This window comes from Homo sapiens, chromosome 11 (genome assembly GCF_000001405.40).
Source record: "Homo sapiens chromosome 11, GRCh38.p14 Primary Assembly".
Taxonomy (NCBI): Eukaryota; Metazoa; Chordata; class Mammalia; order Primates; family Hominidae; genus Homo; species Homo sapiens.
In genome coordinates this window covers 133740670-133884184 of record NC_000011.10, presented here as the reverse complement: position 1 = coordinate 133884184, position 143515 = coordinate 133740670, and the positions used below count along the sequence as shown (strand labels likewise).

Below are 143515 nucleotides of genomic sequence, written 5' to 3'. Positions count from 1 at the left end.
AGCTAAGAACCTTGAAAAAAGGTTACAGGAGCTGCTAACTAGAATAACCAGTTTAGAGCAGAACATAAATGACCTGATGGAGCTGAAAAACACAGCATAAGAACTTTGTGAAGCATATACAAGAATCAATAGCCAAATCAACCAAGTGGAAGAAAGAATATCAGAGATTGAAGATCAACTTAATGAAATAAAGTGTGAAGACAAGATTAGAGAAAAAAGAATGAAAAGGAATGAACAAAGCCTCCAAGAAATATGGAACTATGTGAAAAAACCAAACCTACGATTGATTGGTATACCTGAAAGTAAGGGGGAGAATGGAACCAAGTTGGAAAACACACTTCAGGATATTACCCAGGAGAACTTCCTCAACCTAGAGACAGGCCAACATTCAAATTCAGGAAATACAGAGAACACCACTAAGATACTCCTTGAGAAGAGCAACCCCAAGCCACACAATTGTCAGATTCACCAAGGTTGAGATGAAGGAAAAAATGTTAAGGGCAGCCAGAGGGAAAGATCAGGTTATCTACAAAGGGAAGCCCATCAGACTAGCAGTGGATCTCTCTGCAGAAACCTTACAAGCCAGAAGAGAGTAGGGGCCAATATTCAACATTCTTAAAGAAAAGAATTTTCAACTCAGAATTTTGTATCCAGCCAAACTAAGCTTCATAAACGAAGGGGAAATAAAATCCTTTACTGACAAACAAATGCTGAGGGATTTTGTCACCACCAGGCCTGCCTTACAAGAGCTCCTGAAGGAAACACTAAATATGGAAAGGAAAAACTGGTACCAACCACTGCAAAAACATACCAAAATATAAAGACCAATGCTATGAAGAAACTGCATCAACTAATGTGCAAAATAACCAGCTAGCGTCATGATGATAGGATCAAATTCACACGTAACAATATTAACTTTAAATGTAAATGGGCTAAATGCCTCAATTAAAAGACACAGACTGGCAAATTGGATAAAGAGTCAAGACCCATCAGTGTGCTGTATTCAGGAGGCCCATCTCATGTGCAAAGACACACAGGCTTAAAATAAAGGGATGGAGGAATATTTACCAAGCAAATGGAAAGCAAAGAAAGCAGGGGTTGCAACCCTAGTCTCTGATAAAAGACTTTAAACCAACAAAGATAAAAAAAGACAAATAAGGGCATTATATAATGGTAAAGGGATCAATACAACAAGAAGAGCTAACTATCCTAAATATATATGCACCCAATACAGGAGCACCCAGATTCATAAAGCAAGTTCTTAGAGACCTACAAAGAGACTTAGACTCCTACACAATAATAGTTGGAGACTTTAACACCCCACTGTCAATATTAGACAGATCAATGAGACAGAAAATTAACAAGGATATTCAAGACTTGAACTCAGCTCTGGACCAAGCAGACCTAATAGACATCTACAGAACTCTCCAACCCAAATCAACAGAATATACATTCTTCTCAGCACCACATTGTACTTATTCTAAAATTGACCACAAAATTGGAAATAAAGCACTCCTCAGCAAATGCAAAAGAACGGAAATCTTAACAAACAGTCTCTCAGACCACAGTGCAATCAAATTAGAACTCAGGATTAAGAAACTCACTCAAAACTGTATAACTACATGGAAACTGAACAACCTGCTTCTGAATGTCTACTGGGTAAATAACAAAATTAAGGCAGAAATAAATAAGTTCTTTGAAACCAATGAGAACAAAGATAGAATGTACCAGAATCTCTGGGACACAGCTAAAGCAGTGTTTAGAGGGAAATTTATAGCATTAAATGCCCACATCAGAAAGTGGGAAAGATCTGAAATCAACACCCTAACAGCTCAATTAAAAGAACTTATGTTCTTTGAAACCAACGAGAACAAAGACACAACATACCAGAATCTCTGGGACACATTCAAAGCAGTGTGTAGAGGGAAATTTATAGCACTAAATGCCCACAAGAGAAAGCAGGAAAGATCCAAAATTGACACCCTAACATCACAATTAAAAGAACTAGAAAAGCAAGAGCAAACACATTCAAAAGCTAGCAGAAGGCAAGAAATAACTAAAATCAGAGCAGAACTGAAGGAAATAGAGACCAAAAAAACCCTTCAAAAAATTAATGAATCCAGGAGCTGGTTTTTTGAAAGGATCAACAAAATGGATAGACTGCTAGCAAGACTAATAAAGAAAAAAAGAGAGAAGAATCAAATAGACGCAATAAAAAATGATAAAGGGGATATCACCACCGATTTCACAGAAATACAAACTACCATCAGAGAATACTACGAACACCTCTACGCAAATAAACTAGAAAATCTAGAAGAAATGGATAAATACCTCGACACATACACTCTCCCAAGACTAAACCAGGAAGAAGTTGAATCTCTGAATAGACCAATAACAGGATCTGAAATTGTGGCAATAATCAATAGCTTACCAACCAAAAGGAGTCCAGGACCAGATGGATTCACAGCCGAATTCTACCAGAGGTACAAGGAGGAACTGGTACCATTCCTTCTGAAACTATTCTAATCAATAGAAAAAGAGGGAATCCTCCCTAACTCATTTTATGAGGCCAGCATCATCCTGATACCAAAGCCGGGCAGAGCCACAACCAAAAAAGAGAATTTTAGACCAATATCCTTGATGAACATTGATGCAAAAATCGTCAATAAAATACTGGCAAACCGAATCCAGCAGCACATCAAAAAGCTTATCCACCATGATCAAGTGGGCTTCATCCCTGGGATGCAAGGCTGGTTCAATACACGCAAATCAATAAATGTAATCCAGCATATAAACAGAACCAAAGACAAAAATCACATGATTATCTCAATAGATGCAGAAAAGGCCTTTGACAAAATTCAACAACCCTTCATGCTAGAAACTCTCAACAAATTAGGTATTGATGGGATGTATCTCAAAATAATAAGAGCTATCTATGACAAACCCACAGCCAATATCATACTGAATGGGCAAAAACTGGAAGCATTCCCTTTGAAAACTGGCACAAGACAGGGATGCCCTCTCTCACCACTCCTATTCAACAGAGTGTTGGAAGTTCTGGCCAGGGCAATTAGGCAGGAGAAGGAAATAAAGGGTATTCAATCAGGAAAAGAGGAAGTCAAATAGTCCCTGTTTGCAGACGACATGATTGTATATCTAGAAAACCCCATTGTCTCAGCCCAAAATCTCCTAAAGCTGATAAGCAACTTCAGCAAAGTCTCAGGATACAAAATCAATGTACAGAAATCACAAGCATTCTTATACACCAATAACAGACAAACAGAGAGCCAAATCATGAGTGAACTCCCATTCACAATTGCTTCAAAGGGAATAAAATACGTAGGAATCCAACTTACAAGGGACGTGAAGGACCTCTTCAAGGAGAACTACAAACCACTGCTGAATGAAATAAAAGAGGATACAAACAAATGGAAGAACATTCCATGCTCATGGGTAGGAATAATCAATATCGTGAAAATGGCCATACTGCCCAAGGTAATTTATAGATTCAATGCCATCCCCATCAAGCTACCAATGACTTTCTTCACAGAATTGGAAAAAACTACTTTAAAGTTCATATGGAACCAAAAAAGAGCCCTCATCGCCAAGTCAATCCTAAGCCAAAAGAACAAAACTGGAGGCATCATGCTACCTGACTTCAAACTATACTACAAGGCTGCAGTAACCAAAACAGCATGGTACTGGTACCGAAACAGAGATATAGATCAATGGAACAGAACAGAGCCCTCAGAAATAATGCCGCATATCTACAACTATCTGATCTTTGACAAACCTGAGAAAAACAAGAAATGGGGAAAGGATTCCCTATTTAAGAAATGGTGCTGGGAAAACTGGCTAGCCATATGTAGAGAGCTGAAACTGGATCCCTTCCTTACACCTTATACAAAAATTAATTCAAGATGGATTAAAGACTTAAACGTTAGACCTAAAACCATAAAAACCCTAGAAGAAAACCTAGGCATTACCATTCAGGACATAGGCATGGGCAAGGACTTCATGTCTAAAACACCAAAAGCAATGGCAACAAAAGCCAAAATTGACAAATGGGATCTAATTAAACTAAAGAGCTTCTGCACAGCAAAAGAAACTACCATCAGAGTGAACAGGCAACCTACAGAATGGGAGAAAATTTTTGCAACCTACTCATCTGACAAAGGGCTAATATCCAGAATCTACAATGAACTCAAACAAATTTACAAGAAAAAAACAAACAACCCCATCAAAAAGTGGGCAAAGGATATGAACAGACACTTCTCAAAATAAGACATTTATGCAGCCAAAAAACACATGAAAAAATGCGCATCATCACTGGCCATCAGAGAAATGCAAATCAAAACAACAATGAGATACCATCTCACACCAGTTAGAATGGCGATCATTAAAAAGTCAGGAAACAACAGATGCTGGAGAGGCTGTGGAGAAATAGGAACACTTTTACACCGTTGGTGGGATTGTAAACTAGTTCAACCATTGTGGAAGTCAGTGTGGCGATTCCTCAGGGATCTAGAACTAGAAATACCATTTGACCCAGCCATTCCATTACTGGGTATATACCCAAAGGACTATAAATCATGCTGCTATAAAGACACATGTACACGTATGTTTATTGTGGCACTATTCACAATAGCAAAGACTTGGAACCAACCCAAATGTCCAACGATGATAGACTGGATTAAGAAAATGTGGCACATATATACCATGGAATACTATGCAGCCATAAAAAATGATGAGTTCATGTCCTTTGTAGGTACATGGATGAAACTGGAAATCATCATTCTCAGTAAACTATCACAAGGACAAAAAACCCAAACACCACATGTTCTCACTCATAGATGGGAATTGAACAATGAGAACACATGGACACAGGAAGGGGAACATCACACTCTGGGGACTGTTGTAGGGTGGTTGGAGGGGTGAGGGATAGCATTAGGAGATATACCTAATGCTAAATGATGAGTTAATGGGTGCAGCACAACAGCATGGCACATGTATACATATGTAACTAACCTGAACATTGTGCACATGTATCCTAAAACTTAAAGTATAATAATAATAATAATAATAATAATAAAAATAAAATAAAAGAACTAGAGAAGCAAGAGCAAACAAATTCAAAAGCTAGCAGAAGACAAGGAATAACTAAGATCAGAGCAGAACTGAAGGAGATAAAGACACAAAAAACCCTAAAAAATCAATGAACCCAGGATCTGGTTATTTGAAAAGATGAACATAATAGACGTCTAGCTAGACCAATAAAGAAGAAAAGAGAGAAGAATCAAAGAGACACAACAAAAAATGGTAAAGGGAATATCACCACTGATCCCATAGAAATACAAGCTACCATCACAGAATACTATAAACACCTATATGCAAGTAAGTTAGAAAATCTAGAAGAAATGGATAAATTCCTGGATACATACACCCTTCCAAAACTAAACCAGGAAGAAGTTGAATCCCTGAATAGACAAATAACAAGTTCTGAAATTGAAACAGTAATTAATAGCCTATCAACCAAAAAAAGCCCAGGACCAGGTGGACTCACAGACGAATTCTACCAGAGGCATAAAGATGAGCTGGTACCATTCCTTCTGAAACTATTCCAAACAATAGAAAAAGAGGGACTCCTCCCTAACTCATTTTACAAGGCCAGCATCATCCTGACACCAAAACCTGGCAGTGACGCAACAAGAAAAGAAAATTTCAGGCCAATATTCCTGATGAACATTGATGCAAAAATCCTCAATAAAATACTGGCAAACTGAATCCAGGAACACATCAGAAAGCTTATCCACCACAATCAAGTCGGATTCATCCCTGGGATGCAAGGCTGGTTCAACATACGCATATCTATAAACGTAACCCATCACATAAACAGAACCAATGACAAAACCACATGATTATCTCAATAGATGCAGAAAAGGCCTTCAATAAAATTCAACACCCCTTCACGCTAAAAACACTTAATAAACTAGGTATTGATGGAACATATATCAAAATAATAAGAGCTATTTATGACAAACCCACAGCCAATATCATACTGAATGGGCAAAAGCTGGAAGCATTCCCTTTGAAAACCAGCCCAAGACAAGGATGCCCTCTCTCACCACTCCTATTCAACATAGTGTTGGAGGTTCTGGCCAGGGCAATCAGGCAAGAGAAAGAAGTAAAGCGTATTCAAATAGGAAGTCAGGAAGTCAAATTGTCTCTGTTTGCAGATGACTTGATTGTATATTTAGAAAACCCCATCGTCTCAGCCCCAAAACTCCTTAAGCTGATAAGCAACTTCAGCAAAGTCTCAGGATACAAAATCAATGTGCAAAAATCACAAGCATTCCTATATACTAATAAAAGACAAACAGAGAGCCAAATCATGAGTGAACTCCCATTCACAATTGGTACAAAGAGAAAAAAATACCTAGGAATACAACTTACAAGGGATGTGAAGGACCTCTTCAAGGAGAACTACAAACCACTGCTAAGGAAATAAGAGAGGACATAAACAAATGGAAGAACATTCCATGCTCATGGGTAGGAAGAATCAATATCGTTAAAATGGCCATAATGCACAAAGTAATTTGTAGATTCAATGCTATTCTCATCAAGCTACCATTGACTTTCTAGGTGGGAGGCCTCAGTTACTCTCCATGTGCACCTCACCACAGGACTACTTGGATTAAAGTCATCAAGTTTCCTAAAATCAAGAAATCTGAAAAAGCAAGATAGAAGCTGCAATGTCATTTATTACATAGCTTTGTGTACACACACACACACACACACACGACCCTCTGTATCTGTGGGTTCTGCATTCATGAAGTCAACCAACTGCAGATCAAATATATTCAGAAAAAAATGGATGGTTGTGTCTGTGCTGAACATGCACAGACCTTTCTTGTCATTATTCCCTAAACAATAGAGTATAACAAAGATTACACAGCATTTACATTTTATTAGGTATTATAAATAATCTAGAGATTACACAATATATGGGAGGATGTGCACAGGTTATATGCAAGTAGTACACGATTTATAGAAGGGAATTCAGTCTGTGGATTTTGGTATCCACAGGCATCCCTGAATCTAATCCTCCACTGAGGGATGACTGGATTTATCTCCTGAATAACTGGGATTTGTCACAGAAATGTAACGTTGGTTTAGCATTTGAAAATCCATGAATATAATGCACTATAATAATAGAACAAAAGAAAAACCGTATGATCATCTCAACAGATGCAGAAAAAATGGATAAATCTTAACACTCATGACAAAAAGTCTCAGCAAACTCAGAATAGAAGGAATCCTATTTAATTCGATGAAGGAAATCTACCAAAATGCTATATATAATGGTGAAATTAAATATGTTTAATGGCATCATATTTAATGGTGAAATTATGAACACTTTTCCTCTAAGATTAGAAATAAGACAAAACTTGTTTTCATCACGTTTATTCAACATTTTACTGATAGTACTAGCCAATGCAATAGGGCAAGAACAAGAAAGAAACACTATAATAATTGAATAGAAAGAAAAATTATCATTATTTACACATGACATGATTATGTATGTAGAAAATCCCAAATAATCTATAGAAAATTACTATAAGTGAAATTCATAAGGTTGCTGAACACAGGGACAATATAACAAATTCTATTTACTACCAACAAACAACTAAAATAGAACAGAATGAAATAAATATGACCAGTCATGGTGGCTCATGCCTGTAATCCCAACACTTTGGAAGGTCGAGGAGAGAGGACTGCTGGAGGCCAGGAGTTAGAAACCAGCCTGGTCAACATAGTAAAACCCATCTCTACACAATAAAAAGCCAGATGTGGTGGTGTGTGCCTATAGTCCCAGCTACTAAGGAGGCTGAGATGGGAGGACTGCTTGAGCCTAGGAGGTCGAGGCTGCAGTGAGCAATGATTTAGCCACTGCATTCCAACCTGGATGACAGAGCAAGATCCTGTCTCAAACACAAACACACACACACACACACACACACACACACACTTAAAAGTAGCACTAAAATACCAAATACTTAGGAACAAATTTAATAAAGGACATGCAAATTATCTATATGGAAAACTATAAAATATTGTTGATAAAGCTGAAGACTTAAATAAATGGAGAGACATAGTATGTTCTAGGATGGAAAATTTACTTTTAAAAAAAGTCAATTCTCTTTACTTTATTGAGCTATAGATTCAGCAAAATACTAATAAAAATTCCAGAAATATTTTCTGACAACCTGATTTTAAACATATATATAAATGCAAAAGATCTAGAATAATCAAGACAATCATGAAGAATAATAAAAAAGCAGGAGGCTTTAGACTATTAAATATCAAGACAAATAATAGGAAAAAATTAAGAAAAATTGCCATTGATGCAAAAAATAGACCAGTAGAATAGAAAAGAAAGTCCAGAAATGGCACTATACATACATTGTCATCTGTTTTTGATAAAGGTACCTCTCCAATTCAGTAGAATAAAGGAAATCTTTTCAATAAATGGTGCTGGGTCAGTATGAATATCTGAAAGAAAACAAGCAGTGAATCTGGATGCCTTACCACACAATGCACAAAGTTAATTTGACATGGATCATTGATCTAAATGTAAAGGCTTCTAAAACAATGAATATTATAGAAAAAAAAGAGGATGTCTTCATGACTTTGAGGTAGAGTTTCTTTCAACATAAGAAAAAAGCATAATATCAAGGAAAAATGGATAAATTGGGCATCATTTCTAAAGGTCTGGGCTATTAGTAGACTTGCCTGAACTGGGTTGTTGTAATTTTCCATAGGCTTTAATCACAGGGCATAGGACTACTAAGGGACATCCTAAAGAACTCCCATATTCCATAATATTCTTCTTTACCTCAATTGTGGAGTAGAATCCAGCATTTTCTTGGTAATTAAGATCAGTCTCTGAAGCCAGTATAGTAACTCCCTCCTTTGCCTGTTGATGCAGAGGCATGAGAAGCCCAAAGTGGTTGGGTGGCCATGAACTTTCTGTTGAAGGAAATCGTTGTGACTCCTGGTGGATGCATTCCTCCCTCCAGAATTAAGAGGCCTCTGTGCCAGCAGAGCACAATGTCATAGGGCTAGGAAGCAAAATTTTTCTGGTAGGTCACTAGGGGTGATAGTGAATGGTGCCACTCCCATTTCCATACCTCAATTCCTAGACCTATGAACCATGCCTATGAAAGAAATAGCACCATATTTGGGATGCTGATTTAGAAAATATACAGCTTCCTGAGGAACGCTGCCTTATGCCTGCAAGGTATTTCCACCTAGCTGGCACTGTAACTGAGTCTTCAAAAGTCCATTCCACTTTTCTATCAAATCTAGCTGTGTCAGGATGGTGGAGAACATGGTTATATCAGTGAACACCATGAGAATGGGCCACACTTCTTTTGTTAGGAACTGAGTTACTTGATCAGAAACAATGCTATGTGGAATACCATGATGGTGGATAAGACATTTTATGAGTCCATAAATGGCAGTTTTGGCAGAAGCATTGAGTGCAGGGAAGGCAAATCTGTATCCAGAGTAAATGTCTAGTCCAGTAAGAACAAAACACTACCCATTCCATGGTGGAAGTAGGCCATTGTAATCAGCCTGCCAGATAGGTGGGTGGTCAGGAGAATGGCACCACATCAGGACTCAGTGTTGGCACCACATCAGGACTCAATCGGCTGCTGGCAGATTGGGCACCAACTGTGTCTGTAGCCAGGTTGGTCTTGGTGAGTGGAAGTCCATTTTGCTGATCCCATGCATAAAAACCTTAATCCCTACCACCCCGGCCACTTGTCCATGAGCTCATTTGATGATGATAGGGGTGACTGGGGAAACAAATTGCCTGGAATCCATACAGTGGATCATCCTATCCATTTGATTATTAAAATCTTCCTCTGCTCAGCTCATCGTTTAGTGAGCATTCACATGAGACATAAGTATCTTCACGGCTTTTGCCCACTCAGAGAGGTCTATCTGTATACCTCTTCTCTAGACCTCCTTGTCACCAATTTTTCAATCATATTTCTTCCAAGACCCTGACCATCTAACCACACTATTGGCCACCGCCCATCGACTGGTATATAATCACATGTCTGGCCATTTTTCCTCCCAAGCAAAGTGAAAAACCAGCTGCACAGGTCAAAATTCTGCCCACTTGAAGGATTTCCCTTCACCATTGTCCTTCAGGGATGTGCCACAGAAGAGCTGTGGTGCCACAGCGTCCACTTTTGGGTGAGGCCTGCATACTTGTACAGAATGATCTGTAAACCAGTCCTGAGTTTTCTCTTCCTCTGCCAACTGATCACAGGGAACTCCCCATAAGGAAATACATGTGGACTGGGAGAGAGAAGGCAGTGGAGCTGGAGTGGAGAACATGGGCATTTGAACCACTTCCTCATGTGCTTTTTTGGGCCTTCAAGGCCTGTTTGAGCCTGATCTCAACTATACCACTTTCACTGATGATGGAGTGCTGCTGTGCACACCCAATTTAAGGGCTTGGTAAGCCAGACAACACCCAGGTCATGATGGGCAGATTAGGTTGCATGGTAAATTGTTAGTTCATGGTTAAGCACTCAGTCTTTAATAAGGTCCAGTAGTACGCCAAAAGCTGTTTCTCAAAAGGAGACAAGTTGTCTACAGATAATGGCAAATCTTGCTCCCAAATCCTGATGATTCACACTGTGATTCCCCCATAGAGGCCTGTGAAAGGCTCCAAACAGCATCCCTATCTGCCACTGACACTTCGAGCGCCATTGAATCTGCTGGATCATATGACCCATGTGGCAGAACTGCTTCTGATGGTTTTTACTAACAGGTTTTGAGGAAAAAATTACTTGCCAGATCAATTTCTTCATATCAGATACAAGGGAATGTGTTAATTTGCTCAAGCGATGAAACCACATCTGGGGCAGCAGCTGTAATTGGAGTCGCCACCTGGTTAAGCTTATGAGAATCTACTGTCATTCTCCAAAACCCACCTTCCTTCTGCATAGGCTAACCTGGCAAGTTGAATGAGGATGGGGTGGGAATTGCCACCTTTGCATTCCTCTTCAAGATCTTGGTGGTGGCACTAATCTCTGCAATCCCTCCAGGAATGTATTAAATAGTGTTGTTTTTTGCTTACTATTTTCCTAGGTAGAGGCTGTTCTAGGGGCTTCTACTTGACGTTTCCTACCATAATAGCCCTCACTCCACTGGTCAGGAAGCCAATATGGGGACTCTGCCAGTTACTAAGTATCTCTCTTCCAATTATACATAGTGGAACTGGAAAAATAATCATAGAATAGGTTCAAGGGCCCATCTTATCTGTTGTGAGATAGATCTGAAGTAAAACTCCATTAATCACCTGACCTCTGTAAACCCCTATGTTAACTCATCTACCACAATGACTTTCTGAGTCTCTTAGAATTAGTATCAGCTCAGCACCAGTGTTCAATAATCCCTGAAAAGTCTATTTTCTTTCCCCTAATGCACTGTTACTCCAGTAAAGGGCTATAGTTGGCAGGGGAGAAAAATTAACAGTATGCATTTTTGGCTATGGAGTGGGATCCTTCCTCAGGAGAATCTGGCCTGTCCTTCATTCAAGGGGTTCTTGTTTTGTACACTGGTTCAAGTCTGGGAATTGACAAAGGGGTTGTGACTCTCTGTTTTTATGATTCAAGTTAGACTTCTGTCTACTTGGCCTAGAAGTCTTCCACTTATACAAATCAAATGCAAGTTCAGCAGACTAGGGACATCGTGAACAACCAGACAATGTCACAGTCTCTGTGAGCCAGACTGTTTTTATCACTGCTTTGACTCTGCTCTGTATTCCACTAACCACACTCACCTTGCCTTTGGTGATTATGTCACCACTTGGCCCTGCCATCCCAGGATCCAATTATCTTCATTTCATTTAGGTTTCCCAATTCAGTGGCAGGAGCTCTCTCTGCAATTTATGACCTGCAGAGAAGAGTGACTACAGAGCTCTTCAAAAATCCTGGGGCTCCTCTTGCAAATTTATTTCTCACAGTGTGGTGACAGGTTTGTCCTCTGGACCCAGCGCTGGCTGAGCAGGTCTTACATGATGAGCCCATATTAACATTCTAACATCCCTGAGCCTTTGGACCCTTTCCTCTACAGCAGTGGTCCCCAACTTTTTGGTGCCAGGGTCTGGTTTCATGGAAGACAATTTTTCCATGGATGGGGGTTAGTGGGGTGGTTTCCGGATGAAACTGTCCCATCTCAGATAATCAGGCATTAGATTCTCATAAGGAGCAAGCGACCAAGATCCCTCGCATGCACAGTTCACAATAAGGTTCATGCTCCTATGAGAATGTAATGTAACTGTTGATCTGACAGGAGGTGGAGTTCAGGCAGTAAAGCTCACTTTCTTGCCTCCACCCTGCTCACCTCCTGCTGTGCAACCCGGTTCCTAACAGGCCATAGACCAGTCCAGGGGTTGGGGACTCCTGTTCTACAGTACAGAAGAGCAGCTCTGGCATTTCAGCTTCATTTAGTGTACCCCACACTTTGTTCCATGTTGCAGCCAACCAACAAAACACATGGTTTAGAGCTCTTTCATGATCTCTGAGCTATAGCATTATGTCTAGAACCTTTGCTTCATAGGCCCATATCCATAAAATTGTCATGACCCAACTTTATGTTCCTTCCACCATTCTCCCTCATCCTTAATATCTCTTTCCACACATTCCCTACATTTCTGTCTGTATAAATTTGAAAAACATGTCATTCTTTTGGAATGTAGCTCACCTCCTTGTTGGTCACACTTTGTGCTTCACCTTTTAGGGAATGCTGGACTTGAATGTACTTATAGGTCTAGAAGAAAAAAGGGGTGGTGGGGATGGGTTCCAAGGAGACTTGGCAGTAGATGACTCAGAAGGCCCATTACAGGTTCCTCAGGCAGAGCAGGGTTAATCTCCTCCAATGAGGATGAAAGAACTTCTACTGGCAAGAAAGACTCAGAAGAATTTGAGTTTCAACATTCCCACCTTCATGAGGATCTTTCCATATGTCTTATTCCAATTTTCAGATCCCACTACTTCCCAATCAAGGCCTTCACTTTAACAGCAGACATCTTGCTAGGTTGGTGCTGTGGTCTAAATGCTGATGTCTCCTTTCCCCAAATTCATATGTTGGAACTTAATCCCCAGTATGATAGTATAAGAGGTGGGGCCTTTGGGTAGCGATTAAGTCAGGAGGGTTCTGCCCTCATGAATGGAATGCATGTCCTTATAAAAGAGGTTGAAGTGGGCTGACTTGCCCTTCCATTGTGTGAGGATGCAGCAACAAGGCACGGTCTGTGGTGCAGAGAGTGAGTCCTCACTAGATACCGAATCTACAAGTGTCTTGATCTTGGACTTGCCAGCCTCCAGAACTGTGAGAAATACATGTCTATTGCTTATAAATTTCCCAATCGAAAGTATTTTGTTATAGCAGCTCAATCAGATGAACAGAGTTGGGAATTCAACTTGTGTTGTAGTTCAGCTATTCATAGGATGAGACTCTGGGCTTGGTTTTCAGCAATCTCAGCTCTGTGGCTAGAGGAGATATGAGATTCTTTCAGGACAGATATAGAAACTTTCAGGTCATTTATGCAGTGCTTAAGCTGGAAATCTGAGTCCTTGAGCACATCTTTTCTTCCTCCCCACATTGTCCAGTGTGATTAGGAGATACTGGTCAAAGTCATTATACTCCTTAGTTTGACAAAAATGTTCTATTGTATCAAATACAGTCATGTGTTGCTTAAAGATGGGGATATGTCCTGAGAAATGTGTCATTAGATGGTTTCATTGTGTGATTATCAGAACATGCTTACACACACCTAGATGGCATAGCCTATTACACACCTAGGCTATATGGTACAGCTTATTGCTCCTAGGCCACAAACTTGTACAACACGTGACTACTGAATACTGTGGGCAACTGTAACACAATGGTAAGTATTTGTGTATCTCAACATGTCTGATAGACAAAGTACAGTAAAGATACAGTGTTTTGATCTTATGGGAGCCAAGCACAGTGGTTCACACCTATAATCCCAGAACTTTGGGAGGCCAAGGCAGGAGGATTACTTAAACCCAGGAGTTTGAGACAAGCCTGGGCAATATACAAGACCTTGCCTCAACAACAACACCAACAACAACAAAAATTAGCCAGGCATGTGGCATGTGCCTGTGGTCTCAGCAACCCAGCAGGCTGAGGTGGGAGGATTGCTTGAGCCCAGAAGGTCAAAGCTGCAGTGAGCTGTAATTGTGTCACTGCACTTTAGCCTGGGTGACAGAGAAAGACCCTGTCTCAAAAAGAAAAGAAAAAAACTTTATGGGAACATCATTGTATGTGCAGTCCATCACTGACTGAAATGTTAGGCAGTGCATGACTGCACAAGGTTACCAGAACCTTGCCGCTTATACATGTTTGGTTAGGAGGAGCCAATGCTTATATTGTGCCTGTCTCTATTGCCACCTCATGACATGAACTATCAATGCTCTTTTTACTACTGGAAGACGGATTCCAGAAACCTCAGAACCAACTCTGATAACTCACCCTTAAGATTCTGTTCTTCAAGAACCAATCTTAGCACCAAACATCTGTATTATGGAGGCTTTTCTGGAGAAATAGAAACAATAGGTGATCTATATCATCTATATCTATGTTGGCATCTTTATCTACACCTATATCTATATTAACTTATCTATCTATCCCAATAGAGGTGAAAAGCCTACTGAGCCTGGTTGTCCAAGACAGAACTTAAGTTCAACCTTAAACTTACCCATGTGTATACAGAGAGTAAAATATTTATTTTAGGGAATTAGATCATGTGATTATGAGGGTTGGCAAGTCCAAATCTGCAGAGCAGGACATCAAGTTGGAAACCTAGGCAGAACTTCTATGTTGCATTCTTGAGACAGAATTCATTATTCTTTGGAGAACCTTAGTTTTTTCTTGTTAAACCATTAACTGATTGGATAAAGCCCACCCACATTATGGAGGGTAATCTTCCTAAAGTCAGTTGATCGGAAATGTGAATTACATCCAAGAATACCTTCACAGTGACATCTAGACTAGCAGTTGACCAAACAACTGGCAACCATAGCATAGCCAAGATTAATGATCACAAAGAACAAGAGAAAAATGACTTATCACATACAGGGAACAATAATACAATTAATAACTTTCCATCAGAAACAATGAAGGCCAGAAAGTGGTGAAGTGACACTGATGCCATTAAAGCAATAAAAACAACAACAGTCAATCAAGAATTTTATATTCAGCAAACCTATTCTTTAAACAAAAGTTGACATAAAGATATTGCTAAATTAATAACAATTGAAAAAAATGTATTGCTATCATGCTTGTGTTACAAAAAATATTAAAGAGATTTCTTTAGACTGAAGGGAATGAAACTTTATAGTAACTCAAATCCACATAGAGAAATGAAGAGTACTGGTAAAGTAAATATGTGAGCAAATAGAAAAATCTACATAAACACTGACAGGAGATTAATAAGGAAATAGAGGTCCTGAACAACACTGCACACCAGTTGGACCTACTCGACATATGAAGAACATTCCATTGAACAACAGCTGAAGCACATTTTTCCCAAGTGCACATGGAGCACTCTCCAGGGTAGACCATATGTTAGGCCACAAAGCAAATCTTAATACATTTAGAAAGATTGAAATCATACAAAATATCTTCTCCGATCACAATGAAATAAAACAAGAAATCAATAGCAGAAGGAAAACTGGAAAATCCACAAATATGTGGAAATTAAATAATGCATTCTTGAACACCAATAGGCTAACAAGAAATCACATGGAAAATTAGAAAATAATTGAGACATATAAAAATGAAAACACCATATCCCCAAACTTATGAGATGCAGTGAAAACAGTGCTAAGTGGAAAATTTATGGCTAGAAATGCTACATTAAAAAGAACAAAGATCCCAAATCAACAAACTAAATTTATACTTTAAGGAACTGGAAAAAGAAGAACAAACTAAACATAAAGCTAGCAGAAGAAAGGAAATAATAAATAAAGATTAGGGCAGAGATAAACAAAATAGAGAATAGGAAAATAATAATCAACAAAACCAATAATAAGTTCTTAGAAAAGACTGACAAAATTGACAAACCTTTAGCTAGAATGACTATGAAAAAATAGAAAGGGGACACAACTAAAATTGGAAATAAAAGAGAGGACATTATAACCAATTTTATAAAAATAAAGAGGATTATAAGAGAATAGTATGAACAATTGTATATCAACAAATTGGATAATCTAGATGAAATGGACCCTAGAAATATACAACCTACAAAGACTGAATCATGAAGAAATAGAAAATCTGACCAGACTTATAACTACTAAATAGAATGAGTCAATAATAAAAAACTTCCCAACAAAGGAAATCTCAGGACCAGATGGCTTCACTGGTGAATTCTACCACACATTTAAAAAATTAACACCAATCCTCCTCAATCTCTTCCAAAAAGTTGAAGAGGAGGGAATACTTCCAAACTCATTCTTTTAGATGAGCATTGCCCTAAAATAACATACTGAAGCCAGCCAAATACATCACAAGAAAAGAAATCTAGAGACCAGTGTCCCTGATAAATATTGATACAAAAATCCTCAACAAAATATAGCAAACCAAATTCAACAGCATACTAAAAAGATTATACACCATGACCATGTAGAATTTATTCCTAGAATGCAAAGATGTTTCAACATACACAAATCAATCAATGTAGTACATGACATTAGTAGAATAAAGGAAATAAAAACACGTGATCATCTCAATTGATGTGGAAAAAACATCTGACAAAATTAAACACTTCTGATGATTAAAAAAACTCAGTAAACTAGTAATAGAAGAAAACTACCTCAACATAATAAAGACCATATATAAAAGCTTATAGCAAGCATCATGCTCTATGGTGAAAGACTGAAAGCTTTTCCTCTAAGGTTAGGAACAAGACAAGGATGTCTTGCTTTTGTCACTTCCATTCAATACAAAACTAGAGGCCTGGTGCGGTGGCTTATGCCTGTCATCCCAGCACTTTGGGAGGCTGCTGCAGGCAGATAACTTGAGGTCAGGAGTTCTAGACCAGCCTGGCCAACATGGCGAAACCCCATCTCTACAAAATATACAAAAAGTATCTGGGTGTGGTGGCAGACTGCTGTAATCCCAGCTACTCAGGAGGCTGAGGCAGGAGAATGGTTTGAACTCAGGAGGTGGAGGCTGCAGTGAGCTGAGATCACACCACTGCCCTCCAGCCTGGGCAACAGAGCAAGAATCTGTCTCAAACAACAACAACAACAACAACAACAACAACGACAACAGAACAAACCAACCCCCGCTCCCACTAAGACCCAGTGTAATACTGGAAGTTCTAGCCATTGCAAGTAGGCAAGGAAAAAGGGCATTCAAATTGGAAAAGAAGTAAAATCATCTGTGATTACAGATGGCATGATCTCACATGTAGAAAACCTAATGGTTTCACATACAAAAAGTACCCGTTAGAATTAGTAAACAAATTCAGCAAAGTTGTAGGACACAAAAACAACATGTAAAATCAGTTGCCTTCTATATCCTAAAAATGAATAATCAGAAAAGGAAATTAATAATATAATTCCACCTAAAATAGCACCAAAAATACTTAAGAATAAACATACCCAAAGAGGCAAAGGCCTTGTGATACAGTTTGGATAGTCGTCCCTGCCAAATCTCATGTTGAAATGTAATGCCCAGTGCTGGAGGTGGGGCCTGGTGGGAGGTGATTGGATCATGCGGGTGCATTTCTCATGAATGGTTTAGCACCATCCTCTTGGTGCTGTTCTCGTGATAGCAGATGATCGTTTGTGAGATCTGGTTGTTTAAGAACTGCATGGCACCCTCCCGCACTCTCTTGCTCCTGCTCTCGCCATGTGACATGCTTGCTCCCGCTTGGCCTTTTACCATGAGTAGAAGCTCATGAGGCCTCCCCAGAAGCCGGGCAGTTGCCAGAGCCATGCTTGTACAGCCTACAGAACCATGAACCAATTAAATCTCTTTTGTTTATAAATTACCCAATCTCAAGTATTCCTTTATAGCAATGCAAGAGTGGCCTAATACACCTTGTATACTGAAAACTACAAGATGTTGTGAAAGAAACTAAAGAGGACACATGTAAATGTGTTCATGGATTAGAATACTTAATATCATTAAGATATTAATACTTTCCTCAGTGACCTACAGTTTCAGTGTATTTCTATCAAAATTCCATTTTTTTTTTTTTTGGCTGAAATAGAAAAATCCATCCTGAAATGTATATGGAATCTCAAGAGACCCGAAATAGCCAAAACAATCTTGAAAATGAAGAATTAAAGATGGAGGTCTCACACTTGTGGGTTTCAAACATCTTACAAGCTAGAGTAATCAGAACAGTATGGTACTGGTATAAAGACAGGTACACAGCCCGTCCGGTCCCGTCCCGTCCTGCCGCCGCGCCTGTCAGCCATGAGCTCCATGCAGTTAAACAAAGGCCCCTCTGTGGACTCTTGGCTGAGGTTAAGAACCGGCTCCTGTCCAAATATGACCTCCAGAAGGAGGCAGAGCTCCACAGCTGGATGGAGGGACTCACTGGCCTCTCCATCGTCCCGACTTCCATTAGGGCCTGAAGGATTGGATTATCTTACGCACACTCATGAACAAGCTGCAGCCGGGCTCAGACCCCAAGATCAACCGCTCCGTGCAGAACTGGCACCAGCTAGAAAACCTACGGCATGAACCCCGTGGACCTGTTTGAGGCCAACGACCTGTCTGAGAGTGGGAACACGATGCAGGTGCAGGTGTCTCTTCTCGCCCTGGCAGGGAAGGCCAAGACTAAGGGGCCGCAGAGAGGGGCGGACATCGGTGACACGCACTCGGAGAAGCAGGAGTGGGACTTTGAGGACGCCACCATGAATGCCCGCCAGTGCGTCATCGGGCTGCAGATGGGCACCCACAAATGCACCAGCCAGTCCCGCATGACCGCGTACAGCACGAGGAGGCATCTCTATGACCCCAAGAACCACGTATTGCCCCCCATGGACCGCTCGACCATCAGCCTCCAGATGGGTGCAAACAAGTGTGCCAGCCAGGTGGGCACGACGGCTCCCGGGACCCGGCGGTACATCTATGACACCAAGCTGGGAACCGACAAGTGTAACAACTCTTTCATGTCCCTGCAGATGGGCTACGCGCAGGGCGCCAACCAGAGCGGCCAGGTCTTTGGCCTGGGCCGGCAGATATACGACCCCAAGTACTGCCCGCAAGGCCCAGTGGCCGATGGGGCTCCCTCGGGTGCAGGCGACCGTCCTGGCCCTGGAGAGGCCCCTGAATATTCCGCTTACTACGAGGAGGAGACTGGCTACTGAGGCTCCCAGCACGTTCTCTTCCCCACATCGTCTCCCCGTCTGGGTTTTTGGGGTTTTCTGTGTTTTCATCTTTTTTTTTTTTTCCTGTTCAATGCTGCCGGTCAACGAAGGGTCTGTGAGTGGCGGCGTGGGATCAGGCGGCAGGGCTTTTCTCCCTCTTGCCTTGGTTCCTTCGCAGGTCTGAGCCACCGGGCTGCGGGGGAAGAGGTCAAGGCCCTATCCCAAAGCGTGTAGGGTGAGGGTCCCTGCTGGCACCTTCAGGCTGTGGGCAGAACTGTGCTGGGGAGAAGAGACCTGGGCATGGAGGGAACCGGTCCCGGAAGGTTTCCAGTTGCCTCGCCTCTTTCCCCTTTTGTCAGCCGATCAGTTTGTGGTTTCTGTACCCGCAAACGTTTCAGGAAGTATTTACAAAACAACAACAACAACAATATATATATATATATATGTATTTTTCCAGAGGAATAGGGGGTGGGGGACAGTGGAGAGGTGCTGGAAAATGAGTCCCTTGGGAGAGGGGGCCCGGCCACCATGCTAAATAGCTCAGGCTCCTGAGTGGCTGGATTTCCCTAGGACCCTCAGACCCACAGATCTTAGACCCTCAGACCCGTCTCAGGGCCTGGTGGGGAAACTGAGGCCCGTACAAGGAAGTGGAATTCTGAGTTGTTGGGGCCAAGCCTGACCCCCATCCATGCTAATCTCCCCGCCCCCGCCCCTCCCCCGCCACTGTGGCCTCAGTAGGTTTTTGTTACTGTCGTTGCCCAGGCTGGAGTGCAGTCAGGTGATCTCGGCTCACTGCACCTCTATCTCCTGGGCTCAAGGGATTCTTCTACTTCAGTCTCCTGAGTAGAGTAGCTGGGACTGCAGGTGCTCCACCGCGTCTGGCTAATTTTTGTATTTTTAGTAGAGATGGGGTTTCACCATGTTGGCCAGGCTGGTCTCGAACTCCTGACCTCAGGTGATCTGCCTGCTTCGGCCTCCCAAAGTACTGGGATGACAGGCGTGAGCCACCGCACATGGCTCCTCAGTAGGTTTTAAGGGGCCTCAGCCGTTCTTTTCCCCTTCCAGGCCTGACCAGCTATACTGCTCTGTCTCCGTGCCCCCCACACACTCCACCAAATACTACACGGGAACCCCCACCCAGGGTCCCTGCACCATTAGATAATGAGAAATAAGGACTGTGGACCAAAAGCAATAAAACCTGTTTGTAAGAAAAAAAAAAAAAGACAGACATATAAGCCAATGGAAAAGCATAGACAGCCCAGAAATAATCCCTCAAATATGTGGTCAAATAAATTTTGACAGTGGTTCCAAGAGTATTCAATGGGGGAAAAACAACCTTTTAAAAAAATGGTGTTGGAAAAACTGGATATTTATACGCAAAGAAATAAAGTTGACCCTTAACTTAAACCATATACAAAAATTAACTCAAAATGGCTCAAAGACCTAACTGTAGGCACTAAAACTATAAAACTCTTAGAAGAAAGCACAGGGGAGAGGTGCATGGCATTGAAATTGTCAATGATGTTTTTTGGTGTGTGGGGGGGAGGGTAAAACCCCAAAAGCACAGGCTACAAGAAAAAACAGATAAATTGGATTACATCAAAATTCAAAACTTCTGTGCATCGAAGAACACTGTCAGTAGGTGGAAAAAGGGATCCACGGGATGGGAGAAGAGATTTACAAATCATATATCTGATTAGAGGTTCGTGCCCAGAATATACAGAAAACTCTTACAACCCAGCAACAACAACAAACCCAAATGACTTGGTTAAAAAATGTACAAAGAACTTAATAGATGGTTCTTTCAAGGAGATACACAAATGGATAATAAGCACATGGAAAGAAGCACAACATCACTAGTCATTAGTGAAAAGCATATCAAAACCACAATGAAATACTACCTTATACCCATTAGAATGGCTACTATATACATATTCAGAACAACAGAAAACAATAAATGTTAGTGAGAATGTGGAGAAACTGGAACCCTTGCACACTGTTAGTAGAAATGTACAATGGTGCAGCTGCTGTGGAAAACAGTACGGTGGTTCCTCAAACAGTGAAAAAGGAGTCTGGATGCAGTGGCTCATGCCTGTAATCCAAGCACTTTGGGAGGCCAAGGCAGGAGGGTCACTTGAGGCCAGGAGTTCAAGACCAGCTTGGGAGACATAGCAAGATCCTGTCTCTACAAAATAATAATAATAAAAAAACCCAGCTGGGCATGGTGGTGCATGCCTGTGGTCCCAGCTACTCAGGAGGCTGAGGTGGGAGGATCACTTGATCCCAGGAGGTTGAGGCTGCAGTGAGCTATGATCATGCCACTGCATTCTAGCCTGGGCAACTGAGTGAGACCCTGTCGCTGAACAATTTTTTTTTAAAAATGAAATTATCAAGTGAATCAGAAATTCCACATCTGGTTTTGTACCCGAAAGAACTGGAAGCAGGATCTTGAGGAGCTACACGTACAACTATGTTCACAGCAGCATTATCTGCAAAGCCAGAAGGTGAAAGCGACCCACATGTTCATCAATGGATACATGGATTTTAAACATGTGGTGTACACAGTGGAATATAATTCAGCCCTAAAAGTGAAAGGAAATTCTAAAATATGCTACCACATGGATGAACTTTGAAGACATTATGCTAAGTAAAATAAGTCAGCCACAAAAAAATACTGCATGATTCTACTTACGTAGGCTACCTAGAATAGTTAACCTCATAGTGAAAGAATGTAAAATTGTGGTTGCTAGGGGCCGAGGGTAGGGAGAATGGGGAGTTATTGTTTAATGGTAGAATTTTAGTTTTGTGAAATGAAAAAAGTCCTGGAAACGGATGATGGCAGTTGTTGCACACCAATGTGAATGTCCTTCATAAGGCTGAGCTGTACATTCAGAGATGGTTAATATGGGGAATTGTATGTTACTTTATTTTACCAGAGTTAAAAATAATAAAAAGAAGTCTATATAAATATATATTCACTTCTCTTAACTTCTTTTCTAAGATTACATAAAGCAGTTATTATAACATTGTATTATTGGATTTACAACATAATATAGCTTTAATACATATGATAATTGTACAAAGGAAGCTGAGGGGATGAAGGTGTACTGGAACAGGGTTTCCATAATTTACCAGAATTAAGTTATTTTGATGTAGACTGTAATTACTTTGATGTAGTCTGTAATTAATTAAGATGTATATTGTAATCCCTTAGCCTGACACTACCAAAAGTACAAATATACAGTTTAAAAAATCAAGAGGAATTAAATATTACACTAAAAGTACCTGTTTGATACAAAAGAATATAATAAATAAAGAACGAGGAACAAAAAACTCATGAGACATATAGAAAACACATAGTAAAACAGCAAATGTAAATTTAACCATGTCAATAATAACATATGTGAATGGACTCAATAATCAAAAGGTGGAGATTGTTAGACTGGATGAAAAAAGAAGATCCTACTCTATGCTGTCTATAAGAGGCATATTTTAGCTTCAAAGACATAAGAATTTAAAAATAAAACGGGGAAAATATATGCCATACAAACAATAACCGTAAGAGAGCTGGAGTGGCTATATTAATAGCAGAATATATTTTAAGACAAAAATATTTCTAGAGACAAAGTGATATTTCACAATGACAAAAGGAAAATATAACAATTGTAAATGTCTATGCCTGAAACAAGAGAGCCATCAAATATTTGAAGCAATAACTGACTGAATTGGAAGGAAAAATAAACCATTCAGCAAGTTAGAGATCTAAAAACTTGACTTTCAATAACTGAAAGAAAAAGTAGACAGAAAATCATTAAATGAATAGAAGACTTGAACAACAGTATTGACCAGCTTCATCTGACAGCAAGAGAACACTTGAATCAACCAATGAGAGCAGAATATATATTCTTGTGAGTATACTTGAAATCTTCTCTAAGACAGTTCATGTGCTATACTATCAAATCTCAACAAATTGAAAAGAAATGAAATAAAAAAGTATATTCTCTGAACACAAAAGGATTAAACTAGACATCAACAGTGGGGAGAAATCTGGGAAATCTTCAAATATTTGTAAGTTAAACAACATTCAGGGATCCCTCCTTATCCTTGCTTTCACTTTCTGTGGTTTGACAGACAACTCAACTCAAATAGATCATACGCCTAAATGTACGAACTATTATAAAATGATAAAATTTTTAGAAGAAAACAAAATATTCTTCATGACCTTAGATTGAGCAGAGTTTTTAGATGTGATGCCAAAAACATATTTCATACATGAAAGAATATTTCAGACCTGCAGTCTGAAATAGTAAATGGAAAATTCCAGAAATAGACAATTCATAAGTTTTGAGTAGCGTGATGAAATCCTGCTCTGTCCCTCCTGGGAAATGAATCATTCCTACGTCCAGCGTCTCTATGGTATCTACCTTACCCCCTGTTACCCACCCGCTTGGCTGCCCTCTCGGTTATCAGTTTGACTGTCCCAGTGTCACCGTACTTGGGTTCAAGTAACACTTATTTTAATTTATGGACCAAAGCACAAGAGTAGTAATGCTGGCAATTCAGATACACCTAAGAGAAGCTATAAAGTGCTTCCTTTAAGTGAAAAGGTGAAAGTTCTCAATAAGGAAAGAAAAAAAAACTATATGCTAAGGTTGCTGAGATTTATGGTAATAACAAATCTTCTGTCCATGAAATTGTGATGAAAGAAAAATAAATTCATCCTAGTTTTTCTGACACATCTCAAACTGCAGAAGCTATGGCCACAGTGCCTAAGTGCTTAGTTAAGATGAAAAAGGCATTATGTTTGTAAGTGGAAGACAGGACGTGTACTGATGGACAGGAATTGGGTTTGGTACTATCTGCGGGTTCAGGCAGCCATGGGGGTCTTGGAACATATTCCCTGTGGATAAGCGTGTAATATTGTACTTCTAGATAACCCTTGGTAAAATAAATCAAGGTATTTTGGATTGAGTTTACAAGAATATGCAACTTACAGAATACAACTAAAGCTATGTTTAGAGGGAAATTTATATTTAACACCTACATTAGAAAGAAAGGAAGATCTCAAATCAATAATCTAAACTTCCACCTAATGAACTAGAAAAAGAAGAGCAAGAAGCCCAAGACAAACAAAAGTAAAGAAAGAAAAAACAAACAAGAATTAGGAACAATGAAATAGAAAACAGAAAAATAACAGAGGAAAAACAAATAGGGAATTTCAATGTAAACCAAAGGTGGGTCTTTGAAAAGACTTTTTAAAATTTCACACACCTCTACACAGGATGAGCAAGGAAACCTAGAGAACATAACAAATTACTAAAATTAGGACTGAAAGACAGGACGTGACCACCAACACTATAGATATTAAAAAGTTTCTGTGGAAATGCTGCAAATAACTTTAAATCAACAAATTAGACAGTCTAGGTGAGTTGAGCTATAGCTTCAAAACAATGCCTATCAAAATTCCAGCAGGCGTTTTTTGGTAGAAATTAGCAAAATTATCCTAAAATTTCCATGGAAATGCAAAGAAATTAGAATAGCCAGAAAAGTTTTGGGAAAAAAGATTTATACTACTTGATCTCAAATTTACTACCAAGATATAATTATCAGACGATGTGGTGCTGGTGAAAGGATAAGCCCAATGAAGTAAAACTGAGAATGCACAAAAGAATAAACTCTTAAGGTCAATTTAATTTTTAACAAAGGTGCCAAGGCAATTCAGTGGGGGCAAAAACCAGTCTTTTCTACAAATGGTGCTGGTATAATTATATGTTTATAAGAAAAAGCATATACAGATCTTTACCTACAGCATATCCACAAAAACAACTCAAATAGATCATACGCCTAAATTACATTTAGGCTATTATAAAATGATAAAACTTTTAGAAGAAAACAAAATATTCTTCATGACCTTAGATTGAGCAGACTTCTTAGATATGATGCCAAAAACATATTTCATACTTGAAAAAATATTTGAATTCATTAAAATTAAAACCTTTTTGCCTTCAAAAGAAAACATTAGGAAATTGAAAGACAAGCAAGAGATTGGGAGAAAGTACTTGCAAATCATAATTTGATAAGGGACTTGCATTCAGGATATGTAAAGAACACAATACTCAATAAAAAGAAGACAACTTAATTTTTTAAAAAAATAAATATTTGGATATTATATCAACTTTTATATATATAACATATATATAAGTTTTGTGTGTGTATATATATCATATATATCAAAATCTTTATATATAATGATATATAAAAATCTTTATACATGTTATATGTATAAAAAGATTTAGAGATATATAAAATATATATAAATTATATATATGTTGGTATAATATCTAATATCTATATATCTAATATATATCTAATATATAGTTTATTAGCTATCTAATATAATATATATCATATATATCAAAATCTATATATAAAGATTTAGATATATATAAAACATATATATGTTATATATATGTTGGTGTGATATCTAATATATAGTTTATTAGCTATCTAATGTAATATAAACAGATTATCAATATTATAAGCTATCAGAAAAATGCAAGTTAAGGCAGATGATATACCTCTTTACACACCAACTAGAATGTCTATTATAAAAAGAGATAATACAAATGTTGTGAGGATCTGGAGAAACTTGAGCCTTCATATCTTGCTGATAAAAATGTAAAATATTACAGAAAAAAGTTTGACATTTCTTAAAAAGTTAAATGTGTATCAAATATTTAAAGGGGAACTACTATTCATACTTTTACAGACTCTTCCAAAAAACAGAAGAAAAAAGAAAGTATTCCAACTCATTCTATGAGGTTTAAAAAATCAAGAGGAATTGAATGCTACAAAACCCTGCTACCAAAACCAGACAAGGACATCAAAAGAAAATAAACTATTGCCCAATATCTCTTATAGATGTAAAAATTCTCAACAAATAATAGCAAACTGAATTCAGCACATATAAAAAGGATCATACTTTATTACCAAGTGGGATTATCCCTGGAGTTGGTTTAACATTTGAAAATCAAAAACTAATGTAGTACACAATATTGATAGAGTAAAAGCCACAACCACATGGTTCACCTCAATAAATGCAGAAGAAGCATTGGACAAAATCCAGTGCTTTTTGATTATTAAAACACTCCAAAAAGTAGGAATAAAAAGTGAACTTTATAAACCTGATAAAAAGCATCTATGAAAAAATTCTCAACTAACACTATCCTTAATGGTGAAAGACTATACTTTTCTCCTAAAATCAGGAGCCAGGAGCAAGAAAAAGATGTTTGTTCCTTCAGTTCTATTGAATAATGTATAGCCAGGACAATTAGGCAAGAAAAATAAATGAAAGGCATTCAGATTGGAAAGGGAGATGGAAAACTATTTGCAGACGACCTGATCTTGTACATAAAAAATTCTAAGGAATTCACTAAAAACTATTACAAGAAATGAGTTCAGCAAAGTTGTGGGATACAAGATTATTATTCAAAAATCCACTATACTTCTCTATACACTAGCAATGAAAAACCCAAAATGAAATTAAGAAAAAAATTCCACTTACCCTAGCACTAAAAAGATAAATACCTAAGAATAATAACAAATGAAGTGCAAGACTTGCACACTGAAAATGACAAAACTTTGTTGTAAGAAATTTAGGATCTAAATAAATAGAAATAGATGTTTATGGATGGAAGACTTAATATTGTCAAAAGGGCAGTACTCCCCAAACTGATCAATAAACCCCTATTAAAATGCCAGTAGGCTTTTTTTATATTCTAAAATTCATATGGAAATTTGAGGATCCCACAATAGCTAAAACAATCTTGAAAAAGAACAAAGTTGGAGAACTCAAACTTTGTAGTATGTTAAAGCATACTATAAAGCTACAATAATCAAGACAGTGTGGTACTGGCATAAGGATAGACACATTGGTTAATTGACAGTCCAGAAGTAAACTCTTACATTTATAATAATTTGATTTTTGACAAGGATGACAAGACAATTCAGTGGAAAAAGAATATTCTTTTTAATAAATGGGGTGGGGACAACTGGATATCTACATGCAAAAGAATGAAGTTGGGTCCTCTACCTCACACTATTTATAATAATTAACTAAAAATGAATCATAGACATAAACACAAGAGCTACAACTATTAAACCCTTCGAAGAAACAGAGGATTAAATCTTTATGGTCACAGGCTGGGCAACGGTTTCTTAGATTTGACACCAAAAGTACAAGAAACAAAATAAAAAGAGATAAATTGGGCTTCATAAAAATTCAAAATTTCTGTGCTTAAAATGACACAGTTAAGAAAGTGAAAAGGCAACCCACAGAATGGGAGAAAATATCTGTAATCATATATCTGATAAGACACTTGTACAAGGGATACATAAAAATTCTAACAACTCTACAATAAAAGACAAATAATCCAGTTATAAAATGGAAAAGGATTTAAGTATATATTTATCCAAAGAAGAGGTACAAATGGCTAATAATCACAGGAAAAGATACTCAGCATCATTAATCATTAGAGAGAGACAAATCAAAACCACAGTGAGATACCACTTCACACTCACTAGGATGGCTAAAATCAAAATGACAGGTAATAATGCTGGCAAGAATGTGGAGAGATCAAAACCCTCACACATTGATGATGGGAAAGTAAAATGATTCAGACATTTAAAGAACATTTTGACGGTACCTCAAAATGTTAAACATAGGGTTACCATATGACCTGGGAATTCTACGGCTAGATGTAAACCCAAGAGAATGAAAACATATGTCCATACAAAAACCTGTACACAAATGTTCATAGGAGCATTATTCATATTGCCTCTGTTTATAGAGATAATCCAAATGTCCATCAGCTGATGAATGGATAAACAAAATGTGACACATTCATATAATGGAATACTACACTGCAGTAACAAGGAATGAATTGCTGATATCTGCTATAATGTGGATGACCCTCAAAAACATTATCTTCAGTTAAAGAAGCCAGTCACAAAAGACCAGATATTGCATGATTCTATTCATATGAAATGTCCAGAATAAGCAAGTCTGTAGAGACAAAGTAGATTAGTGGTGGCCTAGTGCTGAGAGAGAGGGTTGGGGGAAAATAGGGTTTGACTACTGATGGGTACGGGGTTTCATTTTTGGAGTGACAAAAATATTCTAAAATTAGGTCGAGGTGATGGTTGTACATCCATCCAGTGAGTATACTAAAAACTATTGAATTGTATATTTTAAATGGGTGAATTTTATGGAATATGAATTATGTCTCAATAAAGCTGTTAAGAAAAAGTAAAACATGTTAAGCATAAAGTTATCAATCTAGTCCTAGGAATTTACCCAAGAGAAACAAAATATATTTCCATTCCACATAATATTTTTTCAGATGTTCATCACAGATTACGGTGCATGGGAGGAGGACTAGATTGCAGTTCCAGCAGAGCGGCATGTGGAGGCCTGCATTATGAATTTTAGCTCCAGATTGACTGCAAGAACAAACAAGCAGTCCTGAGAGGACCCACAGACCCTCTGAAGCAAGTGGACTTCTCCTGCAGGACCCAGGAGACACCCCAAATACCGTGAGTGCCCCGAGTGTGGAAGTGGGAAAGGGAGACCCTCCTCTCCTGAACACACACCCCCACTGGAGAAGCTGAAGGACTGTTTGTGGGAGAAGTTTCTGACTTTATCTGGAGCTGAGTCAAGTTAGAGAGCCCAGCTGAGTGAAATACAGGGGTAGAGAAAGCAGCAGGAAGGCCCTGGGAGCTTGCTGGCTCCCCAAGCAGCCCATTCCTGCCTGGCACCACAGGGATCCATCAGGAGAGTGGCTGGAGGAGCAGGGGGTAAAACTCCACAGGGAGAAGGAATTCTCTAGCTGAACTTTGTAACAGTTTGAATGGGGTGAGAAGCCTCCTGGTGAGAACACGGAGGAGGGCGGGAATATGGCTTGCAGACTTCATGGTGGGGAATAACTAAAGCCCTTTTCTTTCACAGCTGGGAGGCGGAAAGCCCCGGGCAGGTTTTCAAGCCGTATCGCCCTCTGACTGGAAAAAGACTCAGGGCTCTTGCAGAGGGCACAGTGTGAATGAGACTAGTCTTTCAGATTCTGTGGGAGCTGGGTGACGCCTGTGACTGCTGGCTTTCCCCCACTTCCCAGACAACCTGCATGACTCAGCAGAGGCAGCCATAATCCTCCTAAGTACACAACTCCAGTGACCTGGGAATCTCACTCCCGTCCCCACAGCAGCCGCAGCAAGACCCACCCAAGGAGAGTCTGAGCTCAGACATGCCTAGCCCTGCCCGCACCTGATGGTCCTTCCCTACGCACCCTGGTAGCGGAAGACAAAGGGCATACAATCTTGGGAGTTCTAGGGCCCTGCCCACCGTTGGTCCCTCTCCACACTACTACAGCTGATGCATTCTGGAAAGCAGCATCTTCTGGCAGGAGACCAGGCAGCACAAAAACAGAGCATTAAACCACCAAAGCTAAGGACCCTCACGGAGTCCATTGCACCCTCTGCCACCTCCACTGGAACAGGCGCTGGTATCCACAGCTGAGAGGCCCATAGATGGTTCACATTACAGGACTCTGTGCAGACAACCCCCAGTATCAGCCTGGAGCCAGGTAGACTTGCTGGATAGCTAGACCCAGAAGACAGACAACAATCACTGCAGTTTGGCTCACAGGAAGCCACATCCACGGGAAAAGGGGGAGAGCACTACATCAAGGGAACACCCCATGGGATGAAAAAATCTGAACAACAGCCTTCAGCCCTAGACCTTCCCTCTGACAGAGCCTACCCGAATGAGAAGGAACCAGAAAACCAACCCTGGTAATATGACAAAACAAGGTTCTTCAACATCCCCCCAAAATCACACTAGCTCACCAGTAATGGATCCAAACCAAGAAGAAACCCCTGATTTACCTGAAAAAGAATTCAGGAGGTCAGTTATTAAGCTAATCAGGGAGGGAACAGAGAAAGGTGAAGCCCAATGCAAGGAAACCCAAGAAGTGAAGGGAGAAATATTCAAGGAAATAGATAGCTTAAAGAAAAAACAATAAGAAATTCAGGAAACCTTGGACATACTTTTAGAATTGCTAAATGCTCTGGAAAGTCTCAGCAATAGAATTGAACAAGTAGCAGAAAGAAATTCAGAGCTGGAAGACAAGGTCTTCAAATTAACCCAATTCAACCAAGACAAAGAAAAAAGAATAAGAAAATATGAACATAAACCCAAGAAGCCTGGGTTTATGTTAAACGACCAAACCTAAGAATAATCAATGTACCTGAGAAAGAAGACAATTCTAAAAGCTTAGAAAACATATTTGGGGGAGTAATCGAGGAAAACTTCCCTAGCTTTGCTAGAGACATAGACAGGCAAATATAAGAAGCACAAAGAGGCCAGGGACGGTGGCTCACACCTGTAATCCCAGCACTTTGGGAGGCTGAGGCAGGTGGATCATATGAGGTCAGGAGTTCAAGATCAGCCTTGCCAACATGGTGAAACCCCATCTCTATTAGAAATACAAAAAATAAAATAAATAAAAAATAAACAAACAAATAAATAAATTAGCTGGGCTTGGGGGGCATTCACCTGTAATCCCAACTACTTGGGAGGCTGAGGCAGAATTGCTTGAACCTGGGAGGTGGTGGTTGCAGTGAGCTGAGACCATGCCACTGCCCTCTATCCTGGGCGACAGAGTGACACTCCATCTCAAAAATAAATAAATAAAGAAAGAAGCACAAAGAACACCTGGGAAATTCATTGCAAAAAGATCTTTGCCTAGGCACATTGTCATCAGGTTATCCAAAGTTAAAATGAAGAAAAGAATCCTAAGAGCTGTGAGACAGAAGCACCAACCTATAAAGGAAAACCTATCAGATTAATAGCAGATTTCTCAGCAGAAACCCTACAAGCTAGAAGGAATTGGGGCCCTATTTTCAGCTTCCTCAAACAAAACGATTATCAGCCAAGAATTTTGTATCCAGCAAAACTAAACATCAAATTTGAGGGAAAGATACAGTCATTTTTAGATAAACAACTGCTGAGAGAATTCTCCATTACCAAGCCACTGCTACAAGAACTGCTAAAACAAGCTCTAAATCTTTAAACAAATCCTGGAAACACATCAAATCATAACCTCTTTAAAGCATAAATCACACAGGACCTATAAAACAAAATATAAGTTAAAAAGCAAAAACGAAATACAAAAAACAAAGCAAAGTACAAAGGCAACAAAGAGCATGATGAATGCAACAGTACCTCACATTTCAATACTAACTTTGAATGTAAATGGCCTAAATGCTCCACTTAAAAGATACAGAACCACAGAATGGATAAGAACTCACCAACCAAACTATCTGCTGCCTTCAGGAGACTCACCTAACACATAAAGACTCACATAAAGTAAAGGGGTGGAAAAAGGCATTTCATGCAAATGGACACCAAAAGCGAGCAGGGGTGTCTATTCTTATATCAGACAAAACAAACTTTAAAGCAATAACAGTTAAGAGAGACAAAGAGGGACATTATGTAATGGTAAAAGGCCATGTCCAACAGGAAAATATCACAGTCCTAAACATATATGCACCTAACACTGGAGCTTCCAACTTTATAAAATGATTACTAATAGACCTAATAAATGAGACAGACAGCAACACAATAATAGTGGGGGACTTCAATACTCCACTGACAGCACTAGACAGGTCATCAAGACAGAAAATCAATGCAGAAACAATGGACTTAAACTATACCTTGGAACAAATGGACTTAACAGATATATACAGAATATTTTATCCAGCAACTGCAGAATACACATTCTATTAAACAGTGCATGGGACTTTCTCCAAGACAGGCCATATGATAGATCATAAAATGAGCCTCAATAATTTTAAGAAAATTGAAATTATATCAAGCACTCTCTCAGACCACAGTGGAATAAAACTGGAAATCAACTCCAAAAGGAACCCTCAGAACCATGCAAATACACGGAAATTAAATAACCTCCTTCTGAGTGAGCATTGGGTCAAAAACAAAATCAAGATGGAAATTAAAAATGTCTTCAAACTGAATGACAATAATGACACAACCAATCAAAACCTCTGGGATACAGCTGAGGCAGTGCTAAGAGGAAAGTTCATAGCCCTAAACGCCTACATCAAAAAGTCTGAAAGTGCACAAACAGACAATCTAAGGTCATACCTCAAAGAACTAGAGAAGCAGGAACAAACCTAACCCAAACCCAGGAGAAGAAAGGAAATAACCAAGATCAGAGCAGAACTAAATGAAATTGAAACAAACAAACAAAAAAATACAAAAGACAAATGAAACAAAAGCTGGTTCTTTGAAAAGATAAATAAAATTGATAGATCATTTGGATTTATCTTTGAAAAGATAAATAAAATTGATAGACCATTTGGATTTTCTCTCTTCTTTTCTTAGACAAAACAAGATTAACCAAGACAAGAAGAGAGAAAATCCAAATAATCTCACTAAGAAATGAAACAGGAGATATTACAACTGACACCACTGAAATACAAAAGATCATTTAAGGCTACTATGAACACCTTTATGCAGATAAAGTAGAAAACCTAGAAGAGATGGATAAATTCCTGGAAAAATATAACTCTCAAAGCTTAAATCAGGAAGAATTAGATAACCTGAACAGACCAATAACAAGCAGCAAGATTGAAACGGTAATTAAAAAATTACCAACAAAAAGAGTCCAGGACCAGATGGAGTCACAGCAGAATTCTACCAGACATTCAAAGAAGAACTGGTACCAATTGTTTTGACACTATTCCACAAGACAGAGAAAGAAAGAACCCTCCCTAATTCATTCTATGAAGCCAGCATCACCCTAATACCAAAACAAGGAAAGGACACAACCAAAAAAGAAAACTACAGACTGATACCCTTGATGAACATAGATGCTAAAATCCTTAACAAAATGCTAACTACAAAATCCAACAGCATATCAAAAAGGTAATCCACCATGATCAAAAGGGTTTCATACCAGGGATGCGGGGATGGTTTAACATAAGCAAGTCAATAAATGTGATCCACCACATAAACAGAATTAAAAACAAAAATCATATGATCATCTTAATAGATGCAGAAAAAGCATTTGACAAAATCCAGCATCCCTTTATGATTAAAACCCTCAGCAAAATAGGCATACAAGGGACATACCTTAATGTAATAAAAGCCATCTATGACAAACCCACAGCCAACATAATACTGAATGGGGAAAAGTTGAAAGCATTCCCTCTGAGAATGGGAACAAGACAAGGATGCCCACTCTCACCATTCCTCTTCAACATAGTACTAGAAGCCCTGGCAAGAGCAATCAGACAAGAGAAAGAAATAAAGGGCATCCAAATCGGTAAAGAGGAAGTCAAACTGTCCCTGTTTGCTGATTATATGACTGTTTACCTTGAAAACCCTAAGGACTCTTCCAGAAAGCTTCTAAAACTGATAAAAGAATTTAGCAAAGTTCCCAGATACAAAATTAATGTACACAAATCAGTAGGTCTTTTATACACCAAGCGACCAAGCGGAGAATCAAATCAAGAACTCAACCCCTTTTACAATAGCTGCAAAAAATTAAAATACTTAGGAATATACCTAACAAAGGAGTCAAAAGACCTCTACAAGGAAAACTACAAAACGCTGCTGAAAGACATCATAGATGACACCTACAAATGAAAACACATCCCATGCTCATAGATGAGTAGAATCAATATTGTGAAAAATGACCACATTGCCAAAAGCAATCTATGAATTCAATGAAATCTCCATTAAAATACCATAATCATTCTTCAAGAGTTAGAAAAAACAATTCTAAAATTCATATGGAAACAAAAAAGGAGCCCACATAGCCAAAGCAAGACTAAGCAAAAAGAACAAATCTGGAGGCATTACACTACCTGATTTCAAACTATACAGTAATGCCACAGTCACCAAAACAGTGTGGTACTGGTATAAAAATAGGCACATAGGCCAATGGAACAGAATAGGGAACCCAGAAATAAATCCAAATACTTACAGCCAACTGATCTCTGACAAAGCAAACAAAAACATAAAGTGGGGAAAAGATACCCTTTTCAACAAATGGTGCTGGGATAATTGGCTAGCCACATGTAGGAGAATGAAACTGGATCCTCATCTCTCACCTTATACAAAAATCAACTCAAGATGGATTAGGGACTGAAATCTAGGAACTCAAACTATAAAAATTCTAGAAGATAACATTGGAAAAACCCTTCTAGACATTGGCTTAGGCAAGGATTTCATGACCAAGAACCCAAAAGCAAATGCAATAAAAACAAAGATAAATAGCTGGGACCTAATTAAACTAACGTGCTTTTGCAGGGCAAAAGGAACAGTCAGCAGAATAAACAGACAACCCACAGAGTGGGAGAAAATCTTCACAATCTATACGTCTGACAAAGGACTAATATTAAGAATCTACAACAAATTCAAACAATCCCATCAAAAAGTGGGCTAAGGACATGAATAGACAATTCTCAGAAGAAGATACACAAATGGCCAATAAACATATGAAAAAATGCTCAACATCACTAATGCTCAGGGAAATACAAATCAAAACCACAATTCAATACCACCTTACTCCTGCAAGAATGGCCAGAATCAAAAAATCAAAAAACAATAGATGTTGGCATGCATGCGGTGATCAGGGAACACTTCTACACTGCTGGTGGGAATGTAAACTAGCACAGCCGCTGTGGAAAACAGTGTGGAGATTCTTTAAAGAACTAAAAGTGGAACTACCATTTGATCCAGCAATCCCACTACTGGGTACCTACCCAGAGGAAAAAAGTCATTATTCAAAAAAGATACTTGTACACGCATATTTATAGCAGTACAATTCACAACTGCAAAATCGTGGAAGCAACCCAAATGCCCATCAATCAATGAGTGGATAAAGAAACTGTGGTATATATATATATGATAGAATAATATTCAGCCATAAAAAGGAATGAATTAATAGCATTTGCAGTGAACTGGATGAGATTGGAGACTGTTATTCTAAGTGAAGTAACTCAGGAATGAAAAACCAAATATTGCATGTTCTCGCTGATGTGTGGGAGCTAAGCTATGAGGATGCAAAGGCATAAGAATAATACAATGGACTTCGGGGACTTGGGGAGAAAAGTGGGAGGGGGTGAGGGATAAAAGACTACAAATGTGGTGCAGTGTACACTGCTTGGGTGATGGGTGAACCAAAATCTCAGAAGTCACCACTAAAGAACTTACTCATGTAACCAAATACCACCTGTACCGCAACACATATGGAAAGATAAAATTAAAAAATTTAACAACAACAACAACAACACGTTCATTACAGTGTTATTCATAGAAGACCCAAACTGGACACCATTTAAGGTACATCAACTGGTGAATGGACAAACAAAATGTGGTATGTCCATGCAGTGGAATAGTATTATGGGGTAATACCCCATAATAAAAAGGAGTGAATTACTGACACATGCTACAAGGTATGTAGATGACCCTCCCAAACATGCTTGGTGAAATAAGCAAGACATAATACGGTATAGTTCCATATGTATGAAATGTCCAGAAAAGGCACATCTCTAGAGATAGAAAGCAGATTGGTGGGGCTGAGAATGGAAGCCGAGGTTGCCTGCAAATGGGCATGACAAACATTTCTGGAGTGATGGATATGTTCTATAATTGAATAGTTGTGATGGTTGCACAATTCTCTGAATCTACTAAAAATTATTTAATTATACATTATGATGGGTAAATTTTATATTATTTAAATATATCACAATAAAACTGACTAAAAATTAAGAGTTTCTGTTCCTCAGAAGACAGTACTCAAAGAGTGAAAGGCAAGTCATAAATTGAGATAAAATAATTGCAAAACACATATTGATAAAGGACTACTATTTACAATACATTAAAAAATCTACAAATCAATAAGAAAAAGACCAACAATTCAATGAAAGGGCACAAAGCTCGAGGAGGCACTTCACAAAAAAGAATATCCAAAGTGACCAATAGGCAAATAAAAACATGCATGATGCCACTGATAATCGGTTAAATGAAAATTAAAGTATTATTAGTTACCACTACATCTCTACTAGATTGGCTAAATTTAAAGGAGCGACAATACTAAGTGTTGGAAAAAACGTGGAGTAACTGTCACTTTCATACATTGCTTATGGGCAGTAGATTAATACAACCCCTTTGCAGTACTGTTTGGTGTATATGAATGCTACACATATCTAAAGTCTATGACCTAGCAACTCTAATCCTTGGTATATACTCAGAAGATTTAGTGCTTATGTCAACCAAAAGATAGGTACAGTATAAAAATTTTCATAGCAGCATGATTTTAAACAGCATCAAATCAAATATAATACAAATGTCCTACTAAAAATGTTTTCTATCTTGATCTGGGCAGTGGTTAAACAAGTAAGTGTGTGTGTGTGTGTGTGTGTGTGTGTATGTGTGTGTGTGTAAAAATTTTTCTCCGCTGTATGCATATTTGTACATTTTACTGTATGCATTTTATAACATTGTAATCAAAAAGCAAATAGATTTATGTATGAGCTTCATTTTGACAACATAAGCACAGGATATGTCGTCGAGAAACTAATGAAAATTTTACTTCTGAAGTGAGTTAGAACAAGGTTGAAGGTATGGGGAAGAGATGGAACGTCCTTGAATGTATCTGTTCATGTTTTGATTTCTGAATCACATTAATATTTTAAATATTCAAAAATAAAATTACATCAATAAGGATGAAAACATAAATTTTAGGGGATAGCTGTAGAAACAGAGATGTTGACAGGTAATTTCATCTGCTATTTTACAATTTCCAGTCTTCCTTGGAATTAGGTAGGGGCCATAGGACTAGTTCTAGATCAAAAGCTCTAAGTAGGAGCCTCTGAGCTGAAAGGTGGAACACTGACCTGATTCCTCTCTGTGCTCTCTTCCCTGCTTTGGCAGTCATGGAGGTCGTGTCCTCTGAATGTGGACCTGTGAGTCTCCACATGGCACACAATTGCTCTGAAATTACCCAACTTGCACGAGAGCTTTTGAGAGTGAGAAATAAACATTTTGATTTGGAGGTTGGTTTGTTGCCTCAGTCCTCAGCAGAGCCTAGCCGATTCTGACTATGTCAGGGATGATATAAAATTGAGGCGAATTGTTGAGAGGGAAGACGTGTAGTGGCTGTATCAGGGGAATTGGAGAAAGTGATAAAAGGTTTTCTATAATCCTGAGAAGAATAAACGTGGGAAAATTTTTGGAATATTAGAGTTAGAAGAAAGCTAGGGACACAACTCTATCCCTTTCAGTATAAGACAAAGAAACTCAGACCAGAGGGACTAATGATTAGGTCAAGAGCACATGACAAGTTGTTGCGGGACAGGTTGTTACTGGTGGAGGGTGTTCAGGTTCTTGGCGTCTTAAACAAAGAAATGGACAAAACACACAAACGAAGGAAAGAATGAAGTAACAAAGGCAGAGATTTAACGAAAATAAAAGTACACTCCACAGGATGGGAGCAGACTGGTTACAGAATTTTCTGGGGTTTAAATACCCTCTAGGGGTTTCCCATTGGTTACTTGGTATATACCCTATGTAAATGAAGTAGTGGCTCATGATCAGTCTGATTGGTTGCGGAAAGTGACCAATCAGAGGCTGAAGTGAAGTTATAAAGTTATATCTCTATGCAAATGAAGACCTGGCCCACAACCAGCCTGATTGTGGGAGGGGAGCAATCAGAGATACTTTCAGTTTTTCATCTGCCATGCAGAAAAGGAGAGGGTTGCAAAGGGCGTAGCCTCTGGTCTTTTTGTTACTTGGGCACGGAAAGTTGGGGTTTTCCTTTTGATTTAGTTCTAGGAAGTCAGTGTAAATCGGCCTTAGGTTTCCTGGCTCCAGACCCCATCCTCCTGCCTGGAGGTGAGCTCCCAAATTAGTGCTTTCCCAAGAAAAGAATTCAAGGGTCAGCCAATGGTGTTAGACAGCAATCTTTTATTCAATGGTTCTGCTCCTTGAAGCAGGGTAACTCATAGGAGTGCACCCAGAGCCTGAAATGCAGGGGCTCTTGGCAACGGCATTTATACTCACATACATCATTTTCAAAGGGAGGCCATTGTCACATCACCATGGGTCAGCCAATCAGGTGGACACCTCCCTTCAATGACCTTCCTGTCCCATAGGAGTTCTCAGGCAGCTTCAATGGAAGGAGGGAGCCAAGAAGGGGGCCTGGTATACATTCAAAGATGATAATTACGACATGGATTGTGTATATTCTTGCTCGGAAAGGTGTAGGGCTTCCCTTCCTACCAATAACCAGTTCGGTAAGCAGCTTGGTGGTAGTCACATGGAATAATTTTTCATATATCTTCTCCCCCTGTGGGACCCTGCTGCACTTCATAGAGATCTTACAAATAAATTTGAGTAACAGTTGCGGGGGCTGGGTGGGAAGAGCTGAATTTCTAGGTTTTCTGAGGTCACCAACTTGCCAATTTGTTCCAGGACATTGACGTTGTGGAAAGTGAGGCTGTGTCTGTACTACATCATTGGTTGAAAAAAGTGAGTAAGATTTCTTTATGACTCAGGATATCCAAAATGCTAGAGAAGTGGTCTCAGTGGGTGTGGGGATCTGGACTTCCTTCTTCATGGAACTGGAACTCAAGTTCATTGCCAGACACCCTTCCTAGATTTGAGTCTAATTTCTTCACATGTGCTGGAGGACACTGTGGCTTGTGTCCTGGCAGGAAATGTGTTAGCACCACCACTAACGCCGTCCTGCTTCTCAAGCATCCTGGCTTAAGGGTTTCAGCTGCATCCTTCCCAGCTCAAGGGTGTCTCAGGAACACCTTGGGATAGGGCCAGGGACTTAGGGAGTTCTGAGGACTTTACAGGGAAGTAGCTTATTGTGGGAACAGTGAGGTAAGGAGTGTATGTGTGTGAATATGTGGTGTGTGAGTTGTGATGGAGAATGAATAAAAGGAAAGGAAGAGGAGAAGAAGACCCAGGGTTGGATGCAGAGTGACATTTTCAGAGGGAATTTCTCACCTTTCAGACAGAAGAAGAGGCTTCTCGGGGCATAAAGGAAAAGCTGTCCATCAACCACCCTTCCCAGGGTGTAAGGGAGAAGATGTCCACTGACTCCCCTCCCACCCATGGCCAGGACATCCACGTGACCAGAGATGTGGTAAATGAGAGTTTGAGACCTTGCCTGGGAGTAGCGGTGAGGGAGAGGGGAGAGGTGGGAGGTGCACCGTAAATGATTCTGGGCAAGGGTGAGGTGCTCGTCTGGGCTCTGTGCCAGCCCAGTTGGGGGCCACACTGGGCAGGAATCACATGGACCCTCTGGATTTCCCAGGTGAAGCACCACCTCTCTAAGTCTGATTTGTTGGCAAACCAGAGCCAAGAGGTCCTAGAGGAGAGAACACGAATCCAGTTCATAAGATGGAGGTAAGGTGTCCCACTTGCCCTGGGCGAAGGAAGGGGAGGGAGAGATGCGCAAGCCCCTCTCTTCACGAACCCTCAGATGCTCTTCTCTAGAGATGTCGTCTTTGGCTGACAAATTCCTCAGCCTTGCTTTGGGGTCTTAAGGGAATATCCTTGCTATCTTGAAAGCCCAGCTCATTTCTACATTTTTAAATGACTTGAGGGGTTGGAAAACTGGGCTTGCACTCCATTTCTTAAATGCTTCTGAATACATTTCAGATTTCTGTTATTTTTGCACTTGAGTTGCTCAGAAGTGGCTGCACTTTAAAGAGCTAAAAGAAAATAAGCTCTTAAAATGCAAAAGCCAAAGTTTTCATCTGCAACTGAGGTGTGGGGAGGCTTCCCAGCGCCCGAGGCTAGAATTCTGCACTCGGTTATGGTGGCTTCGCCAGCGTCCCGGGTGCCTGCCAGCTCACAGCCGTCCCCACTGCCTCTCGTGGCTCTGCAGATGCTGAGCCCCGAGGCCCAGGGAGCTGGCCTGAAGCCATCATGCTTCAGACAGAGGCTTTCCTATTTCCTTTCCTGCACCTGTGTTCACTGGGGGTCTCTGGAGCACATCAGCCACCCCTTCCCAGGAGAGGGACTGAGGGCTTAGACTGGTCCTACGGGAACCTGAAGGAGACTTCTCCCCTTCCTCCTCTCTTCCTCCTTTCCCTGCCGCATCATCGATGTTGATCTGTTGTATCAAGGAGGCTCCATTTCTCAAGAAACGGTTTCCATGTGCTTACCCCTTCTAGTGGCATCTGCCTTTTAGGAAGACTCAAATGCACAGTAATTTCATAACCAAAAGGAATAACATGGTGGGATCTGAGAGCTCCCTGGGAAAGAGTTTTTTTGGATGGGAAGCCTTCTGAGGCCCCTAAAATCATAAATGTTGTTGATTATAATCCAGGCTTTTCTGTGCCTGACGTGGTTGTGCTATGGAATTGCGGACATTGTGCTCCTTGGTTTGGATAACACACACATCATCTTCCAATATTTTAAAAATCTCGTCTGTATAAAAAAACTAGTTTTAAGCTTTTCAGACAGGCTACAGGAATCAGTCAATTATTTACATATAATTTTTCCACTCTGGATTTTCTACAAAGATTTTAAACCAAAAGCCTCCGCCTATCTCCCCCCACAACCCACTGGTTTTGGTGTCCCCCTCTTATTTCAGTAAGTATATAGTCAGGAAATATATATATCCCTTTATGAAACAAAGCAAGGAGGCTCCCCAGGGGACCCCACAGCTTCCTCGCTGTAGGCTTTCCTAGAAGCATCTCTGAACCACAGTGGGTGTGGGGTGATGCAGGTCATCAAGAGCTGATGATAGGAGAGGAATTCAGAAGACTGAATTCAGAAGGGTGAATTCCACGGCTCACGAGACCACTGCTTGCTGCCTTTAGTAAGGGCACTCAGCTCTGTGTCCCTGGCTCTCCCCGGGACAGTCTGCTACCTGTTCAGCATTACTGGGGGCTCAAGGGTACCTGGTTAGTAAAAAAAAGCTTTGTGCTCATGAGTCAAGAAGGGGGAGAGACCAGCTCAAAAGTTCATGGTGTCAGGGCAAGAGTCATTGTTTGCAGGATCCCATCTCTAGCAGCTCTCTATGCCTGTTAAGAAAGAAACTCAGATCCCATATGCCAATGTACGAATGGCCTTTTGCAGCCACACTCGTATCTTCCAAGTGCCAAGTGAGATGACAGAGGACATCATGCGAGATCGAATAGAGCAGGTGAGACGAAGGTAAGCTGTTTGGAACTGCTTGATTTGTGTTCCTGACTGGGGGCAGGTAGGGTGGGGGTGACTGCTGGGTTTCCCGCCCACACCCAGCAATGCTATCTCTGGTATGCCAACATCAAGAGCAGAGACACACAGTTCCCAGGGCTGCGTCTTGTCTTCTGTGCTCCACATGACAGGGCTTTGCCAGCCTCCCATGGTGTCTGCCAGTGCACAGAAGGGCTTCAGGCTGTGGGCCTGTTCATATGACTGTGCTCCCAGGCCCAGTGTGGCCACGGCCTAGGCACGGCCTGCCCTCCCACCGCAGCCCCTGTGCCGTGGTCTGGGTAGGCTCTGCTATCAGGCAGCCTCCCTCCACCTGGCCCTTCTCCTCTGTCCCCTGCAGCATATCCCGTCTTACAGATGTCTCAGCTCAGGACTTCAGTATGAGACCCTCCTCCTCAGACTGCTGAGAGCAACAGGTGAGAGAGCTGACGGATGAGGAACTGGGCAGAGAAGATGGTTATCCTGGGCAGTGGGAAGGGGCACTGCAGCTGGGAACTTGGTAAAGAGGCTTAGCTTTTCCCTACTGGGGAAGGGCCTGCACTCAGGGCCAGTAGTGGGAGAGGAGGGCTGGCTGCCTTAGGCTCCCGCAACGCCTCTCTTAAGTTTGTGGAAGGACTTGAAGTCAAATTTGATTGGTTTCCTGACTCTGTGGTGTCAGAGAGCACTGCCTCTCCATCATTCATGGGCCCGGGCTTTCGTGTTTAGGAGGTTGTGGTGGAGCCTGCAATTTTGCATTTCTAAAAGTTTCTGGGCATTGTCACTGCTGGTCTGCTGACCTCACCTTGAGTCACAGATCGTAGTGTCAGGAGTGATGCTGTGTAGGTTTTAGACCTGCCACCAACTTGTGATGTGACTTTTGGTCCCATGGCCACTTGCCTTGTGCTTGGCCCGGTGGTCACACGGGGGCTGTTTATGAGGCCCTGGGAGGTGGAAGGCCAATGGCAGGATAAACAACCACAAGAGCTATCCGGGATGCAGTCCCTGAGCCTGTGGTGAACAGCTGTGCTGACCATCCTGCGGCTAAGGGAGAGATTTAGGCACAGCGACCTCAGCATGCTTACAGGAAGGCTGTTGGAGAGCAGTACCGGCATTTATCAAGGACTTACTGTATACCAGCTTCTGCACAAGGTAGTTTGTCAGGGTTTATCATTTGATCCAAAAACAACCTTAAGAGAGGGCGTTGTTGTGCCCATTATACAGAAGGCAGAACTTAAGTCAAGCCCGGGAGCAGATGCTGGGTTCCAATTCAGCTCCACCATGGGCAAGTTACATAATGCCACTGTGCCTCAATTTCCTCAATGCAACAGAGTATCTACTTTGGAGGGTTGTCTTGGGGGTGATGGTGTCTAGCACATGGTAAATGCCGCATCAATTGTTTGCTCATATTACTAGAGAAGAACAGGAAGTGCTGGGAGGGTACACAGTTCGCAGGGGCTTCTGAGCTGGAAGAAACAGACTCAGGCTTCAATTCCAGCTGCCTGATGCACCACTGACGATTCTTCCATGGGTTTCTGCTCTCTAGATGGAGCTTTGGGAACGCGGAGAACAGTGGGGTTACAGGGAGTCATCATCAGCCCTACCCCTTGGCCAACCACATCTCCCTGCTGTGTCCCCTGGGCATTTCTCTACCTCCCAGGTGGAAGTCCTTCAGGGTCCAGCAGCAACCTGTATCAGAAGAACATCCTTCTCTGCTTGACCTGAAGAAGGGCCAGACCTGGGCAGAAAGACTCCAGCAGGTGAGCTCTTCATGCGACAGTGTCAGCACTGGAGTCTTCTTGCTGAACTGCGAATAAAGAGATGTGCTGTTTAACAACCCGCCCTGTTGCTGGTTGGGGTGCTGTGCCATTCATTTGTCCATTCATCAGATGCTGAGTACCTCACAGGCCTGGCTCTGGGGACACATGACTTACAGCCTTGAGGGAGACAGACAGCAGCCGTTCCAGCAATGTGACAATGGCGATATTGGTGCTCCTGGAACATAAGAAGGAGTGCTCTGTGGCTGGGGCAGGGAGAACTTTTTGAGGGAAGTGTGCTGGTTTGTTTCAGACATTTATGTTATCTGCACTTATTCCTTCTCTAGCTCTCTTCCTTTTTAATGTAGATTTGAGTTTCTGCCCTATATCCTTTTCCTTCTCTTTGAAGAACTCCTTTTAAGGTTTCTTGCAAGGTAGCTGTACTAGTGACAATTTCCTTCAATTTTTGATGGTTGGAGAGTCTTTATTTGTCCTTCTTTTGAAAGGTAATTTTGCAAGATACGGAATTCTAGGCTGACAATCTTTTTTTCTTTCAACACTTAAATATTTTACTCCACTCTCATCTTGCTTGTACGGTAACCGAGGAGAAGCTGGATATAATTTCTATCCTTGTTCCTCTATAGATAAGGTGTTTTCCCTTTCAAGAAATTTTGTCTTTGATTTTCTGCAGTTTGAATGTGATATGACTAGGTATAGTTATTATTGTTATTATTATTATTATTTTTTGCATTTATCTTGCTTGGTGTTCTCTGAGATTCCAGGATCTGTTGTTTGGTGTCTGTCATTAATTTTGGAAAATTCTCAACTACTAATCAAACTCTTTTTTGCGGGTATTCTTCTCTCTTTTTATTCTCCTTCTTGTCTTCCCGTTACACATATGTGACACCTTTTGAGATTGTCCCACAGTTTTTGGAAAATGTTTCACTTTTTTCCACTCTTTTCTTTTTCTCTTTGTGTTTCAGTTTGGGTAGATTCTACTGACATTTCTTTTTTTTAAATTTTTTAATTATTATTACACTTTAAGTTTTAGGGTACATGTGCACAACTTGCAGGTTTGTTACATATGTATACATGTGCCATGTTGGTGTGCTGCACCCATTAACTCGTCATTTAACATTAAGTATATCTCCTAATGCTATCCCTCCCCCCTCCCCTACCCCACAACAGGCCCCGGATTGTGATGTTCCCCTTCCTGTGTCCATGTGTTCTCATTGTTCAATTCCCACCTATGAGTGAGGACATGCGGTGTTTGGTTTTTTGTCCTTGTGATAGTTTGCTGAGAAAGATGGTTTCCAGTTTCATCCATGTCCCTACAAAGGACATTAACTCATCATTTTTTATGGCTGCATAGTATTCCATGGTGGATATGTGCCTCATTTTCTTAATCCAGTCTATCATTGTTGGACATTTGGGTTGGTTGCAAGTCTTTGCTATTGTGAATAGTGCCGCAATAAACATACGTGTGCATGTGTCTTTATAGCAGCATGATTTATAATCCTTTGGGTATATACCCAGTAATGGGATGGCTGGGTCAAATGGTATTTCTAGTTCTAGATCCCTGAGGAATCGCCACGCTGACTTCCACAATGGTTGAACTAGTTCACAGTCCCACTAACAGTGTAAAAGTGTTCCTATTTCTCCACATCCTCTCCAGCACCTGTTGTTTCCTGACTTTTTAATGATCACCATTCTAACTGGTGTGAGATGGTATCCCATTGTGGTTTTGATTTGCATTTCTCCGATGGCCAGTGGTGATGAGCATTTTTTCATGTGTTTTTTGGCTGCATAAATGTCTTCTTTTGAGAAGTGTCTGTTCATATCCTTTGCCCACTTTTTGATGGGGTTGTTTGTTTTTTTCTTGTAAATTTGTTTAAGTTCACTGTAGACTGTGGATATTAGCCCTTTGTCAGATGAGTAGGTTGCGAAAATTTTCTCCCATTTTGTAGGTTGCCTGTTCACCCTGATGGTAGTTTCTTTTGCTGTGCAGAAGCTCTTTAGTTTAATTAGATCCCATTTGTCAATTTTGGCTTTTGTTGCCATTGCTTTTGGTGTTTTAGACATGAAGTCCTTGCCCATGCCTATGTCCTGAATGGTATTGCCTAGGTTTTCTTCTAGGGTTATTATGGTTTTAGATCTAACATGTAAGTCTTTAATCCATCTTGAATTGATTTTTGTATAAGGTGTAAGGAAGGGATCCAGTTTCAGCTTTCTACATATGGCTAGTCAGTTTTCACAGCACCATTTATTAAATAGGGAATCTTTTCCCCATTGCTTGTTTTTGTCTACTGACATTTCTTGAAACTCCAATTCTTTCCTCAGCCTTGTCCAGTCTACCAATGAGTCCTTCAAAGACATTCTTTATTCCTATATAGTGTTTTTGATTACTGGCATTTTCTTTAGACTTTTTTTCTTAGAGTTTCCATCTCTCTGTTTACATTACCCATCTGTTCTTGCGTGTTGTCCACTTTCCCCATTAGAGCCCTTAGCATATTTTTCATAGCTGTTTTAAATTCCCAGTCTAATAATTCCAACATATCTGACTGGTTTCTATACTTGCTTTGTCTCATAAAGCTATGTATATATATTTTTAGCAAGCTTTGTAATTATTTTGGGGAAAGCAGGACATGATTTATCAGGAAAAGGAGCTGCGGTAAATAGGCCATTAGTGTGAGGCTGTATGTTTACCTGGCTGGGAGGCTGTGTTTATGGTTTTGTAGCATGTCAGAGGTTAAGGTTTCCTCTGGCATCCTTGTCTTTGTCTTTCTTGTTGTCTTTGAGTGTCCCTAGAGGCTCCTTCTTAAATAGAGTCTGAGGTTTACAGTTATTTCTGCTGTAATCCCGTTATTATATAACCAGGGATTACATAATTATATAATAATTTAACACAATATGGGAAGCCTATATTGTGGTGATAAGTGCGTGGGAGGGGAAGTGTTCTATATTTGCAAGATTAGTTCTCAGTGTTTAGTGAGCCTTTCCCTCTGGGCTGTGACCTTTCTGTGTGATTCTCAGCTTCCCCCCTCATTGACCTTAGGAAAGACAGGAAGGCTAGAGGGGAGGGTCTGGAGTTGGGTATTCCCCTTCTCCCAGGCTGGCTTGGCCCTGGCAAAATAGTTTCCCTTGAGGGTGGGCTCTTGTTAAGGAGAACAGAATGCTCTGGACATATTTAAAAATGGCTACTTTCCCCTTCTCTTTTCATTGTGAGGAGCTAGTAGAGCTCCTAAAGGCAAAACTCATGAAAGTGTGGGGATCCCCCCAATGACTGGGCCCTGGACTTTTTAATAGTCAACATTGTCCACACTTAGCCTCCAGCAATTTGTCAGTTACAGTTTAGGTAGTTTAGGTTTTCCTGCCCAGCACTGTTTCCTGTGGAATTTTGTGTGCCTGGTCTTCTGTCCAGTAAGTTGTGAGTCTCTGTATCCAACTTTCTGCCTTTCCAGTCTTCAGGTCAGTGGTTTGCCTTCTGAGCTCAGTTCTCTGAGGGATTTAAGAAGAGTTGTTGATTTTCAATTTATTCAGTTCTTATTGTTAGGATGAGAGTGATGACTTCCAAGCTCTTTAAATATCAAACTAGAACCCGGAAGTCTTATTGAAGTATTTATTGAGTGTCCACGAGAATGACCACTGATGTTCGCTGAGCACTTTCTATATGCCTGGTCCTATCCAAGGACTTGAAATGTATCCAAGCACTAAGCCAAGCAGGCTTTGGCATAGATATTAGTATTATTATTAGAGAGGAGATAACACAACACGTAGGTTAAGTACCTTGACCAGAGTCACTTTGGTGACTGGAGAGTGCTAGAACCCCAGCCTGGCTTTCTTGACCACTTTGTTATGCTGTGTGTGCACCCCAGACCAGCCCTGGGAATACAGCAATAAATAAGACCCACCTGGTCCCTGCCCTGGTAGAACTTTCATTTTGATGAGGCAGATGAATTTTACACAAACTCATTAGTTGTGAGTCACAATTTTCATAACTACTTGAAAGGTGAAGTCTTACATATAATGGGAACTTGCCTTACTCAGAGAAGAGAACCTAGATTTCTATTTTAAAATCGTCATCCCCATTTTACAGATGAGGGACAGTCAGTCCAGAGAGGCTAAATAGCTTTCCTGATGTCATCCAGCCATGAAATGGCATAGCCAGAGTTTGAATCCAAATGGTCTCATGCCAGAGCCAGTGTCCTTAACCCCTGCCCTCTCCAGCAGAGCTGGGTGAAGGATCAATTCGGTTGTTGTTGGTGGTGAGCTTTACCTGCCAGACACTGCACAAGGAAGGGAGAGAGGCTAAGGTTCCTCCCCTGCCCCACTCTTCCTAGGGGCCAGGACACCTGGACTTTCTCTCCCCACCACCTTTCCCTCCCAGCCTCCCTTTGCCTGCATGCTCCAGTAAGGTAGGGCGAGGGAGTAGAGGATGAGTAGGAGGTAACCAGGCAGAGGGGCAGGAGAGCAGCCAGCCCTGGGCAGCAGCAAGTGAGAGGGCTCTGAGAGGGGAGAGAAGTCTGGCTTCATGGACACACCAAAAACCTATTCTGGCTAGATGGGAGAGAGGGAGTGAGAGGGGGCATGGGGGAGGCTGTCAAGAGGCCGGTTGGGCCATGTGGCAAGTGGAGACCTGGTTAAGGATCCTGCCTTATCCCAGCAGAGACAGGAAACAGGATGTGCAGGAATGTTAAAGCAGGAAGTGATTTTACACGTGGAGACAGGCTGTGCCAAAGGACGGCGGCAGAGAGCCCAGGAAGGATCCACTGGGCAGTGGCAGGTTCGTGTGAGATGGGAGCGGCGATCTGGCGATACATGGCTCCTGGAGTGGGGGAGAAGAAAGGTCCTGGGGGCACAGTTGGGGGATGGTGCTGCCATTAGCTCAGGTAGGTGGGCCTAAGTTGAGGAAATCAGTTCAACTTGGGTCCTGAGTCTGGGTCCCCATCAGATATCCCAGTGGTGATGGACACACAGGGCCTGGGTCCAGGGGAAGCTTGGAGAACACTGAAGGCAGAGAAGTGGCACAAGCCCAGGCTGCTGGAAAGGGGGTCCTGCCTGCTCGAGAATAGCTGCAGCCTGGATGTCAGCGGAGGAGAGGGGTGGAGAGGAGGTAAGCCGGCCTTCCTCAGAGCCCTGAGGGGGCTGTGCCCTTCCAAACGCTCACTCAGGTTTCTTGGGAAGGCAGGGAGCGGTGCTTGGCTTGCCAGAGCCCATGGTGCTGCTGCAGGGAGCACCTTTCTCTGAACTTAGTGGCCCTGGGAAGCAAGCAAAGGGAGGAAGCCCTCTCTCTCCACTATTGCAGCTGAGAAGCTGTTTCACTAGAAACCACCAGATGGTGACGTTTCCACACAAAAACCACATTTCCTGACGGTGACCTGGCCTTCCCTTTGAGTCAGCTCCTGCAGGCTGGGCCAGTAGAGATTTTAGCACCGTTTGGGAAGCCTCTGAAGATGGAGCACCTCTGAGTGTCTTCGTGTTGTTATGAATACAGTTCACATCCACCTGCCTGAACCACATAGCACCTATTCTTTCCAAGAACATTTGTGGAGCATTTATGCCCAGCACTGGGCCCGTGCTGTGTGAGGATACCCAGGTGAATGTTCTGTTATGTTCTCAAGGAGCTCAAATGGGTAGAAGGGCTGACTGCAAACAAATAATGAAATATTGTGTGAAAATAAGCCAAAAGGGTATAAATGGTAGAGCACAGAAGGGAGTGGTTTTCTCTGCTTGAGAGAAAAATTGTCAGCTGATTCCCAGAGGCAGTGATGCTTAAGCAGAGTTTTAGAGGCTTTCGCCAGGCTCTGACAACCAAGGAGAGGTCCTCCAGGCAAAGGGAAAGTCCAGTCCATGTCGCAAGGATGGAGGAGGGTTAGGGAACTGGGCCTGGCTGTCTGAATGTCTGGAATGCCGGTATGGTGGGTGGGGGTGTGGTGGGAGGAATGGCAGGAGAAGAGGCTGGGAGGTGGGTCAGGTGCTGAGAGGTGACAGGTGGGTGCAAAATAACCCCATGAAACTGGCAGAGGACCCGGGGGAGGAAGCATGGAAGAGCACCACGCTGGTCAGGTCTGGCTTCCCAGGGGAGAGAAGATGGGCCCAGGAAAAGAGGGGGAACACACGGCTTGCAGAAGGGGCTGGAGGGCAGCAGCCGGACAGGAATGGCTGAGTCACCCACAGGCTCCCACTGTCTGTCTCTCGCGCGCATCTGGAGTTTGGGGAGAGAGGGACCCATATTAGTATTATAGCCGCAGCTCCATCAAACCTAGGGTGGAAATGAAATCATTAAGTGGCTCAAATGGAGTTTTGTTCTGTGCATGATTAACCCCAGGAGGGGAGTTTGGGAACAAATATGCCTCCTCTACCTGTATTACAGGGGGACTGAGCTACGGTAAATTAAAAGAAAATCACTGGCAAATTTGGGACCAGTCAGCTGTGACCAAGCCATTTGTGTAGTTAAATGGAGCTGAAAGAACTAATCAAGGCTTTGTGGTCATGGATCCTTTGAGGGGAGAGGTGAGAGCTGGGGGTGGCAGGTGGGCGGGAAGCCAGTCCAGGAGGCCGCAGGTGGAGGTCTATCAAGGGACTGCTTGGTGGGGGTGGCAATGTGCGGTGCTGGCCTGTCTCTGTCTTGCAGGTCACTTCCTAATAGGACCTTGTTAATTCTGGACAGAGACAGGGGGGTCTCATGTGAGACAGACTCGTCCAGGCAGAGTCAAGCTCGGGAACACCAGAGAGACAGGGAGGGTGTGCCCACGTCCACCAGGGCAGGCGGCCTCCTGCGTGGGTCACTGCAGGGAGCAATGCGAGGTGCTGCTCCATGAACCGCACCCAGTGTTGTGAAGACCAAGCCACTGTCCTGGGGTGTCCACTGCGAGGTGGGGTGGGGCTCTGTCCCATCCCGAGAGGCGGAGTTTAGACACCCAGCCAAACCGGGACATGAAAACCGGGCGGGTGGTCTCCGATGCGGGAGAGGCTGCCTGGCGGGGGGCCAGCAGGGCAGGGGCAGGCGGAGGGCGGGGGTGCGCCGCGGGAAGGAGTGGAGCGGGCAGGGAGGCCCCGGGTTCCAGCGGGGCCTGAGACGCGCGATCAGGGCGCCGCGCGGCCGCGGAGTGGGGTGGCCCACGGGAGCCCAGACCCTCTCGGGGCTCAGCGGCCAGGGCGGGCGAGGCGCCCGCACCACCAGGCGACCGTGCGACGGCTTGCAGCGCTCGGCCACTGACCCACGTCATCCACGGGCCCGAGGGACCCCCGGCCCGACGCCCAGAGGCTTCTGCGGCTTCTCCCTTCGCGGGCCGGCCTGGGGAGGGCGCGGCACCACCCTGCCCTGAGGGACCGGGAACCTCGACCGGGGAGGCCACCCCGCCTCCGCCCGGCAGCCAGACGCAGTGTTCGACATGTTTTCCAATTACTTGGCAGGCTCCGCAGCGATGCTCGAAATTCATTTTCCATCCCGAGAGGGGAAAAACAAACGCAAGAGAAGGCAGCAGCTGCTCTCGGCGAGTTGGGAAACTTCGCCGCAACCAGCCGGAACCGGAGCGGGGCACCGGGCGGCTCGGGGTCCCCACCCCTTCCCCCACCCCCGCACCCCTGAACCCCCTACCCCGCGCCCCTCCCTCACCCCCGCACCCTCCATCCCCCTCCCCCTCCCCCTCCTCGCCCGCGAGGCTCCCCTGACTGTGGCCCCGGGCTCCTCCCGCCGCCCCTCCCCGCAGTCCCAGGCTCCTCTCCCAGCTCCTCCCCCCAGCCTCGCATCCCCCGCAGCCCCGCGTCCCCCTCCCAGCCCAGCGCCCGTCCCCGCTCGCTCCCGGAGCCACTGCCCTCCCCCGTCAGCCTCCTTCGAGCTTATTCTCTGGGCCTCTGGACCACAACAAGGTCCGCAGCCCGAAGGTCCCCAACCGGTGGGTTTGATCGCGGTGGGGAGGACAGGGCAGGACTTCGCGGGGCGGGCGGTGAGTGCAGAAAGTCCACACCCGCAGCTGCCCTCCCAGCCCTGTGGGCACGGCCGCTCTGCGAGGTCAGTCGCCCCCTTCTCTCCGCGGACCGTCGCGGCTGTTAGAATGCGCCTCCTCCTTTACTGCCGTTTCCCCATTGCCCCAGACACGGTGCGTGACATCGGTGCTCAGGAAATATTCGTGGAAGGAGTAAACGACTGGGTGGGCTTTCGCTGCTGTTTCTTAGCGCTCGCATCAGTTTTCTGCCTCCTCCGCCCTTCAGGGCCCTCGTTCTCTGTGTCTTCATAGGCACCTGTTCGTGGGCAGGCCTGGAGGTCCCGAAAATGAAGGCTGAGCGGGTCATGCAAGGGAAACCTGGTACGTGAGCAGGATTCCAGGGAAAAGGGCAGGTACAACAGTCTCTGCCTTATAAGCAGGTACAGCAGTCTCTGCCTTTTAAGGAGGAGGCGGGAAGGCTGAGTGAGCAGCTGCTTGTGGCGTGCTTTCAGCAAGGAAGATGTGCTTACCAGCAGCGTGTGTGCCCATGTGGGCTTCTGGGAGGCAGTGTAGCATAACTGCTAAGACGGCTTCCACCTTCGGATTGCCAGGCCTCGGACCCTGGCTTTACCATTTAGCGGCTGTGAGATTTTGAGCAAATGGCTTCACCTCTCTGTGCTTCTGTGTCCTGGAGTCCTGGTGAAGATCAAGTGAGATAGCATCTCGGTAGAGGGGGCATCACATGCCCGCCACTTGGTAGACCCTCAGTACAGGGTAGCTATGAGGATTCCTATACCCGGGAAGAGGCACCAGCCATAGCACAGCCCTTTCCAGCACCAATGACTGCTGGCTGTTAGTCTTCACGTTCATAAAACACTTTCCTAAGCCTTTTGTAATGTGAGTCGGTGATCTAGTCAGTCCAGAAGGAAATAGTCACTGCTCTCTAGGAGCTTATACTGGAAGGGAAAAGATTATGAGGGCCTCTAAAGATGTTGGGGAACCACAGACAAACATTTAGGAAAAATAAAAATATTAGGTGTGCATTTGGGAGCCGGTGTAGGAGGGGGTGTGCTGTCAGAGATTCATGTTTGGTCAACATGGGGGCTGCATATTTTCAAAGGAGAATCAGAGTCCTGGCTCTACGGGCTTCAAAGAGGGGCTCCCCTGAGGACCTGCTGGACCCAGGACTCCTGGCATTCTGAGGAGGGGGCTTCTTTGCGTCTTTGTGCCCCCTGAGGGAGGGCTCTCTGGGGCCTAGAATGGGAGGAGAGTGGTGTGGCATCCTGTGGCCAGCAGGTGATGCTGTTGATCTAGTGGTGCAGGTTGCCAGGTTCTGGATGGTGCCCTCCCACCCCCCACTCATGCCCCAGCTGCTGATTGCTCATTTTCCACTAAGTACCCTGTGCACAAGATACCAGAACACCCCCATTAGCTCCTGCAGCTAGCCCTGTGCTTGTTCTTCTGGTGGGGACAAGTTTCTCTACCCACCGTGGGCAGAACTGACTCCAGGATTTGGGAGTGAGCAGTGGACAGTAGACCTTCTATTCTATTCTGAGGGAAGAAGTGAGATTGGGCTGTGTTGCAGCGGGGACTGGTATTGACTTCTGGGGAAGTGGATTCACCTTGCCATGCCACAAAACCACAGTTTGTGCCTGCACACCCCTCGGGGCTTCTTCAGTCAGTTAGGATGTCTTGCAGGAGGGATGGAACAGGGGACCCTAAGGGCAGGGGTGGACAAAAGAAGGAGCAGCACCATGAATCAGAGTCCCAGAGCTGTGGAACCCCCTTTCGGGACCCAGGTCCTGCATCTACTTCCTCAAAGGCTGCAGCAAAGTGGAGCTTCTCCAACCTTCCTGGGTATGGGACTCCCTTCCAGGAGGTACTTATTAAAGATCCTCAGGCCAGGGTCTAGATACACAAGGATAAAGCATGCTGTTTTTCTCAGTGGAAGAGAACTTGGCAACTCCACGATCAGCACCAGGAGAACATTCTGCTTACTTCAGCTGCCCTTCACCTGGTCTTTGGAACATCTTTTGCTAATTATACTTGTGGCCACCCCCAGGTGTTCTGCCTTGCTTTGGTCCAGGAGAGTTAACAAAAAGGAGAGAAACAGAGAGACACAAGTTATAAACAATTTGGTTGAGCAGGTAGCGGGTAATCTCACCCAACTTGAGCCCATTAAGCACCCCCTGCCCCTGGTCCTGGATCCCTTGGCTTTAATCTAACCTTCTTTCTGAAGGGGTTGGTCCTGCATTCTACAGGGAAGAGACCCAACCAGCAGCATGGGTGTAGTCTTTCCCTGAGCCTCACAGGACAATGTCACCACTCATATTGCAGAAACGTGCACGCAGGGTGTGTGTGCCTTTGCACGTGTGCACACACTTTACTCCACTGGGCCTCAAGGTCAAATGATGCCTTATAAAATGAAAGAAAAGGGTGCTTTTCTTTGAATTTGCACCATTTGGCCCCCTTTCTCAGGGCCTGTGGCCAACAGTCTAGGGAGTCATGTGGGCCACGGGAGGAGAAAGCAATGGGGGCCACAGGACCGTGTCCGTGCCGCCATGCCTTTGCTGAGCTGTGTGGCAATGCTTACGTCACTTGACTTCTCTAGACATGGCGTTTTTCCATCTGCGAGTTAATAATGTCCTTCTCTCAGTGTTGGTATTAGGTGAGGCACTGCATGCAAATCCTCAGCACCATCTCTGGGCAGAACTGGTGGTCATTCATGTTATCTATGCCTCCATCCCCTGCTGCACCCCTTTTCTCCAAAGAGAAGAGGCGAGTTATTCAGTGTGTCCAGCTTACCCCTCTAGAAAATGGGACAGTTAGAGCCCCTCACCACCCAGAGTTGGTTTGAGCCAAAATTGTTGGGAGGAACTGGAGTTGGGAAGGGTGTTATGGTTTGATACTTTCATTGCCTCCTGCCTCGGGGTCTGGCCAAGACCATGGTGTTAGACTGTTCTTTGTCCAGTCCTCTGAGGCCTGCCTGTTCTCCCATCCTCAGGTTGGGTTTGTGCCACGGATCCCAGATGGGCTGACCTTGGGAACCACCCAGTGCCTGGCATATAGTAGACACTCAATAAATTGTGTTGAGTCATTAAACCTTGGATTGGCTGTGTGGCCTTGGACAAGCCCATTCATGTTTCTAAGCTCACAGGTGAAATGGGAATGATAATAACACCTGCATGGCAGGGACAGAGCAGTTGCACACAGAGCTTCTAACAGTGTTCTGCACGTTTGTTAAGTGCCTCAATAAATGCTGCCGAGATCAGTACAACACCGGAGGGATCGTAGCTCTTTCTTCACTCCTACTCTTGGGGGAATGTTTTAAAATAGAAAAACTGTTTCCATCGAGACATCCACCACCCAGAGCTTTGAAGGAGCAGGGAGAAGACTCAGAATGAATGTTGCCAATGAACAAACTTAAATTCCTGATGGGCAGAAATGTATCATTTCCTTTCCGCAACAGGAGAGGGAAAGTGACAGTGCAGGCAGCAGCTGCCTCCCTGCCAAGCCTCTGAATCTGAGACCCCTCCCAGTTCCAACCCCAGGAGCCTCAAGGGTTTGCACGGGTAAGTTGGGTTTGGAATACAAACATACTCCTGTCCTCAGTAAGCCACCAATGTGCAGGGATTGGATGCATGGAATTCTCTTCAGGCCATACTCCATAGAGTTATTTTAGATGACGAGATGACATCTCCGAGTTCACCTAATCCATCCCAGACAGATGAGGCCTATGCTTCTGAAACAGTCTGTGGGTCCTGCCCCGTGGCCTCCTTCTTCTTCCTAGGCTCCAAGTCTTCAGCTGTTCAGGCGGGAATGCCATTCCACATGCCTTTTCTCAGTCAACTCAAATGCCACATCCTCTGTGAAATGTGTCCTCTTTTTTCCTGGCCTCCAGCTCTCCACCAAGATTAAGTTCTTCTCACTGTCTATATATTAAGACGTCTCACTGTCTATATATTTAGCATAGTTTCTTTTTATATTATGTTTAAAAATAGTTCCCCCTTCTTCCCTGCCTCCCCACTCTCCTCCGCCAGCCATTTATGGGCCTGTCAGGCTCACTGCATTGTAAGATGCTTTAGGGCAAGATTTGGGTCTTGTCCATCTTCATGGTCTCAATAGAGGTTGAACTGATTCAATGTAGCCCGAACCACCCCACTAAAAAGCCAACCGATTTGCATGTTATGTTTTCAGACCCAGGCTAATGTGACACCCTACCTGCATTCCTAATCCTTCCATCCTTCCATGAACCTTCCCTTCCACCTCCTCTCCTCCCTCTCTCTGTCTTTCATGTCTCTCTCTGTTTCTGTCTCTCTTGATGCTATCTCTCCATCTATTTCTCTCTCTACCTGTCTGCCATCCACAGGTCTCACCCTCAGCATCATAATCCCCATGAGTGGGCTTGCTCCAGTCGCAAACAGTGTGTGTCGTTCCCTGGATGGAATTCTGTCATGGCTGTGAGACAGGTCCTCTGAGTGAACCCTGGCCATAGAAAGTATCTCTTGAAAGATCACTGTGGTGACCGTTCCTGTAGTAATCAATAGCCTCAGGATGGAGCTTTTGGAGTTGTGGTGTATGCTTAGGACTGAACACAAAGGCCTTTCCAGGGGGCATGAAAACCAAGAGGAAGACCAGCAAGAGTAGCTTTGCAAGATCTCCTTCCCCGTGTGGTACTCTCTGTCTCTCTCTCTCTCTCATGTCTCAGTCTCTTTTGATGCCATCTCTCCATCTCTGTCTCTCTCTCCATCTCTCTCTCTCTCTCCCTCTCTCCCTCTCTTTCTCTCCCTCTCCCTCTCTCTTGCTCTCTCTGCCATCCACAGGTCTCACCCTCAGCATCATGATCCCCATCAGTGGGCTTGCTCCGTTGCTAAGAATAAGCCCTTCATGATCTGGGTACAAAAAGAGCAGGAACGGGCAAATCTGCCACTCATACAGCTGTGCTTGGCAAAGAGGGATAAGAATTCCTTCAAACAAGAGCCTGCCCACCAGCTGCTCCTGAGGGACCTGGCACATGTGGGTCACTTGGTCATGGTCCCTTGAGTTTGGCAGGTCTGGCTTCCTCTGATTCTCCCACCTCAAGTTGCCCCGAAGTGTTCTGGGACACAAGTGAGTGTCTGTAGGGGAAATGGCTTCCTCAGTCATTGCAGGATGTATTTGACCATGGGAGTCTTCTCTACATCATGGTCACCCTGAGTTGTATTTATTCAGAGTTTAGATTTTCATATGGTAGAAAACATTGAACTTGAGGTCCCAGCTCTGTTACTTCCTAAATGTGTAATCAAGTCAAGGATGCGTGACTTAATCTCTCTAAAACTCATTGAAAAAAAATTATATAATGAACTATTGAATAAGCCAAGGAACATATATGCACTCTTATAAGCTCTGAAGTTGTAGTGGTGAGTAGGAGAACGTCCCTGCTCTCAGGTTCTAGTGGAGGGAGGGGCACCACATTTAGAGAGAGCTGATCTAATAGATAGAAAGCCGTGGTACTCTATGCTTTGGAGAATGGTAAAGCAGAGCGTGGAGAGGATGGCTGGCAGTTGCTTTTTTATGGAACGTGGTCACTGATGGCCTTGCTGAGGAGGTGACATTTGGGGACAGGCCCCTATGAGGTGAGGAAGTGAGCTGTAGGTATCTGGGGAAGGGGGTTCCAGGCAGAGGGAACAGTATGTGCTAAGTCCTGAGGCACAGGTGGGCCTGGTCTGTGAAAGAATCAACCCTTGTGGCTGCAGCAGAGGGAGCAAGGGAATAGAGGGGATGGGATGCAGTGCGACTTGAGTGATGTTAAGCCCCTAGGACAAGGCAACACAGCTGTGTGGAGAGTGAGGGCTGATTGCCCAGGAGGAGCTGTGGAGGAGTCTGGCCGGGAGATGCTGGCTGTGGGCTCTGATTAGGATTCCAGGTTGCCCTTTTCCCAAGGTGGAAGTTTAAAGCAGTGGCTAGGATCATCTTTGCATCTGAAAAGATCTCTTACTGGGCTCTGTAATCCAGTTTTCCTATCTGTAAAATGAAACGGTGCCTCTAGACCTCATCAGATATTGTCAAGGACAAACGACATGTTTGATAAGGGCCACTTGAAGTTAGGGTGCACAGTACCAATGCAAGCTGCTATCACAATAATTAGGCCTCTCTTGATTGTGGAATGGATTTCCATTTCTTCAGGCAAGCATCAGACAACATTCTCAGAACCTGAAGAACACTCTCCCCATTGATTACCTCACTTGATCCTCACAGCCCATCCAGAGTGGTTGAAATTTTTATTATTCCCATTCAACAGACCAGGAAATGGAGGCTCAGAGACTAGAGGGATGAATATACACAGCCAGCGAGTGCTGGCCTTCAACAGAAACATTCTGATACAAATTCACTTCCAAAGAAGAGGATGCTACTATCTGTGGAGGTAGGATATGTGGAGGTCAAGGTATAGATTCAAACCTGAATCAGATCTGAGCAGAAATGGACTTCTCGAGAGCCACTATTATTATGGTCACACATACAGTCCCTGGAAATAATGCAGCATTATAGACTGCACAGATTAATACACAATAAAAATTGCTGAAAATACTCTAGGCAGATGCTAGCTATAACACAGAAAGCTTAGGAAAATCAGGCGAAATCATAACATACCAGCTGATGGCAATTAAGTACAGATGACAAAAGAATGACATTAACTCAGCTAAGATCTGAGAGCCTCACTGCAACTGCATGGGGGCCCTGAGAAAGATTGGGGTGCATGGTGGGGAGGGCTGCAGTGGTGGTGCTTCTGCCCATGAGGAAAAGCCCCCCATCTCCAACCCCTTCGAGAACAGCTCTTGAGAAGGCAGAAGATCTATGACAAAGAGCCAGCTGGTTCCAAGGGATTTCACCCTGGAACTGTGCTCCAACACCTTCAAGGAGTTCTGAGGGTTCTTTGAAAACTGCACGTCCCCAAGGCTCCTCCTTTGGGTCTGGAGTGTCAGAGGGCTGGGGAATTCTGCGAGTGTCTAGCACTTTGCAAACTTCCAGAAAGGGCTGGTTGCATATCAGGCTGAAATAGAGAAGAGTCTTCCATGGAGGCTGAGGGCTGCCTTCAAGTGACCTCTGTGGAAATGTCTTTCAAAAGACATTTCAGCCTCCATGCAAGACCCTCCTCTATTTGAGCCGGATATGCGACCAGCTCTTTCTGGAAGTTTGCAAAGAAAGGAGTTCTGCAGCCTTTATGATTTCTTCCTTCTCCAAACATTCTCTGCTGAAATGGAGACTCATTTATCCCTCTTGTTAATTCTTCATCTCCTATCCTGGCTTCAGTAGTTCTCGGAAAACTCATTGATGCTGAGTTCGCATGTTTGTGGGAAACAGAGGTGAGACCAGAGTCAGGGTGAAGAGGAGGAGAAAGAGGAATAGGGAAGGGGAGCGGCCGCCATGCACCAGCTTCCTGGAACAGCAGTCCCAGGTCCACCGCGGTGGGGGTGGCATCCCTGGTGCGCTTTTATCGGCGTTATCATGCAATATTCCCCAGCCTGCTTTGTCTTTGCGTTGCATTTTATCAATACCACCAGCGGATCCTGCTGTCCCTTTCTGTGGGTTTATTAATATTGCCCTCTGATCTATGGGTAGCTGCCACACTTTATATTCCAGCCCCATCCTGGCTTCTCCAAACTCAGACACCATATTTAATTAGATTTTCTCCCTGGCTCAGGCAAACAGAAATTGAACTCCCAGTATATCTCTATTGCTCCAGAGCTCGCGCCTGACAGAAGGAGACAGCTCTCTTTCCCTCTCTGGCTTTCTCTGCCTCATCCCTTCCATCTCCACCTCTGACATTAATATTCTAAGACAAGCCCACTTCTAAGTTCAATCTTTGCCCCCAAACACTGAAATACACCCGCATGTTACTCAGTGCCACTAAATAAGTCATGTGTTGGAGGATTCTGATGCTAAAACTTTTTTGCTCTTCCTCCAGACTTTGGGCTGGACCTGCCTGTGGGCGAGTGGTGTGGAGAGCAGGGGAGGTGGGAGCGGGGTGCGGGGTGTCTCCATCTAGAGGCCAAGGGTGAGGGGCCCGAGAATACGGAGACACATTAAATGCCCTTTCAAGATGACAATGCCACCCTTGGAATACTTTGTCGGAAGAGTTTTAAGAAAAAAAATTTCGGTATTACAGTTCTCCCATCTTTTTGGTGTTTGGGAAGAGTTGGTCTTTGTTAACGTTATGAAAAACAACCTCTAATTTCACCTTCTGTCAACTAAATGTGAGAGGAGAGCCCAGGGTTAAGAGGAGACCTGGAGGATGCAGGAAGGACTCAGGAAGGAGGGCTGGCTCCTGTGCCCGGGGGGGGGGCGGGCCCTTACCCCTCACCAGCCGTGGGGCCTGGCCACAGAGCTGTGGGCAAAGGGGTCTTCAGCAAACTTTATTTGTTTTGAAGCTACTTTGTATCCCTTCAAGACATTTACTTAATAGTTTTGGAGACTCAGGTTCCTCACTGGTTAAATGGGGATAATGACAGCTGCCCTGAGGCCTGTTCCACAGAGGTGACCCTTGAAAACAATCTGTGCACATGACTGTGTTCCGTAAACTGTGATCCTCCTCGTTAGGATTGGGCATTCCTGTTCTCAACTAAATCTTGATTTGTAATTACTAATGGGCAATATAGAAGAGAAGACAATAAAATAATTATTTGACTTTAAAATGATTTTTTATGTTCTTTATCCAGGATATTTGCAATTATAATTAGCTTACCTAGTCTGAGCACTGAAACACACTGATATCAGAGGAGATATAGGGTGACAAAAAATTTAAATAAAATATGAAGGAAGGAGGGAAAGAAGGAAGGAAGAGGGAGGGAGGGAAGGAAGGAAGGAATGAAACACAAATAGGCAAACAGCAGAGAGGGTGGTTAACCCAGATTCCCTGGGTAATGTTTGAAATGGCTTCATACCAAGAAATAAAAATATGCACATTTACTTTAAAGCATAGTGAATATTTGAGATATTTACATGTGAAAAGTGCTGAGCACTCCTTAGAGGGCAGATGGGTCTGCGTGCTTCATCCACCGCTTCCAGGGCAGCAAGGAACGACCTCCCCTGGACCCCGGGACCATCCCTGTGCCCAGCCATAGGCACCACCTTCCAGAGCAGCTCCTGGTGGTTGTGGAGGAGGGGGCTCCTTTCCATCCTGGTGGTCAAGGACAGTGCAGTGAGGGCATGTGAAGGGGCAGAGAGAAAACTCAGCACCAGGCCCTTCCACTGACCAGATGGAGGGCATGTGTACGTGGCATTGGTTTGGCATGAAGGGCTTTGGAGTTGGCCAGATACGGGTTGCCCTTCTGGCTGTGCTGCCTAGCAGTGTGACCTTGGGCAGGTCATACATCACTCTGAGCCTCGGCTTTGTCATGTGCATCAGAGGGAACACGCTGCTTGTGGTGCAGGGTCAGGGGATTCAGTACAGCCATGCACTTGGTGGAGGGAGGATGTCCGGCCCACCCTGGGGCCTCTGCTTTGTGAGTGCCTTTTATCTTTCCCCTCTCTCTGAGAAGTGCCAGTGACCCTCATTGGCAGGGCTGGGAGGACAGGTTGAGTGCACGCTCAGATCCGATTTTCAGGGAGCCAGGTTTGCATTCTGACTCTGTGACACGACCCACTGGGGACCCTGGGGTAAGTGGGAACAAGAGAGGGTGAAATTTTTGATTGCACAAGGCAGACACAAGGTCCTCAGAGATGCCCTTGGCACAGGGGCTTCTGGTGTCCTTCCCATCAGCACACCATCACGCTCTCATTTCCTCAGATAAAAATCTCACTGGGTAGCCCACAGATGCCTCACAATCAGGGGCAGGCAATTCTGGCCATTGGGAGGCATTGTCTGGAGGCCTGTCTGCTTAGCCCTGGGCCCACACCACTGCTGCACCCCTGAGGAGGGGAAAGCTTGAAAACCACACTTCTGGATTGGACCTCCCTTCTTCAGGGAAGTCCCCTGACCTGTTCTGGACATAGGCTGGTTAATGGCAGGGCTGATTCTAGAACTGAATCCTGATCCAGGGCTTATCTTGTGACACCATGATGCCCCTTGACAGAGGAGTTCTTGCTATCCCCAACTTTGAGTCACTGCATATCCAGTTGTCCCTCGGTATCTGAGGAGGATTTGTTCCAGGATCCCCCTTGGATACCAAAATCCACAGATGCTCAAGTCTGTGATATAAAATGTGATAGTATCTGCAGATTACCTATGCACGTCCACCTATATACTTTAAATCATCTCTAGATTACTTATAATACTCAATACAAAGCAAATGCTATGGAAATAATTATGCTGTATTTTAGGATTTGAATTACCTTTATCGTTATATTGTTACTTTTTAAAAACATTTTTGATTCACAGTTGATTGAATCTGCAGATATGAAACCTGCAGATTCGGAGGACCGCCTCTGTTAGGTAAGGTAACACTGTCTGCTCTGAAATTTTGGTGACTCAGTAGCATGGACATTTCTTTCTTGCCCGTGTAACAGTTGGATGTGGCATTTCTGATCAGCAGATGGGGTTCCATCTCACGATGCCTCAGGCGCTTAGGAGTGTTCATCGCATGGTCCCGTGAGTTCCTAGGGCCTTGCTGCCTATTTCTCTAGATGGTGGGAGGAGAAAGAGAGCTGAGGGGCTGCAGACACCTCTTAGAAGGCTTGATCTGGAAGAGGCACCCATCACTGTGACTCACGCTCCATGGGCGAGCGCTGTCCTGAGAGGCCATGCTTCACTACAAGGGAGGACAGTCTTGCTGTGTGCCCAGAAAGGAGCAAAACAGAAAGCTGGGTGCTGGGGCACAGCTGGGAAACTCTACCGCTGGCCACCCTCCAGGTGGTCAAATATCTGTGTTGCTCTCTGTCCTGTGCGGAACATGCTCGCACACCCTGGCCTCAAGGGGGCAGTCTTTTCCCTCAAGTTTCGTGTAGCTTCTCAAGGTCTGGCGAGCTCCAAGCTAGCAAGGCAATTTATCTGCCCTCAAGATAGAACTGGGATGCAAGGATGAGAAAGCTGGCCAGTGTCCGTGGGTGATACACCACATCCATGGATGCGATGGAGTTTTGCTGGCGGGCAATGTGAGGAGCTCCACCCTGGCAGTGGGGCTGCTGCATGGTGAGACCTGCCTCTGCTCGCTGTGAGAGATGTCCTTGTCCATCGTCCTTCAGAGCCCCTGTGTACCCTCTAGGAGGCACTTCCTTATCCACCCCCTCCGTGGTCACATTGGACACCAAGGAGGGCATCTGGGCATATGTCTGCTTCCGACTAATGGGCACTTTTTACTCACAGGCTCTTTTAGGCCAGCAAACAGTTTCTTTGGTATTCAATTCCCTCATAAACTTGGTAGGTTTCTCAACTATTTGCTTCCAGTCAGTTCCAAATACTAGTATCAGCAGCTAAAGTTCTTTCCAAGATCTCATCCTCAAGCGTACTTAAATTCTTTTCCGCCCGGAGCCGCCCTCCCTCGCAGTTTAATGAGACATCAGAAACAATAGGCTTGGAAGTTATGAGTTTGCTAGGCTGCCATAACAAAGTACCACAAACTGAGTGGCTTAAACAAAAGAAATGAACCGTCTCTCAGTTCTGGAGACTGGAAGCCTAAGATCCAGGTGCCAGCAGGGGTGCTCCTGCCCAGGGCCAAGGTCCTGGAGGGAGACGCTGCTCCATGCCTGTCTCCTAGCTTCTGGAGGTTTGCTGGCCATCTTTGGTGTTCCTTGGCTTCTCTATGTCACCTCAGCCTCTTCGTTCATCTTCATGCCACATTCTCCTCGTGTGTCTGCCTCTTTGTCCAAATCTCTCCTTTTTATAAGGACTCCAGTCATATTGGATAGGGGCCATTCCGCTCCAGTGTGACCACCTCTTTACAACTACATCTGTGATGACCCTATTTCCAAATAAGGTCCCATTCCGGGTTATTGGGGATGAGAACTTTAGCATATGATTACTTAGGGGACACCATTCATCCCGTCATGGAAGAGAAGGAAGTGTCTTTAATTTGATCTTTGTTACGGGGCTGAGTCCCTCTGCTTAACTGAGAATTATCAATGGGTCTTTGTTCTCAAAGCCCCTTTTATCTCTCTTCCAGCTCTTCAGTGCCTACATTTCTGAACTGGCTTCAAATATTCTTCCTAGAAGGAAAACCCATCCCCCTTAGAAGGAAAGGAAAGGGGCATGTGGTGAATACCTACTATGTGCCAGGCACTATCACGTAGCTTGTATCTCTTTTCTCATTTGGGGATTCTGTGAAATGAGGATGGATCTTCCAGGCCTGGGAGGAGAGAACTTTTCCGGGAACAAGCTCTACACCCTGTGCACACTCCCTAACCTTTTCAAGCCTTTGTTCTGATGTCAGCTTCTAGGCGAGCCTTCCCTGAACACTCTATTTAAAATTAGACTGCTCTGCATTTCTCGTCTCCCCTTTCCCTTGCCCCCATAGCATTCATCCTCACCACCTTCCAACAGAGTGTGTGATTTTCTAAGTTTTGAGTTCATCGTCTGTCTCTCAGCACTGCTGGGCTTCACAAAGACAGCAGAGAGTTTGCCTGCTCTGTTTGCTGAAGTGTTCAGTGCCTAGGGCCATGCCATGCAGGAAACTCAGGGTGCATTCAGCAGATCCCTGTCTGGAGACTAGATTGGAGGTGTCTGGATCTTCCCTGCAAGACTGAGGCTAAAGGCAAGCACCTGGGCTTTTGGAGCTGCAGTGAAACAGATGGGCTTAGCGGCCTCAGGGCTTGTTGGAGTCCCAGCCCGATGCTCTACCAACTAGGCAGCCTGGGAAAGGCAGTTTATCTTTCTGTTCTTTAGTTTCCTCCTTGGAAAATGGGGCAATAACAGTACATCTCTCCCAGGGCTGTTGTGAGGATTAACAAGTAGCACGCATGAAGGAACACTTGGCAGGGGCTGGGCATGCTGGAAGTGCTCAGTAAACGTTGCTTCTACTTGTTAGAGCCGTTGTTAATAACACCAATTCTCACAAAAGAAAACCTCTCTGCTTTTTCTTGTGTCTTTTCACTGTTGATATATTTTGAACTTGACCCCTCATCTCAGAGGTCATGAAATGGTACCTCTGTAGGTAAGAAAGCACAGGATGGTTTTTGCTGTAAAACAATCCATTTTATTCCACTTCTTTCCTACCAGTTTCCTTGGACAGTCACGCGCGTGTGCAGCTGAGAGGACACTGGACTCCTGGCAGCAGGTTCTGTCGACCCCACCTGTGAGTCTTGTGGCCTCGGCCTGTTTATTCATGAAATAACGAGATTTCTTTCTCAGTAGAATGTTTGAAGAGAGTTCCAAAATTTGGGCCATTGAACAGTTGGAATAGAGATGAAGCCAAAAGGGGCTTTGAGGAACAAAGGCCTGTTGATAATTTTTGGTTAAATGGAGGGACCCCAGTGATGTGTAAGGCACTTTCAGTTCTCACTTCCCCTGATACCGCCGTCTATGGGTCAGCCCAGAATATTCCTTCACCGTTGCGGTTGCTGCCGTCTCTAGATTGCGTGTGCTGCCAAGCTTGCCACACCCACTCGGCTTCTGACGCCGTCTAGGCTGGATGCACCTTTGGCCTTGGGAAAGTCTTTTCCTGAGCCGTCTCTGATCCTCAGGGTTAGCTTTGGTTCTCCAGGTTCACTGTGCAGTTCTCCTCCTGCAGGGACCTGGTGCCCAGCAGGCCTGCTCCTCCCTCATCCAGCAAGGCTGGAGCAGACAGGTGCAGCAAGAGGAGGGATGAGGGAATGGGAATGCTGATAGGGTGAAGTCACTAGCTAGTCCTACTGTCTCTCCATCTCTTCCAACAGGACCACTTTCAGGGCCAGCAGAGATGGGACTAGACAGTTGCATTTTGAGTGTGTGTTTTATTAATGAAGGGCGAGACAGCAGAGGAGATCATAATGATATCATAGTATGTCTGATCTAATTATGCTAATCAATTTTTATGGCTCATCAGAGGGAATCCCGATGGGCTTGTGTCAGGAATTCCCCAGAGATCTGGAGAGGTTGCTCCAAGACTTGGAGGGCTGTTGGGAGGACATCCCAAGACTTTACAGAGTTGGGAAGCTTCTGTGGTCCCAGGCCACCATCTGTCCCATCCAGTGGAATGGCTGGGTGGCGGTGGGTGGTGGTGGTGGGGTGTTGCCCTGGGAATTGGGGAAAAACCTCCAAAGAGAACGGATCTGGGAGGGACCAGGAGTGGAGAGGTGGGGGCTGCCAGAGCTTGTGACTCCAGAAGGAGCAGCGGAGGCTCCCGGGTGGGTAGGCTGCTGGATGCGCTGTGTGTGTGGCTCCTGGCCTACTCTGGTGGCAGAAACTGCAACCTAACTGCATACCAGAGTCCTGTGAAACAGGGGCCTTGCCCCGTGCAGATTCATCCACCATGTCGCCTCCCGCTGCACTCTGCTCTCTTCCCACCCATAGACTTTCGAGCACACGTTTAACCCCACAGATTTCATTTCCCCTGCGTTAGCCTGAGAACTACCCAGTTCCTGAGCCGTCTCTGACCTACAGGGTTAGCTTTGGTTCTCCAGCTCCACTGTGCAGTTTTCCCTGTGTCTTCAGTTCTTATCTTGCTTTCCTTCTGCCTGGCTCTCCTTCCCCAAGGACTGTGCCTATTTTCATGGCTGGTCTAGACTCCACTTGCATATGGGCAGGTAACATATTGGTTATTGAAGGCATTCTGGGAAGACCCCAAGATAAATAATCCTCCTTTCACCTCATGCCTAAAATTCCACACGTCATTTATTTATTTGTTTTGGCTTAAACTGCAAGTTCTCGTACAGAGCCCATCTTTCCTGGGCGTGTGAGGGAGGGTGTATGGCGTGCTGTGCTATCACCCATCATATCTGCTGGGGGAATCATTTCCAACCCCTTTCTTGAGGGGAGTTGTTGAGGGTGGTAGGGAGAATGGTGGCCACATTGTCATATTTTGACCAGCACTGCCCAGAGCCGTGTCTCCCATGGTCACGTGTAGGACACACCAGTGTATCCCTCTGTCTTTGTGCAGCTGGGTCTGCCGACTCTGGGTTTAGGGCCTCTGGGCAGAGCACACGCTGTCCCTGGCTGGCCTCCGGTCTTGCTGCTCTGCCGGAGGCCAAGCTTAGCAGGGAAGGGCTCTGAGACAAGCATGTGCTGACTGGGTGGCCCAGAGTGCCTCCTTAGGGCTGGTGGCCTGAGTCTCAGGGCTTTGGGTGCAGGGGAGTAAGGAGAACAGGGGTGGAGCCGTGGGTGTGGAGAAGGCAGCCACAGTCTGGCAGAAGCTAGTTTGTGAACATGAGGTATATTCCTACTGGGGCCCTGGGCTCTCTGTTGTTGAAGTGTGGGGCTCAGAATTTATCGCCAAGAGCAGTCATTGGCTGTATTAGTTTTCTATTGCCGCCATGACAAATGATCACAAACTGAGGTCTTAAAACACAAACCTATCATCAGACAGTTTTGTAGGTTGGAAGTCCAGCTGAGCTAAGGTCAAGGTGTCAGCAGGGCTGTGTTCCACTCTGGATTCACTTTCTGCATTCACTTGCCCTTTCCAGCTTCTGGAGTTCTTCAGCTCATGGCCCACTTCTTCTGTCTTCAAAGCTGGCAACCTTGCATCTCTCTGACCACATCTTCCTTTGTGACCACAGCCGGGAAGGGTTTCTCTGCTTTTAAGGACTCATGTCATTAGACAGAGCCCATCTGGACAGCCCAGGATAACTCAAAGTGCTTAACCTTACTTACAGCTTCAAAGTCCCTTTTGCCATGCTAGGTGACCTATGCACAGAGTCTGGGGGTTTGCACGTGGCTGTCTCTGCTGGTACACTATTCTGCATACCACTGTAGTAGTATCTAGACAAGCCTGAGCAAGACCCTAGGAATGAGCTGCTGGGAAGGCCTGGCTCCCACAGAGCAGGGACTCTGGGACGGGGACAGTTAGGGAAGAGACATAGCGTGATATTACTGTGACTGGACTTTCAGCCTTGCTTTGGGCAGTGTGGAAGTGTGATGGCTAGATGCTCATAAACTCATTTCTTCTTCCCAGGGGCACAGCTGACATAAGCCTTCCTTATAGTTGTGTGGGGCCACAGGACTGAGTTGCGGCCAGTGAAATGTGGGTTGAGGTAAGGCGTGCTACTTCCAGGCACTGACCATGTGATCCTCCACACTGGCAGGATGCACAAGACCCAGGGGAGGCTGCTGAGCGCTGGTGATGGAGAATCAGCCAGACAGAAGACATCTGTGTGGGAGCTGTGACCCTCCCACACGTGTGGGATCACAATATGAATGACCACAAGACTCTATAGTGTTAAGCCATTGAATGATGGGATTCTTAGCTACCGGAGTTAGTCTCCCCAGAATAATATAGATATTGATGCCAGAAGTGGGTGCTTCCATAATAGAAATGCCTAAAACATGGGATATTGGCTTAATAGTCAGGCTGTGGGTGGTGAGGAGACACATCCAGGAGGCTGGAAGGCTGTCAAGCCCTGTGTTGTTGTGGCAAAGTGTTTGGTAGAACTTCACAGTGATGATCTGGAAGGGAGACCATGTGCCTGAGATTTTAGCACTAGGGGAAGTGTTTAGAAAATAGAACATTAGCAGTGTGTGTATATTTATGTGTGGTGGGCTTCTATTGTCTGCCTTTGGCAAAGTATCACAAGAAGAAGGAAGTTAGGAAATAATGAGCTGATTTAAAAGTAATATAAAAAGGGAGTAAGAAGAATGCAAAAGTGTGGTGCCTCAAACATGTTCCAACTATTATTGCTGTGTAACAAATTACCCTAAAACTTAGTGCATAAGCCATTTCTTACACTCCTGGCATCTGTGCATCAGAAATTCCAGCAGGACACAGCAGGGACATCTTGTCCCCGCTGCACAATGTTTGGGGCTCTGCTGGAAGACTTGAAGCTGGTGACTGGAATTATCAGAAGGCTGGTTCACTCGTGTGTTTGGCAGCTGATTCTGGCTGTTGCCTGGAGACTCAGTGCCTGTCCACATAGACTTCTCCCTTTGGTCTCCCCATGTGGGTTCATTTGAATTTCCTCACAGCGTGGTGGCTGGGTTGCCAGGCAGAAGTTCTATCACTTTACCACCTGGTCTCGGCAGTCAGGTGGTGTCACCTCTGCCTGATGTCAGTTGTTATTACCAAGTCACTAAGGTCAGCCCATATGCAGAGCAAGGGGAATCACGCTCCACCTCATGGTGGGCTGAGTGTCAAGGCTCTGGGAGAACACGTGGCGTTGGCAAGATTGTTATGGCCATGGCCCGTTTTGGGAAAATCCAGTCTGCCCCAGAGGGGTTGGAAAAGCTGGCTGCTTCCTTAACAGTAAGGGATGGGATTGAGAAGCATTGAGACAGAGACCCAATAACATGTTTCGATTGAAGAAAGTGATTTAATCCTGTAGCAGAAGGTTAGACTGGGATGCAGCTGTCCCATTCAAGCCTACTGTTCCACATAGTCTCAAGACAGCCGCTGAGAACAAGAGAGGTGGGAGGTAAGGGAGGAGACAACGAAATCAAGCACATCTTAGAATTATGTCTAGGAAAGAATCTTGAGAGTGTTTGCTTTGCAAATGGAGCTGCCTGGAAGCAAATGGATCAGACATGATTAAGTTTTTGAGTTCAAAAGGTCCACTAGAGGACTCTAAGACCCTACAAGATAGGGGAGCCAGGGATGGAAGGAGCCCAGACCCTCCTGACCCCCACACCTGCTCCTAATCATCCCTACTGGTCCACAGTAGACTGGGATACGAGCAAGAAATAAGCCTTTGGGGTTTCTGTAAATAGCAGTTAGTCTACCCTGACTAATACAAGCTGTTTTCCTGGCATATCCTTTGAAGGAATAGTAAATAACATTTGTAAGTGAGTCCACTTCTCTAATGGCCTGGCACACCAATTCCCTGCCTCTCCCACTCCCGCCAGCCATGGCTGATTACTTCAAGGATGTAGAGATGACAAACCAAGCCAGCCGGATTACGGACCTTGGGCATTTGGAATTGGGAGTTTAGCAGGCTGGTGTTTTGCATTTAGGATGAGATAAGCCCAGTGGATCTGGTGGGCTATGCAGCCGCTGCCTGCTGCTACACACAGAAGCAGGGGCCTGGGCTGCAGAGATGGCACTGCTGAGCAGATAGAGTGAGAGGACGCCATGCCCTGGGGTGTCAGGGAGGCGTCCCAGTGCTAGCCTGTGTCCCAGCTGTCGTTTCTTGGGTTCTGTGAGGTTCCTGAGTCATCTGATGGATTCCCTCTGGCCGAATCTAGTTTTAGTGAGTTTCATTTATCATAAATAAGTGTTGATTGAGACACAAGCAACAAAGAAGAGTGATCATGATATTTTGGGTGGAAAGAGGTTACAAATAGATTGTACATTATGATTTTGAACTTGTGACCATAATTATTATATAGATATATAAGAAATGTAGAGTAGACACCAACATATAAACAAGGGTTATCTCAGGAGCTGGAGGAGAGTATAGGTAATTGGTATTTAATTTTTCCTTTTTGCTGAGAATGTATATTGCTTATATTGCTTTAGTAATCCGAAAAAAATCAGGTTTCTTTTATATTATAGATTTGGGGGTACATGTGCAGGTTTGTTACAAGGGTATATTATGTGATGCTGATGTTTAGGGTACAACAGAACCGTTCGCCCAGGTACTGAGCATAGCACCCAAGAGGGAGTTTTTCAACCGTTGCCTTTCTCCCTTCCCCCTCCTCTAGTAGCTCCTACTGTCTACTGTTTCCATCTTTATGTCCATGAGTCCCCAGTGTCTAGCTCCCACTTACAAGTGAGAACATGTGGTATTTGGTTTTCTGTTTCTGCATTAATTTGCTTAAGACAACGGCCTCCAGCTGCATCCATGTTGCTGCAAAGGACATGATTTCATTCTTTGTTATGGCTGCATAGTATTCCATGGTGTATGTGTACCACATTTTCTTTATCCAATCCACCACTGATGGGTGCTTAGGTTGATTCCTTGTCTTTGCTGTTGTGAACAGTATTGTGAGGAACATATGAGTGCATGTGTCTTTTTGGTAGAATGCTTAATTTTTTTCGGGGGGTATATACCCAGTAATGTGATTGCTGGGTAAAAGGGTAATTCTATGTTTAGTTCTTTGAGAAATCTCCAAACTGCTTTCCACAGGGGCGGAACTAATTTGCATTCCCACCAGTAGTGTACAAACGTTTTCTTTTCTCCACAACTTTGCCAGCATCTGTTATTTTTTGACTTTTTAATAATAGTAATTGTGACTGGTGTGAGATGGTGTCTCACCGTGGTTTTCATTTGCATTTCTCTGATGATCAGTGATGCTGAGCGTTTTTTCATATGTTTGCTGCTTGTATGTCTTTTTTTGAGAAGTGTCTGTTCATGTCCTTTGTCCACTTTTTAATGTTTTTTGTGAGTTGAAAGTCAGGGATTTTTTTTTTTTTTTTTTTTTTTTTTTAGATGGAGTCTCGCTCTGTCACCAGGCTGGAGTGCAGTGACATGATCTAGGCTCACTGCAACCTCAGCCTCCCAGGTTCAAGTGATTCTTCTGCCTCAGCCTCCTGAGTAGCTGGGACTACAGGCATGGCCACCACACCTGGCTAATTTTTGTATTTTTAGTAGAGACAGCATGTCATTATATTCGCCAGGCTGGTCTCAAACTCCTGACCTCATGATCCGCCAGCCTCCGCCTCCCAAATGAAAATCAGTTTTTAAATATATGACCTACCTGAAAAGGAAACTGAGGAACACAAAACAAATTGAAAAACAGTTGGCAGATTTCTGGTTGGCAGGCTTTCACGTGGGCATGTCTCCCCTTGTAGAGGGGCCTTGGGTTTCCCATTCTGCACCAGCTGTGAGCCTCATTCAGTGGCCCTCTGTCCCTGTATTCTACCACAGTTCAGCTGGGCTGCAGACTCTAGCTGTTAGGAAGATAAAGACATTTGCCTTCTTAGGACTGGACCTCACTTCATCTGTGGCAACTTGGCCTCTTGGCTACTCGCTGTGGTCACCAAAGGTCATTTTGGAAAATCCAGGAGACTTCCCCTGCTTTTGTCTTTCCCCAGCTCTCCCCCTTCCCTGGCCTCTTCCCATTTTCCTTCTGTTTTTACACTGCCAGCTCTGAACCCTGGAAGTTCTGCTCTCTGGCCCAACTGGCTCTGCTGAAGGATAGCTGGCTAGCTCTTAGGGCTGGCTTTTACCTTTGTGCCTTTTGAATTCTTTAGCTTTTGTTTCAGCCTTGTCCTGTCTGGCTTGGATACATCTTCTTCCCAGGAGCCAGTTGGCTTGGATTCGTCTGATTTCCCAAAGCAGAGATGATTGGCCCAATTTGGCCCAGTGAATGTCCCCTCTCTTCCTATCTGCCTCTGAGAGCCATGATACTTCAGAGTGCTCAAAATCTCATTGCAAAAGCAGCGTAGTGCAAACTCACAGCAAAAGGAAGATCCAGGCCATGAGCAACAGACCCTCTCCTGGCCGGCTCCCTGAGCTCCCCGCCAGGCTCTTCTCCTGAAAGGACACGGGTAGTCTCCCGGCTTCAAAGGATTTAGGATGTCTGCCAGAATGGAATTGTCCCAGCTCTGTGCAAAATGCTGCTAGTTGAAAACTCCTATTTTGAAAATGCTGATGAAATTTTCATTTTATTGTTTGTTTTAATTATCGTCCTCTTATTGCCTTGCAGCAATGTTCTCTCCCCCTTGCAGGAATGTTAGTGCAAACACAGCTGCATCCTCGGGCTCCTGCAGAAGGGGCCTAGAAGGAGTGAAACAGACTGCAGGCAGGAAATGAGTTTGATCCGAGCTGTCTGTGTGGGCCCGGGGTTTGGGAGTGTCTCCATGGTGAGAATGCACCAGCAACAGGAGTAGGCCCCCCTGTGGGACATTGTCACTGACCAGTGCTCTTGGGGCCTCCCTGTCCCTTCTCAGAGATGACTGTCCTTGATGGGGAGGTAGAGATGTGTTTTCAGTCTTCTTTTTGGGAGATGGAAGATTTATTTAGGAAATCAGAAGTTGCAGCTGAGTAGGAATCCATAGTTGATAGTCACTGAAGCACACTTCGGAAATGACTGGGTTGCTTTAAAGGATATCTGTGTTTACACCTGAGGCATTGTGTATTGTTCATGAGGATGTTGTGTCACTTACCAGTCAGGATCAGCAAATACGGCTTTCTGGGTCTTGTACCTGTGTAGGTCCTAGTGATGCACTGCCTCACCTGCGCAGGGCAGGCTTTTCAGATCTTCTGCCTATCACAGGGACGTTGTGGAGAATACAGCAGCTCTCCCAAAACACAAATGTCATTGATAATAACAATTACGAGCCTAAAAACCTATAAACCAAAAGAAGTATTATTCCACTCCTACCCCTATTTCCATCCCAGAGAACCAAGGTGCTAAGAAGTTAAGTGCTACGTTTAACGTCACAAAATAGCAGAGTCTGGAGTAAAACTCATGACTGGCTTCAAGGCTCATGTTTCGTTTCTCTCACACAGGCCTGAGTCAACCAAAAAGCACAACAGAACTCAACACAACAAAACACTTTGTTGCTGCTTGAAGGCTGCAGATAGCGTTCTAACCCTGCACCGTGGGAGGTGTTTCATCATCCGGTTTTTCAATTCCCCTTGGATTCACTCTTTTTAGATGCCTAGACTGTGACAGTGTGAGGTGAGAGACCTCACTTAAGGGTGTACAAATCCTCTGAATATGTTGATACTTATTTTGATGTAATGGGATTTGGTGGGAGCTTTGCTAGGGAAATCCTGGGTTAGCGTGTACTGACGGCAGTCAGGGAGTTTATGTGACAGCTGGAAAAGATATTGCTTAACCATCAATATGAAGAAGGATTAGGACAACACCTTGGATTTTGTCGTGGGTGGCTGCCCTGCGGAATTAGGGTTCAACATTCAACCTTATGTTCATTAGGTCAGTCTCCTGTCCTTCTGCCTCTCCTACTCCCAGTGCCCCACCCATTCTCCTACTGCTCGGGAAGACACAATTACACACGTACTGTTATATTTTCAGAGCACATAGGACTGTGTACTGAAGGCTTTCGTCTGCCTGTCTTTATGGATCCTTTGAAATTTCATTGTCTCATTAGAGGATCGAATTCAGTGAATGTTTTACAATTAGGTTTTTATGGATAAGAGATGGGAGAAGTACCAGTATCACAGTATCCAGTTGCAAATATCATTTATTAATCTGAGAAGGCAGAGGGATTTAGGGCTTTCTGAGTCAAACACTGAAAAGCTGAACATTTTCAGTCTTTAAAAGCTCAGGAACTGGGCCCACAGGCCAGCAGGATCACTTCCTTGCCGTGTAAATTCATGTTTTAGCTGAAGGTCCTTCTCAGTGCAGGAAGAGGCCTTTGTCAAAAGCAGGCTCAGTATGGCAGCTGTCCCAGGCCTGGCCCCATTTCCTTCCCTCCCCACTCCTCCTTTCTCGTGGTGGCTTTCTCGCTCTTTTTCTTGGTGTGGGGCTGGGGCCTCTCGGGACTTATCAGGTGCACCCATTCACTGGGCTTCACTGTATGAGATGGGGCTCAGCTGGAGGCAGCAAGTGTCGGGGGAAGAAAGGGCTGATTGAATTTGCTTTGGGACCAGCTCCAAGTCCTGCAAGGCTTGCAAATGTTTAGGGGGAGATTTCCATATCACTCTAAAGTTGCTTGTCTTTCTCCCAAAGGGAAAGGCTGCTGCCAAAAGTGGAGGACTTAAAGCTGGAGGCCGCCCCAAAGACGGGGAAATGAAGAAAACGCCGTTTCTGGAGCTCCCTGAGGTGAGTGTGTGCGCGCGAGTGCACGTGTGCTAGTCTTTGGCTCCTTGTTAATTCCCTATAACAGATCACAGTGCCGAGGAGAAGCCAGGGCGTCTCTAGGCATTTGGCCAGCAGGAGGGGCACAGTGTGATGCCTGGAGGGGAATTCTTGGAAGAAAATGGAATGCTGTAAAGTGGGAATCTTGGGTACTATGGGATGACAGGCGGGGCAGGGCGGCCGCGAGTTTGGAGTGAGCGTCCGTGAAACGAAGCAGATGAGGAAATTCAGCAGGAGGAGTCTGGATGGGGCTATTCACAGTTAGCTCTGCTGAAATCCCTTTAGGAAGTCACTTGCTGGCTTCGTCCCACATAGTTTCTAGCCTGTGGGTGGAGATCATGATCCTTTTGGAGCTCTCTGGTTCATAATTCTGTGGAGGAGGAAGATACCAAGATGAATCAGCTGCTGTCCCTGCCTGTGAAGAGCTTGTGGCTGAGCGAGGGAGACAGGTGCAAGGCTTGGAGAGACTGTGATATATCTGCCATGTCTGACTTGGTGGGAGGAAGAGCACATGACTTCTGAGGTCCTTTCTAATTCTGAGGTTCTGGGTCTTTACAAAGCCACGTCAGTGAAGTAATTCATTTATTTCTTTGATTATGTAGCAGTTACATGTTAAGTACCTTTAATAAGCCAGGCCCTGGGGCTATACTAAGAAAAAAGACTGACATTCCTCTACAAATACGGAGTTGAGAGTTTTAACAGGTTTTGAGGAGGTGGTTACAAGAGCGTTTGGTATAAGGAAGGATCAATATACATGACACCACACTCAGGGGATCCTCCTCAGGGTGCTCCGGGATGGCTTCTTAGAGCAAGTGATGTTAATTCATACCTGATGAGGATTGGCTGGGGGAAATGGGACAAGAAGGTGTTTCCTCAGTGACATCTTCAGGGAACAGAGAGCAGGGTGGCTGGAGAGGGAAAAGCTGGGGAGAAAGTGAAGACGGATTTAGACAGGAAGGGAAGCAGAAGCCAATTACATCTGGCTTTGCCCTGGATTATCTTTATCTTCAGAAAGGGGAAGTGATGAAAGGCTTTAAGGAGGAAACCATGACTCCATCAGGTCAAAAGTCACTCTTCAGAGAGGTCTTTTCTGACTGCTTCCATTGAAATTGTGTTTCCCTGATTAAGCAATCTCGAAGTACACAGAGCTTTTCCTGCAGAGCACTTACCCAACTTACAATAAAACTCTTTTTCATGTTTATTTTTTTAATGGCCGTCTCTCCCCAACGCTAATGCAAGGATCGCTGCGGCTTTCCTGGCCAGTCTCTGGCCAGTGCTCCTCCCACTGGCTGACCCCTGTGGAGATGCAGTGATGATGGGTGAACACAAATTGGGTTGGTGGTGTTTAAGGATTCTTCCACCTGAGTTGGGAATAGCTCTTTCAGAAGACCAGGTGAGAGGGAAATGAAGGTTGAAATAGGTGAGAGGCGGCAGTGACAAACGGAAAGATGCGGCAAAAACGGAGAAGCCTTCAGCGGGGGTAGAAGCCACAGGATGTCGCTGTAGGGTGGACGAGAGGAAAGGGAGAGGGATGATGCCTGGGGTTCTGGCTAGTGGATGAATAATGCTGCCATTTATTGAGAGGAGAGCTCCAGAAGAGAAGCCTCTAAGTGATTGGGGGGTGGAGAAGGTGAGTTCTGATCAGGGCCAGCTGCCCCCATGGCCAGCTTCAGGGTCACATTTGGCTTCTTTCATCTTGCACGTCAGCAGTCTCCTCACAAGCTCTATAACTGTCCCCACCCCCATCCTCTGTATGAGGCTACTTTTCCATCTGGCTCTCATATGTTCGTTGAGTTTGTTGTCCATGACAAGAATCCGATGTGAGCAATTACCTTTTTTTCAACTCTTCAGGTGGTCACTCAAGAAGTAGTGTGGGAAAGACCACAGGAGACTGATTCAGCCTCACGCACATTCCTCATTTCTGTGCAGGCTTCTGTTCTAATTCCTGCCCACTTAAACTAGGTTGATGGATGGGGTGGGGAAGTATGTGTTTTATCCAAACCTTTCTTGAAATCCTGTCCTGCCCACAAACCCCTAAAAGGGATCCTTTTTTATTATAAAGCGAATTGAATTAGAAGTAGGCATCTACCCAAGGCCAGCAAACCCATGGACTTAGCAGGGGATAATCAGATACTCTCAGAAATTTGAGCGGAGACACGGAGATGTAGTCAGTGTAGGGTCTTAAGTTGAAAAGCCAAATAGACCAGGGGCTAGGGTGCTTTGAGGGCCCGTGAGAATATAAGACCCATGGTGGAGAGATGAAATAAGGTAATCAATTTATAGAAAGTAGACATTCGAGACCAACTGGAGGAAGGGAGAGAGGAGACCACTTTCCAGTTCTTACGGGGTCCAGCTATATTTCTTTTCATGGGCATGAAGGACCTTATTCTTTTTCTCCTCACGTGTCAACTGCGACCTTTAGAGAATGAGAATTTTACCACTTCTCCCTGTAGCAGCAAGCTTGGGACAAAGCTTCCACTTTTTGTCTTTACCTATTTATGTTTTTTAATTTTAAAAGAATTGTGGAATGTTGCAGATGTACAGACAGATAAAGAGAATAATGGAGTGAACACCTGTATTCTCATCAACTAGATTTACCAAATCTTAGCATTTTCCCTATCCCCATATTTCACTGAAGTTCCATGCACTTCTCCTCATTCACATTCTCTTCTTTCACTTTCTCAGAGGTACCACTGCTCAAAATCTGTTTCTTATTAAATGTAATTTTCCATGTTTAACATGCCCATCGACATTATAAAGTATTGTTGTTTCTTGCTGTTCAACTTTATATAATTGGTTTTATTCTGTAAAAATGACGTAACTTTTTCTCACTCAACATTATATATTTTAGATTTGTCCATGTTATTAACTGTAGGTTTAATGTTTTCTTTCTTTTTTTTTTGAGATGGAGTCTCACTCTGTTGCTCAGGCTGGAATGCAGTGGTGCGATCTTGGCTCACTGCAACCTCCACCTCCCGGGTTCAAGCGATTTTCCTGCCTCAGCCTCCCGAGTGGCTGAGATTACAGGCGCACACTACCACGCCCAGCTAATTTTTTTTGTATTTTTAGTAGAGATGGGGTTTCACAACGTTGGCCAGGCTGGTCTCGAACTCCTGACCTCATGTGATCTGCCCACCTCGGCCTCTCAAAGTGCTGGGATTACAGACATGAGCCGCCACGCCTGGCCGGTTTAGCCTTTTCATTTTCACTGCTGTAGAGTATTCTGTTGCATGAATATATCACAGTTTATCCATTCTTCTGTGGATGATCTTTCAGATTGTTTTCTGAGTTTTTTCAATTACAGAAAGTGTTACAGAAAATCTTCTCATGCACGCCTCCCAGTTCACACACATGGGGCTTCCCTAGGGAATGCACTTACAACTGCAGGTGCTAGATCTTAAGGCTGTGCACATCTTCGACATAGCTAGATTTGGCCAAATTCCTTTCCAAAGTGGTTGTTCTGATGTTGCCTAGCTGCACATTCCAATTGCTCCATATTCTCACCAACATTTGGTATCGTCAGGCTTTTTAATCTTTGCCAAAGATGGATGTGAAATAATAGATCACTGCTGCAAATTGCATTTCTATGATTAATAGTGGAGTTGGCCATATTCTCACACATTTCTCATTTTTGCTTTTTTTCTTATGAATTGCCTCTTGATTCCAGTTGCCAATTTTTCCATGGTTTTTTTTTTTTTCCCTTTTGCTTCTTGAGTTGGGATTTTAATATATTCTGGATATAAATATTTTGTTAATTATATGTCTTGCATATGCCTTTTTCTTGTATGAGGTTCTTCTTTTCAATTTGTGTACAATAACTTTTGATGTTCATAGTGTTTCCATTTTAATGTGAAGGCCTCTTTATGGCTTGTGTTTTTTGTGTCTGATGCAATCCTTCCTTCCTTACCCTGAGGTCATCTAGTGTCTTGAATTTTTGTCTGAAGGATTTTAAAGATTTGCTTTTGCATTTAGCTTTAAAATCCATATGGAATATACCTTGGTATGGGGTGAGGAATATAATTTGTTTTTCATCCACGGGAGCACCTAGTTGTCACAGCACCATTTATTCATTATCCCATACTTTACTGAGTGCCTTATGTCACCTCTCTGTCATGTACCAATTTTCATTATATTTTAGGTTCTATCTGTCAGCACTCCATTTTGTTTTACCTGTTCTGCAGCAATGCCACACTATCTTGACTATTGCTTCATGATGTCTTAATATTTGATTTAATAATTACTTTCACTTTGTACTTCTTCAAAAATTTTAGTCAATTTTTGTTATTTTGATTTTCTGTCTATACTGTAGAATTAACTCGTAATTCTTGAAGACCCATGTTTGCTTTTGATTGTATTATAAATTATATTTACAGATGAATCGATTTACAAAAACTTTATAGATTAAGTTGAGAATTGACAGTTTCATAATATCATCTTCCCACCTGTGAAAATGACATACCTCTTTCATTTGTGTTTTCTTTAATATGTTTCAATAAAATTTTATTATTTTAAGCAGAAATGTAATATGTATCTTTCGTTATTATTCCTCTACACCATTAACATTTTTGTACTCTTTCATTATCTTTAAGAATTATTAAATATTTTTAAAATATCCTTGCTGTTATATAGAAACACAATTGATTTTTATAAATAGATTATATCTATGGCAAACTTGCCGAACTTTCTTATTGGTTCTGATTCTTTTCTATTTATTAATTTTTTCCCAGGTTTAATTCTTTTCTTTTTAAAAATTTTTTTTGAGTGTTACCTTGTTTTTTTTTTTTAATCTTCTTGATACTTAGGTATTTTTTTTCAATCTTTGTTTTCTAGTAAATGCATTTTAAAGCTATACATTTACCTCTGAATACAACTTTAGCTGTGTCTTACAAGATTTAATATATTACGTTTTTAGTGTTCAGTTGTTAATGTCTTATTAACAGTGACTTACTATATTCAAAGGGTTATTAAGCAATGGACTGAAATTGGCAGGGTGCAGTGGCTCACGCCTGTAATCCCAGCACTTTGGGAGGCCGAGGTGGGCAGATCACGAGGTCAGGAGATCGAGACCATCCTGGCTAACATGGTGAAACCCCGTCTCTACTAAAAATAAAAAAATTAGCCGGGCGTGGTGGCGGGCGCCTGTAGTCCCAGCTACCCGGGAGGCTGAGGCAGGAGAATGGTGTGAACCTGGGAGGCAGAGCTTGCAGTGAGCCGAGATCGTGCCACTGCACTCCAGCCTGGGAGAAGGAGCAAGACTCTGTCTCAAAAAAAAAAAAAAAAAAAAAAAAAAAAGAACGGACTGAAATTTCTAACGTATGTATCTTTAGACTGTCTTGGTTTATCTCTTTATTGCTAGTTTTTGTTTAATTACAATTTGGTAAAAATTTGTTTTATAAGATATTTATACTTTAAAATTTTCAGAAATATTCTCTGTGCTAGTTCAAGTTCTATTTTTATGAAAGTTTCATGTATGTTCTTTGTTGGCACAATGCTCTATATTTGTGTCTATTGGCTCAAACTTGCTTACTTTGTTGTTTGCATCTTCTGTAATGTTTTTTGAAAAAACAGTCTTATTTAGGCAGAGTTGATAAACGCAAAAACCTCCTGCCCATGTTTAGTCTACACAATTTGATGACTTTGAACTTATTATGCATACATGCATGATAGCATCACTGAATCAAGGTTGTAATATATCAATTACTTCCCCGAGTTTCCTTGTGTTCCTTTGGGTGCCTGTGTGGGAGTTGCAGGACTCAGAGCAGCTAACGTTGTGGACTGGGTGTTAGGAGTCAGTTTGACCAGATGAAGAAATCCCTAGAGACCTGGTAAAGCCCTCCTTTGGGTGCGCCTTGTTTTAAAAGCTAAAAACAGCTAAAAAAAACAGCTAAATAAAAAAGCCAAAAAGCTAAAACAGATCTACTTTTTAAACACATTTTTAAGTGCACAATACTATATTGTTAATTATAAGTGCCATGCTGTACAGAAGATTTCTAGAACTTACTTATCTTGCATATTTAATATTCCTTTTGATAACCAAAACTTTATAACTATTGAGTAACACCTTTTCATTTCCACCTCCCTCCAGCCCCTGGCAACACCGTTCTGTTCTCTGCTTCTATGTTTGACTACTTTACGATCTCATATAAATAAAATCGTGCAGTATTTGTCCTTCTAGGACTGGCTCAGTTTACGTAGCATAATTTCCTCTAGATTCATCCATGTTGTCACAAATTGTAGGATTTCCTTCTTTTTTAAGATTGAATAATAGTTCTTTGTATGTTTATACTTAATATCTTTATTAATTTAATTTACTTTATTTACTCATTTTGGAAGCAAACATCCTAAAATCTCCAAGTATAATTGTAAAATTGTCATTTCCTATGTGAAATTTTGTTGGTTTAAAAAATATTTTGGGGCTAAATTATTATTTGCACAAAACAACAGAATTGTTATAACATCTTGGTGAATTGTTTTGCTGATCACTATTCAGTGGCCCATTATGGTAGACTGTATCATTGTTAAAATATTTATTCCCTGTGCTAAGGGACGATTGTATTTCCCTTCTCCTTGACGTAAGTGTTAGCTGTGTGACTTGGTTTGGGGAGTGACATCTGAATAGAAGTGAGAAGCATCACTTTCAAACAAAAGATTTAAGAACCAGAAGTTGGTTCATAATATCTTTTTCTTTCTTCTTCCATGAGACAGTATTTGTTTTAGATAGAGACGAGTCCATCGGGTCGAGTGCAAGGGTCAACATACTGTACAGCAGAGCTTCCCCACTCTGAGATGGATGTGTTGCATGAGTAAGAAGCAAGTCACCGAGATCCTCTGGGTTGTTTGTTATTGCAGCCTAACCTAACCGATCATGACTAATACTTCCAATTCATTCCTACTAATGCCTTTGCCTTAAGGTCAGTTTTGTTTATCAGTATTATAGCAGCTCCAATTTTCTTTGAAGTCGTATTTGCCTGGTATATCCTTTTCAATCTTGTTCCCTTCGGTTTCCCTTCAATTTCTGCATGTCTCCCGTAAACCACATTTAGCTATATTTTGTTAGAGTGTTTTATTCCATTCTGGGATGCTCTTTCCATTTAAATTTATTGTTTTTACTAATGTATTTCTTCTGTCTTATTTTGTGATTTCTGTTTATTATTCTTTTACTTTTGCCTTTCTCCTCCCATCATTTACAAATGGGTGTAGTGGGACAAATAGCCTTCAAAAAGATACATCCTCTTCCTAATCTTCTGAATCTGTGAATCTTGCTTTATTTGGCAAAAGAATGTGATTAAGGATCTTGAGAGGAGAAGGTTGCCATGTATTATCTAGGTGGACCTTATATGCAATAACGTGTATCTTTACGAGGAAGGCACACACAAGAGGAGGTGGCACTGTGACTGTGGAGCAGAGACTGGAATGATGTAGACCCAAGTCAAGGAATGGTGACAGCCACCGGAAGCCGGGAGAGATGAAGAACAGGTTCTCCCTTAGAGCCTCCAGAGAAAGTGTAACCCTGCCAACACCTTGATTTCGAACTTCTGGCCTCCAGAGATGTGAGAGAATAGGCTTCTGTTGTTGTAAGCTACACAGTTTGTGGTTATTTGTCAGAGCAGCCCCAGGAAATGAATACAACTAGCAATAATAGTGTTCTTATCCCACAGGGTTATCGTGAGGATTAAATGAGATAATTCAAGAAAGGGGTTATCAGTGCCTGGCCTGCATTAAGTGCTCAGTAGTTGTTAGCTATTATTCTATTTATTATTTTTTGTTAGCTATTACTCTATTTATTATTATTATAGTTGTTAGCTGTTATTCTATTTATTATTTTGAGTAAAAATAGGTTTTGGTCCAGTTCTGTAGAAGAGCCTGAAATGTTGACTTTTATGCAAGGTATTTATTGAGGGGGTAAAACCTGTAAGAGAATGAAGGAAGCAAGATAGGGAATATAGTAGGAAGGAATGATATTCGGCTTCCCCAGTACCAAATCTGTGTTAGCCAGGGTTCTCCAGAGACAGGTCCATTAGGATATGTGTGTATGTATAGACAGATAGATAGATGAGAGAGAGAAAGAGACAGAGAGAGAGAGAGAGAGAGAGAGAGAAATTCAGAGAGAGAGAAAGAGAGAGAGAGAGGGAGAAAGGAGAGTGGACTTATTAGGGGAATTGGCTCACATGATTATGGTGGCTGAGAAGTTCCATGACAGGTCATCATCTGCAGGCTGGAGACTCTAGGTTGGCTCAGTCCAAGTCTGAAGGCCTCAGAGCCAGGGCAGCTGATGGCGTAACTCAGTTCGAGGCCAAAAGCACTAGGACCCTGGGGGGGCCACTGGTGTCATAAGTTCTGGAGTCCAGAAAGCAGTGCATTTGGAGTTCTAACGTCCAAGGCAGCAGAAGAAAAGTCTGTTCCAGCTCTCAGAGTAAAAGAGCAGTTCACCTTCTGTGGTTGTTCTCTCTGGGCCCCCAGCTGACTGGATGGTACCTGCCAGCACTGAGGGCAGAGGATCCCCCAGTCCACCTAGACTCACACTCCAGTCTCCTCTGGAAACACCTCAAGATGCACCCAAAGGAGGGCTTTACCAGGTCTCTAGGGATTCCTTCTTCTAGTCAAAGTGACACCTAACATCCAGCCCACACGTCCACCCCTTAACAACCTGGCACCGATACACACCTCCTTAAACCTTTCTTAATTTCCGAGTAAGACAATAGCACGGCAATAGTGCCACCTAACATGGTGAAACCATTCTGCATACAACTGAAAATGCTCCACTCTTTCCCCAGAATTCGGCTTTCAGGATTTCAACATTTGGGATTTTAATCTTTTGGGATTGTGATTTTTGGGATTTTAGATTTGGGGATGTTGCTCTTTTGGGATTTCAACATTTGAGACTATGGAATTTTGGATTGTGTCTTTTGGGATTATGATCGTCACCACAAGACAGGGCAAGGGGAGAGCCTGACGCTTAGCTGCAAGGCAAAAGCTGGAGTCCAGCCTCGTCATGACCCAATGGGGGTCGCTGAGCGCAGCCAGCGTTGTCCCATCTTCAGGCAACAGAGCCAAGCTTTTCCACTCTTGTATCGATTAGTCATTGTGTGGGGGCAGTAGGGGATGGGGTGACAGACTGTGGGGTAACATGGCCCCTTGTCATTCCAGTGAGGCGGGTTATGGTCAGCAGCGGCTGGCAGCCTTGCTGGTGAATGAATGGCACTAGACCTTGGAGTCCACCTTGCAGGCAGCCAGTTCTGGCTTAGTCAGCTTCATGCAGCTCATTAATTCCCATCAGTAGCCCCTCCTTTCTATGTGCAGGGAGCCTGTCCCCTGCAAGGCCTCATGTCCACAACTGTTTCATTGCCCTCCTTCTGCGCTGCTCTTCTTCAATTCCCTGTTTCTGTTAGTGGGCACCACTAGTCCCCCAGTGGTCCAGGCTGGAAGAATCAGAGTCACCTTAGCTTCCTTCTCTGACCTCGTCTGCCTGATCTAGTCCTGATCTGTGTGCAACCTTCCTCACCTGTCACCCCCTCTCCTTGATGCCAGACATGGCCTAGCCTCTCATTTCTGCTCTCCCATCCTGTTAGCAATAGGTCCTACCAGGTCCCCCTGCCCCCTTCTCCTCTTGTCAGTTTTCCCCTTCTCTCACCCCTCTTTCAATCTATCAGCAAAACCTTTCGGCTCCCTTTAAAGATATCCTCATCTAGCCAGTGCCCCTGGCCTCCGGGGACTTTGCCTCTCAGAGGCTGGACAGCAGCGGTGGGCCTGCTCCTGCTCCCCTAGGATTCATCTTAGCCTGACTGATCAGTAATTTCAGCACTCTGCCTTACTTAGAAATCTCCAGGAACTTCTCCGTGAATTTACAATAAAATCCAAACTACTCTCCCTGGCTCTCGAAGTCCTAAGAGATCTGCCCCTGCTAACTTCTCTGACATCACTCCCTCCATGGTCCTCACTCCCTCCATGGTCCTCTTGCTCACACCACTCTACCGCACTGAAGCCTTGCCTTTTCTCACCTGCCACGCCATGTCCATGTCAGGATCCCTTCCTATGCCCTTGCCTGGAAGGCTCCCCCAGGTCTCTGCATGGCTTGCCTCCTCTAGAGTACAGGTCTTCGCTCTAATATGGCTTGCTCAGAGAAGCCTGCTCTGACCCTTCAACTTAAAACCATTCTCCCCTAATTTCCATCACTCTATCTTGCTTGATAGTTTTTCCTTTATGATACATCACTGTCTGAAATTATCTTGTTTATTGATTTTTTTGTTTATTGTTTTATCTTCCCCTAGAGTAAAAGTATGAGGTCGGAGATTTCAGCTTGTATGCCCAGCAGCTTAAACTGTGCCTGGGTTTACATGCTGGGTTTTTAGTAGATATTGAAGGAGCAAATGGATAGTGTTACTGAATTGACCTCCTGAGAGTGAAGCTTTGAGAGCGTCTGATCCGAAAAAAGGCTTTTCATTGTCCTTCAAGATCCTTCAAAATCTGGCCCAAACTTTCTTTATATTCTTATCTTGCATGACACTCTTTCCTATCACTTTTAATCTATCTAAAGTGGGCTTTGTTTTCCACTTTCTCGCTGCTCTTTCTCACCTTGGGATTCTGTTCACATCAGTTTCTCTAACCAGCAAGCCATTCCCCTCGTATCCTCAGTTCCTCTTAAAATAACGCATAGCCCATCATCTCCTCTTCTGTAAGGCGGTTGCCTTTGCACATTCCCTTGCCTGGAGAAGCCCTTTTTTTACTCTGAATTTCCATGAGACTTGCACTCTTTTAGGCTGTGACTTGCAGCATTGTACCTAGTAATGTTAGTCATTCACTATATCCTCAGTATCTAGCACCTGCCGCATAGTAGGCACACAATACATATTTGTTAAATGGGTGAATATTATAGTTTTGTTATCTTTTTACACTGTAAATGTCATGGAAGGGTCTATTTTGTTTATCTGTGTAACCTCCTACAGCATCTAGCATGCTTGTTGAATGAGTGAATAAATGAAAGCTATTATTCCCAACTCCAGGTGTAGTTCAACTCAAATAATGAATAAATCTCCCAATTGTCTGGGCCATCTTTTGACATTCCTCCTCCCTTTGGGCACATTGTTTTGTTTACATCCCCATGAATGCTGTGTTCAGAATAGCAATACTAGCAACTGATGATTGTGGTATGCGGAATTCTAAGAGAGCATCTGCCAAGATTCCGAGCCGTTGGCATAACCATGTTTTCCCCATTATTTTAAACATTAATCTAGGTACTTCTGTGCAACGGATTTGCAGATATATTTAAGGCATTGAATCAGTTAACTTTAAGTTAGGGAGATTATTCAGGTGGGCTGGACCTAACCACTTGAGCCCTATAAAACCAGAGAATTTTCTTTGCTCACACACAAGAAAAGAAGTCAGAGATTTGAAGCATTAAGGAATTGGATGCACAAGTATTTCTCTGTTGCTAACTCTGAAGATGCAGGGGACCACGTGATAAGGGATGTGGGTGGCCTCTAGGCCCTGAGGGTGACCCCCACATGACAGCTAGCAAGGAAATGAGGACCACAGTCATACAACTGCAGAAAACTCAATTCTGCCCAACCACAGGAGCTCAGAAGCAGATTCTGCTCAGCCGCAGATGGAAACCATACCTGAGGCAACGCCTGAATTTCAGTCCGGTCAGGTCCTGAGTGGGAACCCAGCCATGCCATGCCCAGACTTCTGACCTACTAAAACCTTGTGATAATAAATCTATGTTGCTTTAAGTTGCTAAGTATGGCACTTTTTGTGACACAACCATAGGAAACTGATACAGTGATGAGGATGAAGGCATAGAGAAACAACCTTCAAGAAGGACTGGACGAAAGAAAGAGCAACAGCAGTCCCCAAGTTTTGCATCTCTGTCTTATGACTCTGATTCTTCAGCTCCAAGCTCCACAACCACTAACAACTACAGGTCTTGATTCTGTCCCTGGCCACTCAGGTACCCTCTAAGAAAGAGGATTGAGACATGATTAATAAATGAATGTCTTCTTTTTGTCTGGCTTTTGCTTTTAGGCTTAGAATAGAGGTACATGCTCTTTTTCCACTGATCCCCCCTCTAATAAGCGTACCAACCTGAAACAATTGACCTTAAAAAACAAAAATAAGTAACCAGCCCCCAGAGCCCTTGCAGTCAGCATTAGCATTCTTCAGTCTCCCTGGGTTGTGTCCTGGGAGTCTCGGAGAAATGAATCTTATTATTAGTCTGATGCCAGTGACTGCTCCTGACAGCTCCCTCCTCCCTCCCGCAGCTGCTGCGCCAGCACAGGTGTCATGAAGCTGATGGCTTCTCTGGCGTGGGAGGGGGCGGGGGAAGGTGCATTGAGCCATCAGCTCCAAGCCCGGTATAGGCTCTTGGGAAGCTTGACTCCCACTGAGGGCTTCCACATGTCAGAGGAGCCCCCAGATCTGTGTTCCCTGGACTTTCTCAGGCAGATTTCCCTGGCAGAGTATAAGATAGGTCATTCAGAGGTCTTCAGCATCCCACCTGTTAGTCCTGAGATCTGTCCTCCACACAGAGGCATGCATAGAGTGTATGTGTATATTTTTTTAAATTATGAAGTGAACACATGTGTAAAAAGTAATCATGAAACAAACATTGTTAGCACCTCGGAAGGTCTCTCATTTTTCCCTTTCCAAACACAATCTCTTCCTCCTCACAGACAGAGATAATCACTATCCTGAAGTTCACGAAAATTACTTCCTTGCCTCTAAAAAAATCCCTCTTTTTGATACCCGTGTATGCATCTCTAAGTAGGGGTAGTCTTACTATGCCTGTTTACAAACTTTATGGAAATGGAATGTGTGCCCTCTTTTGCATCTTGCTTCTCAGCATTATATTTTTGAGATCTATCATGTTATATCTTAACTGTAGGTTGCTCATTTTCATTGCTAATATTCCATTTTCTGAATATAGCACAATTTATTTATTCTTATCATGATGGTCGTTTAATTTAGGTTGTTTTTAGCATTTGACTATTTAAGCTGCACTGCCATGCACATTCTGGTACACATGCACCTATTTACACAGGCAGTGGTTTAGCCAGGCCACATGCGAGAGCACAGCAGTGGGTGGGTATGGTGTGTATGTATCTCCAACCTTATGGAGTATGTCAACCTGCTTTCCAAATTGAATTCAAATGCATCCCCCCAAACAGCGGATTTAATTTTCTGATTCTGTACATTTTTGCCAGCCACAGGTATACTCGTTTTCTTTTGCTGTATAGCAAATTGCCACAAGCTTTATGGCTTTAAACAACTTAGGTGTATCACCTTACTGTTTGCCTGGGCCACAGTCTGGGCACAATTGAATGGGGTCCTTTCTTCAGGGTCTCCCCAGGCTACACTCAAGGTATCAGCCTGGGCTGGAGTCTCATCTGAGTCTCAGGATTCTCTTTCCCCTGGCTGTCGGCAGAATTCAATTCCTTGCAGCTGTAAGACGCACGGACACTGCATCAGCAAGGCCAAGAGAAGCACGCCTCTCGACGTTTTGCCGCCTTCTGAAGGCCCCATTGATTAGGTCAGGCCCACTCGGCATAAACTCCTTTTTGATTAACTAAAAGTTGATGGATTGTTAATCTAATCACAGGACTGCTATCCTATTCACAGATTCTGCCCACAGTCAAGGGGAGGGGATTACACAGGACCTGTACATCATGGGGTGGGAATCTTGGAGACCTTCTCAGAATTTTGCCAGCCACACTTGGTATTCTCAGATTGTTTAAGTGTCAGCTACTAGATCATGTAAATTTTTGAATATCTGAAGGTAAGCAATTTTTCATGTTTATTGATGACTTGCATTTCTCGAGGTGTTTATTTCGTATGCTTTGCAGATATTTCTCCAACCTGATTGAGCAATATTCTTCAGTAATAAAATAGTATCATAGATAACACTTATTGAGTGCTTATCCTTTGTCAGCCATTTACATTCATTACCTCTTTTAATATACTTAAAACACTCTGAGTAGGTTCTATTGATTTCTCCATTTCATACATGAGGAAATTGAAGCTCCAAGGAGGTAGGCAACCTAACAAGGGCGTGTGGTAGGGATGTCACCGATCTGATCTTTGAACCAGCTCAGTCTGACTTCAGACCCCATCGTCTTAAACTCTAAGGGAACCTAGCATGCTGATACAAGGGATAAGGGGATTTGCTCCCTGCCATGATAGGCAAATGGTCTCATTTCTTTTATGACAAAAATATTGCTCATATGAGTGAAAGCCTGACCCTTTATATTTTCCAGGTTAAGCCCTGCCTCTTCCTCTTGTTCTGTGGCCTCTGAGCTAGCTGCTTCTCTCCCCTCCAGTCTAGCCAGCACACTGCTGTTACATGGATCTTCTCCAGGCTTCAAGTGCACATGTCTGACCCTACCCAAATCTTATGGGACAAACTGGGACTCTGGCCTCTAAGTCCCTTCTCAGTCTGACCCCAAATTCCTTTCCCAGCCTCATTTCCCCAAACCCGCTTCCCTGGCCCTTGGAAATCACCAGAGTATACACAGCCCCATGCTGTACTCAAGCTTTACCCCTAATTGGGAGCTCTAGTCCCCTGCTGTCCTCCCCATCCCCCGCCATTCTACTCATCTCTCAAGGCCCACTTCAATTTATATCTTGTGAATCAGTCATCTTTTAACCTCTCTCTCCTACAGAGATCTTTCCCTCCATCTTATGAGTTCTCATAACATTTATAGTTTTTACCCTTTGACACCTGGTCAGATCTGCCTTGATAATACTACCTAATTTTTTACGTGTCTCAATAAAATCACTTGTTCATTGCTGATTGGTTATCTCCTGAATGGTTTTCAGTCCTTATTTTACTTGAACTTTCCATAGCATCTTAACCTAGGAAATGAGGACTCATTCTGGAAATTTACTTCTCTATTGGTTTCTAGGACATCTTTTTCTCTTAATTTTCTTCCTACTTTGGACAGTCCTCTTTGTCCATATCCTAAATGGCTGTTCTTTGGGATTCTGTCTGTGGCCCTTTTCCTGGCTACTTCTTTGTATCATAGCCCTGCTGCACTGCCACCCCATTGGACTCCCTCTCCCACTGGACTCCCTGAGGTCAAGCACGGTGTCCGGTCTTTATTGCATCCCTGGGGCCCAACCCAGACACTTGCAGAGCAGGTACCTTGCTTTATGTGGTTTGTGAGTTCCCACAGTCTCTCTGACATTGCATTGCATGTGGCAGGTGGTACTCATGGACGGCTGAGGTGGGACTCATGGTGAACGGATGCGGACAGAGGTACAATTCCTTCAGGAGGACATCCCCTTGGGAATTCCTTTTTCCATTTTTTGACTTGGGGTGTGTCTATATGGGGAATTCTAGTTGTCTTCAAATAGTTAAACTTTTAGACAACTCTTTTGCCTTTAGTTCAGTTCATACCTTTTGAATTCCCTCAGATTTATTCTGGTTTATTGCTTGTAAGATAGCTAGTGCTCTGTCTCTGACCTAGCTCCGAAAACCAGACATGGAAGCGTAAATCAAATAACTGATATTTGGACACTGAGTTTCTGTCCTCAAAATGTTTCTACATCTCCTCATTTGGTCTTCATTAGAATACTGAATGTATGAATTCATTTATTAAAAAGGTTTCTTGATCTAGGCACTGTCCAGGGTGCTGGGGGAGCCATGGAGAACCACTACCACATCACTGGCTTTAATGATTTTGCCAATGCACCTGCTGCCCTTGTTCCCATTTGAAGCTGAGGACAGGAAGGCCCTGACAAATTATAAGTTTCCTATGGTTACTCTGTTGGTAAGTGAAGGATCAGGAACTTGAATCCAGACCTTCTTACCCCAAGTCCATATTTTATTGTATCAATTTTCATGGCTAAAAGACCTGCCAAACCCTGAAGGTCAGTGGAAATGTGTTTTTCTTGCCATGAGTGGTTTGCAAGTTTTGTCATTTCCTGAAAGAGAAACAGAGGAGCAACAAGAATACTGTTTGAAGCAACACTTAGCTTTTTCTCTCAGGTTCTTTCACGTTGAATGGCCCAGGTTCCAGGAAGATTTATTTTATTTTTCCATTAATGATCCCAGAGCTCATCCAGGCCTGAAGGACTTGAAAACCCTGACCAGAACCCCTGGACCCCCCAATCTCTGACCATAGGCTGAGGGTAGGGAAGTGTAAGCAGTTTGTCTCCCATATCCTGCACAGCTTGCACACTTACTGCCTTTCTCTGAGTCCTGGGGGCCTCATTGCCTGGATCTCCACCCCTGACCCCGCTAACTTCCCTCAGAAGAAAGCAAAGGTTAACTGAGATCACACAGCCAGGTGGATGCCTGGATTCACTTTCCCTGGGGCTAATTATGGAGCTACATTAGATAAAAGTCAACATATGTTGTAAAAGGCACTGTGTATCATTGCTTGACAGTTTCCAACAATGTGCTCATGTAACAGCTGTCAAAGGCAGTGCTAGAAAATGAGGAATATGTTGATTTATGTATATCAGATCTGTCCTCACGCTCTGTAGTGGAGCGGACCAGGCAGGCTCAGCTCTGTGGGTGGAGACTCCAGGAGGGGCGGCCAAGAAAGGAAGGAAATTCCCTTAGTTCAGAAGTACCTGGAAGGGATGGCTGAAGCCTGAAGCAGCTACCACTTGCTGAGGTCCTTTGCAGTAAAATTGCCTAGGGGACATCTGTTCCCTTTTTACAATAGAGAGAAAAGTAAAATCCATCTCCTAAGGAGCGGGGGCTGCTAAGGTAACCTCCTGTGCTGTCCTTGGTCTCTGGATGGGACGTAGGGTCACACTACGGAGGAAATGTCTGCCCCATTTTACATGGCTTTTGGGAAATGGGGTTTCTCTTAAAGTAACTACTTTGAATTTTCTTTATAGTTAGGGCGTTTAAAACAATTAGTTAATTAATTTAAAAGATGTTTAATTGACAAATAAAGATTGTATATATCCAAGGTGTATAACATAATGATTTGATATATGAATACATGGTGTCATGATTGCCACAACCAACTTAATTAACATTTCCATCACCACCCTTGCTGATTTCCAGCGTCTGTTTATCTCGTGACTGAAGGTTTGTACCCTTTGACCAAAATCTTCCCATTTCCCCTATGCCCGCAGCCGCTAGTAACCACTGTTCTACTCTCTTCTTCTATGAGTTTGACTTTTTAAGATTCTATGTGTGGCTGGACGTGGTGGCTCATGCCTGCAATCCTAGCACTTTGGGAGGCCGAAGCGGGTGGATCACCTGAGGTCAGGAGTTCAAAACCAGCCTGGCCAACATGGTGAAACCCCATCTCTACTAAAAATACAAAAAGAAAATTAGCAGGGCGTGATGGTGGGCACCTGTAATTCCAGCTACTCAGGAGGCTGAGGCAGGAGAATCGCTTTAACCCAGGAGGCAGAGGTTGCAGTGAGCGGAGATCGTGCCACTGCATTCCAGCCTGGGTGACAGAGCGAGACTCCGTTTCAAAAAACAAAATGAAACAAAACAAAACACCACAAGATTCTACATGTAAATGAGATAATATAGTCTTTCTGTCTCTGGCTTATTTCACTTAGCATGATGTCATCTAAATTCACCCCCGTTATTGCAAACGACAGGATTTCCTTCTTTTTATGACCGAATGGTATTCAGTTGTGCATAGATACCACATTTTCTTTATCCATTCATATGGCGATGGACACTTAGGTTGTTCCCATTTTATCTTGGTTGTTGTGAACAGTGCTGGAATGAACATGGCAGGGCAGGTATTCCTTCAGCACACTGATTTCATTTCCTTTGGGTGTAGACCCAGCGGTGGTATTGCTGGATCACATGGTAGTTCTATTTGTAATTTTTTGAGGACCATCCGTGCGGTGTTCCATAGTGGCTGTACCAATTTACATACCCACCAACAGTGTGCCACAGCTTTCTTTTCTTGACCTACTTGCCACTGCTGATCTTTCATCTTTTTGATAAGAGCTATTCTGACAGGTATGAGGTGATATATTTCATTGTGGGTTTTTATTGTTTTTTTGGACAGCGTCTCACTTTGTCCCCCAGGCTGGAGGACAGTGGTGTGGTCTCAGCTCATTGCAACCTTACCTCCCCAGCTTCAGCAATTCTCATGTCTCGGCCTCCTGAGTAGCTGGGATTACAGGCACGCACCGCCACACCCAGCTAATTTTTATATTTTTAGTAGAGGTGAGGAGGTTTCACCATGCTGGCCAGGCTCATCTCAATCTCCTGGCCTCCATCTGTCTTGTGTTGGGATTACAGGCATGAACCACCACACTCAAACTCATTGTGGCTTTTTAATGAGCAAACTCAATTTTTTAATTTGTTTTGTATTTTTTCCCCAAATTATGTTAAAAGAGGAAATCAAACAAGTTTTCTCTTGCCTTTAAAAAGCTGTCTCTGTTTTCTGTGTGGTTTTCTCTCGGGGCCATGCAAAGGGACCACTGGTCTCAGAGGATCTGATTATTACGTAGAAAGTCACTTTGGTGTTACTGTTGGAACCCCCACTGCATTCCAAATTTATCATGGGCTTCTCTCTTTGTCCTCATTTTTTTTTGCCTTTCCTACACAACAAGCTCAGTTATAGCTTCCCCCTCTTTAAATGGTAAGAAGTGACTTAGTAAGAGCATTAGGCTTGAAGCATAAAGCAAGCCCCTGAATACTAATGGAAAATTCAAACTCTTAAATAATTACCACTAAACTTGTAGTTCTGGGGAATCTTTCACTAATAAACCAAAACAAATACTTCTGCTTACTTGTTGATGTTTATTGGGACAAAAACAGAAACTCCCTATGTACTTCCATAGCCTCCAGCACAGTGTCTCTGCGGGTGAGAAGGGGGCGGGATTGCATAGTGCACCTGGCTTTGTCTAAGTTGGGACTTGTGGTTGGTGAAGTAGCCTGGAGGGCCCTTACTGCAGGCCAGAGGGAAGAGCAAGCCTCCTTTCCCCTCTCGAGGCTTGTCTGTCCTCCATCCGGTTGTGGCACCGATTGTGTTGATGAGGATTTGCTCTGGTTCCTTGTTTACACATTCTGCCACCACTGTGCTGGCCACATGCACCATGGGGGATGTCAGATGTCCCCCAGTGCCACCCCATACCCAGGCCCTGGATGGTACACCGTGAGGCATGTCCGCATTAGGCAAATGCTCCTCTGACTCTAGATCTGCTGACCTCCCAGGAGGCTTCCAGGTCATAACCAGGTATAGCCAGACTCCCACCACTGAATCGATTTCTAGCAATCTAGGTAATAGAGAAAGCCACTTGCAGGTTCCCACTCTCATCACTGAGATGCTGTGGGGACAGCTGATTGCATAACCAGCCAATGAAAGCTTCACGGGCACTGCACATTCATTAGTGAAGGTTCAAAAAGAAGATTCACAACACACCAAGGGTAATTAACGTAGCCAATTCACAATTTTAATCTGCAAAAGCAGGTGTGCTCTGTCCAGAATAAGTGAGGAAGCGAACAGCAGTGAGCTAGCTGCAGGGGCCATATGAGCTTTCAGCCAGTGATCCGTATCTTTTCTTGGAGGGTGCATCCTTTGGGATCGCTGCATCTCTATTAACCTGACTACCAAGAATGAGTAGAGAACTTGATTTATAGGTGGTGTGAAGACCATCTTAGCTAAGCATGAAGAAATTTCAAGAGCAGTTGTGAAGAATTTATTGGAGCAGTCTTGTAAAAATGTATCTTTCTTTATTAGTGATCAGAAAAACATTTTAGATAAAAGTGTTCTATTACTTTAAGACGGAAAGGTAGTGTGGAGTGGTGAGAAGAACATGGAATTCAGAAGCAAAGAGTTAAGGGTATTTGTTTATTAGCTGTGTGATCCTGAGCAAGTTAATCAACATCTCAGAGGCTGGGCTTTTTTTCATCTGTAAAATGGAATAATCATAGCAGCTTTATGAAATTGTGGTAAAAATTAGATAATAAATATAAAAGTACTCTTTAAACTTAGTATACATTTATATTTGCTGTATTTCCTCACTTGTAAGACATATTCCCCCCCATGTTTTAACATTTCTAAAATCAATATGTTTCTTATAATTGCTATGTATATTCAGTGTGGTTGTTCTTTCCTTTCTCCCTGGAAAGTTATTAGATTGATGGCATGTCTTACAATCAATGACTTCTTAGAGACATAAAAATATGGTAGTTCAATAAAATGAAAATAGTTTTATCTGGCTCTGGAGGTCAGATTTATTATTTTTCATTTGGGTGTTTACAGTCATCTATTCATGTGGCATAGGTCCCATTTATTAAGTGCGTTTCATTATTTGCAACAAAATAGTACCTAATGCACAGGCTTTTTTACAGAATTCCCATTTCCTCTTAATTATATTTGGTTTTGTAGTTGGAACAACACTGGCTTGTCAACATTACTGATGGGTGAGTTAAGGGATGGCAATGATGGGGAAGTGTATGTGTAGCAGAGGTGCCTCAAGGATAAGGTCTCGCCATCATTACTGGTGGAGGTCAGGGACAGACTCTTAGCTTCTGGGTGTACCATCAACCCTAGTCCAGCACTTGCTTGACAAACTCTTAGAGACTCCAAAGAAAAAGCCCTATAAAGTGGAAAGTTTTATTATTATTAAAAGATAAGATTACTTAGACACCAAAATGCAGTTTTCTTTTTTCTAGATTGATTTTTATTAACTTGAATGAAGACTCTTCTTTATACCTGATTGTGCCATTTTATTTTCAAAAACACACACACTGTATTGACAATCTTACTCCCTCATTGAATTTTCTGCAGGTTTTTGTTGTCTTTTATGAGGCTATTCCAGTGAGGGAAAAAGTTAAATGGAATTTATCGCAATATATTTACCTGGCTAGGTTGTAACTATTTCTAAAATAAATAAAACTTTTAAGACAATAGAACTGAAAAAGTGCAGCTATCCATTGAAGGCTTCTCACCTCCCCTTGGGAGGAATAAAAATGCATCCCACTTACTGCATAGCTTTTTCTAGGGCCCCTTTTGTTTTTCCCAAATAACCATTGTCTAAATAGAATGGCTTGTATGAGATTGTACACCCTGTGGATGGTCCTATAAATATTCATTAGTAAAATGTACATAAGGCACTGATCCATAGGTTTTTTTATTCAAAGATATCGTTTCAGTGGTAAAAGTTCAATTTTGATCTACTGGGTAGAGTCAACGCAGGCTGAAATCATGATCCTGAATTCCACCTCCTCCCATCCTTTCCGAACCTGAAAAAAATATTAACAACTTTGGCCCAAACTGAAGCCGGGAAGACATGAAAATGAAGCAATAAATGCTGTTAGACGCCAAGTTCGGAATTCATCTGCTCCTGTTGAAGGCCTGATGGTGTTTGCAATGCAAATCTCAGAGTCATGCCTTCATCATTGCCGCAGGGAGACAATTAGGGTTAAAATATAGATTTCTAGATAACGAGGGCAAATAATAAAGAAATAAATACACAACACAAAAAGAGCTAATGTGCCTCATTTATAGCAATACTTTCCTCAAGGAGGCCTGAAGGGATTTCTAGCTGGAGGATGGGCTTCCTGGATGTGGAAGAGACTCCAGCTTTTATGAAGGAAAGATGAGGATGGCCTCCCAGGACCTCGAGCTCAAGTTGAGGGCCCCTAAAATCAAGGCAATTGAGTAGTTTTACATTTTATATTTTATACTCTGGCGGTTAAAAACACAGGCTCTCAAATCAGGCCCATGTTGAACTCTCAGCTCAGCCAATTAAAGCTCTATGACCTTGGGCGAATCACTAACCTTCTTTGAGAACTAAGACTTTAAGTTTCCTCATCCAAAGGGCTATGATTCTCCTTGGTGTGTTCCGAGGACTGAATGAGAGGATGTGTATAAAACACTTAACGAAACGATCAATCTTAGCTGTCATTATTATTAAAATCGCTGGCCGCACCAATCACGAGTTTATTTTCTTCTGAGAGACAACCCATGAAGCCAGGCTTGCCGGCCGCCCTTCCTTCAGCCCTCCGTCCTGTTAGAACGTTATATGAGAATGGGCGCTGCCCATGACTGTTTCGTGGGAGCAGGTGGACGGCTGCGTCTGGGGGAGCATGGTAAGCTCCCCTCTGGCCCAGCTGTGGTGACAACAGACTCCTTCGGGGGTCCTGCAGCAGTCGCTCCCCTCAGAGAGCGGCACTTCCCGGCGGCTGCTGCGCGCGCAGCGTCGTCACGGGGCTGGAGTAATTCAGGAGCACGAGCTCTGGCCCCGGCACGGCCCCAGCCCGCCCTGCGGTGTCGCCTTTCCACGCCTTCCTGCCTCCCCGGGCTTCGGCTTTGCTCCCGGGCTGCAGGAGCTGTGCGGGGCCAGTGGCTGTCAACCCTGGCTGTGCGTTACGGTCACCACCTCAGCCCAACTAAGTCGGAATCTCTAGGGTGGGGTCTGGGACTTCTCAAAAGCCTCCCAGGTAATTTTTTTTTTAATGTGCAGCGAGAACCGAGAGTCTCCAGACTAGCTCGACTGTTCCCAAGCTGCGCTTGTCCGGAGCCGGGGCCGCTGATGCGGGGGGCTCGAAGGCCTCACTTCAATCAGGGCTGCTGCTCTCGGAGCGGATGCCGGTTTTCTGCTCAAGATTTTATGAAAGGAAGGAGTTCTGCTGCTACAAACCAAATCGAAAGCTTTGAAAATTGTTGGACTCAATGGTGTCTGCTGCTATTTGGCATTAGTCTCGTGATCTGAAACCTGACTTATTCTGGAAATTACTATTTCTTTTCATTTCTCATCATGGAGTCTAATAAATCCCCTTATATTTTAAGGGTCATCTTGAACGTACCCTTAATAATAAAGTAATGAAGTTTTGTTTTAATAATTATTAAAAGCATCAATATAATATGCTAACATTTAAAAATAAAAAGTCATATCCTGCTCTGTGAATACGTCAGTAATTTACATAGACTGATTGAATAAAAATTTGGAATTTAAAACAGATGTTCTGTTATTTTCAGATGCCAACTGGAAATAAGGTTGTATTTACATATAAGCTATATATCCATATTTAAGTGAATATAAGTTATTTACCTTGTACTTTCAGCATCTGTGCATCTATCCATGTGTATATTCATTCACTTTTTTCCTTCAAGAATTACTCCCTATTGGAGGTTGGCTACAAGACTTTGTGCTATGGGAGGTGTGTGTGTGTGTGTGTGAGATAAATGCTTATGTGTATGGATATAGGCTTATAGATAAACACAGGAAAATATACACACTTATGTCAAGTGTGTGGCTATAGTTGTCAAAGATGCACATTTATTTCTAGATGCTATGGATTCAGTTTCCTGTTGACTGAATAAAAATAGTTTTCACAACTATTTTGGAAAAAAGTTTACAACAAATTTTATTCTCTTCACTTGTGTAGTTCAAGATTCCTGAAATATATTCGGTTAGAAAAAAAATAACATCAGATGAAAGTACAGATATATTAGGGACATACCTGAAAGAGTTAATATAATTAGAATGAATAATCACAAAATATGAAATAAGGACCCAATGTTAATAAATGCAGATGCCAACTAATCCAGAAAAACGTGTGTAATGGGAAAGGAGAGAAAGCAGTTGGGTTTCAGAGAAGCCCAGCTGTGTTTTTGGGTGAATTCAGATTCATCACTATTTTTCAAACCTGGGGATGTTTTTTCACTGATGCCGGGACCCACATCTCCGACACTAAATTGGACTATCGGGGCCTGGAATCTCAGCGTCAGTGATGAATACTGTGCCCAGGTGACTGTAATATGCCGTCACAGTGGAAAATGACTGAACCTTCAGTGATAACTGGAGTTGGGGCATATTCCACACGGGAGTCAGGCCTGTATGCACACTATTTTTGCAAGAAGCTGGCAAATTCTACAAGGAGTTTTGGTGTCATGGGAGGTTAGTTAGGTTATAATTGGCTCTAATTGGCTCTCCCCACAGCTGAAACATCGTCTGCCTAGAGCCGAGTGACACTCCAAAAGGGGAGAGATGTGCTCCGACCTTTGAAAACATCAAAGAAGTCACTTCCAGCACAGCTCTGCAGCTCAGCAGCTCAGCAGGGCTAGGGCCGAGCCCAGCAAAACTGATAGGAAACAGCTTTTGCAGAATAAGATTTTTATCTTTCCTCCTGGAACAGCAGAGCAGGCAGACTCTCAGAAAAAGGCCTGGGGTGGGGAAGGAGGCAGAACCCTGACTTCTCAGCCAGCACCTGCTCGTTACCCGGTTTCACTACCGCGCAGTATCTTTTGGGCTTCTAATTCCCCTTCCAATGGTGAAACAAAACTCTATACATGGGTATGTTAGCGTGAATGAGTAACCCTTAAAACAGGAAGGGGTTTAATATTTATTATGTACCAGGTAATCAGTCTTCAGCAGTTAACATACTTATAAGGCATCCAGGGCCTAAGTTTACTCACGTCTCCAGTTTTGTCTTTTACAGCTCCATACACCAAACATATGGAATCATTTCCCTTCCCCTAAATGAGCCCTGTGTTCACATCTCTCTCTCATTATTATTAGTATTATTATTTGGTCTCTATTCTTCTCTGTGCAGTCAGCTCAGTGTGGACAGGGACTCTCATTAATTAATTAATCTCATAGCTCTCAGCAATGCAGTGCATTACTCACGGTGGCAGGTGTTCAAATATTTGTTGAATAAGTGGGAAAAGTATAATATGGCAAAGCCATGAGATAATGCCTTAATTTCCCAGTGGTCTGCCATCCAAGTCAGAGTGAGAAGATTCGAAACCCATGAAGTGCTTATGTTCCAGGTGATGACAGTCTCCTGTGGGAGCAAACACAAGAGTAATGACACGTGGAGCCCAGGGCAGCAGGGGTGCAGAGGAAGTTTCTCTTTCCTTTCCAGGGGTACATGTGGTAGGGAGCCAGCCTGGCATAGGTGGACAGAGCAGTACAGCCTGCTGTGAGACCCTGCGGGTGAGGAACGGGTCAGGGCTCGCCCAGAGCCACTGGGGACCCTGAGTGGCCAGAGGTGAGCAGGCCCAGAAGGCCAGTGGTCGATGTCTGAAGGAAGGTGCCAAGGATTAAAAATGAGAACTATATATTTACATTAAATCAAGGTTATTGGAAGGTGCTAGGAGTGGACTGAAATAGGAAGAGGTATGGTAAACAGGTAGACACAAATAAAGAAGATCCGCCACTGCCAGAAGCAGCCTAGGATGCTGGATGTCGCTGTCATGACCTCCATAGTGGGCGGGAGCACTGAATTCAAGGTTGGGTGGACTTCGTTCAGTCCCACCTCTGCCACCTATGAATTGTGGGCTCTTGGGTGGGACACTTTGCCCATCTACGCCTCTGAAAAACGGGGGTGTGACGCTTGCTGCAAGCACAGCTGAAACTGAGCAGCAAGGATCCCTGAAGTCAAAGGAGGCAGAACCTTTGAGCTAGGGCAGGCTCTTTGGCAGGTGGTCAGGAGACACTGCCCGCTGCCTGGCCACCTCTTGGACCTTCCCCTTCCATGTATGGCCTCCCCTCATGTTTGCAAAAGGAGGTCAGCAGCATCAACGGGTGGCAACGTGCTCCTTTTCTTTTTTTCTTGTTTTATAACCAACAGGACAAGGGGAGCAGCTTCTGTTCTCAGAATCCCTGAGCTGCGCTCCTCTGGAGTGTCACCCCCAGGCTGGAGGAGATGGCTGTGTCAGTTTCCCATTGCTGCTCTAACAAAGCGTGCAGATTCTGCAACTCAGAACCAGAGACGTCCATTGCCCCACAGCTCCAGAGACTGGAAGTATGGGATCAAGGTGCTGGTTGGGCCCCCTTCCCTCAGGCAATGCTAGGGAAGGATCTCTCCTGGCTTCGGGCGGTTCCTTGGGGTGTGTGGCATACCTGCCCCTTGCCCTCCCCCAACACCTGTCTTCACAAGACCCTCTCCCTGTGAAGCTCATTGTCCACATTTCCCCTTTTTATTTGGCAACCAGTCATATGGGATTACGGCATACCCTAATTACCTCATTTTAACTTGATTAACCTCTGCAAAGACCCTATCTCCAATGAAAGTCACGTTTCTGGGTACTGGGTGTTAGGGCTTAAACATATCTTTTTGGAGGAAGACGCAATTCAACCCATAACCACAGTCCATCCCTGAACTACATGCTGCAGAGGGAGAGACCTGGTTGATTGGCTTAGGTCATCTGAGAGGGATGCATGTGGGGCAGTGGTTCGCAGGGCCCACACTCTCCTCGCAGGTACTGGGAGAGTGACAGGAGCCCAGCACCTGGCATAGAGAAGGCTCTCAGAGTCTGGACTAGAGACTACATATTAGCTGTGTAACTTGGAGGAGCGTACTTACTCTCCCTAAACTTCAGCCGCAAAATGGAGATGACGCTACATGCCTGGAAGGGTGGCTGTACCAACCCAGCAAGACATCAGGCCTGGAGTAAGTGCTTAATAAATGGAATTGTCCCTGGTTGCTGTTGTTACGATTACTACTGTGTCCGGAATTGGTGGGTTCTTGGTCTCACTGACTTCAAGAATGAAGCCGCGGACCCGCGCGGTGAGTGTTACAGCTCTTAAGGTGGCGTGTCTGGAGTTTGTTCCTTCTGGTGTTTGGATGTGTTCGGAGTTTCTTCCTTCTGGTGGGTTCGTGGTCTTGCTGGCTCAGGAGTGAAACTGCGGACCTTTGCGGTGAGTGTCACAGCTCTTAAGGCTGCGCGTCTGGAGTTGTTTGTTCCTCCCGGTGGGTTTGTGGTCTCGATGGCTTCAGGAGTGAAGCTGCAGATCTTCGAGGTGAGTGTTACAGCTCATAAAGGCAGTGTGGACCCAAAGAGTGAGCAGTAGCAGGATTTATTGTGAAGAGCGAAAGAACAAAGCTTCCACAGTGTGGAAGGGAACCCGAGCGGGTTGCCACCGCTGGCTCGGGCAGCCTGCTTTTATTCTCTTATCTGGCCCCACCCACATCCTGCTGATTGGTAGAGCTGAATGGCCTGTTTTGACAGGGTGCTGATTGGTGAGTTTACAATCCCTGAGCTAGACACAAAGGTTCTCCACGTCCCCACTAGATTAGCTAGATACAGAGTGTCCACACAAAGGTTCTCCAAGACCCCACCAGAGTAGCTAGATACAGAGTGTTGATTGGTGCATTCACAAACCCTGAGCTAGACACAGGGTGCTGATTGGTGTGTTTACAAACCTTGAGCTAGACATAAATGTCTCCAAGTCCCCACCAGAGTAGCTAGATACAGAGTGTCCATTGGTGCATAGCCAGACACAGGGTGCTGATTGGTGTGTTTACAAACTTTGAGCTAGATACAGAGTGCTGATTGGTGTATTTACAATCCCCTAGCTAGACGTAAAGATTCTCCAAGTCCCCACCAGTCAGGAGCCCAGCTGGCTTCACCCAGTGGATCCCAAACCGGGGCCGCAGGTGGAGCTGCCTGCCAGTCCCGCGCCGTGTGCCCACACTCCTCAGCCCTTGGGTGGTCGATGGGACTGGGCACAGTAGAGCAGGGGGCGGCGCTCCTTGGGGAGGCTTGGGCCGCACAGGAGCCCAGGGGAGGTCGGGGGAGGCTAAGGCATGGCGGGCTGCAGGTCCCGAGCCCTGCCTGCTGGGAGGCAGCTAAGGCCCAGCGAGAAATCCAGCGAGCGGAGCGCCAGTGGGCAGGCGGGACCCAGCACACCCTCCGCAGCTGCTGGCCCAGGTGCTAAGCCCCTCATTGCCCAGGGCCGGCACCCGGAACTGGCGCTGGCCCACAAGCACCGCGCGCAGCCCCGGTTCCCACCCGTGCCTCTCCCTCCACACCTGCCTGCAAGCTGAGGGAGCTGGCTCCGGCCTCGGCCAGCCCAAGAAGGGGCTCCCACAGTGCAGCGGCGCGCTGAAGGGCTCCTCAAGCACGGCCAGAATGGGCGCCAAGGCCGAGGAGGCGCTGAGAGCGAGCGAGGGCTGTGAGGGCTGCCAGCACGCTGTCAGCTCTCACTACTATAATACCTTGCTCTGGCCATGGTTGAAGGAGCTAAGTAGAGTCATTAGAAGAGACAAGAGTGCCACCAGAGGACCTGGAAGGACCTGGACAAGTGAGAGTGCTTGGCTTTGGAGACTTTGAAATTAAGGCCCTTAGAATGTTCAGGAGAGGATTTCTGGTAGTCAGCAAAGATACAGGCCTAAAGCTCTGGAGAACACTGGGGACTGATGGCTTTGTCACAAGGCGATTGCAGAACTATGTGTGTAAGCCGGCTGGCTTGGGACAGACTGAGAATAAGGTGAGGAGGAGGATGTGGACCACACTCTGGGGTGCACCTGCACTTAGGCAGGGGGTGGCTAGAAAGGAACTCTATGGGGATCTAGAACCCCTGACAACAGTGTCTTATTTGAGGATACAAGATGTGAAAGAAAATGCTATAATTGAGTGGCATGAGCTCCAGAGGAGGAGGGGGTCACTGGGCAAAGTCCCAGGTCCGGTTTACATGTCCTCTGCCATTGCTTAATGGCTTTTGAGGAACAGAGAGGAAGACTGAGCCTGGGGAAAGGGAGCCAGGTGGCAGAGTTGTGGGAAGCAAGGCTCAGGTTGAAAGCTGAGAATTGGGTAGGAGTCTGGTGTTCCAGGAAATGAAAAGGGCAGAGGTGGAAGTGCGAAGGCCGTCTTCTGGACTACAGTGGGTGATTGCAAGCTGGAGCCCAGCGTGGAGTTCAGTCAGGGCAGGATTCAGAAGAGAATGCCAGGTCAGGAACCCTTTATTGGATATCAAAGCCCTGGAGAGTGGAGGAAGCTCCTGCAGCCTTCAGCAGGTGTTAGGGTATTGTGTCAAAGTTCTGCCCCAGCAGGCACCATTCAACTAGAAGGTAACCCAGGCTTTGGGGGCTGACGAAGCTGGGGTGGTTCTGGCTCACATGGACGCACTAACAGGCACAGAAAGCTAAAACTGTAGATGCACATTTGGGGCTGGGGGTGGAAATGATGACTCCTTAGGAGAAATATGCTATAGAAATTCTAGGCATTTTTTCTCTAGTCTGGCGCAAGTTCAAGGCTCTGCAAATGTTATAAACCAAAAAGAATTTTTTTCCAACCTTGTCAAAATACTTTGAATGGATAAAATGAATGCATACTCTAATTATTTAGTGGTTTCTTCTTAATTTGTGGGTCTAAGCATCGTGCTTTTGTGATGCAGTCTGTGTTTCCGGTGGGTTGACACATCCATTGTCTGCTCTACCATATAATCCCCTGGAAAAACAGGGATTGGGTCTATGTGAGTATACTTTTTATTGCTAGTAAAGTTCATGACTAAAGATAATTCTGCATGTTTCTTTTGGGGAGTGCAAACCATTGAAAAGACATTCTTTCATTAATGGAAACTCTTTCCAGTGTGCGAGGCAGTGACCAGGTGCTAACCTATTCATCTTCTGCAAGTGAAGACTGCAAGTGAGGGCGGCTGAGAAGTTGGCAGAAAACCCTTGGTTCCTGGTCTCCTGGCTGCACACACATGTCTTCTTTTAAGGCAGTCACTCCTAAACTTTGCTGCACAGTGGAATCACCTAGACATTAAAAAAAAAACTCCAGACATTCTGATTTCATTGGTGGTATAGCATGCAGCCTAAGCATCCTAGTTTTTACAAGCTTCCCAGGTGATTCTAATGTGCACCGAAGTTTGGAAATCACTGTCATCAGGGCTACTCTCAGACCATTCAAATGAATAACATCATCATTGCATCTGTTAAAACACAAATAATAGAACACAGTATAAATCTCTATGATACTGGCTAATGAATCAGTGTCATAAGTGATTTATTCTGTTCTATACAGTAGTACAGATACGGTATGACACTGTATAGTACTGTATAGAACAGAATAAATCAGTATTATCAATAGAATATAGAAAAGACTGAATAGCCTCGACTTAAGTATATAAATATTCAATGATATACCATAAAGAAAGACTCACGGATTAATGAGGAAGGGATCTATTATTTAGTTAGAAATATTGCCTAGTTATTTTAAAATAATCATTGTAAATTGTTGGGATTTTAGGGGATTTGATAAATAACTTCCTCTACACTGCCCATGTTTAAAATGAGTTGAGAGATAGTCAGAAAGAGAGAGGTCAATATATTACACTGATTACTTGCAGAGACTGGGTAGAGAATGTGGGTCTAGATGTGTTAGCAAACCAGCTCGCTAATGCTTTCCACCTGGGCTAGAGAGACTTGCCCAGGTGGAGTCCCTGGCAGCATTAAACACGTCAGGTCTTCCCATGGGGCCAACTCTCAAAGCCAAGGGCAGAGGGGCAGACTAGTTGGGACCCCCAGTGGGAGTGCAGAGACAAAGAGGAAAGAGGAAGAGCCTAGCATTCTCTCTCATACACAATCAGGTAAGTTGCTTGTCTTGTGTAAAAAACAAACAAGCAAGGAAGACAGCCCTCTCCATGGAAGCTTGGAGGAATGGGAAAAGGGGGCTTGTGCCCCCAAAGAGATCCTCTCTTTATACATGCTCTAATTTCACATAGATTACTGAGTTAAATGTAAGAGAATAAATCTTGTAAAAAACTAGAAGATATTTAGATGGCTATTTTTCTGCCTTCTGAATGAGGATGGTTATTCTTAGCATTGGAATAGTAAAAAGAATTACAGAAGACTGGATCAATAACTTTGACTACATACAATTTTGGGGCTATGAGATTATTAAAGATTTTAAAAAGTGAAGTTAATACAGGCTCGTGGGAGTATAAATCGAAGCAACCTCTCTGGATGTAAATTTTGCAATTTATTTTAAGAGCTTTAACATGTTCATATCTTTTGACTCAGTAATTCCACTTTTAGAAACCTGAGAATGTAATCAATGGAGGGTCAGAGGTGTATATCCAAAGATGTTCATTCCAAGTTATTCATCGTGAAAAAAATGGAAACACTTAAATGCCCAACAATTCAAGGATTGTTAAATAAGTGAGGGTGCCTCCCTGCTACAGGAGTGTTATGTTTCCATTTTAAATGGAGCTTTTGAACACTTTTTAATGGGAAAATGCTTGTGAAAAATTAAAAAGTGCAGGGTATAAAAATAAATAATTACATAATCCTAGTTGTGCAAAAACATAAATTTTATTTTAGAAAATGTTGGAAAGAAACGCATCAAAATGTAAGTACTGATGAAGATTGTAGGTATTTTTGCTTTAATTTTTGAAAAATAAAAATTCTGGTTTCTACATTATTTTTAGGTAGATGTGTTTTTTTTTTTTTTTTTTAAAGTCGATATTCTCTGTTGAGATCTGAAATTCATGGGGGCTTGAGCATTGAGCCTGCCAGTTTGGTAACAAGGAAAAGAGAATGAAGATTACCTGCTAACAATGTGTGAAAGGAAGGGGGCATGGCAGAGCTTCCCTACCCCAAGCTAGAACATCTAAGGGTGAAGACAGCGGGCTGCTGGGAGTGGAGTGGGGTTCATGCCATCACCTCCTATGAGCAGATGTGTGGTGACAGAGATTTTGAAGGAATAGTTGGTACTTGCTCTTTTATTAATTTCTTAAAATAGACAATCAACTGGCTAGATATACGCTCCATGAATCCTCCCAGGACTGACGGCAGGGAGGCCATGGTCCATGAAGTTTCAGGGGCGACAGCGCTTTGGGGAGAGGTGTATATGGGAGGCCAGAGCCAGGGAACACCCTGGCCTTGTGCAGTCACAGGGCTGCTGGAGCAAATCCAGGCACCTAATACTCCCCAACTTGCGCTGCAGCGCGAGCATCTGCTCTCCGCGGTTCTGCCCAGAGAACCGCCCGCAGCTGCGCCCCAGCCCCGAGCCCAGCAGCGCCAGCTCTCTGCACAGGGCACCCCCGCGGCTTTAAGTGGGACATCCAAAATAGCCCCAGTCTGTCGATCTCTCCACGGAAAGCCCGGTGCATGTGTATGGAAGTCTAGTTTGTAAAATTCCTAACTGTGATTTCGTCAAGGCTTGGAGAGTTTGGCCTTGCACAGATTCAAATAGAACTGCCATTTCCTCCTGAGGAGGAGGAAAGACCAGACAGGCAGTGAACAGCAGGCTGAGACCAGGACAAACCTATGCTGGGGAGCACAGGTTTCCAGCAATCATTCCATCAAAGTCAGGCTTTCCTCCAGCCCTTTTCCTTCTATCCCTCTTTAAAAAATGCCCCCTCTCCCCTTGAGCCTAAATGCTTGAGAAAAGAAACAAACCAGAAAACAAAGGCGTTTTCCCTCTTATTGATACCTGATCTCGATGATTTGCTAGTTGAAATGTAGGAATATTAGGGAAAATTTTTAAATCTTTTTTGAAAACATGCCCTTTTTAAGAGTTTTGGAATTATTTATTTAAAAATAAACCTCCAAAAAAACAGCTGGGGACAAGTGTGCTATCAGCTCCTCTCTTTGTATTAGGATCTCTGTATTTTCAGTGTAGCACTGAGCCCAGTTGTTATGGACGGCAACCTTGACAGATTAGGGGGAGAAATGACTGATCGATTACTACCTTTTCCGTATTTCTGTGGAACGGCATCGCCCCCTTTTCTGTAACGTATGCTGCTGAGTCCAGTCTAGTTTTAGTGTCTAAATTATTCAATAGTGCATGATATAATTGATGCAGGATTAGGAAGTCAGGACAACGTTCAGTGACAAGAGACATGGGCAGCAAGGGTGAGGTGGAGATTTTTACAATGTGCAGTGACGCTTCAGAAATATGTAATTACATAGTCAGCGCTACCCGGATGTTCCTCCCACTGTGCCTTTAACTGGGATTTCTTCCTTCATACTTGGCACAAAGGTGGCTCTGTTGGCTTCATAGTTCTGCCTTGGAGGCAGGTCCCTCTCTAGGCTATGGGAGTTTTCTGTAGAATTGGGACTAGGGTGGATTTATGGCTAGAAAGGGGAAATGTTTCATGTCTCAATGTCTCATTTGCTTTTCCCCACTGACTCCGGCAGGCATGCAGACCTAAATCAACTAGAGAACAGTAGGGAGGAGTGTAGGGAGAAGAAGCCAATCTGTTCTGGTGTCTGTCTCTCTGATCCTTGGAACAGGGAGACGGTGTCACCTCTGAGCCCAAGTGTTTTTGCATGGGGAACGCGTCCTTTTAAAGAATTAGTTTTCAGCATTCTGTCAATTATGGCCTCCAAATCTGGCTGAGTAATTAAATGCCAGCTGACAGTAAATATCAAACTGCTTGGGAGCCGTAGCGAGATATAGACAAGTGGATTCGCTGTGATTGCTTTGGTAATTTGCTTTTTAATCTTTAATACCAGTTAAATGCAGGGGAGCTAAAGCCCGTGCATTGCCCAGATGAGACAGCTCATCAGCTGATGCCTTAAGCTGTCCAGCGTGGATTTCTTGGCTCTGGTGACTGCACAGGTCTTAGGAGGCAGGGAAGTTTGCCTGGCAGTGACTAGTGGACTCTACGCCATCAGCAGGCAGAGAAGTCCCCTGCCCTCAATGGAGGGCCACGTGCCCTCAAAGGCATGCCCAGTAACCTCCTCTGTAGTTTCTTCTCAGTTGTCTCCAGCAGCATTGTAGGTCTGGTTTAAGGCCCAATTTTTGTTTTTACCTTTTTCCTTTGGCGGGGAGGGGCAGAGAAGGAAGAGAAGCAATACTTATCGAGCACCTATCATGTGCAGTTATATAGGAGAGACTGCTCTTTGATGATGCTTACCAAAATGCCATTACTAGCATGAGTGCAAGCCCACAGCCCCAAGATCACAGTGATTCTCATCCGAAAATGATCCCTCACCAGGGGACATCTGACAATATGGAGACATTTTGGTGGTCCCAGCTGGGGCAGTGCTGCTGCTTGCATCGAGTGGGTAGAGGCCACAATGTACCCTACAATGTACAGCACAGCCCCCACACAACAAATAATTATCTGGCTTCAAATGTCCATGGTGCTGAGGTTGAGCCACTTGCTCTAGAGTAAAAACAGAAGCTTAAATGGAAAACTGTGAGAAAACTCTTGGGGTTATAGAAGATTTTTGAGCTCGTGGGTGGGGAAAGTAGACTTGGGGCAGACCAAGTCAGGCACAGTGATTGAAGATGAGAACCTATGGAGTTGGTTTTGCTTTCCCTCCATCATTACTTTAGAAAATGCAGAGTCTGTCCTCATACCTATGGCAACTCAAGCTCTGGTTCAGGTGCTCCCCAGGAAAAATTTCTGCAGGACAAAAGTCCTGAGCTGGTTAGGAACTGACAAAAGTAAGTGGGAACTCACATACATACCTCTTCTCATCTAACCCACTCTCTACCCCCACTTCTCTACCCCTGCCTGAATTATCTAAGTGTCTTGTTTTACTGTACTTTCCGGATGGATGAAAAGTAAAGTCTTGAACTAGGTAGTTGTTTAGTGGAGTAGAGGGTGATTGGCTGCCATTTTCTGGTACCTGAAGTTCTCCCAACTAGGGTTTGTTCATCTGAGCGAATTAGGCTAATATTGACTCAGGTTCTGGCTTTCATTGTCTGACAGAGTAGCTGACAGTGCTAGGGAAAAGGGGGTCACTAGCAAATATAATGAGACATTTGAGCGGTACAGCTATTTCAAAAGAAAAGTGGTATAGTGCATTACAGATTCCATCAGAAGCAGAAATATTAGAATGTCTAGACCAAGAGTTTAAAACAAGCCCAATAAACACACTAAATGAAAGAAAAGAAATCATAAAACAGAACAAGAAAACATAAAATGAAAAAAGTAAACATTTGTATGTGAAATGTATAACAGTTGAATAAAGATGGGTTATTTAATAAAATGGATATAGCTGAGGAATTAATTCATAATCTGGAACACCAGCTTTTAGACATTTCTGAGGAACATGATAGAAAAAACAAACAAAAAACTAGAAGACTTGGAAAAGAGAAGTAGAAGAGTGAAAATCCTTCAACTGGAGTCTACAAAGCCAGCAATGTGGAGGAGATCAAAGGATATAAGAAATAAAAGTAGAAAAGAGAAACTCTTGAGAGAAATACTACATACACATTTTCCGGAATAAAAAGAAAGAAAGACCTCAGATCCAAAGGGGACATATAGTGCCAAAGTGGAGAGATGAGGGAAAACCTTAAACCTTCTTAATTGCAAAAGAGGAAATAAAAATTTTATAGTGAAGCAACCTGGAAGATGCCACCTTACCTGAGTGTTACATCAACATCGTTTATCCCTGATAGGATGCACTGAGTAGGGCACAGCACCTCTCAATCTAAACATTAGACATCATCAGACAAAACCCAATTGAAAACTTTCTACAAAACACCTGACTAGTGTTCTTCAAAAGTGTCAAGATCATGCAAGACAATGGAAGACTGAAGACCTGTGGCAGGCTCAAGGAGCTCATGAAGACAAGACATCTAGGTGCAACGTGGGACTCAGGGTTGGAGCCAAAATAGAAAATAGACATGAGGGGAAAATTAGTGATATGTGAATAATGACTATAATTTAGTTAATAATGTCATGCCATTGTTAATTTATTAGTTTTGTCAATTTACTGTATTTATGTAAGGTGCAAACACGAGGGAAAACGGAGGAAAGGGAACAGGAAACTTTATCTTTGCAACTCTTCTGTTGCAAATCTTCTTTCAAAATAAAAAGTAAAAAACAAACAAACAAACAAAAACAAACACCAATTATCTCTAGCGTTGAAAAATCTGGTACCAAACTAATGTTTGTATGGGAGTTCCAGTGGCTCCACATCCTTGCCAACACATGATATAGATGTCACTGTGGTCTTGATATGCACTTGCTTAATGACTGGTGACTTTGGGCACTTGTCATATGCTTATTTGTCATCGACTTGATGAAGTGTCTGTTCAGACCTTTTGCCTATTTTTTAAATTTGAAGTTTTTTTTCTTGTGTGTTGAAAGTATTTAATATATTCTGGAAACAAGTCAGTTATGTGATTTACAAATATCATCTTGCACCTTTTGGGTTAACATCCAAACTTCTAAAGGAAATCTAGGATATAAGGTCTTTGTAAACTTGGGTTAGGCAAAAAGTTTTCAGAAACAGCATTGAAAGCACAAACCATAAAATAAAAAATAAGTTGAACTTCATTGAAATTAAACTTTTCTAGTATCTTTGCTTGGTCTTCGTATTAGAATAATGTTGGCTTCATCAAATAAGTTTGAAAATGTTTTCCTTTTCTGTTTTCTGGTAGAGGTTGTGTAGAAATTTGTATAATTTCCTCCTTAAATGTTTCACAGAATTTGCCAGTAAATCATGTCAGCCTGGAGTTGTCTGTTTTGGAGGATTTTAACTACAATTTTAATTTCCTTGATAGGTATATGGCTATTCAGGGTAGCTATATCTTCTTGAGTGAGTTTTGGTGGCCAGTGTCTTTCAAAGAATTGATTCATTTCATCCAAGATTTCAAATTTATTAACATAAAGTTGTTACTAATATTTCTTCATTACCATTTTAATAACTAAAGGAGCAGTAGTGATATCTCCTTTTTACTTCCCTAAACCACTAATTTTTGTCTTTTTCTCTTTTTCTTAATTGGGCAGTCTGACTAGAAGTGTATCACTTTTACTGCTTTTTTCCCCCTAAAATCCAGTTTGGAATTTTATTTATTTTTCTCTATTTTTTTTTCCACTTTCAACCTTATTGATTTCTGCTCTTAACTGTATGATTTCCTTCTTTCTTTTTGCTTTGGGTCTAATTTGCTCTTCTTCAGGTGGAACCTTGGATTGCTAATGTATGATCTCCATTCTTTTCCAACGTAAGCATTTAATGTTACACGTTTCCACCTAAGCACTGATTTAGCTGCATCCTGCAAACCACGATATTCTGTACTTTAATTTTCATTCAGCTTAAAATATTTCTAAAATTTTCCTTGAGACTTTCTCTCTTTTAGTAGTAGTATTGCTTAATGTCCATATATTTAGATATTTTCCAAATATCTGTTACTGATTTCTAGTTTCATTCCTTTATAGCTTGAGCCTGTACTTAGTATAATTTCTATACTTTTAATTCTGTTAAGGTTATTTTATGTCCAAGAATGTAGTGCATTTTGGTGAATGTCCCATGTAAATTTAAGAAGAATGTGTATTCTGTGTCAATTAGGTCAAATTTGTCCTAGAGTGTTGTTCAGGACTTTTATATCCTTAGTGGTTTTCTGCCTACTTGTTCTGTTAATTACTTGGAGAAGGCTGTTGAGGAGTTCAACTATAATTGTGAGGTTGGTTATTTCTATTTCAGTCATAGAAGCTTTCACTCATATATTTTGAAGCCCTGTAACTTATTGCATACACAGGTAAGATTCTTATTTTTGAGAATGAAACCCTTCATCATTATGTCATGCCCTATTTATCCCTGATAATACTTCTTATTTGTAAATCTACTTTGTTTGATTAAAATAGCCCTCTAGCTCTCCTTTGGTTAGTGTCTGCATAGTGTGCAGTGAAGAGTTATCATATTAGGCGTAGGTTGCCATTCTTACAAAGGCCTATGGCAAGGTTGACTCTTGGCTAAGATCTGGAAATTTGGATTTCGGTGTATTCCCACCATTCCCTCACTGATAAGGATAGCTCAGTGTGCAAACAATGTGGTTTGTGCTGAACATCTGATTTCCTTTGGGGAGTCTGGATTTTGCAATGTGTTAGGCAGAGAGTGCCAACATGACTGGCCCCCAGTAAAACCTTTGAGTGCTGTGTCTCTCTTGGGCTTCCCTGGGTAGAAACACTGCACACATGTTGCTGCATTTTCTTTGTTATGGGAGGGACAAAGCATAAGGAAGCCTGCATATGGATTCCTCTAGACATGTCTTCTGTCTTTTTTTTTTTGAGACAGAGTGTTGCTCTGTCACCCAGGCTGGAGTGCAGTGGGGTGATCTTGGCTCACTGCAACCTCTGCCTCCTGGGTTCAAGCAATTCTCTGCCTCAGCCTCCTGAGTAGCTGGGATTACAGGCATCTGCCACAACGCATAGCTAATTTTTGTATGTATATGTATTTTTTTTTAGTAGAGATGGGGTTTCACCATCTTGGCCAGGCTGGTCTTGAACTCCTGACCTCATGATCCACCCACCTCAGCCTCCCAAAATGCTAGAATTACAGGCATGAGCCACCACACCCAACTGTTCTCTTTTTCTTTGTAATATGGCTGTGTGTCTTTACTACTCACCGTAATAAATGTTAGCTGGGAGTAGAACTATATGCTGAGTCCTGTGAGTCCATCTAGCAAATCTCCAGACGTAGTGGTGATCTGAGGACCCCCAAATACTTCATTTATCATTTTCATCCTTTATTGTTGTTGTTGCTTGCACATTGTTTTGTTTTAATTACACTTTTTATTTTGAGATAACTTACGTGCAGTTGTAAGAAATAATACAGAGAGGTCCCATGTACTCTCTTTCACATTACTCCTAATAGTGACATTGTGTTAGTCTGTTCTCACATTGCTATAAAGAACCACCTGAGACTGGTTAATATATAAAGAAAAGAGATTTAATTGAGTCACGGCCCTACAGCCTGTACAGGAAGCATGGCTGAGGAGGCCTCAGGAAACTTGGAATCATGGCGAGAGGTGAAGGGGAAGCAGGTACGTCCTATGTGGCTGGAGTAGGAGAAAGAGAGTGAAGGGGGAGGTGCTACACATTTTTAAACAACCAAATCTTGTGAGAACTCACTATCGTGAGAACAGCAAGGGAGAAATTAGCCCCCATGATCCAATCACCTCCCACCACACCCCTCCTCCAACATTGGGGATTGCAATTCGACATGAGATTTGGGCAGGGACACAGATCCAAACCCTATCAGGCATCTTGCAAACCACGGCACAATATCACAGCCAGGATACTGATGTTGACACAGCCAAGACACAGAACAATTCTATCACCACAACAATCCCTCATGTTACTCTTTTTTAGCCACATCCACCTTCCTCCTGTACTCACCGTTTCCATTTCTATAATTTTTATCATTTCAAAATGTTGTAGAAATGGAATCATACAGCATTTGACGTTTTGAGCTTGACTTTTTTTCACTCTGCATAGTGCCCTTTAGAGCCATACAAGTTGTTGTGTGTATTGATAGCATTTTCTTTTTTACTGCTGAGTAGTATTCCATCATATAGGTGTACCACAGTTTGTTTAACCATTCACCCAGAAGGACATCTATTTCCAGATTTGGACTATTACCAAAAAAATTTCATATACAAGTCTTTTTGTGAACATACTTTTTTCTCTGAGATAAATGCCTGGGAGAGTAAATGCTGTTTCAAATGATAGTTGCATGCTTATTTTTCAAGGAACTGCCAAACTTTTCCAGAATTGCTGTTCTATTTTACATTCTCACTAGCAATGAATATATGAATATTCTAGTTTCTCTGAATCCTCACTAGCATTTGGTTTTGTCCCAATTTTTTATTTTTGCCATTCTGATAGGTGTGTGATAATAAATCATTATGGTTTAAATTTGGATTTCCTTGATGGTTAACAATGCTCAATAGCTTTTTTGTATTTATTTGCTATATCCTTTTCAGTGAATATAGCACGTCTACTGAATGAAATGTCTTTTCACTTTTTTGCGTCCATGTTCTAATTTTATTGTTTCTTCACTGTTGAATTTTAAGAGGTTTTTTTATACATATAGTCTAGATACTAGTCTTCTGTCAACTATGTGGTCTGCAGACATTTTCTCCCAGTCTATAGTTTGTCTTTTAACCAGTTAACAGGATCTTTTAGAAAGCAAATTTTTGATTTTGAGTAAGTCCAATTTAGCAATTTTTCCTTTTATAGATAATGGTTTTGGTGTTAAATTCGAGAACAATTTGCCTAATTCTAGATTCCAAAAATTTTCTCCTTTCTTTCTTAAGGTTTTATAGTTTTACATTTTATATTTAAGTCCATGATTATTTTAGTTAATTTTTGTTAAAGTGTGAGACTTTGGTTGAGGTTCATCTTTTTATTGTCTGTGGATGCTGTTGAGAAGGCTTTCTGCCATTGAATTGCTTTTGTGCTTTTGCCAAAAAGCAGTTGAACATATTTGTGTGGGACAGTTTCTGGATTCTTTCCTCTGTTCCACTGATCTATGTGTCACATCAAAGTGATTAGCACCAATACCTCATAGTGGAGTACTGTGGCTATATAATAAGTCATAAATTAGAATGACCACTTTATTAGTCTTTCAAAAGTTGTTTTAGCAATTCTAGTTCCTTTGCTTTCCTATTTAAATTTTAGAATAGTCTTGTTTACATCACAAAACATCTTGATAAAATTTTGATAGGTATTGTATTAAATCTGTATATCATTTTGGGAAGAATTGACATAGTTGACTATGCTGAGTCTTAAAATCAATGAACATGGTACAACTCTCCATTTTTAAGAGATCTTCGATATCTTTCATTGGTACTGTATAGTTTTCAGGGTACAAGTTTGCATATATTTTGTTGCATTTATAACTAAGTCTTTCTCTTTTTAAAAAATAATTGTAATGATAATGCATTTTAAACTTCCGTGTCTCTGTTCATTGTTAATGTATAGAATTACAGTGATTTCTGTATATTATCTTATATCCTAAGATCTTGATGAGCTCAAATGTTAGTTACAGGAGCTTTTCTTTTAGATTCTTTGGGGTTTCTTACATACACAGTCGTATCATCTGCAAGCAGGGAAAACATATTTTTTTCTCTTGTGATCTCTATGCCTTTTATTTCCTTTCCATGACTTACTGCACTAGCTAAAACTTCTAGCACAATTTTGAATAAGAGTGGGGAAAATAGGCACCCTTGCTTTGTTTCTGATATGAGGGGGAAAACATTTAATCTTTCACTATTACATACAATGCAATCTGTAGCTATTTTATAGATACTCTTTAAAGAGTTAAGGGAATGTCCCTTTCTATTTTTTCTCATCATTTTTGTTATAAATGGTTGTTGAATTTTGAAAATCTTATTCATCTTTTTTGGAAGACTTTCTTTTTGAGCAGCTTTAGTTTTATGGCAAAATTGAGAGGCTGTTACAGATATTTCCCATATGTCCTCTACCCCATATATGCACAGCCTCCCCGACTATCAACATTCCCCATCAGGGTGATACATTGTTACAACTGATGCACCTACATTGACATATCACTATGAACCGAAGCCCATAATTTACATTAGGGTTTGCTCTTGGTATTGTAAATTCTATGACTTTAGACAAATGCATGATGACATGTATTCATCATTATAGAATTATACAGAGTGTTTTCATTGCCCTAAAAATCATCTTGGTTTCACTCATTCACTCTCTTTCCTGCATCAAACCCTGGAAACCTCTGATCTTTTTACTGTCTCCATAGTTTTGCCTTTTCTAGAATATCATATAGTCAGAGTCATACAACATGTAGCCTTTTCAGATTGGTTTCTAATATGCATTCTAGTTTTCTCCATGCCTTTTCATGGCTTGATAGTTCATTTCTTTTTGGTGCTGAATAGTATTCTATTGTCTGGATGTAACACAATTTATTCAGCCATTTACTTACTGATTCACATTTATTCACATCTTGGTTGTTTCAGAGTTTTGAATTTTGATAAACACTTTTTCTGTATCAATTGCTATGATCATATAATTTTCCCTCTTTAGCCTGTTAATATGGTGGGTTGCATTTATTGATTTTGAGATATTGAACAAAGCATGGATTTTGAAATTTTGAATATTGAATCCCTGGAATAAACCCCACTTGGACATGGTGTATAGTTCTTTTTATATAGTGCTAAATCCTATTTGCTAATATTTTGTTAAGTATTTTTTTGTGTCCATATTCATGAGGAATATCAGTCTGTAGTTTTATTTTTTGTACCATCTTTGCCAGATTTTGGTATCAGAGTAATACTAGCTTCATAAAATGAATTGGGATATGTTCTCTTATCTTCTATTTTCTGGAAGAGATAGTGTAGAATTGGTGTTAATTCTTGTTTAAACATTTGGTAGAACGTCCAAACCATCTGGTCCTAGAGATTTCTTTTTCGGGAGCCTATAAATTATAAATTCAATTTCATTAATAGTTATAGGGATATTCAAATTATCTGTGTCATATTAGGTGAATTGGGGTAGTTTGTGTTTTTGGAGGAATTGGTCCATTTTATCTAAGTTGTCACATTTATATATGTAGAGTTATTGATAATATTCTTATTATTCCTTTTGATGTCTGCAGGGCCAGTGTTGATGTAACTATTTCATTCCTGATATGGTAACCTGTGTCTTCTCTGTCAATTTTATTGATTTTCAAAGAATCAGCTCTTAGTTTCATCGATTTTCTTCATTGGTTTTCTGTTTTCAGTTTCATTGGTTCCTGCTCTTATCTTTATTATTTTCTTTCTCCCACTTGCTTTGGGTATTTTTGCTGTTTTTCATATGAGGTGGTAATTTAGATTATTGATTTGAGACTTTTCCTCTTCTCTGACAAATGCATTTAGTGCTATAAATTTCACTCTTCACTCTGCTTTAACTATGCCCCACATTTTTGATAGGTTGTATTTTCATTTTCATTTAGTTAAATGTGTTTTTAAAATTTCCCTTGAGACATTCTCTTTGGCCTATGGATTATTTATAAGCGTGTTTTTTAGTTTCCAAATGTCTGAAGACATTCTTGTTCTCTTTCTATTATTGATTTTTAGTTTTATTTCACTGTAACTGGAGAACACAATCTGTATGATATTTATTTCTTTAAATTTGTTGAGGTTTGTTTTATGGCAAAGAATACGGTCTACGTTTGTATATGTTCTGTGGGCATTTGAAAAGAACACATAGTCTACTGTTGTTGTGTGGAGTGTTCTATTAGGTTCTGTTGGTTGATGGTGTTGTTGAGTTCTTCTATATTGTTACTTATCTTCTCTCTAGTTGTTCTATCAATTGTTGAGAAAGGAGTGTTGAAGTCTCCAACTATAATTGTGAATTTGTCTGTTTATCTTTTTACTTCTATCAGTTTTGCTTTACATATTTTGCAGCTCTGTCGTTTGGTGCATACAGATTTAAGATTGCTTTTTTTTTTTTTAGTAAATTCATTCTTATATCAATATATAGTGTCTCTCTCTGTCTCTCGTAATTTTCTTTGCTTAAGTCTACACTACCAAATATTGATATAGCTCTCCTGATATCTTTTGATTAACATTTTTACTATACAACTTTTTCCATCCTTTTTCTCTCAACTTGCCTATGTTGCTCCATTTAAGTGAGTTTCCTTTAAACTGCGGATAGTTGGATCATTAAAAAAAAATTCACTCTGCCAATTTCTTTTGAATTGGTGTATTTAGACCATTTAGATTTAATGCAATTATTGACATGTTAGGGCTTAAGAATATTTTATTTTTTTGTTTTCTGTTTGTTTTCCCATTTTTCATTTATTTGTTTTCTTTTCTCACCTTTTTTTGTGTTACTTAAACATTTTTTGGAATTTTATTTTGAATTATCTGTACTGTTTTTGAGTGTGTTTCAATGTATATTCTTTTTAGTGGTGTTTCTATGGTTTACATTTTATTTTTAAAAAATTATTTATTTACTTGTATTTCTTATTGGTATATTATTGATGTACATCTTTTTGAGGGTACATGTAATATTTTGATACATATATACAATGTGGAATGATCAATTCAGAGTAAAAATTCACATTTTATATATATGTAATTTATCACAATCTACCAGTGTTGCCATTTCATTATTCAAATTAAGTGTAGAGACTTTACTTCCTTTTATGTCTCTTTTCCTTCCTCATTTATAGTACAACTGTCTCAGTATTTCTTCTGTGTATATTTAGAATGACATCAGTTGTGTGATAATTTTTCCTTCAACTATCAAACATAATTAAGAAAACTCAAGAGAAAGAAAACCTGTTTTATTTAACCATGTGTTTCTTACCATGTTCTTTCTTCCTTTTTGGTCTTCCAAGTTTCTTTCTTTTATCATTTCTTTGTGGTTTAGAAAACTTTTGTTAGCTGTTCTTTTAGGGTAGATCGTTTGACAAGTTTCTCCTAGGTTTTCTACATCTGAGGGTGTCTTGATATCTTCATTCCTAAAAAATATTTTTACTGGGTATTAAGTGTTAAATTTTAAGTGTTAAATAACTCTTGAAATATTAAGTGTTAAATGAAAGTACCACTTCATTTTTTCTTTCAGGGTTTCTGATGATAAATCCACTATTATTTAAGTTGTGGTTATTCACATAGTTATGGTGTCATTTTTTCAAAAATTTTCTTTGTCTTTTTAAAAAAAACTTAATTATGACATATTTTAGTTTATAATACTTTGTATTTAGACTGTTTGGTTTGCTCAGTTTTTTGAATCTGTAGGTTTATGTCTCTTGCCAGGTTTGAGAAGTTTTCAGCTACTATTTATTTGAGTACTTTTAGCCTTAATTTTTTCAAACTTTAAATTATTTGTGTATTTATTTTAATTTTTAATTTATATGGATACCTAACAGTTTATGGACTACATGTGATATTTTGATATAAGCATGCAATGTGTAATGATGAAATCTAGACAATTGGGATTTTCACCACCTCAAACATTTGTTTTTTCTTTGTGTTGAGAATATTCCAAATCTACTCTTCTAGCTATTTTGAAATACGTAATAAGTTATTATTAACTATAGTTGCCCTATTGTGATATTGAACACTAGATCTTATGACTTCCAGCTGAATTTTTGTATCCATTAACCAACCCCTCTTTATCCCCATCTCTTTACTACCTTTCCTAGATTTTGGTAACCACCATTCTATTCATCATCTCTATGAGACCAATTCATTTAAAGCATGTTTGTAATTGCATGTCAAAGCATTTTCTATTATTTCTGCTCTAAAATCTAAGTCAGATAATTCTAACATCTCTGTCATCTCAATGTTGGCATCTATTGATCATCTTTTTTTTTTTTCCTAAACTCAGTGGAGATTTCCCTGGTTCATGGTATGACTAGTGATTTTTTTTAAATTTATTATTATTATACTTTAAGTTTTAGGGTACATGTGCACAATGTGCAGGTTAGTTACACATGTATACATGTGCCATGCTGGTGCGCTGCACCCACTAACTCGTCATCTAGCATTAGGTGTATCTCCCAATGCTATCCCTCCCCCCTCCCCCCACCCCACAACAGTTCCCCGAGTGTGATGTTCCCCTTCCTGTGTCCATGTGTTCTCATTGTTCAATTCCCACCTATGAGTGAGAATATGCGGTGTTTGGTTTTTTGTTTTTGCAATAGTTTACTGAGAATGATGATTTCCAATTTCATCCATGTCCCTACAGAGGATGTGAACTCATCATTTTTTATGGCTGCCTAGTATTCCATGGTGCATATGTGCCACATTTTCTTAATCCAGTCTATCATTGTTGGACATTTGGGTTGGTTCCAAGTCTTTGCTATTGTGAATAATGCCACAATAAACATACGTGTGCATGTGTCTTTATAGCAGCATGATTAATAGTCCTTTGGGTATATACCCAGTAATGGGATGGCTGGGTCAAATGGTATTTCTAGTTCTAGATCCCTGAGGAATCAACACGCTGACTTCCACAATGGTTGAACTAGTTTACAATCCCACCAACAGTGTAAAAGTGTTCCTATTTCTCCACATCTTCTCCAGCACCTGTTGTTTCCTGACTTTTTAATGATAGCCATTCTAAGTGGTGTGAGATGGTATCTCATTGTGGTTTTGATTTGCATTTCTCTGATGCCAGTGATGGTGAGCATTTTTTCATGTGTTTTTTGGCTGCATAAATGTCTTCTTTTGAGAAGTGTCTGTTCATGTCCTTCGCCCACTTTTTGATGGGGTTGTTTGTTTTTTTCCTGTAAATTTGTTTGAGTTCATTGTAGATTCTGGATATTAGCCCTTTGTCAGATGAGTAGGTTGCAAAAATTTTCTCCCATTTTGTAGGTTGCCTGTTCACTCTGATGGTAGTTTCTTTTGCTGTGCAGAAGCTCTTTAGTTTAATTAGATCCCATTTGTCAATTTTGGCTTTTGTTGCCATTGCTTTTGGTGTTTTAGACATGAAGTCCTTGCCCATGCCTATGTCCTGAATGGTATTGCCTAGGTTTTCTTCTAGGGTTTTTATGGTTTTAGGTCTAACATTTAAATCTTTAATCCATCTTGAATTGATTTTTGTATAAGGTGTAAGTAAGGGATCCAGTTTCAGCTTTCCACATATGGCTAGCCAGTTTTCCCAGAACCATTTATTAAATAGGGAATCCTTTCCCCATTGCTTGTTTTTCTCAGGTTTGTCAAAGATCAGATAGTTGTAGATATGCGGCGTTATTTCTGAGGGCTCTGTTCTGTTCCATTGATCTATATCTCTGTTTTGGTACCAGTACCATGCTGTTTTGGTTACTGTAGCCTTGTAGTATAGTTTGAAGTCAGGTAGCATGATGCCTCCAGTTTTGTTCTTTTGGCTTAGGATTGACTTGGCGATGAGGGTTCTTTTTTGGTTCCATATGAACTTTAAAGTAGTTTTTTCCAATTCTGTGAAGAAAGTCATTGGTAGCTTGATGGGGATGGCATTGAATCTATAAATTACCTTGGGCAGTATGGCCATTTTCACGATATTGATTATTCCTACCCATGAGCATGGAATGTTCTTCCATTTGCTTGTATCCTCTTTTATTTCCTTGAGCAGTGGTTTGTAGTTCTCCTTGAAGAGGTCCTTCACATCCCTTGTAAGTTGGATTCCTAGGTATTTTATTCTCTTTGAAGCAATTGTGAATGGGAGTTCACTCATTATTTGGCTCTCTGTTTGTCTGTTGTTGGTGTATAAGAATGCTTGTGATTTTTGTACATTGATTTTGTATCCTGAGACTTTGCTGAAGTTGCTTATCAGCTTTAGGAGATTTTGGGCTGAGACAATGGGGTTTTCTAGACATACAATCATGTCGTCTGCAAACAGGGACAATTTGACTTCCTCTTTTCCTAATTGAATACCATTTATTTCCTTCTCCTGCCTAATTGCCCTGGCCAGAACTTCCAACACTATGTTGAATAGGAGTGGTGAGAGAGGGCATCCCTGTCTTGTGCCAGTTTTCAAAGGGAATTCTTCCAGTTTTTGCCCATCTGGTATGATATTGGCTGTGGGTTTGTCATAGATAGCTCTTATTATTTTGAGATACGTCCCATCAATACCTAATTTATTGAGAGTTTTTAGCATGAAGTGTTGTTGAATTTTGTCAAAGGCCTTTTCTGCATCTATTGAGATAATCATGTGGTTTTTGTCTTTGGTTCTGTTTATATGCTGGATTACATTTATTGATTTGCATATATTGAACCAGCCTTGCATCCCAGGGATGAAGCTCACTTGATCATGGTGGATAAGCTTTTTGATGTGCTTCTGGATTCGGTTTGCCAGTATTTTATTGAGGATTTTTGACTAGTGATTTTTAATTGAAATTTTTTCATATGATATTATGAGACTCTGGATCATATTTAAATCTCTTTTAGCTGGCTTTTGCTGACACTGCTTTAAAAGGGAAAGGGAGCATTTCTACCTTATTACTGACAGGGGGAAGCAGAAGTCCAGGTTCTCCAGTCAGCCTCTATTGGCACCCAAGGCAGGAGCTGTTCTTTACTGCTGGGTGAGGTTGGGAGTTCTGGCTCCCAGTGTGCTCTCCACTGACAGTGCAGTGGAGATGGTCTTGTTAATTCTGAGTGATAGTGAGGTCCTGATGTTCCACTAGGCTTCCTCTGACACCACCCCAGCAGGAAGGTGGAGAAATGCCTTGCTACTGATGGGTTAGAGTAGAAGTCCAGGCTGTCTATATGGTCTCCACTGGAGGTGTGTGGGTGAGGGAGGTTTTCTTACTGGCTGATGGAAATGAAGTTCTGGCTCCCTACTTGGCCTTTCCTGATACCACCTCAGCAGGGAAGTTGAAGTCCCTTGTACAGCCTGGTGAGGGTGGAAGTCTAGGCTCCTCAGTTGACTTTTGTTAGCATTTGTGTGAATGCAGCTATAGGCTTCCCAGTGATGTTTGTTTGCAACAGAGTGATTGTTGTTCAAAATTTTCTGTCTTGCTACCTCTTTCCTGCTCCTTTGTTTATAGAGAGAGGGCTTTTGTTTGGGCTTATTTTATCTTTGGTGTCTCTGGGTTGCCAGTTTCTTCAACCCCGAGTCTGAACTACACAGGCATACCTGTAAGATATTGTGGGTTCAGTTCTACACCATTGCGGTAAAGCAAATATTTCAATAAACCAAGTTACACAACTTTTTGGCTTCTGAGGGCATGTAAAAATTATCTTTATGCTATATTATAGTTTATTAAGTGTTCAATAGCATTGTGTCTAAAAAACAAAGTAGGAACCTTAATTAAAAAACACGTTGTTGATAGAAAATGCAACCGATCATCTGAGCCTTCAGCATGTCATAATGTTTTTGCTGGAGGAGGACCTTGCCTTGTTGTTGGTGGCTGCTGGCTGACCCAGGTGGTGGTTTCTGAAGGTTGGGGTGGCTGTGGTAATTTAAAAAGTAAGACAACAATGAAGTTTGCCTCATCAATTGATTCTTCTTTTTATGAAAGACTTTCCTGTAGTATGCAATGCTGCTTAATAGCATTTGACCCCTGTAGAACTTCTTTCAAAATTAAAGTCAATCCTCTCAAACCCTGCCACTGTATCAACTAAATGTATGCAATATTCTAAATCTTTTGTTGTCATTTCGACAATGCTTACAGTATTTTCACCAGGAGCAGATTCCATCTCAAGAAATCACTTTCTTTGCTCATTGACAGAAAGCAACTCCTCATCTCTTCAAGTTTTATCATGAGATTGCAGCATTTCAGTCACATCTTCACCTCCACTTCTAATTCTAATTCTCTTGCCATTTCTACCACATCTGCAGTGACTTCCTCTCCTGAAGTCTTGGAGGATGTCATCCGTGAGGGTTGGAATCAACTTCTTCCAAACTTGTGTTAATGTTGATATTTTGACCTCTTTCCATGAATCAAAAATGTTCTTAATGGTTCTAAAATTGTGAATTCTTTTCACATTTCAATTTATTTTGTCCAGAAGCATCAGAGGAATCACTAACTCTGGCAGCTATAGCCTTACAAAATATATACATATATATTTTGAGGCAGAATCTCACTCTGTCACCAGGCTGGAGTGCAGTGGTGTGATCTCGGCTCACTGCAACATCTGCTGCCTGGGTTCAGGTGATTCTCCTGCCTTAGCCTCTCGAATAGCTGGGACTACAGGCATGCACCGCCATGTCCAATAAAATATATTTCTTAAATAATAAGACTTATAAGTTGAAATTACTCTTTGATCCATGGACTGTAAAATGGATGTTGTGTTAGCAGACATGAAAGCAGTATTAATCTCCTTGTACATCTCCATCAGAGCTCTTAGGTGACTAGGTGCATTGTCAGTAAGCAGAAATATCTTGGAAGGAATTTTTTTTTTTTTTCCTGAGCAGTAGGTCTCAACTGTGGGCTTAAATTATTCAGCAAACCATGCTTTAAACAAAAATGTTATCATCCATGCTTTGTTGTTCCATTTGTAGAGCACAGACAGAGTAAATTTAGGATTTTCAGAATGGTAATTGAGAATTGGCTTCAACTTGAAGTCACCAGCCTCATTAGCCCCTAACAAGAGAGTCAGCCTGTCCTTTGAAGCTTAGAAGCCAGGCATGGACTTTTCCTCTCTAGCTATAAAATTTCTAGTTGGCATCTTTTTCTAATATAAAGTTGTTTTACCTCCACTGAAAATCTGTTGTTTAGTGTAGCCACCTTCATAACTTGTCTTAGCTAGATCTTCTGGATAACTTGCTGTAGCTTCTATGTCAGCACTTGTTGCTTCACCTTGCACTTTTGTGCTATGGAGAGAGAGACAGCACCTTTCCTTAACCCTCATGTACCAACATGTGCTACCTTCTAACTTTTCTTCTGCAGCTTCCTCACCTCTCTCGGCCTACAAAGAATTGAAGAGTTAGAGCTTTGCTTTGAATTATTATTAAAATAATAATAATAATAATAATAATAATAGTAGTAATAAAAGTTTGAGTTATTGTGAGAATTACCAAAATGTGGCACAGAAACATGAAATGAGCACATGCTGTTGGAAAAATGGACTTGCTTAAGGCACTGTTGCCATAAACCCTCAGTTAAAAAAAAAACAATATCTAGAAAGTTTCAGAAAGTGTAGCACAATAAAATGAAGTATGCCTGTATGAGACAAAAGGAATACACTGGGAACTCATCATTGTGTTATTCTTTAGGACATAAGGTATCTAAAGGTCTTCCTTCTTCTCTTTACACCTTTCAGTTTTCTTCTGTTTGCTTTGTATATAACTCCAGGATATTTAATTATACAGTCAGCTCCCCATATCCACAGGTTCCACATCCATAGATTCAGACAACCACAGCTAAAAAAATTAGAAAAAAATTAACAACACAATATAAATTAGTAAAAATAAAAATACAGTTAACAACTATTTACACAGCATTTACAATGTATCAGGTATTATAAGTAACCTAGAGATAACTTAAAGTATGTGAGTATATTATATGCAAATATTATACCATTTTGTATAAGAGACTTGAGTATACAAGAACTTTGATATCTCTGGGATCATGGAGTCAATCTTCCGCAGACACTGAGGGATGACTGTGCTTAGCTGGAGGAATGGGGAAAGTATATTTACTTCATCTTCCCTGAAGCAGAAATCTCATACTTTTAATTTTTAATCTATCTTTGTCTTTATATGTGCTGTGGGTTCTTGCAGATAGCATATTGTTTAGTGCTACCCCACTCTCTTTCTGTAATCCAAGCTGGTAATGTCTGTCTTTTAACTGATATGTTATACCATTGTACTATTCACATGTAACATGATTATTGATATATTTGCCCTTAATTTTACTACCTTGTTAGTATTTTTCTATGTGTTCCATCTATTTTTCATTTTTTCCCACTTTTCCTGTATACTTATGGGGTATAACCAGAGTGTACCCTTAAATAAAATTATACTACTTCATGTGTAGACTAAAAACCTTACAGTCATGTATTCCTGGTTTCTTCTTCCCATTTTTATGCTATATAGCACATGGTATAAACATTCAATACATTGCTACTATTTTTGCTTTAGACCATTGGTTATCTTTTAGAATAAATAAAAATGGAAAAATTTAAGTTCTCTTAATAGTATTTTACTTTTACATATTCCATTTCTTGACCTTTTATTTCTTTGTGTAGATCCAAGTTTCTGTCCTGCGTTATATTCTTTTTGATTGAAAAACATCCTTTAATATCTCCTGCAATGTAGATCTGCTGGTGGTGAATTTCCTGTTTTTGTTTGTCAGGCAAAGTATTTCCCTTTTATTTTTGAAAGACATTTTCATTTGGTTGACAATTTTTATTTCTTTCAGCACTTTGAAAATGTTACTCCATTGTTTTCTACCTTTCATAATATCTTAAGGAAAATGTGATATAATTTTTATCTTTATTCTTCTATATAATGAGTCTTTTTTTCTCTGGCTGCCTTCAATATTTTCTCTTTGTCTTTTGCTTTCACCATTTGACTACTCTATGAATAGATGTACTTTTTGTTTGTTTCCTTGTTTGTCTTGGCATTTATTCTGCTTGGTATTCTCTGAGTTTCTTAGATTGGTGGTTTGGCATCTGTCATTAATCTTGGAAAATCCTTGATGATTATTTCTTCATATATTTCAACTGCCCCATTATTGCTTTCTTTTCCTTCTGCCATTACAATTGCCTGTTTATTAGGCCATTTGATTTGTTTCACAACTCTTGGATTTCCTGTTCTGTTTTTCTCTTTGTATTTTGTCTATGTGCTTCAGTTTGAGTAATTTTTGAGATCCTCAACTTCCTTGCTTCTTTAGCTTGTTGACATTGTTGATAAGCCAGCTAAATGCATTTTTCATGTCTGTTACTACATTTTTCATTTCCAGCATTTTCATTTTGTTTTTTTAATAGCTTTATTTCTCTGCTGATATTATCCACTAAGTCTTGCACCTGGTTTGCCTTTTTCTTTAAAGTCCTTATACTTATTTAAAATTCACTGTTGCATAGTCCCCACATATGTGTCATACCAGAGTCTGGTTCTGATGGTTATTTTTTCTTCAGGAGAGGGCAGTGTGTTGTTTTTTCTTGCCTCTTTGCATGTGTTGTAATTTTTTGTTGAAAGACAGACATCTTGTGAAAGACATTAGACATTGAGGTAAATATTTTTCTTGCCTGAAAAAGAGAGATATTTTTCTTTCTGCTAAGCCTTTAGAATGGTTGTTTGAATAAATATAACTAGGAGTTGGGCTGGATTTGAGGTTTTTGTTAGGGCTATGCTTAGTGAGTTATGGACTTCATATTTCCCTAGCAATGTCGTGTGTTTAGGGTAGAGGCTGGTTTTCCATGAGAGTATTTTCAATGCATGCTTCACCCTCGAGCCTAAGGTCTTCACTGTGCCTTGCACTGAAGAGAAGCTGTGTCTCCTGCAAGTTTTATTCCATGCTTGCTAGCCTAGCCATGGCAATGAGGGAGACACTCTTTTGTTCTGATTGAGCTTCCATCTTTGGCAGGCACTGTGTCCCTGGGCCTCAAGGACTGGCCTTTTTCATGCTGGATCTCTTCCCCAATGTGGTTCTCTTCAGCTAGGGGTGGAGGAATGTTTTTTTCCTGTTACCTTTCTCCAGTTACAATGGGTCTTCACCAGTGCCCTGAGGGTGACAATATTTGTGGCCCCACCAGTTAAGGCTTTTGTTCCAGAAAGGGGGAAGAGAATAAGGGAGGCTCTCAGGAGTCTCTCAATCTTTTCTGTGTGTGCCCAGTAGGGTTTGTAAGAGACTTGAGTGTGGACTCCCCCAGTTCTTGCACCATCTACAGGCTTAATGATCTATCACCAGTGCCCTCTTATCCTCCATCAACTTGCCAATTCCTCTAGCTGAATTCTCCTTACTACTGTCCGAATGCCTCTTGTTAAGATAAACTAGTTTATGCCTCATATCTCTCCTGTAGGCACGTCTCTCCTTAGATTTAGGACCTGTTGGTTTCTCTGTGAGCTCAGCACTCCAGTTGGTCCAAATCACAAACCTGATCGTTTCTCTTTATTTGTTGTTGTTGTGAAGTGGGGTAGTCATTCTTTCCTGATCACTATCTCTTTGATAGGAAAATAGAAGTGTGAAATAATATATTTTTAAAGTGTTTGAATTTTTATTCTAGTTATATTCAGACAAATTGCTACTAAAATATGAGGACATAATAAAAATATTCTCAGATGTTTGTCACAGAGAGACACTTATTGAAAATAGTTTCGGATAAAATATTTAAATACTAAAGAGAATAATCCAGAATATTTTATCAGTGTAAAAAAAGCAAAGGTAATAAAATACCGAAGTGTATTGTCTTTAAAAAAGGAGAAATTTATTCATGGTGATGTAGAATTAAATATGTTGAGTAATAGAAATATGATGGGTGTCGAGAGAATATCAAAGAATGTAAGTTCTATTTGGTTAGAGGAAAATAATATTTTTAGAAAAGTAAGAATAGATGGATAAATTCAGAAAAATGTGGAATAAGCCAAAAAAGTAAATTATGTGGTGGAAATAGGTTCAAATATATAAATATAACAATAAATGTGAATAGACTAAACTCATCATTTATAAAACAAATATTGATAGATTGGAGCAGGAAACATCCACATACAGGTATAGTTGCAGATTTTTTTCACCAGTTCGAATATTTCTGGTGGAGAGTTCTCTTATTAGCCAAACTTTATATAACATACATACCTCCTAGCACAACATTTTTCATTCAATATTTTATGGAGAAATTTTATATTTATACCCATCAAATTCAACTAAATTCCTTGTAAAATGATTTTAATAAAAATAAGAAGTTTTTTTCTTAATACAATTGGTGGAGTCATGTGTAGGGATTTTGAAAATCTTGACAAGTGGTAGCAAGAAGAACATTCATTTTGGATGTTGCTGAAAGGCATCTCAGAGTTAGACTTAGCTGAGTAATTCTCTGCCATTGTACGCTTCAAGTGAACATGTTTCTCCAGTGTATTTCATATTTAGCTTAGTGTTGCAAGATAAGTCCCCAGGAAAGTTGAGAAAATGTTGAAGGAAATCGTGGAATAGGAAGCAAAATGAATAAGAAAAATGATCAAATGGAGGGGAGATATTACTGCGAATGAGGAAACGTTTTGTTAATAACCATGTTGAGTTTTGATGATTGAGAAGGGATGTTTTAAATATTTTTTAATCTAACAAGTTTGTTACTGGCATATAGGCATTTTATTGTGCATATTTATATTTTAGGAAATAGATCAGCTAGTTTTGGTTGATGTGTAGTATATTATTGAAAAAACAAAATAATGCAGATTGTGCTTCTGATTTTTGTTTTTGTGTAGGATGCCTGATAGTCAGGAACAAATTGTTGAACCTAAATGGAAGTTGCCTGTATATAAGGTAACATGCAAAGGTTGAAAATGAGAGGATTTAAGACTTTAAGGCATTTCTAAGGATGAAGAGGATCATTACCTGGTAAAAAAGTGTTCAGTTTATTAAAAGGATGTGTATCCATTTAATAAAAGTTCTTCAAAATCTATGACATAAAAATTGATAGAGCTACAGCAAGAAATCGATAAATCCACTTTCATAGTGGGAGATTTCTACATACCATTGTTCACAATTGATAGGTCCAATGGGCCAAAAGCAGCAAATATATAAGAGCTTTCAGCAACACACTTAGTGAGTTCTGAATGGGACGCTTTATTACTTTTGGTTATATCACTGCCAAAGGGTACTTCTGCCCGTTCTCAAATTTTCTGATGTATGAAGATTTTAACACCTCCTTATTTGATGAGGAAGTTCTTCCTTGCCTTGTCTCTCAATCTTTTTTATCCCATGGTTTCCATCTGTTGGTTTTAATTCTACTCCATTGGAGCCTATGGAAAAGGACATCCCCATTCATGTGACGTGGAGCAATCTGTTGAGTTCTGTTTGTATATGGTGCAAGGGTGTGAGTTCATTTTTGTGCATATTCAGTTGTCCCAGGACCATTTATTAAACAGACTATTCTTTCCCCAGTGAATTGCCTTGGCACCTTTGTCAAAATCAGTAGACTGCAAGCACAAGGATTTATTTTTGGACTCTCAATTTTGTCCCACTGATCTATATTATTTTCCCCATCCCAGTACCATGCTGCCTTCATAACTGTGGCTTTACCATAAGTTTTGAAACCCAGAAGCATGAGTACTCCAAGTTTGTCATTTAAAGAGACATCTTGTTTTGGATTTTGTATTTCCATATAAATATAAGTTTTACAATCTGGGCCAGGCGTGGTGGCTCACACCAGTAATCCCAGCACTTGGGAGGCCGAGGTGGGCAGATCACTTGAGGTCAGGAGTTCAAGACCAGCCTGGACAAAAATGGCAAATCCCCATCTCTGCTAAAAACACACAAAAAAATTAGCTGGGTGTGATGGTGCATGCCTGTAGTCCCAGCTACTCAGGAGGCTGAGGCAGGAGAATCACTTAAACCCAGGAGGCGGAGGTTGCAGTGAGCCAAGATTGTGCCACTGCACTCCAGCCTGGGCAACAGAGTGAGACTCTGTCTCAAAAAAAAAAAAAAAAAATTTACAATCTGCTTGTTAATTTCTGAAAAAAAAAAAAAAAATGCTGCTGGCATCAGGGGTGGCTTATTACACAGCAATGGATGGCTGAGCAAGCCCGTTTACTCACAGCCTTTTTATCATGTACCAATGTCTCAGTCTTCCTCCCATGAGCTGCTTCAAAGCCACCTGTCTCTTATACAGTGGGCCTCTTTTTTTCTTTTCTATTTTTTTTTGGACTCATGTGAAGTACTTCCCCTTTCTATCAATTACATTTTATATGATTAGGTTTTGTTGGAAATTTGAGCTAGTCAGTCACCAGTTCTAACATCTAGTGTTTCTCCTGCGTCTCTCACCTGTAGGTCATTTACAATTTAAATAACCACACTTTTGTGTACCTTTATGCGAGAACTGAATAAAAATTGTTGGGCAGATCAGGAGAGAGCCCTGGACCCTGGTGGGAACCATAGAATCCAGTTGTCTCGAGCTGCTACTCTGTGGCTCGACACTCTAAAGCAAGAGTTGGAAACTGGGGAAAACTACTGAGAAACTTCAGGAAGAGTGAAGTTTTATGTGGGGGCAAAGCAGAGGTCTTCTGAGGGACTTTTTTTGTCTTTGCAAGTGCAAAAGATTACTATTCCTTTTGAAGAACAAATAATTCAGGGATAAGATCCCTTCAGCTTTGCCTCATAAAAGATGACTTACGGCAAGATCTCCAGGCAAAAGAACACGTCTTTTTGGAAACATGCAGGACAGCCGAGTCACAGAATGTACTTCCTCAGTGAAAGCTGGGAGGGAAAGATCAAGATCACAACAGAAGAAAGGCTTCACCCCACAGTGCTAGAAAAGCTGCCTGTGGGGAGGCTCAGGCAGTCTTTTTGCAGTTGCAAATTATATTAAGGAAAAAAGAGATTTGAGGGAGAAAAATTGACCCACTAATAAATGAGAGGATGAATTAATGCTGACTCTCCACTGCCTGGGACTCCCAGCACACTTGGCAAATCAGTTCCCAGCAAGAAAACAAAGCTATGTGGACAATTAGGAAATAATGAAGACCTGGCGGGACTAGCAGCCGACAAAAATGAGGTGGCGTTTGGGAAAGTGAGACATAGAGAATCTGAATGGATGGAGAGCTGGCTTGTTTCGTTTCTCTCTGCCTCATTCCCCTCTCTGTCTGATAGGCCATTCAGTGATGAGGGAATTCTGGGAGATTATTGTCTCCCTGGGAGGGAGGCTTGTTGAATCCAACTCTCAGGGCCGCACTAGCAGGTGTGGAGGACGGCACCTGATGAGGAAGGTCTCAGGGGACAGGCGGGAACCCAGGCTTCTCCCTCATGCTGTGATCTTCAGGCAAGACGCCAGGGCATCCGCGTCTGCTGGAACACAGGCATACTGGATACCTGACCCATTTCCTATTCCTCTTCCCTGTGGTAACAGCATGAACCAACACCTCCTTTGGGAGCCGACCCTTCCCCATTCCTTGGGCTTTTGGTGGGGCTGCCGATCGGAGAACCCTGTCTTGCTGAGTATAGGGATAAACCTGTATGTAACCCAAGCCAGGCCAGCCTGAAACAATCTGTCTTAGACTGAAGGGACGATGAGGTGACAAAGAAGGTCAGAGTTGAGCTGCCCAGGCCCACATCTGAGAAATGCCGTGATTCATCCTGGCCTTCCTGAGGCTTAGATGTTGATGGCTTTCAGTAGTTTTGTGAGGATTGCCAGTGTTCGTCCTATAAATACATTTCTTCCTCTTAAGTTTGTTTCGTTGTTTGGTTTGTTGTTTTTAACTAAAGAAGGCTATCCAATATCAGGGGAGAGGCAGACAGAAAGCTTCAGGCAGAGACGTAGAACCACTCTATTGTTTGTTGCTGAGCAGGGGCAGCACTTGCCGCCAGTGAGTGGGGTGCACAGCAGTTCTCCAAGCCCCTGTTTAGGAATGTGGCCCCTGGCAAGACCCGGAGTGCAGGCTGTGCCGTCTGCCCCCTAGTTTCTAGTTTGCAGTACAGACTCTCCGTCTGTCTTCTAGGGATATTTCTAGAGCAAAGAAGTGCTTTGATGATTTTGGAAAAATGACTGAAAATTAACTCCAGATAGTATGAAAAGCTGGGCCTCGCCCCTTTAGCCAGGCCTAGGGATCTCAAAATATCCGACAGCGACTCATAGGAGAATGGCAACTTCTTTGCATTTCTGATTCTGTCACACTCTTCCATACTGATTTCCCAATCTGGTCTAGAAAGGAAGGAAAACACACAAAGACAAAAACGCTCTGCAACTAATTAATTATTTTGCCAATTTGAGAGAGAAGTGGGGAAAAAGCCCTTTAAAATCAAATAACAATAATTTTTAAAGGAAGCCAACTGACACATTTCCATAAAGCAAATATGTTGGACCTAGTTGGAGGCAGCAGGCTCATGAGAATGCTGAAACTTCTTCAAATTTGCATATATAGATTTTTAATAGAGGCTGATGGAAACAAATAAGCCAACACAAATAAGTATAATATTTTAATTGCATTTCTTCAGGGCTCTAACAATTTTTTTAAAATAAACATATATAAGACAAAGTCAGTGTTACTAAGTGGCAAAGATTCTGGTAGAACCAATTGGTTTTCTTGAACTACATGAGGAAAGAAGGTGCACGTGTAGTTTACTTACCTCTGAATTGCAGAAATGCTAAGGATATGGCTCGGGTGTCAGAGTCCTGTGTACAGAGAAAGTCACAGCTCCTCTTTGGTTCTGGAGCATTTTGTCACTAACTCAATTGCCTAGTTGCTCACTCACTAGCATAGTGAAGGCCACTTAGTAGGGAGTTTAATAAATACTTTTTAGTGGGAATCGTTTGCTAATATGTTGGCAGAATCATCTTACACATTTCATGGCTCAAAAAATACCAGAGATGGAAGGGGCCCAGAGAATTCAGTGATACCTACAGATGGAAAGTAATAAGGATATAAAATATCTATATTCTCCCTGGGAGATCCTGCCTCATCTCTTGTACTACAAACTGGCTTGGAGCCACCATAGTTGTACAATTGCCTCCAGGATCCTTTAGCTGTGGCTGGCCATTGAGTTTTTCTCCAGAAGTCACACTGAATAAAGAAATTCCTCCTCTCTTCACTCCTCTAGAGCTAACTAGAGCCACCCCTAGATTCAGAGGGATCTTTTCTTGTATTCTAGGTCAAACTATGGACCATTGGATTCTAAGGCCATATTGCTGGAAGGGACAATATGTTTTACTTTTTGTGTTTCACTGGAAGCCCAGTAGCTTTGAAGTAGCTCCAAAATCTTAGGCAAGTGAAGTCAAGCCCAGCTTGTTTCCCAGCCACCAGGTTCTTCCCTTCATTCCCAGCGAGGTGAGTTTGGTCCCCATGTGCAGGCGCAGCTATCTCCAAGAGCCAAATCTAATCCTGATCTAGGCTGGAGAGATGCTCAGGCCTGCTGATAAGGTGCTTGTGGTTTGACATGGAGCCATCTGGGTCTTTGTCTGGACTTTGTGTGTTACCTCCACTTCTAGGAGCAAGGTCTTTTTCTAGCTCTTGTAGTTTTCTCTCTGGCCCTTCTCTCTTTCCCAGATGGGAGTCTCAACTTTGCACCTAGGCAAGACATCAGTTGCTATGAGTCTGTTTCCTCCTTTGCAATGTGAGGATATTGCTGCTCCTTCATTGCACTATTGTGATTGCTGTCATTTAAGGTTAGTTGCCACGATAAAGAGCCTGGCATTGTCCAGAGGGAAGTGCTGAATGCACTGTGGAAATGATTTTTATCATTCCCTTGGCCCTTCTTAGGAGTGTGGCCCTACACCTTCCTGCCACTCTCCTCCCTGGAGCTGAGCTGGAACTCTGTTCCGGTTTCCAGTCTAAGTGTAGGGCCTTGATCTTACTGGATAAAGCTCCCTGATGCCTGTGATATTGCCTCTGTGGGCTCTCTAGTATTGCCAGCTCTGATTTCCCGAACATTGTGTAATTCAGCTTTCAAGCCTCCCTTAGGCTGAATGCAGTGGCTCACGCCTGTAATCCCAGCACTTTAGGAGGCTGAGGCGGGAGGATTTCTTGAGCCTAGAAGTTTGAGACCAGCTAGGGCAACATACCAAAAACAGACAAACAAGCAAAAAAACCCACCACCACCAACAACAAAACCACCAAAAAACTCTACAAAAAAAAAAAAAGTAGAAAATAAAAGAAGTGAAAAGTAGAAAAAAAAGTACTTCTAATTAATGGTGGGGAAAAAAAAAAAAGGAAAAAGAAAAAGAAAAAAAAAAGCCTTCCTGCCTCTGGTCTTCAATTCTTCCCTGTGACTGCTCGTCTGAACTTGGACTGATCTTGGCCTTTCCCTGGACACCTCTCCTGGGCCAGCTCCCTCCCCAAAGGCAGGCATGAGGGCCTCCCACTGCCCAGCTGGGAATGTGCTGCTTTGACTTCTCAAGATTCTCAAGGAAAGATAGTGGAAAAGCTCACAGACCCAAATTGCTTTAGTGATATTCACTATTATCCATGTCTACCCTTTTCCCTGTCCGGCCTGCACCCCTGAAGCCTCTCAAGCCTCAGAAGGGAGAAACATCTGTTTGCAAACCCCAACTCAGAACTACCACCCACTAAATAAAAACAAATTATGTGAAAATTGGGTGTGGTAAGAAAAGAAAGATGTGGAGACCCTCAAAGGTCATTGAAGCCTGCTGTCTGATTTCCTGGTAGTGTGAGCATGAAAATTCATGAGGCAGAGGCAGGGGGGAGGAGAGGGAGAAGAGGGAGGGATTAAGAGAAAGAATGAGAGAAGAAAAGAACAGTGTTCAAATTTTTTCCAATTGATTCTTTTATTCTTAAATGCAGGAAAAGTTGCTGAACCTTACTTTCCTCCCTTTACAAACGCAATTCTGGTATTTTTATATAGCATTTACACCACGGCATTTTCCATTTGTTCATCTGTTCCATATGTAGTTTGTGTTCCAGTTGTTTTCATATGTATATATTTTATCTTCCCAACTAGGTGCCAAGTACTGTCCTTTGTGTCCAATGAAGTGTTCAACAAATGCTTGGCAATTCAGTGTCCGGGTTCACAGCTCACCTCCCGCTTACCAGCTTTATCCTCTCTGACCCTCAGCGACTCCCTGTGTTTATCCTACTTCCCAAGTCCTATTTTCCCAACCTTCTTCTCTCGCTCCTTCATCACCTGAGGTCCTCAAGTCCTATTGTTTTTTAACATGTTTCATATCTGTTACATTCTTATTGTTTCTGCCTCTACCACCTTACCTCCAGCTTTCAATTCATACCTGGATTATTGCAACGGTCTCCTTGCTGTTCTCTATTCTGCTACTCTCCTACCACTGCCTGTTTAGTCTTCTTGAAAAGAAGTTGACTGTCTTACGGGCTCCTCTACCTAGAAGTGGTCCCTTGTTGCTCACCAGGTGAGTTCAGTCTGTCGCTGGTGTGGCTTTGCAGGAGGGTCTTCCCTGATGTCTGCGGCATGGCGTCTCCCACTTGCTGGGTATGTTCCCCGTCTTCTCTAGCTAGGTGGGGCTCCCTCTCCCCACAGCACACAGTGCTGTTCCCAGCCAGCCTGGGCTTGTGCTGCTGCCTTCCCTGCCCTGGCCTTTGTTGCTGTGGATTCCACCTCTCCACACTCAGGGCTCAGCGAATGCCCTTCCATCAAGAAGCCTAGTGCTGTGGTCTGCATGTGTGTATCCTCCTGAAATTCCTATGTTGAAATCTAATCACCCAAAATTTCTATGTTGAAGTCTAATCACCAATGTTAGGAGGTGGGGCCGTTGGGAGGTGATGAGGTCATGTGGGGCAGAGCCCTCATGAATGGATTTAGTGCCCTAACAAAAGGAATCCCAGAGAGCTGCTAGCCTCTTCTACCATGTGAGGATGTGTCAAGAAGGTGCTGTCTATGAACCAGGAATCTCGCCCTCATCAGGTGCTGAATCTGCTGGCAACTTGATTTTGGACTTCCCAGCCTCCAGAACTGTGATATAAATGTCTGTGGTTTGTGAACTACTACCCAGTTTATCATATTTTTTTGGAGCAGCTCACATGAACTAAAGATACCTGGTCAGTCATTCCAGGCCACGGAACCCTCTGATCTCTGGGATACATATTGTTCACGTTGGGATTTGATCATATATTTTCACATATAGGTGTTTGATTATTTCAGGTGTATCCTTATCATCCCAATGTAATTCTACAGCTTTTGTGAGCAGGGATCTAGCTGCACTGTCCAGCTCCCTTGCTGGGAGATATGTTAAGTGCTGGGCGCAGGGGCGAGTGAGCACGCAGCTTGAGCCACAGCTCATCTAGTGCCTAGATTTTGACCTCAGCAAGACTTAAAGTCAAGCTCTCCTCTGCTTCTTAGCAGCAAGTTACATACCTTTCAGACTCAGTTTCTTCAGCAGTAAAATTGGAGATATTTATATAACATGATTTTTACAAAGATTAAATAGATCATATGTATTATGTTCTGAGCATGGTGCTTGACACACAGAAGGTTAATAAATCATTTGCCTTCTGACAAATCATTTGTTCATTTCCCTTCTGATGACAACAGCTATTTTCATAGGTGGCTTCTACTATCAAATATTCCCTACTTACCATCTACACAGTATCATCTGATAAATAGAGAAGCACAGAAAATCACTGCTTCCCGTCTTTCACTTCTACTTAGAACAGGGAGCACAGTCCTCCAGGGCTGGTCCACATGGAGCATGAAATCTGCCCGTCAGCCATCTGTGGCATCCTGGAGGCCCCATTCAGGTTGCAGTGCGGTCGCTTGGAAGTGTGTCTGGCCTCCTCATTACTTTCTTGTCTGCTTGCTCACATAGCGAGTGCTGTGCACACAGTAGGGCCATCACTGACACCTCCAGGTTGACTGGAGGCTTGGCATTGTGGTGGACTGAAGCCACCCAGGGATCTGCGTGTGATGGGCTGGTGCAGACGTCGCCCAGCGGGAGAGGCCTGGGGGCTGCCCGCGTCTGTACAGCCGGAGCTGCTGCGCCATCTGTTTTTGCCTCTCCCTGCTGCTGCTTCCTCCTGTCTTCGCCCCATCCTGCCTGCCTCGCTGCTCTAGCTCCATCCCTGAGGCCTCCTTCAGCCCAGGTCCCTGCATGACGTGGATAGGGAGGGAAGGGGCTGATAGGAGAGTGTGGACACGTGTGTGTGGAAGGAGGGTAAGGAGTGTGTGGAGTAGGGAGAGTAAGTGAGAAATGGGAGGGAGAAAGGAAGCGAGGCAGAGAGGGTGGGAAAGGCAGGAGGGGAAAAGAGGGAGACAGAGATGGAATAAGGGGGGCTGGGTGAGAAGGATGGGGGTGGAGAAAGTCTGTGTATATGAGAGAGAAAAGAGAGAGGGAGAGAGAGGGAGAGAAAGGGAGGAGGGGGGGAGACAGAGGGAGAACTTTAACTGTACAAGCAAGAATCTGCCTCCAGCACTTGGAATTACAGGGCCAAGGCTGAGACTGAACCTGGGGTGCGGCAGGAGCTGCACTGATGATGAGTCTGAAATTCCCAGAGCCGCGGAGGAAGCGGAAGCGTCTGGGATGCAGTTATCTCTAGAAGCAGAGATGCATTTCCCTCTGAGTGCACAGGGCGTCTTCCTTTCTCGGCCCACATTGGGCACGTGGTTCTTTCTTCTTGAACAGGAGATGGGCAGATACCATCTGCATGCCGTTCTCTGCCATTTTGGAACGGGGGTGGAGGGATGTGCTGATGGAGTCTCCTCGGAGCAGGGTTACTTTTATGACAAAGGGCCCAGTCTATAAAGAACTGCCGCCCCCACCTTTTCCTGCAGAGCGTGTTCCTACAGCTGCTGTCTCTGCAACTCTGGCCGGCGCGGGGTGTGGGGGGTGGTCCTAAGAGGTGGAACCTTGCTCAGAGGTTTCCTGCCTGCTGCTTCTCCCTTGGGAAGGCTCTGTCCCTCTAAGATGGAGGAGCCGATTGGATGGCTGGGGCGGCACTTCACTGGCCTCCTCATGAGGCTCCTTGGGAGGCAGGTGCCTGCTCCTGCAAATTTCTAAAGCTGGACTGAAGCTGGGATCAGGGGAGCTGATGTCACTGAGAACTGCTTATCTTCCTCAGAGCTTTGAGGTTACTATTTCTCAACAGAGTTCTGTTTCCAGGAAACTCACTACTAATCTGAGGTGGGTTCTGACTGAGAAAGACTCTGTGATTCTATTAGGTTGGTGCAAAAGTAATTGTCGTTACTTTCAATGGCAAAACCTGCAATTACTTTTGCACCAACCTAATACGTCGATGAGCTAAGGATACACCTGGTGTGGTCTCCTGGGGAGAAGGGAGATGTGTGAGGTCACATTTGTATCTCTGCTAAACGTTGAGAAGAAGAAACTGAAGAGTAACAGGAAGGAACTAGAGTCCCAAGTGTGAGATGATGGCATGAGCACTGAGGACCAGGCTTCTAGATTTGGAGCTAAAAGCTACATTTAGCCACTGGGGTGTTCGATGGCCTGGCCAGTCCTCTGCTCCTGAACCTTCTGTAGTTGTCTGGGCTCACAGGGAAGTTTGCCCCATACCCCTTACTGTCAGTGCTAGAGACATTTGAATAATGAATTCTGTTTAAGACTGAAAACCTCGAAGTTCCATCTGTAACAAGACTCGAAATAATTACAGATGATGATTGCCTGGTACACTCAGCCAGAAAAAACAGAACAGCTTTTGGCCGCCAGCAATTACAAGCAGCACCGGCTTCAGCACAGACAGAACTTTTAAGTGAATACATGAATACATTGCTGAAGATCAGAAGGCAAGAAAGACTGTCAGAGCTGGGGTGGGGGTGGGGAAATGAGTTGGCAAAAAAGGAGTGACTTCACTACCATGGGGAGGAGAGAAAAGGAGGGGGAAGGGACAGGGAGAGTAAGAGAGATCTCCCCCAACTCTTTGCCCATTCAAATTTTTAACTATAAAATAGCAAAAAGATTGACATGGAGTAGCAACCCAGGAGTACTGTATTTTAAGGCTTTCTCCAATTTGAACCTTATCATGGGAGACAGTGAGATGAAGTGGCTTGTTTGTCATGGATATGGTTTGAAGTTATAGCTCTTGGTGCTTTTCTTCTTGTGTGATGTGGGGGAAATAATACAAGTTTTTGAATCAGAGACACCTGGAGTCAAATGTTCGTTTTGCTGCAAGTATTATCTTGTTTGGTCACTTAGCTATTCCAAACCTCCGTTTTCTCTTCTGTGAATCCCACCTTCAGGTGTTCTCATGGGGAATGACTAGGATAACGTCTATAAAGTGTCTTCCACTGCTGTCTGGAATAGAGAACGTCTTCAGCCAGTGTGGGTCTCCTCCTGTCTCTGAAGGGTCCTCTACCCCTTTCCCACTGGCTTTATCTCACATCTTCCATACTTTATTTCTTGCACTGGCTGAACCTATCCGATCTCACCCATTGATTTAGGAGAACCAGGGTATTCAAGACTCAAAAAATCTTGGCTATTCATTTGGTTAGGGACTTTAACAATTAAAGTGTAAAAAGTGTGAACCAAAATGGAGATGCTAGGGCAATTGTATTCTTGCCTGCTCCTGCCCTGGACTCCTCATTTTGTGCAGGTTGATTGTGATTTTCCTGCCTGATTCACACATCTGCTCTTGATTGCTAATTTCAACCCAGATTAGGAGTGGAAGCCTGAAACTCTTGGGACCTTAACAGCTAGTAGATGAGCCATCAAAGTCTTGGTAATCAGACCATTGGAGTGAGGATTTTCAACCCGATTTGAAGACTCTCTTATTTCCGGGCACTTCAGCTTCTCACCAGCTTCTGACTCAAGCTTCCCACTCCCATCTGGGGGTTCAGGCGGGTTTGAAAGGGTGCGTCCTGTCCTCATGAGGCTGGAGCCATCTGGGTGGGAGTTCACAGACCAGATTTTAACAGGAGAGAAGTTTGCAGACAGGCATTTAGAAGGAGCTAGCCTCTGTGCAAATCTTTTCTCCAATGGGCTCTAAGGAATTATCTCAGCTATACTTGGTCTGCAGAATTAGCACCAAGTGGACACTGCCCAAGTCCATGGTCTGTATCATCCAGAGTAGTGGCCAGAGCCGTGGCCGGGCCCACTCAAGCCATGGCTGGGGAGCCCCAGGAGCACTGTGCCAGAATGTGAGCGCAGACACTTGAGGAAACCCCAGGCAGCAAATGCTGATGTCTTGCAGATGTCTCTCTGGAGACTTTGCCCTTAAGGTCCTGGATGTGAAGGGAAGCCCCAGAGACCTCTGAAATGCCTTTGGGGTGTTTCTCCCAGTGTCTTGATAATAACTTTTGCTTCTTTCTGTCTGTAGTAATCTCTTTTTGCAAACGGTCACTTGGCCATACCCTTGGTTTGCACTCCTAAAGATGCCTTTCACTCTTTACATGCCAGGGTATAAATTTTCCAAATCTTTCCTCTGTGTGTCTCTTTTAATTATAAATGTTATCTTTCAATCTTTTATTTCTCTTGAATATTACTATATATAGTTAAAAGTAGCCACAAAGCTCCTTCAATATTTTGCTTAGATATTTATTCTGCCAGATATCTTAGTTCATTGCTCTTAAATTCTTACTCCCAGGCTGGGTGCTCATGCCTGTAAGCCCAGTACTTTGGGAGGCCAAGGTGGGAGGATCACTTGAGCCCAGGAGTTCAAGACCAGCCTGAACAACATGGCAAAACCCCATCTCTACAAAAAATACAAAAAATTAGCTGGGCATGGTGGCATGCATCTGTAGTCCCAGCTACCTGGGAGGTTGAGGTGGGAGGATCACCTAAGCCCAGGAGGTCAAGGCTGCAGTGAGCTGTGATCGTGCCACTGTACTCCAGCCTGGTCAACAGAGCGAAAAATATCTGCCTTCCATAAAGCTCTGGGGCATGAACACAATTCAGCCAAGTTCTCTGCTAATTTATGAGAATGATGACCTTTCCTCCAGTTTCCAATACCTTGTTTTTCATTTCCATCTGAAACCTCATCAGAATGACTTTTACTGTCTATATTTTTACCAACATTCTGATCACAACCACATAAATAATCTTTAAGAAAATTTAGATTTTTCCTACAGCTATTCTCTTCCTCTGAGCCCTCACCAGAATCACCCTTAATGCTCTGTTTATAAAAATACATACTTTTTCTGGCATTCACTTCAAAACTTTTCTAGCTTCTACTCATTACCCAATTCCAAAACTGTTTCTACATTTTCAGGTATTTGTTATTGCAACACCCCGCTTCCAGTACCAATTTTCTATTGTAATGCATTTTGTGCTACTATACCAGAATACCACAGACTGGGTAATTTATAAAAAATATAATTTATTTTCTCACCATTCTGGAGGCTGGGAAGTTTAAGATATAGGTTCTGGTATCTGGTAAGGGCTTTTTTGCTATGCCATAATATGGCAGAAGGTATCACACAGGTGAGAGAGAGAAAGAAGGGGATGGAACTCATACTTTTATAATGAATCCACTCCTTCAATAACAGCATTCATTTATTTATGAGGGGAGAGCCTTCATGACTTAATCACCTCTTAAAAGTCTCATCTCTCAACATGGTTGCATTGAGGATTAAGTTTCTAACACATACATTTTTAGGGCCAGAGGCAGAATGCTATGGTTTGAATGTGTCCACTAAAGTTTATGTGTTGGAAAATTGATCCTCAGTGAAACAATATTGGGAGAATTTAAGGGGTGATTAGGTCATGAGGGCTCTGCTCTCATGAATGGATTAATGCCATTATTGAGGGAGTGGGTTTGTTATCAGCGTAGTGGGTTCGTAACAAAAATGTGAGTTCATCCCCCACCCCCCTCCCACTCTCTCTCTCCCACATGATGCCTTCCACCGTATTATGACACAGTGAGAAGGTCCTCACAGATGTCAGTGCTTTGATCTTGGACTTCCCAGCCTCCCGAACTGTTTTGTAGAAACAGTTTTTTACAAAAGTACTTTTTATAAATTACCCAGTCTGTGGTATTCTGTTATAGTGGCACAAAGTGCACTAAGACGAGGGGGTTGGTGGGCAGAATGACTCCAGTCCTATGAATGCTCACACTCTTTCTCGGAATTACTTAATATTGAGAGCTTGTTTTGTGGGTAGTGATGCATCCTCTTGATCACTCAGGCTCCTGTTAAGACCCCGCCTCCTCTCTAAAGCTTTTGTAAAGCTCCTTAGTCAAGGCTAATCTTGAGTAATTCTGTGTAAGAGTAAAGACATGACCTGAGTGCCAAGCACCCTGTTTATGCCTCTGGCTGATTAAACCCTTTTTAGATCAAGTTTGTGTATAAATACATAAATAAATCCTAATTATAACACTTTGTGATGCTAAACAATTTGCTTAATTTCTCTGAGCCTCTGATTTATTTTGCTTTGTTTTTAGAGATAGAGTTTCACTCTGTTGTCCAGGCTGGAGTGCAGTTGTGTGACTGTAGCTCACTATAGCCTTGACCTCCCAGGCTCAAGGGATCTTCCCACCTCAGCCTTCCAAGTAGCTGGGACTACAGGTGCATGCCGGCTAATTAAAAAAATTTTTTTTCGCAAAGATGGGGGTCTTTCCCCATCTTGCCCAGGCTTGTCTTGAACTCCCAAACTCAAGCAATCCTCATGTCTCAGCCTCCCAAAGTGTTGGGGTTATAAACGTGAGCCACTGTGTCTGGCATGAATTTTTGTATTAAAAAACTTATACTGTTTAAAAAGTCAGCTTGATGCCATCAGTATTTGTTCCCTTAATATCTACTACCTTGTGTTATTTATCTGTGTCTACCAACATATCCATTCTTTAGATAAACTTGAGGTTCTTTGAAGTTTGAAACTGTGTTATAGATATTCCACATTTATTGATTATTAAATAATCATTATTGAGCTTGTTTTGTGGCTACAAAAATGAATGATACATTATTGCTACACTTTAGGAACTTGGGTGGGGGGCAGAGAGAGAGACAGAGATGAGAGAGAGAGAAAGAGACTGTCTCTGAGAGACTGAGACTACTAAATAGAAAAAATTGGCTTCTATTTTTTCATGTTCCTATGACAGTATCTTCCATATGGTATGTGAATTTCTCAGTAAATACTTATGAATTGACTGATAAATAAGCCTAATTCCCTCATGGCAGCAAGTAATGTTATGAATTTTAAGTGGAATTAGTAACAAGTAGGGGATTTCTGGCTAAACTCAGGGGTGTGAACACATGGTTTTATCTTGGCTCCTCCCCCAAGGCCCACTAAAATGACAATAAAGGATAAAATAAAAAGAAATATCAATAAATACACAAAAATATTAAGAAAAGAGGGAACAGCATTTGAGAAATGACCATAAATATTAGGAGGTAGGAAACAGATGAAAGACAGGTAACTGCATTAAAATAGGCGAGCTAAAACCTAAGCTTATGTGTGTGCCTGTCTGTGCATGCGTGTGAGTGTGTGCGTAGGTGTGAATGTGCGTGCGTGCGTGTGTGTGTGTGTGTGAGTGATGAAGCGAGCAAAAAGCAAACTGAAACGTCTCTGGCCTTGCATTTGGCTGTACTAGCTACCCCTGTGGCTGAAGAGAGAAAGCTTGATTGCTAGAAAGCGCTAGACCCCAGATCGCCTCCCCAAGCCTGTGTAGCTGTGTGACTGTTCTGCCCCTACCCGGCAGAAACTGGGAGATCTGCACAGAGGAGGAGAGGAGAGCCATTGTTCTGAAAATAAAGAAGGCCTAAGGGAAAGTTTGTATATGAAAGAGTGACACTTCCAACCGTCTTTTCCTATCCTGCTCTCTAAACCTGGCAAGCAATCCTTCCATGTCGGAGGTTGTGTCACTTATTTGAAAAAACAGACTGACATTTAAAAAAAGATTTTTAGATACTGAGCATAGCCCAACCAAAATTAAATCCACTGGTTTTCCAATCTGTGGTGAAGCCCACCATTGATAAGCTTAGCAGGCAGCATGGGCTAGGCTATGCTACAGTAACAAACAAGCCATCAATGGTCCTGACTTGCACCAAAGAACATTTATTTCTCATTCGAGCTGCCTGCCATCACTGGTTTGCCGGACTT

General features: G+C 42.7%; 1 protein-coding gene, 1 long non-coding RNA gene and 1 pseudogene across 5 annotated transcripts, besides 10 other annotated features; all 3 read left to right on the top strand.

Annotated features, from left to right (window-relative positions):
* Nucleotides 18499-19735, top strand: LOC283172 (calponin 2 pseudogene; annotated as a pseudogene).
* Nucleotides 28686-29885: an enhancer, noted in NCBI's record as "MED14-independent group 3 enhancer chr11:133724195-133725394 (GRCh37/hg19 assembly coordinates)". NCBI's record gives its function as "activates an origin of replication core promoter dependent on BRD2, BRD4, P300/CBP and CDK7 cofactors, and independent of MED14, by STARR-seq in HCT116 cells {active_cell/tissue: HCT116}" and the evidence as "EXISTENCE:reporter gene assay evidence [ECO:0000049][PMID:35650434]".
* Nucleotides 28686-30403: a biological region, named in NCBI's record as "MED14-independent group 3 enhancer GRCh37_chr11:133724195-133725394".
* Nucleotides 29518-30403: an enhancer, noted in NCBI's record as "NANOG-H3K27ac-H3K4me1 hESC enhancer chr11:133723677-133724562 (GRCh37/hg19 assembly coordinates)". NCBI's record gives its function as "activates a minimal SCP1, AML or CMV promoter by ChIP-STARR-seq in naive H9 embryonic stem cells {active_cell/tissue: H9 hESC(naive)}" and the evidence as "EXISTENCE:reporter gene assay evidence [ECO:0000049][PMID:30033119]".
* SPATA19 (spermatogenesis associated 19) lies at nt 38672-48255 on the top strand. 4 transcript variants are annotated; one of them, XR_947807.2, is made up of 8 exons: nt 38672-38816; nt 38995-39051; nt 39545-39676; nt 39848-39939; nt 41623-41700; nt 42080-42155; nt 43262-43475; nt 48139-48255. XR_947807.2 is itself a non-coding variant. In NM_001291992.2 (7 exons), the coding sequence occupies exons 1-6, from the start codon at nt 38739-38741 to the stop codon at nt 42144-42146; spliced, it is 504 nt and encodes a 167-aa protein (NP_001278921.1). In that variant the 5' UTR covers nt 38672-38738; the 3' UTR covers nt 42147-42155; nt 43376-43554. The 4 variants fall into 4 exon arrangements, 2 of the variants coding, with proteins under 2 accessions (NP_001278921.1, NP_777587.1); XR_947806.2 differs by having other exon boundaries at nt 48136-48255; NM_001291992.2 differs by lacking the exon at nt 48139-48255 and having other exon boundaries at nt 43376-43554.
* Nucleotides 41442-41984: an enhancer, noted in NCBI's record as "H3K4me1 hESC enhancer chr11:133712096-133712638 (GRCh37/hg19 assembly coordinates)". NCBI's record gives its function as "activates a minimal SCP1, AML or CMV promoter by ChIP-STARR-seq in naive H9 embryonic stem cells {active_cell/tissue: H9 hESC(naive)}" and the evidence as "EXISTENCE:reporter gene assay evidence [ECO:0000049][PMID:30033119]".
* Nucleotides 48256-73808: 25553 nt separating the features above from the next.
* LINC02743 (long intergenic non-protein coding RNA 2743) lies at nt 73809-100514 on the top strand. Its single transcript, NR_120444.1, has 3 exons — nt 73809-73836; nt 74016-74108; nt 99661-100514. It is a non-coding gene; the product is annotated as a long intergenic non-protein coding RNA 2743 (long non-coding RNA).
* Nucleotides 74052-74718: an enhancer, noted in NCBI's record as "H3K27ac-H3K4me1 hESC enhancer chr11:133679362-133680028 (GRCh37/hg19 assembly coordinates)". NCBI's record gives its function as "activates a minimal SCP1, AML or CMV promoter by ChIP-STARR-seq in primed H9 embryonic stem cells {active_cell/tissue: H9 hESC(primed)}" and the evidence as "EXISTENCE:reporter gene assay evidence [ECO:0000049][PMID:30033119]".
* Nucleotides 74719-75385: an enhancer, noted in NCBI's record as "OCT4-NANOG-H3K27ac-H3K4me1 hESC enhancer chr11:133678695-133679361 (GRCh37/hg19 assembly coordinates)". NCBI's record gives its function as "activates a minimal SCP1, AML or CMV promoter by ChIP-STARR-seq in naive H9 embryonic stem cells {active_cell/tissue: H9 hESC(naive)}" and the evidence as "EXISTENCE:reporter gene assay evidence [ECO:0000049][PMID:30033119]".
* Nucleotides 75386-76052: an enhancer, noted in NCBI's record as "OCT4-NANOG-H3K4me1 hESC enhancer chr11:133678028-133678694 (GRCh37/hg19 assembly coordinates)". NCBI's record gives its function as "activates a minimal SCP1, AML or CMV promoter by ChIP-STARR-seq in naive H9 embryonic stem cells {active_cell/tissue: H9 hESC(naive)}" and the evidence as "EXISTENCE:reporter gene assay evidence [ECO:0000049][PMID:30033119]".
* Nucleotides 80303-81502: an enhancer, noted in NCBI's record as "CDK7 strongly-dependent group 2 enhancer chr11:133672578-133673777 (GRCh37/hg19 assembly coordinates)". NCBI's record gives its function as "activates an origin of replication core promoter dependent on BRD2, BRD4, P300/CBP, MED14 and CDK7 cofactors, with strong dependence on CDK7, by STARR-seq in HCT116 cells {active_cell/tissue: HCT116}" and the evidence as "EXISTENCE:reporter gene assay evidence [ECO:0000049][PMID:35650434]".
* Nucleotides 95835-96365: an enhancer, noted in NCBI's record as "H3K27ac-H3K4me1 hESC enhancer chr11:133657715-133658245 (GRCh37/hg19 assembly coordinates)". NCBI's record gives its function as "activates a minimal SCP1, AML or CMV promoter by ChIP-STARR-seq in naive H9 embryonic stem cells {active_cell/tissue: H9 hESC(naive)}" and the evidence as "EXISTENCE:reporter gene assay evidence [ECO:0000049][PMID:30033119]".
* Nucleotides 136900-137868: an enhancer, noted in NCBI's record as "H3K4me1 hESC enhancer chr11:133616212-133617180 (GRCh37/hg19 assembly coordinates)". NCBI's record gives its function as "activates a minimal SCP1, AML or CMV promoter by ChIP-STARR-seq in naive H9 embryonic stem cells {active_cell/tissue: H9 hESC(naive)}" and the evidence as "EXISTENCE:reporter gene assay evidence [ECO:0000049][PMID:30033119]".

What these genes read in the sequence shown, in the direction of transcription:
- SPATA19 (NM_001291992.2), top strand. Translation starts at nt 38,739, where the DNA reads ATGATAATTACGACATGGATTGTGTATATTCTTGCTCGGAAAGGTGTA. An exon ending in TCCTACCAATAACCAGTTCG is followed by an intron (nt 38,817 to 38,994) that starts GTAAGCAGCTTG and finishes AATTTGTTCCAG; the next exon opens with GACATTGACGTTGTGGAAAG. An exon ending in TCCACGTGACCAGAGATGTG is followed by an intron (nt 39,677 to 39,847) that starts GTAAATGAGAGT and finishes TGGATTTCCCAG; the next exon opens with GTGAAGCACCACCTCTCTAA.